This window comes from Puccinia triticina, chromosome 5A (assembly GCF_026914185.1).
Source record: "Puccinia triticina chromosome 5A, complete sequence".
In the NCBI taxonomy this organism is placed as follows: Eukaryota; Fungi; Basidiomycota; class Pucciniomycetes; order Pucciniales; family Pucciniaceae; genus Puccinia; species Puccinia triticina.
The window spans coordinates 2,824,566-2,966,216 of record NC_070562.1 but is presented as its reverse complement, the minus strand read 5'-3'; the positions used below and the strand labels follow the sequence as shown (position 1 = coordinate 2,966,216).

Here is a 141,651-nt window from a genome sequence, read left to right as displayed (position 1 = left end):
AGGATGCTTGTCTTGAATCTGCAGTCTCCGTTTCCCCTTTCATCTCCGATGCCCCGGAGACATATCATCAAGCCCTCAAGTCAGAGCGTGGAAGGGAGTGGCTAGAAGCCTGCGAAGCCAAGATCGAAATGATGGTCTCGCTTGAAGTTTGGGAAGAAGTTCCTTTCTCCAAAAATCTAGAGATACTCAACTGTCGTTGGGTTTTTGCTCTCAAAAGAAACCAGGAAGGCGAGATTATACGGTTTAAGGCTCGCATTGTGGCTCAGGGTTTCCGTCAAATTCACGGCGTCAACGTCGGGGAAACTTTTGCCCCAACACCAACCTTCACTTCTCTCAGGGTCCTTCTTGCAATCGCGTCTTGGTTTTCTTGGCCGGTTGCCTCCTTTGACGTGAAATCCGCTTTCCTTCATAGTGACATTGACTATGATGTTTACATTCGACCGCCGCCGGGCGTCAACGTCTCTCCCAACTGTGTCCTCAAGCTTCGCAAAGCACTCTACGGTACTCGGCAAGCCAGCAGATGCTGGTGGCTTCATCTCAAGCAACGCTTGGCGCTGATTGGATTTCATGCCAACTTGGAGGATCAATCCACGTACGTCTACCGCAAAGGAGAAGACTTGGCTTTCCTTTGGGTGCATGTTGATGATGGCCTCTTCACGGCAAGTTCTCCTTCTCTATTGGCACGCCTCCGCGATTCTCTCGACGAAGTCCTGGATCTTAAATGGGATTCAACACTGTCCAGCATTGTTGGGCTTCGTGTCAAAGAGGTGCCCGGGGGTTTTCGCATTGATCAGCCGCTTCTTGTTGAGAAAACCACTAGCCTCATACCATCGGCCATCAAGACTCGCACTCCCATTGTCTCTTCCGACCTACTGTCTAACCCGTCTGTTGAAATGGATCGAGCTTACCTTTCCGTGATCGGTTGCCTTCTTTATTTGTCCCAGGGCTCTCGTCCGGACATCACTTTCGCTGTCAACTTCCTCGCACGATTCTCTATGGCTCCGGATGACAATCATTGGTCTGCGCTTGGTCATCTAGTCAGCTACATCCGGTACACAGCGAAGGCTTACTTGCCCATCATTGCTGGAGGTGACGCTGTCGACTGCGTCAAAACTTTTGCCGACGCGAATTGGGGCGGCGAGGGTTCCAGGTCTGTCCATGGCTTCATCTCAACGGCCTGGGGTGCTCCGGTTTCCTGGGCGTCCAAGCGGCAGTCATGCTGCGCACGGTCAACCTGTCAGGCGGAGTACATGGCTCTATCCTTTGCGTCGAAGGACGCCTGCTACGTCTCAAGTCTTATCTCTCATCTCCTTCCGGTCTCGCCTCCTCTCATCCTTTCGGACAACAAGGCTGCGGTTTACATCAGCAAGGATTGCGGTACGCGCAAGGAACACCGACACATTGATTGAGAGTTCCACATCATCAACGAGTTGCTCTACCAGCAGAAAGTCCGGCTCCAATGGATCTCAACCAATGACCAACTCGCCGACATTTTCACTAAGGCGCTTGGTTGGAGGAAAGTCTCAGAGTTTGCCACTCAGACGGGTCTGCGGAGCCCGTCTCCCGCTTTGGCAAGTATTGGGGGGAATGTATGCGCTAGCTGCGATGATCATACGCCCCCCGCAATTGTCCGTCTCCTTCCTGGATCTCCGCTCAACCCGGACTGATTGGTTCAACAGTAATTAACCAATTATGCTTTATTTTTTGGGTTCGGCGTTTCTTAGGTCAATTGCCGTTTCTGTCAATTCTTTCTTTGGATTTCTGGATCTTTTCCCTGTTTTGTTTCTTCTCTTCTCTTACGCTCGTTGTCATCTTTCTCATTTTCCCTATCAATCCACCTCTGCTCTTCTTTTTTTTGTTTGTTGCGTTGCGATTTTTTTCTCATTCAATCTTCTCTTTTATTTTGTGTGTTTTTATGATTGTGTTTCCTTTCTGTTGTTTTCTCTTTTCTGGGTTTGTTGAGGGGGGGAGTGTTATGGCAGGTCATTTCCATTATTACGTATCTGCCAGGTTTTTATGTATTTTCTTCTCACCAAACCAATTACATAAGCTTGTTGTATATATATTCGCCACATCTCGCAATCATATTTTTTCCCCTTGGGGGAGTCTTTCCATCACTTCTAGCCATATCCTGAGATCTCATCTCTTCAGATTTGTCTTTCTCACATAATTTAACCGTCAGTTTTAGGTTCTTGCCGACCCATCACGTTCTTACCGATCCACATAAATAGTTTATCAGGTATCGCGAACCCATGCAAACACGAAGCCCATTTCATCCACTTCTTCAGAGCGGTAGATCCGTCATTCGACTTTTTGACATCGCTAAAGAAAGGCTAAGATGGTTGAGAAGAGTCTCACTACGAGAGCCCTGTCTTCGAAAAGAATTGAAGCGGCCAGGCAAGAAGAGGTTGCCACGTCGTCTACCGAGGCGACTGCTGGGATACACACCGACATAACTCCCGCGAGTCAGGGCCCCGGAGTTGGAGAGGAGGATTTCTTATCCACTGAAGAAGGAGAAGAGATAACACCTTTGGGTACTTACATTCCCAAGTGATGACAGCAACGACAAATCTGACGATTATTGGTTGATTGCCACATCGGTTGATTTTTAGATTCCCAAAAAACTGTACCAGATGTCGCGAGACCCGCAGATACACCAGATATATCCTCCATAGTAGCCATGCCAGGTGAGGATCGCAAATTTATTTGGCTTTAGCGCAGCTCCAATGCTGACCTTCCGGACGATACCGGTTTTATACAGCGTTAAATAAAGACCAAGTAACAGGTATATTGGCTTCGACTCAATTTCCACCAGTGAAAATCACGCGTGTAGATGTAGAGGCAGAACGAGCTCACATCTGGTCGAAAATGCAAGAGAGCCAGGCCGCGGGCGATGTTATTATGACCAAACACCTGATGTCTATCTGGTCCGGTATGGATGAACGACAATTCAATCGACCACAGCCAGTGAGATCAGCATCCGCAACACCTGTTTTAGTTACGGTAGATCCTAGAATGATATCCAGCTCAGTGGAAACGGAGCGGGAGCATGGTTTGGTTCACGCAATTGGCGTGGTCTCTTCGCATCAAGACGTGGGCTTTACACCATATTTTGAAGAAAACATAAGGGCGCTTAGAGCACCGATCCCGTTAACCATTTTCGACATTGGTACGCTTGATCCGTTTTCCTTTCCTTCTTCGATCGTTTTGGTTCGCGGCAATGTTGTCTATTGCCAGGATGTCATCAGAGTAGCTAAAACCGGCTGTTTATTATTTTCTTTTCCAATTAATAGCTTGGAAGAGAAAGGCTATCCTCGCGTACATTAACGGGAAGCATTCGAAAGGAAGCGACAACGACAAATCATACAAAGGCCTACCCTATCCTTCGGAGTGGTCTCAGACCGAGTCCCAGTGGAACAGCAATCATAGGGCTTTCTATATCGCACTCAGAGACGTGTACGGTATGGAGATGTTTGCAGCGAGGCTCTTGGCGCACAAAGAACATTGTGACGCAATAGCACACGGTGGTCATGGGTTGATGACGGCGATGCGATATGACATGGCCATAAGAATGACCGCTTTTGCTCACAGGATCCCTTCTAAAGACGGCTCAGCGATTCAAGACATCTCTGTACGCCAATCTTTGGTGATAGACCAATGCTACATCAAGGCAAGGACTTTCCATGAAGAGGGTTGGACCGAAAATTGTTATGCGACAGGCGAATGCAGCAACGACCCAGAAACTGGAAGACCCTTTGAGCCTGGCACTATACGACCTGTGGGACTCAACAGGGCAGACATAATCCAGTCACACGGAGTGAACTCTCATTTAGGTTATGGCTTGGCATCGCAATACGGGCAAGGATTCCCGGCGCATTTTTTGGATCAAGTAACCAGACAACACTACAGTCACAACGCCGGTGGGTTTTACGGGTCGCAACCTTTCAGCCACAATAATCAACCTTTTCGCGACACGAACAGACAGAACAGGATGAATACTCGGAATTTTCAACCAGAATTCAATCGTTCTTTCACGGCCCCAAATCCATGTCATTCGACTGGAAGCAATTTCCATTCCTCTGCGCCACACGCGTCGGCGGAATCCAGGAAACGTTTCAAAGGTTATAATGGCCCCCCAAGAAATTTTGTGGACGACAGAGCAACTAGGCCTGGCTCGTCAGGCGACTCCCCTGGGCAGAGCGCCATTGTCAAGAAGTAGGTAAATCTCTTGTTTTGTTTTCCTTTTCCTTTTTTTTTTTTGGATTAAACGTTATTTTCTTTTCCCGTTTTTTTTGTTACGCCTCTCACTTCGGCGAAGCGTTTATCAAGTATCTGAATTATTGGGTGCACCCCCTTGACCAATTTTTCTCATTGCATTACAGTGTTAGAGGACCAGCTCTTCTGGTCATATTGTTTTTGTTTCTCTGGTTTCTCAGGTCGGCTCTTTGAAAGTAACCGAAACGGTCCCTAACACGCAATTATCATAGATCGTAATATTGCATTGGTTTGTAATACCATATGTTATTACAGTTTCCCCCATTCTTTCCTTGTAGGGTGTTTTCGTACATGTTTATAATTTATTAATTGTTGTCATGTAACTTCTGGATTGCCCAATGGAAATTGATTTGTTTCTTACCAAAACTTTGGTTCGTATTGCAGAACCATCGGTTTTTCTTGGCCTTTGTCGGTGTCTTGCGAGATGAACATCCCTCAATGGAGGTCTGCTTTGACTAATGCCGGCCTGCTCCCGGAGCTAGAAGAGATTCTTTCTGGATTTGCCACGGGTTTTGACCAGGGCATGCCAGTACACAAGTTGGGAAACTTGAGGTGGTTCACACCGGATAACCATTCATCGACGATAGAAGCAGAAGAGAAGATCCAGAAGTCAATTGACATTGAAGTAGAGGCACGTCAAATGTTCGGGCCTTTCACGCATGAAGAAGTCGCGAGCAGGTTCACATTCTTTCAGACCAGTCCTTTAGGCTCGGTGATGAATGCAGATGGGAAGATACGACCCATAAACGATCTATCTTACCCCCGGAACAATAAGAATATCCCGTCGGTCAATTCCTTCGTAGACAAATCTGACTTTGTCACCACGTGGGACGACTTTCGAGTTGTCTCGACCTTCCTCAAGCATCAGGTAGAGCCACAAGAACTAGCCATTTTCAATTGGGAAAAGGCTTATCGTCAAATACCAACTCGGCCATCTCAATGGCCTTTTCTCATGGTGAAAGACTTGAAAGGAGGAAGTGTCAATCTAAATGCACGCCACTTTTTGACTACGTGCACGCCAATAAATTGGCGCGGTGAAGCCAGTACGCCGCCATCGTTGGTGTACAGCTGGACATACACCAATGAAATGGGAGTCCCCCACACCGCACGCCAATTTGGATGGCGTACCCAGTATGAAACACCAATTTCCATTGATTATGTGGCGTGTGGTAAGCTGGACGCCAAAATAAATGGAGTGTGCAGGTGTGCACTCCAGTTTTCCCATCTCTATGCTTTTCTTGCACGCCTCTTGACCAAAAAATGTTTGGTGTGCATGTAATTGCACGCCAAACCTCATAATTTGGAGTACATGGACGCGCGCTCGGGGTTTTTCAATCTTATAGCTGAGTTTTCATATTCTTAGCTCCTTGTTGAATCATGGCAATCAAAAAGAAGCATAGAGAAAGAAACAAGAAATAAAGAGAAAGAAAGAAGAAAAAAAACATAGAAAAAACATCAAAAACGAGACAGCCAAAGATGCCTAAGACAAAAACGTCTGAGTGTAGAGCTTTAATCCGTTCAGGATATGAGTTAGCCATTTTTTTGCGCTCTCGGAGGTCAGACGGGTGGACAAAATAGGAGGGGCAATTGGTTTATCCTCCCCCTTGACAATCGCCAGAACCCAGTGGTTTTTGTTGGCGTGAAGAAGATAAATTGGTTCAGCATCTTGAGAGTCGTTCGGTCCGAGCCGTAGGGGAAGGAATGTGTCGCAGCTTTCTAGAGAGAGGAAGACAACAGGTCGCACGTAAGCGTTTGCAATGACCTGGCCATGGCCCATCTTGTCGAGCCATTTCGCGCGAGTGGTGTTGGAATCTTGGCCCCAAATCTGGTTAGCCGCTTTCGACTGGCGCGACACGCTCACTAATTTCACAAAAGAACGCCTCCTGCCGCTTCCTGAAGAAATCGAGATAAATTGGGTGGGGGACGCGTCTACCAGTTTCGGGATAGGGGTTCTGATTGGAGAACGTTGGGGAAAACTGCGCCTGAAAGAGAACTGGGCTGATGCCACTCCGAAACGTACGATCGCTTGGCTGGAGACGGTTGCTATCAGGATAGGCATCCTGATGCTTATGGAGTTGCCCGGGTTGGTTCGAGGGTCCAATTTCGTGGTTTGGACCGACAACACCACAACCGAGAGTGTATTAGTGGTGCGGAAATGCAGAGATCTCCACGTAAATGAGGAGTGGAAACAGATTCAAACCCTGCTTGTGCAGGTCCAACTCGACGTAACACCCAAACGGGTGATCTCTGCGGACAATGTTGCCGATAACTTGTCGCGTGGGATCAGGGGTCCAGACTTGCCAAGCAACAGGGTATGGTTTTCAATTCCAGAAGACCTCTCCCCATTTATGTTTCACGCTTGATCCAGGTGGTTTTCTGTGTATATATACGAAGCATGTCCTTTTTCCTTTTTCAAAAACCCACCGACACCAGTTCCTGAGCCGTTCCATCTAGCACCTGTTATTTCTTTCTCTATCCCGTCGTGGAAATGGCACCATCTATAGAAGACCATCACATACTTTTTAAGGAATTTCTGAACAACGGGAGAGAAGGACGAGTCCCGTGCGTGGCGGACATGGTAATTTTAGATAGTTGGAAACGTACCACGCTGTCAAGCTATAATGCGGCGGTTAAAAAATTCCTCCGTTTTTGCAACGCGACAAAGGAGCCATTCTTGGCTCTACCAATCTCTGGCGCAACTTTGGAGCGTTTCTGCGTCTGGGCCGGCCGTAACCGTTTCACATCGAACACCGGGAAGATCACTTCTGAGTCTCTGAGAAAGTATATCTGTGGGCTGAAGGCATGGCATCAGTTTCACGGGGCCGTTTTTCCTTCGTCAAACAAAATACGGGTCAACTTACTCCTGAAAGCGTCCGCTAGATCCGACGCGAATTCCCCCACTCGTCCCTCTAAAGCGCCTGTAATGCTGTGGAATTTAATCCCCCTGTTAAACTTGAGGTATAGTGGGAGCAACGAAGAACGGGCAATCTCGGACCTACGTTTGGTGGCCTTTTGGGGTCTGGCGCGTCTAGCTGAACTCACCTACGATGCCGAGTACGGCCCGATTCAGTTCGACCAGTCTCTTCTTACTTCAGACGTCTGCTTCACAACAGACCCAACTGTAGGACGTGTGGCCACCTTGACTTTGCGTGCAGCAAAGACAGCCTCGCCGGGCAAACCACAACTGCTGGTCCTCACTGAACAACGACACGCCCTTTGCCCAGTCGCGGCGATTTCCCGCCGTTTACAAGAAACAGGGGGCGTACAATCTTCTTTATTTGGTTATACGGACGGTGGCGTAAGGAAACATCTGACGAGGCGGGCGGTGTTGGCGAAATTGAAAGACGTTTTTTCTGGGGTGGAATATCAAGGCATCTCCGGTCATAGTTTCAGAGTGGGGGGCGCGTCGTTCAGACACGCCATGGGCATGCAGAAGGAGGACGTGTGTCGTCTAGGTCGTTGGGTGTCGACATGCTACAAGTTGTACATCAGAATTTATTCGTGCGACGACCTGGCTCGAACGAAGGCTTTGCTATTGTCATTAGGAAGAGACCAAGAGGAGTGGAATTTGTAATTTCTGGTGGCCTGCTTTCTTTACAGCTTTCTGAATGTCCAATCACCTACTCACATGAGTAGGGTCAAGGCGTAGTGGCAACCTATTCAGGGCGCGGGTGCGCGTTTTAGGTTTCGTGGAATTGTGATATGCAAGTTCTCTCAATTCATAAGTTTTAGATACACTCAATTAAGTCAGCGCCACAGTGTCGCTTCTAGACATGTTCAGTGACAGGTGTCACCTAGGTGGTCCCGAGAACCAGGCCTAATAGGGCCGGTACTCCAAGACCACCGTGTGTGGGTTAGGGTTAAAAGGGGGCGCGAGTGCTTTGGCTGAAAGCCTAGCCCAGAACCTGGAGCTCCAAGGGGAGATGCCGTAGCGCCACATCGTGGGTAAGGCTAAATCTCGCTCCTGGAGGCCCCAGGGATAAGGGCGCGCTATAGCGCCCCCAGATTAGAAGCGCACACCAGAGTGTGCCAGGGTCGGTGCAAGGCCCATAACTCAAGACTAAGTAGTCGAGAGCCCCGCACCGACGCTTCCGGTTCCCTATGCCGCAACGGCTTCCACAGGGGAGTGTCTGTGAGAAGTAGTGGTCCCTATTACTTCATCACCCGAGTTCAGGTGCGCTGCCAGGATGCCTCTAGTTCAGACAACAGATTCAAAGTAGTCGCCAAGTCGGCCTTGGAGTACTCTCTCAGGTAGAGTTTGTAGCAGTCCGAGATCCAATGGCCTAGTTTGCAGATTTCGTCCGTAGGTACCCCAACGGCGTATCGCAGAGAGGCACCTCCTACCCGGAAGGAATGACCGGTGATTTCGGCGCAGCCCCTTTTCTTCCAGATTTGGTCCAGTTTACGGCAGACCACTCGCTTGGTGAGGTGAACCCTCTCGTCGTTGGCGTAGAACCCGAACAAAGAGGTGTCTTGGGTTCCAGCCTCTTTAACCCGCCTTTTGATCGCGGCTACAGGACAGAGAAGGTGGGATTGGCTTTGGACGTGGATGGTTTGTACCGCCCCGGGAGCCGAGGTTTTCGCTCCTCGAATGGACAGCGCAGCTGCCTTCCCAACGGGTGTGTCATAGAACCTGACGTCGGATGTCATTAGAGACGCGGTCCACCTCGGTTGTCCCTCCGCCCTGTCGTAGGTGAGCTCGGAGAGTCGGGCCATCCCCCAGAACGCTGTTATCGCTAGATCTAAAACTGCTCGATCTAGCTTGTCCCCTTCGTGTAGCTCTTCCACTAGGATGACCAGATGTTTGACCATGACCGGGGATTTGGATGGCCGTTTAGGGTGTTCTGCGTCGGCCAGCGCTGCTGCCCGAAGCAAGACTGCGACTCTGGGTTTAGTGTTGAATGGATAATCTACGGCATGGTAGTTGTGCCAGGCTTGAAGGCCATATAGGTACTTGGTTAAGGTTCCGGCTGATATGTCGTGCGAGGTCGGTCTAGCGGGGTTCTTGCCGGCCCAGCAACAAAAGCCGTAAATGTCGGTTGCCTTCAGAGGCAGGATATAGGGGACTTCTGCCTTAGCTGATTTGTATTTAAAGAACTTCCTTGTTGCGGTGTTGTAGTTCAGGAGCGTATTCCATTTGTACCCTGTCAGGAAGTACACCTCATCTTCGGTGGGCTCCTTGTAGACCGACCCGTTTTTAAGGAAGTCCTTGATGAGAGCCAAGTCCATTTGGTTCTTGTTGGGGGGAAGTAGATACACCCAGGCACCAAGGCCTGAGCGCCTTTAAATTCACACGCAGAGAGGGGGAGCAACAACAAGTAGGAAGAGATCTGATCAGGGGGGTATTACAACTTGGAGACCGGGACAAGTTTCAGTTGTGTATCCAATCCAGATTATTCCTCCGAGGTCGGATGAGACATTCTGTCCTCTAGATCAAGGGGAAGATGAACGATTAGGCGGTGTTTTACCTCATGACCAGTACGGTCCCCTCTGGATAAGGCATCCGCTCGATTCTCCGCCGACGTCACTCGTTTCGCTATCAGGTCCACTTGCAGCTCAATGAGGAGGTCTTGGATTGTTTTCCACTCCTTGTTGACGTGGTAGTTGCGGGATTTCCGACTCCTGATTGCGTGCTCGGTGGTAGTGTTATCCGTCCAGACAATGACGGTTCTGCCTTGTTTGATTCCTATCATTTGGAGCATTAGGAGGCCGATGCGGATTGCAACCGTCTCGAGCCAAGCGATGCCTCTTTTTGGTTTGTTTTCGCCTTCCCAACCGCTTCTCAGTTTAAATTGGGCCCATTTTCGACCGATGTTGACTCCGATACCGTAGCTAGTCAAAGCATCACCCATCCACCCAATTTCGGTTGGGTCCGGGTTCGCAATGAGTCTTGTTTGCTTAAAAGATAGCAAAGACCTTTGCCAGTACACGAGGTCGTTCTGGACATCTATGGGAAGAGGGAGGATCTTCTTCCTGTGTACCCAGCTGCACATCCAACGATATAAGCTGCACAAGTAGCAGCGCAGTTGGGGGAGCATGTACGAGACGTGATTCATGCGGCCGGCTAGGACCTCCGCCTGGTTGAACAAGAACTCTTCTCTGATCACCAGAAAAGATTCGATTTGCCTGATCCTCTCGAGGAGTTTTTCTTCTGGAAGGCGGACGGTTTTTTTCTTTTGCGTTCCAGAGGAATCCAATGTATTTCTGTTTGACTTTGAACGGAGAGATCTTCAATGGGTTTGTTTTTACTCTGAGCTTGTCTGATCTAGCGACGATATCGTCCATTTCAACGGTTGAATCAATCTCCTTTATGAAAAGGTTGTCGTCCACCCAACGAAAAACATTGACTAGGTCGAACTCTGCCATCATTATCTGTTTCCATGCGTTGGCCGGTCTACCAAATGATCCGCAGCCGGCGACTCCGCCAAAGGCTATTCGCGTGTCGATGATGATTTGGTTGTTAAAATCTTTCAACATGAGGAACGGCCACTGGCTGGGGGCAATTGGGATTTGCCTGTAGGCTTTCTCCCAATCAAATATCGCCATCAGCGCTGGCTTCGTCCTGTTGCGGAGGAACCTTGAGACTGCTTTGAAGTCGTCCCATGTGGTCTGAAAATTTTCTTTTGCCACGAATGAGTTTACGGACGGGATATTCCTGTTGTCGTGGGGGTAAGATAGGTTGTTGATTGCTCTCATTGATCCGTCTCCGTTCACGACTGCTCCCAGCGGGTTCGTTCTAAAGAATCCGTACCGATCCCATACTTGTTCTGGTGGGAATGGTCCGAACATGCGGCCCGCTTTTATTTCTTTGGCAATTGACTCTTCAATTTTTGCTTGTGCCAACGTTGCTGATTGGTGGTTTGGGGGTGCAAAATATGGTATCGACTCGCCTAGGTTATGGCTTGGGATCCCTTGGTCGAATCCATATTGGAAACCGTGTAACACGTCTTGGAACTCAGTTGTTAGGCTTGCCTTGCATAACGCGGATTCCCAGGCGCCAATGTTCATGTTGCATTGGACCTTGGTTGGCCACTTCGCGTTTTCACGCTCATTTTCAGAGGAAAGATCCTCGCACTCAAAGGCAACGGGCTCACTGTTGGATGCAATTTGGGAGATTTATTGCTTCAGTTCCCTATCTTAAACACTTCTCAAATGGGATTCTAGGTACAATATCAAGGTGTCTATTCATTCGCTTGTGGGCAAGATCGCTTAGGATTGGATATGAATGTGATAGAAGAATGGGACTATTGGGATTGAAACAACTTGTACTATATTCCTCAACGGCTACAAGGCTTGGGGGGTCTTGGGTTAACTGGGATGAGGTAGCTAACATGTGGGGGGGGGGGGGGGGGGGGGAACGGCTCGAAGACAAGGAAAATGAGCATAGGTGAATAGGCCTACGGTCCGTTGTTTCCGCTACCGGATTGCTTTGGCAGTTGGTTGGTCGCCTTCAGTTCGGCGTAATTGGGGAGGAAGTTCTTGCCTTGGTAACCGGGACCCTTCGACCTGCTTTCTTTCGTTTTGGCAGGGAGGTTGTTGGGGTTAGGGTGAGCACTTGTGACGTTTGGTGACTGGCTGATCGCAGGGGCTGGTTGCGCCGACCAAGGGTTTGCTTGCTGTCTGGTGATCCGTTTGCCCGGGTTTAAACCTGTGTGGGGGTCCCAGTTGAAGCGGGCCCCCCCGACGGCATATGGATTGGAGTCTCTGAACAAAAGTTTGTCAAAACGTCTCGCCTCTCCATATGCGGTGTTGTATACGTCTTGTCTGAATATGGATATGTCCGAGAAGGATGAGACCCCGTCTCTGACTACTCGGTGGGCGAAAGCGTTTGCTCGTATGCGGATGTTGTAGCGCAAAGCTACCATGAATCCGTCTTTCCGGATGATTTTATCCGCGTTGGCCTTGTGGAGGACGATCCACTGGCCTAACGTCTTGTATCAATAGATGTTGCGCATTGTTATCTGCAAAGGTTACCAAATTTCTCAGCTTCCGTATCTTTTGTATAAATTGAATTGGGAGTTCGGTGTGAGCGACAACTTACAAGGAATTCCGCGTAATTTAGACTCCAATCGCTATAGCTCATTAGCCACTCACTGGGGTACGGGTAGCTGGTGTACCGCATGCCTCTCTCTGTGGAGTTGTCGTCGTTTTTCGGCCGTTTCTCGGCGTGGTACTGGAGAGCTGCGTCTTGCCAGGCTTTATTGAAGATAGTCAGGGGCAACGGCCCTTTCAACTCGAGCAGGTTTTGCTCGAAGTATGGGGTAAACCCCACGTCTTCGTGGGAATTTGTGTCGCCCCAGTGGAAATTGGTGCCGCCCTCCAATGTGTTCTGGCGACCCCCTGGGGTTGGGAACGGGTCGGGTACAAGAGTCCTCTTGATCGGTAGGCTGGTGTTCAACTTCTTCAATTCTTCGCGCATCACCAGTGCTGGAACTGTCACCGTTTGGCTTTATACAGATGTTAGTTAGGTCTCTCTACGGTTTCGGGGATTATCGGCTGCAGGCTTACTTCAATCTCATCAATTTGTAAATCTCAAAGTACATATCCGACTTCTCTTGATTCCCTTCCTTCGCCGCTTTCATGGCCGATTTGAGCATGGAAGCTATGATCTCGTCCTTTGCCCATTGAGCCTGATCAATGGTGCCTACCGGGCCCTTGGTTCTTTTTGCTGCTTTGGTGCCTACTTCTTGGATTTCGTCGACGTCAACGACTTCAGAACCTTGTCAGTTTAAGGACACGATGTTCAAGATCTGGATGAGGTACGTACTATTTTTCGCTCCGATTGTTGCTGAGAGCTTCTCGGTTTGTGGGTCGCTTGGTTCCTTCCCTGCCGCCGTGGCTTCTTTGGGATTTGGGTTCGTTGCGACTGTTTTTGCGGCCGTCTTCGAAACCTTGGTCTTCTTTTGGGCTGTCGCCTTTGCCGTAGCAGCTGAAGATGTGGGTTGTAGGGTAGAGGAAGTAGCTACGGTGGGGTTTGGGATTGGGTTTGTGCCGGTAGTGGCTTTACCTGCTGGGTCGTTGACTTGGGAGCGGGTTAAGCGGGCGGATAGATCTATGTCCTTGCTTGGGGATGATGCGGTCGCGTCTTTCATGCTTGTAGATAGCTGATCAAGGTTGTTTGACATATTTATCTACTGGGAGTTTGGGTTGGGAAAACACGGTTTGTTGAGTCTGTGGGAGCAAGGTGGGATATAGATCATGGAGGGGGGGGGGGAGGGGGCGGCGCGTCGGATGCGCAAGGGGGAAGCTGGTTCTGTCAAGATGAAAGTGAGATTATAATAACGTATGAGTCTGTGAGTTTTCCCGTACCTATTAGAGTTTGGCGTTAGACTTTTTAAGTTTTTTTTAAGAAGATTTATAGTTTCCGGCTTGCTAATCAAGTATCTCTGAGGGAGATTCCAAAACAATAGGCAGGGTTTGTGGTGAAGAAGGGCGGAACGGAGTTTAGACCTGAGGAGCGGAGACTGGCCCTGGAGGATTTGGCCTCTTATGTCTCTGGTGCGTGGCACCGCCTTTCCCCTTTTCCGGCCGGGCTCTGTGTGAGGCGTGTGTTCCCCAAGCCTGTGGCTGGGGCTTCCGTTGAAAGGGGCAAACCTAGGCTGATACTGTCTGGTTCGTGACGCGTCACTCCATAGGCTCAACCAGACGGTACGTTAGCCACAAGGGTTAGCGTTTATCCGCCGGACATACCAGCCCCAAGGCCCGGCCGAGGTTGGCCGGTTCCTTGGACAATACCCCACTCCCGCTACGCTCCCGTTAAGAAGACAGAGTTTTGGGTGTTCACGCCAGGCTCAGGCTCCCTTCAAAACCTGAGTTTTTGGGCTTTCACCTGAAAACCCTACTCCATCTGTAAAGACACCTAAATCCACGTGATTTTTTCCTCTGGTTGAAGCAGAGCGGGGAATCACCACCCCGCCAACCTCTCTTCCCACACCCGTTGCGAGAAGCCAGATATACTGTAAGGCGTCTCGCAACGAGTACCAGCGGAGAAACTCAGGCTGGAATGGATTGCAAGGGATTGAGCGGGAACCAGCGAGTTCCCCCCTGTCCATGCAAGCCTAGAGTAGGGGAAAGCTCACAAGTGATCAGGACCGGGTTGTGGTGTCATGCGCGGAACCGGTAGCATGGTATATAACACTGACTCCCAACGATTTGGAGTAGCCTCACGCACTCCAACTTGCTCCTCCCCCTGATCTCTGACCCTTCGAGCTTTTCCCCCCTTTGGAGCTATTTTTAGTCACCTCCCTCCCACCCATAGGTAGGGCTTTCACCTGAAAACCCTACTCCATCTCTAAAGACACCTAAATCCGCGTGATTTTTTCCTCTGGTCGAGGCAGAGCGGGGAACCACCACCCCGCCAACCTCTCTTCCCACACCCGTCGCGAGAAGCCAGATATACTGTAAGGCGTCTCGCGACGAGTACCAGCGGAGAAACTCAGGCTGGAATGGACTTGTGAGGAAGCACACTTGGAGACAAAGGTGATAAGGTTGGTTGAATTTGAGTTTTGAGTATTGATGAAAACAATATCAAAAGAAAGAAGAGCGAGAAAACAAATGAAAGCGGACCTTGATAATAACGGTACGTTATTAGCACACGCGGACGAATAAGTCTAGTTGACTTGTGAGGAAGCACACCTGAGAAGATTGGAGAAAATGATGAACCAATGAGTGAGAAGGTTGAGCGAAGATGGGGAATGAAAGTGAATGAAATATGTCAGGCATACCTGGAGACGAAGGTGATAAGGTTGGTTGAATTTGAGTTTTGATTATTGATGAAAACAATATGAAAAGAAAGAAGAAACAGATACAGTGGCGGAAGTTGTGTATACGGAATCTACTTCTAGGGTGAGGGTTTTCATAAGACTAAAACTTGAACTTAAACTATCTTCATCCCACAGCCGATAGGTTTACCGCAGTAGTTCAATACCACTGTGGTGAGCCGTTACTCTGCGACAGGGACAAGTGACGAGCCGAAAGCGGGAAAATTGGTGCGGAAATCGGGAGCTGCGCGGCGGAGGCGAACAGTGTACAAGTAAGTCCTCCCAAGTATGCACTTCCGAGTCGGCTTTCTACAAAACCCTACCATTGTGCCACGGTCGTGAGCGAAATGAGACGTCCGCGCAGGGGTTTGATTGTGGCTAGGACAATTGGCGACAACGGTGAAGCAAGAATGGGCCGAGTCAACAGCGGGAGGTATAAACCGGTGGCGAAGAAGGTGCGGCCGCGGAATGTGGCGATGCCGCAGGAGCTCAACCCGCCATTGAGGGAGATCAAGTGGAGCCGGGACCCGTTCAAGACACCTCTGCATTGGGTTCCGCCAAGGTTTGAGCCAACGAAGCGGATTACGGCGGAACGGATGGCCAGTCTCAACTTTGGGCCACCAGAATGGCTCCACGAGGAGGAGTTCCACTTATTGGCAGAAGCCATCACGTTGCGGGAGAAGGTGTTGTCATTTGGACCGGAAGATTGGGGCTTACTCAAGCGGAGTATTGGGGATCCTTATCGAATACCCACGGTTCCGCATGAGCCATGGCAGATACGGCCCATCCCTATACCGGTGGCGATTTGTGGAGAGATGATGGAACTGGTGCGGGAATGGTTGCGGACGGGGTTGTATGAGCAATCATGCTCCAGCTATTCTAGTCTGATCTTTGCGGTAATTAAGCAGGACAAGAAGAGTCTGCGGATTGTGCACGACTTGCAACGGCTTAATTTGGTCACTATACGGGACGCTGGGTTGCCGCCACGCATAGAGGAGTTCATTGACACTATGGTGGGGCGGGTTTGCTACGGTCTGGTAGACGCAATGGGCAGATATGACCAGCGGGAATTGCATACAGAGTCAAGGCCGCTGACGGCGTTCAAGACACAATTGGGGTGCTTGCAGCTTACTCGGCTTCCGCAGGGGGCTACAAATTCGGTGGCGGTGTATCAGGCGCAGATGTCCTGGATCCTTCAGGATGAGTTACCTCATACGGCGCAGATATTTATTGATGATGCGGCCGTGAAAGGACCGAGGAGTGACTACAGCGGAGCGGCGTTGGCGGAAAATCCTAATATTTGTCGGTTTATCTGGGAATACGCAGTGGCTCTGGAGCGGGTTTTTGTAAGCCCCCTCCTTTGGGGTCTTACAATGCCTTTCACAAGTCCTGTCACAACCATCAGTACTTAGTCTGAGTTCCCCCTTTCCCCTTCCTAGCCAGTAGAGATCCCGGACCCCTTTCATCTCTCTACTGTGCTAGGTAAGTCTTCTCCTTCTCATCTCTCTTCCTCTTCATGTTTCCCTTCTAGTTGTACTTACTCGAGAGATCCCGGACCCCTTTCATCTCTCTACTGTGCTAGCTCCCTGAAATACAGTACCCGTTGGAACTAGAACCGCCCGAGCCTCAAGCTCCGTCCCCTTCCGAGCCTCCGCCCAACGGCCCAGTGAAGAGCTCCAAGCGAGCTCTTACACTTTTTTCTTCTAGTCCCACAAAACCCAACCACAATCGACTGGACAAATTTTTTCGTCGATTGCGGCTGTTTTTTTTCCTTCTTCAACTGTTTTGGAGCTTTCCCGCCCTCCGCCTCTGTCTTCCGCCCTGTCTGGTGCTCCTTTTGGCTCTCGAAGGTCGGCTCTGCGACGGCACTCCGCTCTTGGATAGTCTAGACAACAGGCATGGCCTCCGTCCTCTGTCCTCCAATTGATCGGAACAACATCTGCCCGTCGCACGCCCTGCTCTACCGCTCCAAACAAATCAGTGAATTGGTTTGGCATAACTCAACAACAGGCCACGGAGCACGACCGCCGCTCGGCCTCACTTTCATTCCAGTACAAGCAATTACTCACCTTCCCCTCGCCATACTTGCTGCCTGGTTACTCTGGCCGACCTTCATTGGCTCCCGCCCCAACTACCAAGCCCACAGCAACAATTTTCCAACCTCGCAAGCCAGATTAAGGTCACCCGACAGCTTAAGCCATTGAAAAGCTCCCTGACCGGCAATTCTCCTCTTGCCTGACCCGCCCAAACAATCGAGCTATTGCTTCTACTTTGGGCCCCTCTCACCTTCAACAGTCCCCATACCGCCCTGCTCCATGTCCTTGGCTCGTCTTGACTCACCTCACCAACGTGACCCTCACTTTCCCCGTCCTCAGCCTTATCTCGGAAGCCGTGCCATCGGTCTTGGTCACCATCACAGGACTCCACTAGTCCGCACAACAGTCCATTAGATCAAGCAGCCCAGTGTTGACTCATGAAAGCCTATTGCAAACGCTCCGCCGCCTCTTGCCCCGACGGGGAACTCGACTTGGTAGCCGATTCATTGATCCTTGAAACAACCGGCTTTCCTTATCTTTCCTTGGCCGTCCCAAGACCTGTACTGTCGCCTCCGCCCCATCAGCCTTGCGGCTCCGTCACCGAAATTGTGGTTGTCCTGCACGGCCGCTGACGGACCTGTGGCTTTGGAAGAAGGAAGAGATCACAAATTCCTCCCTTTGTCCTTGACGCCGACCAACCCCTCTCTCACAAACTCATCCATCTGCCCCAGCTCTACGATCTCCAACCCACCCGCGCCCTTACCTCCCTAGGCACTCCGCTACACCGGCCACATCCACACCAGCCCCTCCACGCAAATGCCGACCAGCCCTGTGCAGTTTTGCTGAAGTCCCGGCCGCCGCGGTCAGGTCCCGAATTGACGACGCCTCTTGACGAGCTCCTCACCTGGTCCAGGGAATTGTACGGCCAAAAGGGCCCACTCCAACGTTCGCCTCTCCCCGCATAACTTGTCTTCCTGTCCCCCGGCCGTCCCTGTTCTGTCATCAACGGCTAGGCGACCTTGCCCTGCCCAACACTTCACAAAGCTCAGAGAGCCAGACATCCTTCCCTGACCAGCCTTGTCAACCCTCGAGACATTTAGAATGTCCAAAAGGGTTACAAGAAATAATAATTATTGTTAATAATTTACAAGAAGCGCGAGTGCTAAGATTAAACTGTTTTAATCAAATGATAGCGCGGAGCGCAAAGCTAAATAGAAGTGAAATGATACGTTATGTGAGAAAGTAAACGCCACAGACATTACCAAGAGCGCGAGGACAGCGCGCAAGACAAATGATAATGCATATATGCTTAAAGGAAGAAAACCACAAGCAGTAGAAAGAATAATCAAGAAAATAGTAACCAAAGAAACAAATAGTAAGAAAAACTTTAACATGCAAGATGATATGATCATAACCAAATGCAAGGGAGAGAGAAAAGTTTTCTATCGAAAGGAGGAAGGGAGATTCCTCTCTTCCACTCAGAGAACACTAGATTGAATTATTACTTGACTTCTTATCGGAAATCGTGAAAAAGGTAAAGTACTACTCAAGCGGACTCTTTTCTCTTAACTAAGTATTAATATTTACTTAAGTAAAGACTCCCTTGACTAGCTTAAGCCCCAAGTCACTATTCTTCTTAAGAACTGAATAATTAACTTAGATCTCTCAAATTGTTATCGCAGACTTTTCTAGACTCAATAATCTTTGTACTTGTTAGAGAATTCGTAACTAGGCACTTATTTCCGTAAGTCCAGATTTCTAAGACTCATAAGATTTTACGGTATTACTCCAGTCTTATATCACTTCACTTTATATTATCCTACCCTCCTCCGATATTTCTTTCTTATATTAACCAATCTACTTTAAATCATTACGAATCTCGTTTAATCATCATACTGGGTTTGTTGGTAATAACCCGACCACGCTATAACAGCCGGAAAGAAACCAATAAGATCTTAAAAATATCTTTGATCTAACCTTTGGTAGGTTTCTACCAGAGAGGCTAGCTTTAGCAGCTTATACAGTCTATTAAGACTAGATATAAAAGGAAAGCGCTATAGACACTAAATTATAAACAATCATATTTCATTCTCCTTTCCTTCTCTCTCCTTTATCTTTGTATCTAGACTATTCTGGTAATTATACATATATAATTACTAACCTCTTGTCCAGCTAGTTCTCTACGCGAGAACGCCAGCTGACAATTGGGGGCCTCATCGCCTTTTTGAACTCAGAACTCCTCAATATATCAGAGGTTATACGACTATACTAATAAGCCAATACTTTTACTTTTCACTTGTCTTTCTTGTTTTAACAATAAACAATAAAAACATAAGAAAAAATTTCCATCTTCACAATCGTAACTTTCAGAAAAACCAAAAAATAATAATAAATAAATAAATACTTATTATCCTCTACGCACTCATAAAATTCTTTGAATCAGTAGAACAACATATAGGCTTATCAGAAAGACCGAGCAAATACAACTGACAAATAAATTTGATCACAAAATCACCGTAAGCAAAAAAAAAAAAAAAAAACATACCTAAACTCCCTGAGGTAAAAATCTGAAAGCATGATGCCGTCGCACCTTAGAAACGGTAAAAACCTATCACCTGAGCAAGAGCGCATCAATGAGCAACGAAAGATTAAACAGCAACTTAGAGCTCAATCAGCCATTGACGACAGACAACCCCAATGGGGATCAGATGCGGCCACCATTGAACGATATCGAGCGGAGTGCACTCATAGACCAGCAACTAGCACCTCTTTTTACGACAGAGGAAAACGAAGCTATGTTAAGAGCGCAGAGCGATACGCCCTCAAGCAATCAGCAAAGACCAATTTCCCCAACCAACCGAGAAGACAGGGAGGAGTCAGTCCAATCCACGATTATAGTGGAGACAGGAGCCCAGGCCCGAAGAACGTTGATTGCAGAGGGGATCATAGAAGATCCGAACAACAACGCCAATCAAACTATAAGGAATTTGACTGATACGATCCGGGCATCCTTCGCGCTATACCTAGCCACGACCAGGAACGGCAACTGGAACCTAGCGAGAGAGATTCTTACGCAAGCAATCAACACCCAACAAATATTAGAAGACATCACGGGACCCCAAGAAATGAGGAGGCTCAGCGAAAATTGGAATCCGGAGAACGACCGGAGATTGTTGAATACCAACGTGGCAACAAACCACCAACAAACGCCAGCAGCTCCAGCACCGAACGCGGCCCAACAGCAAACGGATCAACTCAACTACCAGGTATTTCAGCAAGCACCAATGCCCGCCCCGATACATATGCAGGCGCAACAGGCAGGCTTCAACCCAGGAGTCGCCCAAGTGAATCCCCAACAACCAGGCTTCAACCGCGAATGGGTAGCACCACACATGAGAGGGAGGGGCAATTTTCAAGGCAGAAGACCTTTCTGACCACGTATGAATGCAATGGAACGTACACTACAGATCAGAGAATATCTAATGCGAGCCAACAGAGTCGTCGGCCGATTGATGAGAATGAGATTCCGAGGCAACGGCCGTCAAGCAAGAGGCAGGGGTATGAATAGGGATCAAGAGTAGAAAATAAGATTTCATCACCTGAAGGCCTAGTTAATTACTATAATTTTGATTCACAAATAAGACCGAAAGAAAAGAAAGATGATTCAAGTAGTGATAAGTCTGATATGGATGAACACATTAGGAAGATGTTTGTAGAATTTATCTCTTGCCTAAATACTATGAAGGAGACATGGCCTGAACAAATTTTAAATGTATCTATCAAAATGTTTGATGAAAGAATTAAAACTATGATGGCCAAAGCCATGAAGAAAATTTTTGTTCCTGATATGACACAAGTAATCATGGAAGAAATAGAAAAAAGAGCCAAGAGTACACGTGAGCCTTTACTGGAGCAAATGCTTGAGGTAACTGAATAAAGGATCACAAATAGTGTTAACGACTTGTATAGTCATTTCGTAGACAGAGAGCAAGTACTGATTGATGACATCAAAACACTATCGAAGGAAACTAAGATAGCAGAATTGAGATGCGTTAATAAACTTGAGGAGCTAGAAAATATAAATGCAAAACTTGTAGACATGATTGCAAAGTTTCAACAAGAATACAGAGAAAATCATGAGAATATTACGAGACGTCTAAGCCAAATTTCTGCGCTGGAGAATAACATCCTTAAGAAATTTGACTCCTATTGCCGAGAAGAGCTTAAAAGTGATCACACAACACCAATAAATAATAATGAGTCAGTAAACAAAGTTAACGCACCAGCAGCATCAGACAAAGGTTTGCCGCCACACTACGCTTTTGATGGAAGTTACAATAATGAAGAGGGGGCAACCAGCAATAAACCTTTTAACACTAGTACGAAAGAACAGTCCACTCCTATTAATACTCGAAATAATTACATGCAAAACAAAGTAGATGAATTAGACGCAGAAACAAAGGAAGAAGTGTGGTGTGGTATACCACGTGCCCAAGATTGGGAAAAGTTCTCAGGAGAACCGCCATATAATCATGAGACGTGGCTCAAACAAATAAACGTCTTTGTTAGAGACTATATTATGACAGACGCGATGATCATAAGTCGACTTGGGTTACTCTTCACTAAGTCGGCTAAAACTTGGTATACAGGACTGAGAGATTCTAATGACAATCAGTCTTGGGAATAGTGGATGGCAGCTATCAGGAGGAAGTATGGTACCTCTAACTGGAAATGGCGCATGCAACAGGATTTTGAAAAGGACTACTTCAAACTGGAGAATATAAATATACATCAATGGTTTAATACACAAAGAGAAAGACTGAAAGCGTTTCAACCGGAACTTTCAACTCACATAATTTGTCAGAAAATATTGAAACAATGCCCGGGAGATCTAGAGCACGCTATTAAAAGTAGATTTAAGGAAAAAGAAGAATTAATGGTGTTCGACGAGATGGTAATCTTAGCAGAAGAAATATTAGGCAGAACTATGAGCAAAAGAAGATATCCTAATCAATACAATAATAACCCTACTAGAAATAACTATGCTCAGAAAACTACCAAAGAACATGTAGATAGTAATGCACCAAAGAAACCTTTGATCCAAGGAAAGGAAAAGGAGACATTAGGTAGCTGTAATTTTTGCAAACAAGTGGGACATTACGTGAGAGAATGCCCGAAGAAGAAAGGCAGAATCAATAACATAGATAACAAAGATGAGCTTAAGGAGGAAAATTCTGATGAAGAGGACGCGAAAACCTCTTACAGTAATTATGAGGACAACCCAGATCAGGACCAATTAGTCTTAGCTATGTATATGGATAGTACAGAACCACCGGATATAGATTCAATGACAGCAGCAACGGTGGGCCGCTAAACTAAACTAAATAAATCTACACAAATCTACCAGTGTAGCTTTCCTTACCATGCTCCACTACAGCCAAAGCACTACTCCAAAGGGATGTTTGTGGCGCTACAATAACACCCATCTAGCTTTTTAGCAGTTTTTACTTGCGTAGATTTGTGTAGTTTGGTGTAGTTTAGTTTAGCGGCCCACCGTTGACAGCAGTGATACATTGTGAGCATGATAACGCTGTATCTATAGCCGAAATCCAAGCAGAAGCTAACCTTCCACAACAATGGGATGGTACATGCAAAATAAGACACATAGAAGACGCCAGACTAATGCGAAGTAAACCGGAAAAAGGGAAAGCGCACCTTAATAGCAAAACAAATGTCACTACAGTTGTGATCAATGACACCAAAAGGCAGTGTTTACTAGATGGCGGAGCTTCATGTTCAATAATCAGCGATAAATTACTACAAGATATCCAACCTACATGGCGAGAGGAACTGATGCCACTGAGTAACTCTACATTCCACAGTTGCAGCGATGCACTGAAACCAGTAGGAATAATAGAATTAGCCCTCATTTTTCCGCACACAAGAGGTTCGGTCAGGATTACAGTTGAGTTTGTAGTAATGAAAAACGCCAGGATCAATTACCTGATCTTAGGGAATGACTACCTTACATTATATGGCTTTGATATTAACAATAGTAAAGAGCGTTTCTTCACCATAGGAAATGAAAATAAGAAAAAGAAATTTAGTTTCAAAATTAATAATATATTGGCTAATACTGTGAAAAACGAAGACATAGAAGAACAAACCACCTCATTAGTTCATGACAAAAACAATTTTACTAAATTCCTGGAAGAAGAACTAATAGAAGCCAAATTTAGCGACAATCTGACGCTTGAACAAAAGAAGAAATTGTTCCATGTACTTTATACGTATAGACCAGCTTTTGCGACTACAGATGAACCTTTTGGAGCAATCAAAGGACACAAAGTCCACTTGAAATTAACAACTCAGAGGCCTTATCCTCCACTTTTAAGAAGAGCGCCGTATCCCGAAAGCCCGCGAAGTAGAGAAGCTCTAGAACAACATATCAATGAATTACTAAAACTGGGAGTAATCAGGAAAGTTGGACATAATGAAATAGTGGAAATTACCACCCCGGTGATTATTGCATGGCATAACGGTAAATCTAGAATGGTGGGAGATTTTAGAGCCCTTAATACTTATACAGAACCGGATAGGTACCCCATCCCTAGGATAAGCGATACGCTGAATAATTTGGCAAAAGCTAAATTTATTACTAGTATGGATGTTTTGAAAGGATTCCACCAAAATGTTATAGCAGAAGATTCGAGAAAATTTCTCCAAATAATCTTACATAAAGGAATATATGAATATCTAAGAATGCCTTTTGGCATCAAGAATGCGCCATCACACTTTCAAAGAATGATGGACATGGAATTCCGTAAAGAAATAGCAGAAAAATGGGTCATCATATATATAGATGATATTATAATTATGTCCCTAACTTGGGATGAACACGTAACTAGAATAGAAAGAATTTTAAAAATAATAATCAATATGAACATGAAAATCTCTTTGAAAAAGTGTAATTTTGGTTACAAAGAAATTAAAGCGCTAGGCCATATTGTATCAGGCCTTACACTAGGCATTGATCAGAATAAAGTAGCTGCAGTTCTGCTAAAACCTACACCGCAGAATAGAAAAGAGATGCAATCATTTTTGGGATTTGCAGGGTATTACAGGAGCCATATTAAACAGTTTGCGGAAATAGTCAAACCATTGACTGAACTATGTAAATTAGATGTTGTCTTTGAATTGACAACAGAAAGAATTCAAGCATATTATACAATTCGTCAGAAACTTACAACTGCACCGCTTTTGTTTTTTCCTGATTAGAACTTGAAATTCCTACTTTATGTCAATGCCAGTATGATTGGCCTAGGAGCTGCGCTTCACCAGGTACAGATAATTGACCGTATAGCTAAAGAAGGGCCTATAGTATTCATATCTAGACAACTCAAAGATAGCAAAACAAGATATGGGGCTAGTCAGCTTGAATGCCTCTGCCTAGTATGGGCACTCGATAAGCTGCATTATTATCTCGATGGTAGCGTCTTCAATGTTATAACGGACTGCACAGCGCTGAAATTCCTATTGAATATGAAAACAGCCAATAGACATATGCTACGATGGCAGATCTCTATCCAAGTGTATAGGAGTAACATGACCATAATTCACCGAGAAGGTAATATTCATAAAAACGCGGATGGCCTGAGTAGGTGGCCACTACCAAACACACCTGACAACCCAGCGTATGACCCCGAAGACGACGAAGATGTGCCTATAATGGGGATCCATGTCACGGACTACAGTGACGAATTTTTTGAGCTAGTAAGAGACAGTTACGCGTCAAACAAAAATACAATTATTCTAAAAAAAATCTTGATGAAAAATTCAAAGGACAACAAACTTCTTAATTCACTTGAACAACCATGGAAGAAGTCTTACCAGGAAGGCAGGTTTAGCCTATTCAATGGGCTAATTTATCATAGGACTGAACACGATTCAGTGATTACATTAGTAGACAAGAATTTAATAAACACAATATTGTTTGAATGCCACAATAGCGTCACGGCGGGCCACTTCTTGTTTGATAGAACAGTGGAAAGAGTCAAATCCACAGCGTGGTGGGTGGATTGGAGGAAAGATACAGAAGAATATTGTGACAGCTGTGAAAAATGTCAGAAAAGCAATAAAATGACTGGTAAAAGATTTGGGATGATGATGCAAATAGAGCAGCCATCTAGACCCTGGGAAATCATTAATATGGACTGGGTAACTGTTCTTTCGCCAGGAGGAAACTGTAGCTACAATTCTTGACTAGTTATAGTAGACCGCTTCTCAAAAACCCCTATATTCCTACCATGCTTTAAAAATGATACAGCAATGGACACGGCAACTTTATTTTGGAATAGGGCAATGCCTCGCACAGGAATACCAAAAATTATCATTTCCGATAGAGATCCAAAGTTTACATCAGAATTCTGGAGAGGGCTCAACAATATGCTTGGTACAAAACTAGCCTTTTCAACAGCCTACCACCCGCAAACTGACGGGTTAGCTGAACGCATGATACAAACTCTGGAAGATATGATTAGAAGTTTTTGAGCTTTTGGAATGGAGTATAAAGACAGCAACGGTTATAGACACGACTGGGTTTCACTTTTGCCCATATTAGAAATAGCTTACACTACTAGTATCCATTCCTCAACCAGTAAAACGCCAGCGGTATTGGAAAAAGGATGGAATCCCCACCTCCCAAAAGACTTTTTAAAGAAAGATCTTATTGATATTCATCCAACAGCAATGGCCTATGCAACTATGTTTGACAAAGCAAGGAAACACGCACAACAATGTATAGAACAATCTGTAGCGTACAATAAAGACAGATGGGATAAAAAGCACAAAGAACCACAATTTGGTATAGGCGATAAAGTCCTTATTTCCACCATCAATTTTGACAACCTACCAGGACCAAAGAAAATGCGCGACTCCTTTATAGGACTATTTATAGTCATAGCTAAACACGGCAAGAACACAGTAGAAGCAAGGGTGTAACAGCTGCGCTACGCGCTTTTTTCTGTATCTCCAAAAATAGATGGCAAGATGTCATAAGTACAGAAATATTTTTGGATATTCTGGATCCTCCCACATCCATGAATCAAAAACACTTTTTTCAATTTTCTTTATTGAAGTGGTACTCCTTTGAAACTATGAAGCAGTGTCATTTGGGCGATTTTTCAGCGCAGCTGTTTTGAGCTTTCAAATTCACCTGCTTCATGGACTTAAAGCCACATAATCCCAGTTCCAAGAATACAAAGATGCGCTTTGGATTCCTGGGAGCAGGAGAATTCTGAATATCCAAAATAATCTGTGTACTTCTGACATCTTGCCATCTATTTTTGGAGATACAGAAAAAAGCGCGTAGCGCAGCTGTTACACCCTTGGTAGAAGTAGAACTTACCGGAGAATACAAACAAAGACACCCAACCTTCCCTGTTAGCCTTGTTAAGAAATGGAACAAATCAGACAAAGATAAATTTCCGCTTAGGAAATCAAATGACATTTTGCCGATTCCGGTAGAAGAACCTCAGGAGAGCAAAAAGATAATAAAGATACTGAGAGAGAAAAGGACTCGTATAAACGACAGAGACGTGAAATTATACTTGGTAAGATACAAAAACAAAGGTGCTGACTGCGATGAATGGCTAGAAGAGAAGAATATACCGGATTCTTTACCACTACTTCGTAAATATAGAGTGGATAAAAGATCTTGACTTTCAACAGAATACTACACAACCCTTTTAGTGGTGGCGAATGTCAACCCTCGAGACATTTAGAATGTCCAAAAGGGTTACAAGAAATAATAATTATTGTTAATAATTTACAAGAAGCGTGAGCGCTAAGATTAAACTGTTTTAATTAAATGATAGCGCGGAGCGCAAAGCTAAATAGAAGTGAAATGATACGTTATGTGAGAAAGTAAACGCCACAGACATTACCAAGAGCGCGAGGACAGCGCGCAAGACAAATGATAATGCATATATGCTTAAAGGAAGAAAACCACAAGCAGTAGAAAGAATAATCAAGAAAATAGTAAACAAAGAAACAAATAGTAAGAAAAACTTTAACATGCAGGATGATATGATCATAACCAAATGCAAGGGAGAGAGAAAAGTTTTCTATTGAAAGGAGGAAGGGAGATTCCTCTCTTCCACTCAGAGAACACTAGATTGAATTATTACTTGACTTCTTATTGGAAATCGTGAAAAAGGTAAAGTACTACTCAAGCGGACTCTTTTCTCTTAACTAAGTATTAATATTTACTTAAGTAAAGACTCCCTTGACTAGCTTAAGCCCCAAGTCACTATTCTTCTTAAGAACTGAATAATTAACTTAGATCTCTCAAATTGTTATTGCAGACTTTTCTAGACTCAATAATCTTTGTACTTGTTAGAGAATTCGTAACTAGGCACTTATTTCCGTAAGTCCAGATTTCTAAGACTCATAAGATTTTACGGTATTACTCCAGTCTTATATCACTCCACTTTATATTATCCTACCCTCCTCCGATATTTCTTTCTTATATTAACCAATCTACTTTAAATCATTACGAATCTCGTTTAATCATCATACTGGGTTTGTTGGTAATAACCCGACCACGCTATAACAGCCGGAAAGAAACCAATAAGATCTTAAAAATATCTTTGATCTAACCTTTGGTAGGTTTCTACCAGAGAGGCTAGCTTTAGCAGCTTATACAGTCTATTAAGACTAGATATAAAAGGAAAGCGCTATAGACACTAAATTATAAACAATCATATTTCATTCTCCTTTCCTTCTCTCTCCTTTATCTTTGTATCTAGACTATTCTAGTAATTATACATATATAATTACTAACCTCTTGTCCAGCTAGTTCTCTACGCAAGAACGCCAGCTGACAAGCCTTGCCACCCCAACCCGAACCTCACACCAACTTCTTGCTCTCCACCGGCGGTTGCACCAGGCACCGACACCCCAGCCTCCTTGTCTCCTGTAGCTAGCCGGGCTCCCCCGCTCCGACCCATCCCCAAAAATTCTGCCACCCTTTTGACAACACAGTCACAGCCATTGCCTCCGTCCGCTCCGCCAACTCCGCCCACTCCGTCCTCTCCGTCCGCTCTGTCTGCCCCACCTTATTTCCATCCGTCTGTCCCAGCGTGTCGGGGGCCCCTTTTGAAGGGCTCCATAGCGGAGGTCCTTTCTTAAGGGCTCAGTTCGTCCCGTTTGCTTCCCGTTTCGTCCGAGCATTGGGGGTCCTTTCTGAAGGGCTCTCTAGCGGAGGCCCTTTATTAAGAGCTCAGTCCGTCACCGATCATCTTCCATCCGTCCGTCCGTCCATCTCATTCCGTCCGTCCGTCCGTCTCATTCCGCCCACCCATCCCGCCATCCTGTCACCCTACCCTCCCTCCATCCCTCTGTCCTGCTTGTTATGCTGTGTTGTCTTAAGCTCTCTCCTTCCCCACTATCCGTTCCGCTCCGTTGCAACCAATTTTTATTCCTGCTCCCAAACCCCCTTTATTTTTTATTATTTTCCTTCTTCATCTCAAATCCCTTCCTTCACTTTCTTTTCTTTTTTTTATAGGAGGGGAGACTGTAAGCCCCCTCCTTTGGGGTCTTACAATGCCTTTCACAAGTCCTGTCACAACCATCAGTACTTAGTCTGAGTTCCCCCTTTCCCCTTCCTAGCCAGTAGAGATCCCGGACCCCTTTCATCTCTCTACTGTGCTAGGTAAGTCTTCTCCTTCTCATCTCTCTTCCTCTCCATGTTTCCCTTCTAGTTGTACTTACTCGAGAGATCCCGGACCCCTTTCATCTCTCTACTGTGCTAGCTCCCTGAAATACAGTACCTGTTGGAACTAGAACCGCCCAAGCCTCAAGCTCCGTCCCCTTCCGAGCCTCCGCCCAACGGCCCAGTGAAGAGCTCCAAGCGAGCTCTTACAGTTTTGTTTTGGATTGAGGAAGCGGGCCTTACAGTTTCAGGGAAGAAGGTTGCGGTTTGTGTACCGGCGCTGGAGGTCCTAGGGCACGAGGTGTCTAAAGACGGGCGGCGGGTCGCGGAACCAAAGCGGAACAAGATACTGGATTGGCCAAAGCCACGGACGGCGTCTCATATCCTGCAGTTCCTAGGGTTATGTAGTTTTGTGCGCATGTTTATCGAGAGGTTTGCGGAAATTGCAAGTCCAATGCGGAGATTGACACGCAATAATGCGGAATGGAACTGGACCCAAGAGTGTGACAAGGCGTTTTCAATGCTGAAGGACATAGTAGGCCAAAAGATTTTGTTAAAGGAACTCGACTACAATAATGGCGGAATTCGTTTGGCAGTGGACTCAAGTGAGTTTGGTGCGGGCGGAGTACTCCCCCAGGAAGAGGACGGGAAGGATTGGCCCGTGCTATATGAATTGGTGACGTTTACAGATGTGGAATCGCGGTATTCCCAGCCAAAGTTGGAGCTGTGCAGAGTGGCAAAAATCGTGCGGAGATTGCAACACATACTGTGGGGCGTCTATTTTGAATTACTGGTCGATGCGGAGGCGTTGGTGCGGATGATCAACTGTCCGTCGCTGCCTAATGCCCCTATGACGCGGTGGGTGGCATTCTTGCAGCTGTTTTCTTTTGAAGTGGTGCACGTGCCGGGAAAGGCGTTCACGTTGCCGGATGCGCTTTACTGCATTCCCCTGGGCAACAATGAGGATTGATTCGCGCTGGCGGAACAGCTGGACGTGGAGCGGCGGATTCTTGATGTGCGAATGGCGAAGGACGCGGTCGTGAAGGGGGGCGGAGGCTTGCCAGTGACTCAGACGCCGAGGTACGAGTACTTGGTGGTGTTCCTGACAACTCTTTGCTATCCTGCGGGAATTGGGCCAACAGTTCAGCGCTGGATCAAGCGTAAAGCGGCGAATTTCTTCGTGCATGAGGGTCAACTATGGCGTCGGAGCGCACCGGTGCACTTGGTGGTAGTGACGCGGCGCATTGATCAGGAAGCTGTTCTGCGGAGTTTGCACAAGGAGCTGGGTCATCGAGGCGAAGCGGAAACTAGACGGCGAGTTCAGTCGCGGTTTTGGTGGCCGGGTGTTACAAGGAGCGTGCGGCAATGGGTGCGGAGTTGCGAGCAATGCCAGAGGCGTAGTCAGCGTCTGCCTAAGGAGATTGGGAAACCTACGGTGTGGTAAGCCAATCCTGAATATGGCACCAAAATCAAAGTCTTTTCCCCTCAATATAACCCTCTCTGGAATACTCAAGCACCCATCTTCCTTAAGGATCAAGGCCAGGACAACTCATACCCATCAACAGGCCCCCCATTCTCTCTTCACCCTTTTTCCTCACCTTCTGGATACCCACCTACACCAACTCAATAATCCTCAAGCACCCAGCTAGGCACAAGTGGGAGAAAGTCACCCATCAGACAGAGCCAGACTATTAGGAAAGACCCTGGATATTCATCATCTTTTCCTCCCTTCCCAATCCAGTATAACAACCCCAATTTGGAATTAGCCACACATGTCATAACCATGGAGATCCCATATTGTTTAACCCTTGTCCCCTTTGGTTTCAGCCCTTCCCTTTTCAGCCACTCATATGACATGTAATCCCTTTTTTCTGATGTTTCATTGTCTCTCCACATTTCAGCCTCATTCCAGAACTCTCCATTCCCATAGCAGTTTCAGCCTCAGCCCCTTGATTGAGAATTTTCACTGTTTCATCTTTTCTTCCAACCACAACTCAGCCCCATAATATTTTGTATATAGTCTGCCCTCTTTGGCCCTACCTTTTGTCCCTTATCAGATCCTGTCCCAGGAATCCAGATCACTGGTCACCATTCACTAGCCTAGCTTATGCCATTAAATCAGAGTGGAAAAGCTTGATAAGTCTATGCCAAATATATCAGGTTGGACAGACTTTACATTACCTTTACCTTGCTATTAGATTAGTAGAAAGTAAACCCTTAGACATACCTCAAGAATCTCCATAGCCACACCTTTCCTTAAGAGTCCATACTCTTATATTCTTTTTCTTGTTCCCCTGAGAGGCAGCCCTTCAAGCACCAAATCCCTCTCAAGCTCTATTCTTCCCTCAGAGTAGTTCCACAAGTGGTGTCCCAACAGTGGCCTGAAGATCTTTAGTTTTCAGCCCTTACTTTTATTTCCTAGTCTAATATAGTTACAGGATTAGCTAGTGAACTCATAAAAACTTTATACTTCACAAATTACTTACCTTAAACTACATACTTTTAACACCTTATAAACCTACCACTTTCAACAAAATACATTCATCAACTTCTTCAGAACAATCCTTTAGGCTATCTACTTTTAACAACCATATCATCAGCTTACAGACCAACTCCCCAACTCCTTCTATCCACTTACTTAACAATCAACCCTTAACCATGCCCAGACCTGCCAGAAGTAGCTCCCACACTGGATTAATCATCAAGACTTTGGAAGAAATGGTCATCCCTCCATTTAGACCAAAAACTCAACAACCTGGACCTGACTTGGAATCCAATACTGGAGGAGTCTTCAATCAGCCCAACCCCACCCACTTTGGAGGAAACAACTTACCTACAAACTTTGGAGCAAATGCTATGGAACCTAGAGGACAACCCAACCTTGGACCAACTCAACAACCTGAAGCCCATACTGGAGGATTTTTCAATCAGCCTAATCCCACACACTTTGGAGGAAACAACATACCTGCAAACCCTGGACCTATGAGAAATGGAAGTCCCTCTACTACTGGAAGCCCTGCTTTGGATCCTCTTCCTGAACCTTTTATACCCAGACACTCAGAATCAGCTCCCATAAATGAACCATCTTATCCTAGATCAGCTATACCTACTACTACTCATTACCTGGAAGGAGAACCTGCTATGCCAAGGTACTCTGGGGGAAATCACAGAGCAATCAAAATTAAACCACTGGATATGGATCTTTGCTTTGATGGATCCAACATGCCCATAGAAAAATTTATCAGAAGATATGAAGCAGCTGGAAGAACTGATGGAGCCACTCACTTAGACCTGGTCACCCAAATTTCTCCTTTTATCAAAGGCATGGATCTGAAGGATGGAGTTGAAGAAATGACTGGCTATGAGGATCAAGACTGGGAATTGCTAAAAAAGGAGTTACTCAACAGGTTTGGATCTTCACTTCCTTTAGTCAGATATACCAGACATGATCTTAAGGACCTAGTACACTCTGCCATTAAGGGAGGGGGTATTAGTACTACTGAACACTTTAAAATTTTTTTAGGACCAAGTTTGCAGCAATCACTAACTACCTGGTAAGAATGGGGTACAGTTCCAGTATTGAGGAATTCAGAGATAACCTTCTAGAAGCCCTTAGTGAGGAAATAGAGCAAGCTTTCACAAAGGAGCTGGTCAGAAACAATATGATGCTTACCTCCAAGGATGGTGGTGACATTCTGCCTGAAACTGAAGTTCTGCTCTCATATATCCATAAAGAAGTCCATCAGAAATCAGTAATGTCTAGGAGAAAGGTTTGGAAAGGCATTGACTATGTCAATCCTACTACTAACAATGCTTCTCCCAAATACAAAACACAGGAAAAAGAAGTTGAGGAACTCACTAAAACCCTATCCAGCTGGCATACCCAGAAACCTTCCCCCTTCTTCATGAAAAGTCATGTACCATACAAACCAGCCCAGCAGGATAAGGACTGGACAACTGTCAAGTGCAATTAATGCCACCAAATGGGCCACTCTTTTTCTAGGTGCAACCTGGCCAATCTGGATGAACTGAATGGAAAATTCAAGAAAGAAGGTAATAATGTAAGACTGCCTGATGGAAATATAGTCCCCTGGGAAAGGAACAGAGCTTACAAGTTTGCTGTAGACCAATACCACCAGGAACAGAAACAGCCTGGAATACTAAACTTACCTGCTGGAACCCTCAAAACTGGCAACTCTACTGAACCTCAAGCCTCCTTTGGACAACTGGAAGAAATAGACCCAACTGAAGACTTATCCACCTATGACTGTGACATTGGAAAAAGGACTAGAAGTGGTATGGAATACCCAGAAGAGGTAGTTACCAACAAGAAGGTCAGAAAGGAAAAGAAAGACCACATGGACATGGACCAACCTCTGGAATATGCCAAAAAGGACCCCATTCCCCTTCCCACTCTTCCAACCCCTCAAGGAAAATCCCCAGCCAAGAAAGTCCAGATCCAAACCCCTGAAGACTCCCAAACTCCCAAGGAAAAACCAACTAGGAAGACCTATGTAGAGAAACCATTAGCTAAGGAATACCCTGAGGCAGAAGAAAGGGTAGTTAGCAGGATGCTCACTGATGGCAGATTGGAATTATCCTATGCTGAACTTTTGGCCATTTCCCCTGGAGCTGTGGATGTCTTGAAGAAGAAGATCAGCCCTAGAAGGATACCTCTGGAAACCCCTTCCAAAACAACCAACTCTGGAGATGTAGAAGAAGACCAGGACCAAGAAGAAGAACTGGAGCCAGAATCACCCCACTATGCTTGCCCTCTTGGATATGTAGATGTCACTATAAATGGAAAAAACTTTCAGGCCCTCTTGGATAATGGATCACAAGTCAACTTACTTCCCAGGAATCTTGCAGCAAGAATGGGATTAATAGTCACCCAAAGGAACATGAACTTAAAAGGCATTGGAGGCCATAAGAGTGAAATCCTTGGAATTGCAGAAGGAGTCACCATCAAATTAGGTAATATGTCAATGAACACTCAATTTTATGTTTCAGCAGCAGATATCCAGCCAATTTTAGGAACACCTTGGCTCAAAGATGTATCAGCAACCATCAGATTCAACAGGGAAGGATCAGAAAGTCTTTCAATTATGAAAGCAGGTAAAACTTACTTGGTTCCCATATCTCATCCAGAACATCAGAAATGGGAAAAAGATTTCCCAACCCATACAGCAACCACCCAAAGTCATTTTTTAGGCTCTGGCACCTCCCAAGAGTAAGTACATGGGAGGTGCTTAATCAAAACAATCAAACTCAGGATAAGTTAGTATGTGCATCAAAGTATAAATCCACTGCAAAAAAAATCAAACCAGTAAATGAACCCATGCCCCAAAACCTGAACCCACCTCTCTCTAATGCTCCTCTCTCCAGAGATCCCTATCAAACTCCCATAACTCCTTTTCCCCCAGAATTTTCTCCCACTCCTAAAATCACAGCAGAAAGATTAGAGGTAATAAACTTTGGCCCTCCTGGATGGCTCTGGCCAGAAGAACTCAAACTTTTTCAGCATATTATAGTACTCAGACAAGGTGGCCTGGCTTTCTGTGCTGAAGAAAGAGGACTACTCAAACACACCTATGGACAACCCTACAGAATCCCAGTCATCAAACATGAACCCTGGCAACAAAAACCAATCCCCATCCCTGCAGCAATTAAGGACCAATTTGTGGAATTAGTAAGAGAAAGAGTCAAAACTGGTCTCTATGAACAATCCTGCTCCAGTTACTCCTCCCCAGTCTTCTGTGTCAAAAAGCATGATGGAAAACTCAGAGTTGTTCATGACTTACAAAGACTTAACAAGGTTACCATCAAAGACTCTGGAATCCCACCAAATCCTGAAGAACTCATTGAATCTTTCACTGGAAGGGCCTGCTATGGTCTGGGTGATATAATGGGAGGATATGATGAGAGGGAGTTAGCCATGGAATCAAGACCCTTAACCACCTTTGAAACCCCCTTTGGAAGATTTCAACTCACCAGACTACCCCAAGGAGCCACCAATTCTGTTGCAGTCTACCAGGCCCAGATGATGTGGATCCTCCAGGATGAAATACCAGAAAATGTAGGAATCTTTATTGATGATGGTGGAATCAAAGGCCCTGTCTCAGACTATAATCAAGAAACCCTGGAAGAAAACCCTGGCATCAGAAGATTTATCTGGGAGTATGCAATTACTCTGGAAAGAATACTCTTTAGGACAGAAGAAGCTGGACTCACCATCTCTGGAAAGAAATTTGCTTGCTGTGTTCCTGCCCTGGATCTTGTTGGCCATGTGGTTTGCAAGGAAGGAAGGAAAATAGCCAAAAACAACTGAACAAAGTGGAAACCTGGCCAAAATCTGACAATCCAACTGAAGTCAGGGGGTTTCTTGGAATTTGTGTTTATGTCAGAATGTTTATCCCAGGACTATCAAAACTTGCAGCACCCCTCAGAAAACTCACTCACAAAGGAACAGAATGGAAATGGACTCAGAAATGCCAGGAAGCCTTTGAAAAATTAAAGCATCTCATTGGATATGACATAACCCTCAAGAAGCTGGATTACTCTGAAGAAGCAGGACAAATTAAATTAGCTGTGGATTCTAGTTACATAGCAGCTGGAGCAGTACTTACTCAGGAACATGAAGCCTTGGACAGACCAGTCCTCTATGAATCAGTAGTTTTCTCCCCAACTGAATCCAAATATTCCCAATCCAAACTAGAACTCTGTGGTGTCACCAAAATCCTCAAGAAACTTCAAACTCAACTTTGGGGACAACATTTTGAGTTATTAGTGGATGCCAAAAGCCTGATAGAAATGATCAACACACCTGACCTCCCAAATGGCCCCATGACTAGATGGGTATCTTTTATCCAACTCTTTTCTTTCACTATGAAACATGTCCCTGGAAAAACTTTTACTATGCCAGATGGATTATCAAGAAGACCCCCAGACCCTGGAGAAATTGGAGAAGACTTTGATGAAGAAGAGAAATGGATCAAACCTCACCCTGGATTTGGAGTCAAGCAGATCAATGCAACCATCTTGGAACCTACAAAAAATGATCAAATTGGAGTTTGGAAGGATTTACAATATTATCTGGAAACTCTCAATAGACCACCCAACTGCACTGCAAAAGACTGGACAACAATCAAACACAAATCAGCCATGTTCTTTATGTCTGAAGGCCAACTGAAAAGAAGAAACAAACCTTTCCCCCAAGTAGTGGTAACCTCTCCAGAACTTCAAAAATCTATTCTAAACTCCCTTCATGAAGAATTAGGCCACAGAGGAATGTATGAAACTTACAGAAGAACCAGGATCAGATTTTGGTGGCCAAACATGAAGAGGTCTGTCAAAAAATGGGTCCAATCTTGCCTTGCCTGTCAGAAAAGGAGTTCAGCCAAACACCTGGAAGCAAAGAAGGCTACTGGAAAATCTACTATCTTTGGAAGAGTCAGCCTGGATACCATTCACATCAAAGCTGGAAAATGGAAATACCTTGTAGTTGCCAGGGATGATCTTTCTGGATGGGTAGAAGCAGTTGGACTAGGACATATCAAAGCCAAGAAGATTGCAGATTGGTTCCTAGAGCACTGGATTCACAGGTATGGTGTACCTCTTACTGTTGTTGTGGATGGTGGCCCAGAATTTGGCCAAGAATTTCAGAAAGCTCTCTCTCAAGTTGGATCAAAAGTTAAAGTCACTACCCCCTACTACCCTGAGGCCAATGGAATGATTGAAAGAGGCCACCAACCCCTCAAAGATACTCTAGTCAAACTGTGTGCAACAGATGGAAATAAGTGGAGACATTACCTCCCTCTGGTCTTATTTGCTGACAGAATCTCAACCAAAAGGACAACTGGATATTCTCCATATGAATTACTTTTTGGACAACCTGCTATTTTACCTGTGGACCTGGAACTGGAAACATATCTTGGAACCAACTGGGAAGATATTAAAACAACAGAGGAATTATTGTTAGCAAGAATTCACCAACTGGAAAGGAGAGAAGAAGTATTACAGGAAGCTTACAAGAAATTAAAGGAGTCAAGGTCCCAGTCTTTGGAAAGTCAGAATCAGAAGAAAAATCTCAGAAAACCTCTTGGAGTTGGCCAACTTGTCCTTGTTTATAACAAAAGCTTGGATTCTCAGCATGGGAAGTTGTTTGAAAACAAATGGAATGGCCCTTATAGAATTACCAAACAGGAAGAAGGAGGCTCATACAACCTGGAAGAATTGGATGGTACAACTTTAAAAAGGAGATTTGCTGCTTCACATGTTAAACCTTTTTTTTCCAGAGACCAATGACATACAAGAAAAAGTACCTAAAAAAAAAAAAAAAAAAAAAAAATGGACAATCACATCTCTGCTAATCTTGATCTGCATCTTCATTATCTATTTTTACCATGCAAAAAAAAAAAAAAAAAAAAAAAAAAAAAAAGAGTAGAAATGAGGGAGTTAGCTCACTATTAAAATTCTTTTGTTATGCACTGGTTTGTTTTCTATGGATAAACTCATCAAACTCACCTCTGTCGGTATATTCTATTTGTGCCTCCTCTGAACCAGCCAGCACCTCTTCCACCTCCCCCATAACCTCCCGATATAACCACCTTCTTGCTATACGACGGCGCTCCCCAGACGGCGCGCTATGCGACATGGGCTCTTGGTCGAGGACGTCGAACCACAGGTTCGTCTTCGGCGTCGGGAGGAGGCGTGTCAATTTGGATAGGAGATTCGACGGTCCCACTGCCTGGGAGGTCGGAAAACAAGCAAACAGACGGTGAACAAGGACCGCCAGACAATGTTCCATATGTGTATCGTTCAAGGATAGGCTCAGGTAGCGATTCGAGCTCGGGTTCATCAACTGGAAGAGCCGCACTGGCGGGTGCAGGAGAGGATAAAGGGGAGACGGTGGCGTATTCGCCATAGCCGCTTACGGCATCGGTACGGATGTCTGGATTCCAGACATCGTTGGAATCATAACTACAATCGGACAACATGACTGTGGATAAAACGGGATGAAGATGCTAGTAGGTTCAAAGGTCAGGATGAATGGAGCACAGTGATAGAAGGATGGTGTACTATCCACCCTTCAGATCCCCACCTCTTATAAACCCAAAGGCGCAGAAGTCTACCGCCAAGGCCCAGTGATTCAGGACGGTGTTGCCTAACCCAAGACCAAGGCCTAAGCAATCCAAACCAATTGGAAACTCTTATCTCTAAAGCCTAGCCGTGGCCGGCTACAACGCGTGACATCAGAAATTTGTGGACCCACCGAACTAAGCAAAATTGAGACCCGTCTTGGCGGCGTTCCGACAACTAAGAGCGGGTTCATTTCCGGATAGTATCTACAGCAGGGAAAAGCCGTTGAGTTACGGGGGCGCTCGGCGTCCATAATAAAAAAAAATCGTGGCAGAGTAGGCTGCACCGACTGACTTAAAAAACAAGGGGAGACAGCTACTTAACAGCTCTCGTACTCATTTGGAAGAAAAACAACAACTCACGATGAAAAACTCTTTCTTTCCTATCTCTATAAGCAATCTTGGTAATGGCACTACTGAAGCCAATCTCACCGCCGTGCTGTCTCAGATAGGACATATTAGACACTGCTTTATTCCGGCCCCCCTCTCTGCCTTTAATCTTACTGCTTTGGTGGTCTTCACCACACTCAAAGAGTGCGACCGCGCGGTCGAGGAACTCAACGGAGCGCTTGCGGACCAACGGAAGCTGGTCGTTTGAAAGCTTTTGCGACTAGAGATAGCAAAACTTGATCTTTTGCAACGCATATCCTAGGAACTCATAACTCTATTCACTTCTCTTTCTTCTCTTGATTTCTCTAAGCCATTTTTCCTTCTAAAAATATCATAGAAACCCAGCATCATTCACCCAAGTTGGGGGTGAACAAAATCACATAAATATAGCAAAAAAAAAAATCAGAAAACCATTAAACTACTAAAAACATGCATAGATAAATAGGAAAATCTATAGATAAGTCACTCAAAAATCATAAAAACATTAATAAAATTAATTAAACAATTCCTTATCTCAAAAAAAATTTCCCCTCACTTTGTTGGCTTTTTCTGCTTTATCTTTTGGCTCCATTTTTCTGCTACATATTCTTTTTTTTTCCTCTTCTTCCTTTGATTTTTCCTCCCATATCCAGTTTGGCTTTTTCTTTGGCTTGGATGATGGGGACATCATCAAAGTTGGGGGTGGATGTGGTAAGCCAATCCTGAATATGGCACCAAAATCAAAGTCTTTTCCCCTCAATATAACCCTCTCTGGAATACTCAAGCACCCATCTTCCTTAAGGATCAAGGCCAGGACAACTCATACCCATCAACAGGCCCCCCATTCTCTTTTCACCCTTTTTCCCCACCTTCTGGATACCCACCTACACCAACTCAATAATCCTCAAGCACCCAGCTAGGCACAAGTGGGAGAAAGTCACCCATCAGACAGAGCCAGACTATTAGGAAAGACCCTGGATATTCATCATCTTTTCCTCCCTTCCCAATCCAGTATAACAACCCCAATTTGGAATTAGCCACACATGTCATAACCATGGAGATCCCATATTGTTTAACCCTTGTCCCCTTTGGTTTCAGCCCTTCCCTTTTCAGCCACTCATATGACATGTAATCCCTTTCTTCTGATGTTTCATTGTCTCTCCACATTTCAGCCTCATTCCAGAACTCTCCATTCCCATAGCAGTTTCAGCCTCAGCCCCTTGATTGAGAATTTTCACTGTTTCATCTTTTCTTCCAACCACAGCTCAGCCCCATAATATTTTGTATATAGTCTGCCCTCTTTGGCCCTACCTTTTGTTCCTTATCAGATCCTGTCCCAGCAATCCAGATCACTGGTCACCATTCACTAGCCTAGCTTATGCCATTAAATCAGAGTGGAAAAGCTTGATAAGTCTATGCCAAATATATCAGGTTGGACAGACTTTACATTACCTTTACCTTGCTATTAGATTAGTAGAAAGTAAACCCTTAGACATACCTCAAGAATCTCCATAGCCACACCTTCCTTAAGAGTCCATACTCTTATATTCTTTTTCTTGTTCCCCTGAGAGGCAGCCCTTCAAGCACCAAATCCCTCTCAAGCTCTATTCTTCCCTCAGAGTAGTTCCACAACGGAAACGGACACGCTGTTCAGTAGGATATCTATGGATGCGGTGCACATTAAGGCAGGGAAATTCAAGCACCTGATTGTAGCGCGAGACGATCTTTCCGGTTGGGTGGAGGCGCGGCCTCTGGTGAATCTTACGGCGACGAAAATCAAACAGTTTTTGGAAGAGGACTGGTTTGCGCGGTTTGGGAGTGTGCGACTTATCACGGTGGACGGCGGTGCGGAATTTCGTGGCGGCTTGCGGAAATTGGTGGAGTTGTGTGGCGCTAAGCTCGGCAAAGTAACGGAGTACTACCCAGAAGGTGCGGGAATGATTGAGCATGGCCATCAGCCGATCAAGAGCGCTCTGGTGAAACTGTGTGGCGAGGAGGGTAAGAAGTGGCAGCAGTATCTGCCCGCCGTTTTGTTTGCAGACCGGATTTCCACTAAGCGGATGACGGGGTATTTGCCGTACAAGATGTTGTTTGGGTGCCAGCCGGTCTTGCCGGTAGATATAGAGATGTTCACGTATCTGGCTGTAGATTTGTGGAAAGTTAAATCGGCGGACGACTTGCTTTTGGCGCGAGCAGAGCAGCTGTTGCGGCGGGATTCAGTTATTGCGAAGGCGGCGGCGCGCCTTAAGGAGAGTCGTGCTTAGGCGGTTTGGTATTGGGACCGTCGGTGTGCTCATTGCTTGCGGGATTCTCTCTGCAAGGGGGAATTGGTTCCTCTTTACAATCGTAGCCTTGAGTCTCAGTGGGGCAAGTTGTTTGCTAACCGGTGGAATGGTCCTTCTTGCATTGTGTCGCAATTCCCCGGTGGAAGTTATGAGCTGGAGGAGCTGGACGGGACACTTCTGAAGCAGCGGGCGGCGGCGACGCATGTTAAGCGGTTTTTTGCACGGGGTTCTACGGATTTCAATCAGACCGCCAAATCGGATGACTCTGAGGAGGAGGTTCGGGTCCCTGAGGATGCCTTGTCTTCAGCGAGCTCAGATGATGCGGAGGACACGGGCGCGGCGGCTAGCAAAGAAGATTCTGGTTCGGAAGCTGTGTTGGAAGAGGACGGTGCGGATCAGGCACCTCCACCGTTGCGACAGAGTCAGCGATTGCGGACCGCTGGGGACAGCGGTAAAAAGGCTGGGGCGGGGAAAGGCATGGAACAAGTGATTATTGGTGAGGGGGTGCGCTATCTGGTCTACAGCCAGGTCACATAGCCACCCCAGAATGTTTGTTATCTTATAGAGTTCAGTTTCAGTTTTGTTATACGTTTCACTGGCTTGTTGTCTATCTGTATTTCTAGGTGCGGGGTGCGGGGATTTTTGTGCGGAAAATCCTTCTGGGGCGGACCAGGTACCTTGCGGAATTTTCTCTTGTGGATTGTGGTTTCTTTCTGGATTGTGTTACGGTAAAAAAAAAAAAAAAAAAAAAAAAAAAAAAAAAAAGGAAGTTCGGGGACTAAAGTGGTTCTCATTCTGGGGCGGTCCAGGCACTTATAAAAATATTTTTTTGGGATGGCGGACCTTTTTGCTCACTTTGCTTTGGATTCTCAGTAGTTCTCTCTCTCTAGGTGGAAATTATCCGGGTTCGGAGCTCAGAATGCGCGTGTATTTCAAGCATTGTTTCCGCAGGATAGGACTATATACAAGGGGGAGACAACAACAGAGAAGGAGAAGAGAAAGCGGAAAAAGGGAAGCTAGGGAAGTCGGGAGTCAGAGGAGCGGCGGGTACGCTCCGCGGGGATAGTTGTGTTCTAGTCTGCGGCGGTAGGTTGCGTGGGGTGTGGCTTGTTTTGTAACGTTTCCTCTAAGTGCTGTTGAGCTCGGAGAGTATGTTTGTCGGTGGGAACAACAACGGCTAGCTCAAGGCGTTTGACAAGCTGGTTGATGCCAATGAGGAAGACTGCGTACCTACAGCGGCGTTGTGCGGGTGTTACCGCAGAGAGGTAAAGCAGAGCGCGGTACATATTGCGGAAGGCGCCTACGCATTCAAGTACGGCGGTGGCGGGGAATACAGCTTGCTCCCAGAGGGGATTCTATGGGAAGGTGTCATGCAGATCGTGGGCAATCTCCGCGATTTGACGATTGAGCAACCCAGCTGCGGTGTCCTCAGCAGGCTTGGTAGGCGGCGGCAGATTGATAGGTACCAACGAGGCTCGAGGGCGTGGAGTCGGAGAGTCACGGGACGTGGCTCATACAGTAGCGGCCGGCGGGGAAAGGAGTCGAGGCGCCATTGGGGTGGTATTGGTCGGCGGAGAAGGCGGGTTTGTGGACTCCAACGTATGGATCGAAGAGGCGCGGGCGGCTCTGGCTTGCGGGGTTTTGGTGTGCGGAACGGACGGCGGGGAACTGGGCGGTGAAGCGGAAGGAGTATGGGACGGGTTGTTTGGTGCCATCTCGGTGTCCTTGGCTGGGGTGGCTAGAGCGGAAAAAGCGGTCAATGGTTAGCGGTGACACGAGAAGTAGAAGCGGAAAGTTACCTACCGGGAGCCTGGGGAAATGTGGGCTCTGGAGAGAGAACAATCAGTGTTGGGTCACGCGGACAAGCGGAAAAGCGGGCTGCGAGACCTAGAGTTTGTGGACCGGCTGGGCAGGGACGCTTTGAGGATTGGTCCGTAGAATCCGCCAAAGGGCGCTTGGAACCAGCAGTGGGAGAAGGCCTGGCAGCCGAAGAAGGTCCAGCGGGAGGGGTCGATGCGGGTTCTTGAGGACGCTTGAGAAGTTTGTCGACTAAAGGCTTGTTGACGCCGTGTTTACGGGCCCACAGCTGGGCTTGTTGGACGTAGTCTTTGGCGTTTGAGCAGTCGGCACAATTGGGCGGCGGCGTCATAAGGTCTTCACCGTGTGCGGAGGGCGACTTGGTGCGGGAACTGACCGAGATAACCGACAGATAACGTTCCGCACGGGAGCTTTGCAAACCAGGCAGTGGTGGACAGTTTTGCGAGTCGTGGTTTCTGCAGGAGCTGTCTGATTTCGGAGTGAAGGCAGAGCAGCGGCGTTTTGAATCTCAACAGTTGTTACAAGCGCGACCAGCGCGGGAGTAGACGCAGGGGAGTCCGAGTTGAGTGCAGCGATTGCAAGCTACCATACTGAACAGGAGGTGATGTGTGGGAAAGGAGGAGTGATATGTACGGGGTATATGTGACAAGTGTGGGAGCGGGCAAATGTGTGGGAAGATCCTGGGGGCAGGACTTCAAAACTGGGGCGGATGTGGTGATTTATATAGGTGAGCGCGGTAGAATGTCCACGCGGGGATAGCGCGGGCGGGGAATGCACAAAGCCGCTCAGGCAGAGTGCATTCCGGTGACATAAGCACTGAGGATGAGGTCAGGAAAGAACGCTAAGAAAGCTTACGGAAAGTCACGCGCGGACTGGAATGCATGGATTCTGGATCGCGGATTGGGTATTTGGATCGGAGCGGAAAAGACAGGGCTGGACTGCAGCGGGACTACACACGTGGACTGGTAGCAGCGGCGCGTCAGCGGGTGAGCCATGACAGCCAGAGCGGGTGGAACCGGGGTTAAGGCGGTGGCAAGAGAACGACTGACGGGGGCTAGACAGAGGACGGTGGGAGGACAAGCGTTGGAGAGGAGCGGAGTCTGGGAGAGTGACAAGTGGGATAGCGGGCGGAGCTGGAGGACTAGTGCGGGAAAGTGTCAGACGTGCGGGATTGGGTGGGAACGGCAATGTGCGTGGAGGGAAGGACGGGGGGGAAAAGACTTTCTTTTCTTTTCTTTTCTTTACCTTATGGGATTATCATTCACGGAATTACTCATTATTGTACTTACAACTACGAACGTACTAGAGTTGTTAGGAGATTGGAGTGATCTTATCTTTACTTTGAGAGTTACTTGCGGATTTGTGCTTACGAAGTGCGGAGCTTTATTCACTTGCGGATTATTACACTATAGATCAGGCTCAGTAGGGGAGCGCTGAAGGCTAGCGGAAAGTAGCAGTGCCGAGCCGAGTTACCAACAATCACACAGCCCAGACATCAATATTCTTGAAGGAGGCGGTTAGCGGACATTCTTCACCAACTAACTAGCTTTCATTCTCACACCAGTCTCAGGTGGTGACGGACCAGGCGCATTCTTTACGGCTTATCACTTACGGTCTTTTTTTTACAAGCAGATGGCGCGGTTTCTTCTTATCTTTGATTGGTTTTTTTTTGTCACATGCGGAGGGAGCCCTGGGGACAGGACTCCAAGTCTGGGGCGGATGTGGTGGTTGTTTGGTGCGGGGTGCCAAAGTGTCTGATAAAGTTTGGGCGCGCGGCTGCGGCAGGGCATGAGGGCTCCGCAGGCGGTTGGGGCGGCGCAGGATCTTCAAGCGGCGGAGGCGGAGCGCATAGGCTGGGCGCGGAGCGTGCAGTCAGAGGCGGCGGAGCTGCGGCATGCGGAGCGGAGTGGACTTGCTGAGTCCAGGCATTCCAGCGCGGACTGTCTAGAACAACACGGCGATTGGGGGAAGCCGTGGCAGCTGAAGCAGGTTACGTTGATGGTACTCGAACCAGGAACGGGGAGAGTACCTAGGTCCATGAGCGCGAGAGAGAAACAAACTGGTCTGGGGCATAGCAGGGACTAGTTCGGGGGAACAGAGTCCAAGCGCAAGCCACAGACAATGAACGAGTGGAATGATATATGAGTTTAAACAATATTGAGAATCTACCCTCACTCACCCCAGCTCGAACAGTTTTGTTTCTCATCTCTTCAATTATTCAAGTACCAACCGGTCAAATAATTGGTTTTTCAGCTACTGTCCCACCCACCCGTAGCTATTTCTATTACGGGAGGGTAAGAGGGGTGTCTTGCCTTTCTTACCCTCCTCAAATACAAACTTGCAAAATCAAGTGAATTCTGCCATTACACTTCTAGCCAAATTGAGTTGGAAACACCATCTCAATTTTTTCCCTAGACTCGGGCGTACTGAGAGAATCCAACTATTCTCCTACACACCCTAAAGGAGTATTTAGGACAGATTAAACTAATTTAATCTAACTAATACATCTCCTTGAAACAAGTACTAGAATTTAGTACCACGAGCGCAGAATGGATCAGCGGACGTAGCTGGGGCGGAGGCGGCGTGTGGGATCCCAACACCGGAGGCTATACAGGGGCGTGGATGATGGATGATCAGAGGTTGGGAGGCTGTCTACGGCGAGCAGTGGAGGCGCAAATGACGACGTGGGAGCGGAGGCATGCGGCGTGCGTGAGATGGGAGGAGGATTTCTATTTGTTATTTCCTTTTCTATTGGTTTATGACATGAGGCGGAGTTTTCTCATAGTTTATTTTTCTATGGTGGAGCGATGGAGAGTTGTTGATATGGGAGGGGGAGGAGAATCTTTCCCCCACGGACCTTTTAGAGGATTTATTATGATTATTATGATTGTTATGGAGATTCTTACTTTACTTTACTTTGCGGATTTTGACTGCGGAGGAGTTTTTGTTTGATGGCTATCTCTTTTTCTTTGCGGAACGTGGAGCGGAGTTTTTGAGTTTTACTTTACTATTGGATAGACTATTCTTATTACAATTGCTTTATGGTTATTTTACGTCTGCGGAGCTATCTTGATGCTTTCATTACGCGGAGTTCGGGTCTGCGGAGCTATCTTGATGCTTTCATTAGGTGGAGTTTGGAGTCTCCCTCAACTACTCGGGATTATCTTGCGTAGAAGAAGGCTCCACCGGACATTTCGTCACGGTAGGACCTTTCTGACTACCACACCGCTCACTATGCCATTTGGACCCACAGGAGTGCTGGGATACTTTCAATACTTCATGCAAGACATTCTCCTTGGATGAATTGGAAAGGCCACCGCAGCGTACCTGGATGACATTATGGTCCACACACAGAAAGGTTCCAATCACACGGCGGCGGTCAACATAATCCTGGAGACCCTGAGCAAGCATCAATTATGGCTGAAACCGGAGAAATGTGAATTTTCAAAACCAGAGGTGGAATATCTCGGACTTTCAATTGCGTGTAACCAGATTAGAATGGACCCCACAAAAGTGAAGGCGGTGACGGAGTTGCCGGCACCACGGAACATTACGGAACTCCAGCAACCGCTGGTTCATTGACCACTTTATGGGGAAGACCAGACCCTTACACGACCTGACCAAAGTTTGGCATGACAAATGTAACTCCGCGTTTGAATGCCTGAAGACCTCCTTCACCTCCGCTCCAATACTCAAGATTGCAGACCCGTACAAGCCGTTTATTTTGGAATGCAACTGCTCCGACTTCGCGCTCGGAGCAGTTCTGTCTCAAGTCTGCAACAAAGACAAAGAACTCCACCCTGTCGCTTACTTATCCCTATCATTGGCGCAGGCGGAGAATAACTACGAGATTTTTGACAAGGAACTGTTGGCCATTCTTGCCGCTTTCAAAGAGTGGCGGCAGTACCTTGAGGGAAACCCACACCGCCTGACCGCCATTGTTTACACCAATCACCGGAACCTAGAAAGCTTCATGACCACCAAGGAGCTCACTCAAAGACAGGCGCGGTGGGCAGAGACCATGGGTTGCTTTGATTTCAAAATAATATTCCGCCTGGGCTGCCAAGACACCAAACCCGATGCTCTTTCCTGAAGACCGGACCTAGCCCCCTGTGAGATTACACACCTAGGTGAACGGCCGCATTCCCATAAATTGGGAAAGCGGCCGGGATCTACATTAGCTGCGGAAAATGGTAAGCAAAGCAAACCATCTCTGCAGTCCAAAACTGGCTCCGCGGGGTTGCAAAGCTGACACATCAATTTGATGTTTTGCAGATTAAACTCTAACGGCCAGCAGACTCAGGCTTGCGGAAAATCCCGGCTCCCAGTCTTTAAGAGCAAGAATATCAGCTAACACCAAAAGTGAGTAGCTGATGCTTAAACTCAAAGACCAGGCTAAATGCTAAACTCAAACTATCCCTAAAGGCTTAGACTCTCAGGAAAAAACCGCTTGAACCGACTCCTCTCAAAGAGAAAGGAAAACAGTTGGTGAGTAACGTTGTCCGAGCTAAGCGAAAGAAGCAAAAGGTTGATGAGGAGCATGCTTATTCTTCTAGCAGGAAAAGCCAAAAACCTCAGCCGCTTTGCGAGTAGATAATTGCAGGGACCCTAAGGGCCAAAAAGGCAAAAGGGTGTAAGAATGCACGAGACTCTCACTCAGAGGAACAAGGAGACTAAAAGCTAATACACTACATTGCTTCCCAGGTCACTCTGACTCAAGTCGATACCGGGGCATCTTACAATTTTCATTTCTCATTATTCTCAGTAGAGAGCGGCCTATCGCCTGCTCCTAGGTAATTCTCAACTGCTTTTTCCGCTCTATTGTTTCTACGCTACAGTATCATGTTCAGATTCTGATAGAGAAATAAATCTTAGTTGCTTGAGTTCTTTCACCCCCGTCCCTGGCGAGAAACTGACCTTTGGGCTGCTGAAGCCCAACAACATCACACAGCAGACATTTTTGGAGATATTGGAGTTTGAATCCTGGTTTGAGGACAAATCAATTGACTTGGCGGAGGCAGAGCATTGGTTTGAGGTTGACGTACTAGGAGCGGAGGCGGAGCACAAGGCGGAAGACAGACCGGCCATGTTGGATGTGGAGCTCATCACCAAAATCAGGGAATTGACTCTGCTTGATGCACAACTTACCAGGTGGATTGAAACCTTGAAAACCTCTGCGGGAAACCGGAACAGATACGCGGAGGCAGACGGCATTTTGTACAACAAAGGACAGATATTTGTACCGGCGGACCCAGTACTGCGGATGGAGATATTGAAGAGCCAACATGACAGCAAAGCGGCGGGCCACCCAGGCCAATCCCGCACCCTCGCCCTGGTCCGGCGGAGTTTTGTGTGGAACAGCCGGAAGAAGTTTGTCAATCAATATGTGGATGGATGCAATTCTTGCCAACGGGTTGAAGCCTTGACGCAACAACCATTTGGGACACTGGAGCCGCTGCCAATTCTGGCGGGGCCGTGGAAGCACATCAGCTATGATCTCATCACGGACCTGCCTGAATCCCGCTCCTACAACAGCATACTGACTGTTGTTGACCGCCTGCCAAAGATGGCACACTTTATCCCCTGCAGGAAGTCCATGAATGTGGAGCAGTTAGCAGACCTGATGGCGGGGCACGTTTGGTAGCTCCACGGCACTCCAAAGACTATTGTCTCCGACCGAGGGAGAATTTTTGTGTCCCAAATCACCCGCAAATTGGAAAACTGACTCAGCATCCGCCTCCAACCATCTACGGCGTACCACCCAAGGACAGACAGACAGTTGGAAACCACAAACAAAGTGGTGGAGCAATATCTCCGCCACTTTGAGAGCTATTGACAGTACAATTGGGCTCCGCTCCTGGCAACAGCAGAGTTTTCTTACAACAACAACAACCACACGTCAATAGGGGTGTCACCATTCAAGGCAAATTATGGTTTCAACCCATTGTACAGCGGAGTTCCATTGGTGGAACGGTGCGTACTGGCAGTGGCAGAGCAACTCTGCCAGCTTGCGGAGGTACAGGACAAGCTGAAGCACTGCCTGGAGGCAGCGCAAGAGGCCATGAAAATTCAGTTTGGCAGCAGAGTGCAGAAAACACCAGAATGGAACAGCGGAGACAAGGTTTGGCTAGATGGACGCAACATCTCAACAACCCGCCCCAGCCCTAAATTGGAACACCGCTGGCTTGGACCATTTCCAATAGCTAGCAGAATTTCAAACTCTGCTTACAAACTGACCCTTCCAATCTCCATGCAGAGATTCCACCCAGTTTTCCACGTGTCAGTACTCCGCAAACACAAACCCGACAAAATTGCTCACCAACAGTGGCAGACCCCAAAGCCGGTAACAGTCAATGGCAGAGATGAGTGGGAGGTTGACAGCATACTAGAAAGCCGGTGGAGAGGGAGGAGGAACCAATACCTTGTCAGCTGGCGCGGATTTGGACCAGCGGAGAATTTTTGGGAACCGGAGGCAAACCTGAAGAACAGCAGAGACCTATTGGCGGAGTTTAACTCAAAATTTCCGGAGGCGGCCGCCAGGCATTGAAGGACACAGAGAAGAAAGTGAGAGGGCAAGATTTTTCCCACCGTTTTTTTCTGCCCAGGGACAGAATGCAGAGTCAAAAGAGGAGGAATTTTTTTATTTTGTATTTCTCATTAATCAACCAGAAAAGGGGGCGGCTTGGGCATTAAAGGGCGGAAAATGTTATGAGCCATAGCACGGGCTCCACAGCGTAGACTCACATGTACATAGACTACACGTACATGTCACAGATCATACTCAAGGTTTGAGAGGCTGGAGATCCAAGCCTCTTCCTCATCCTGCAATCTACCATCTTGGATCCAGAAACCCCAGAACCCCAGACCCCAGACTCCATCTTCCTCTCCATAGAACAGACCTTCACAGGCTCATCATGTTCTCTTGAGATGGCTTTCTGCCCGCTGTAAAAGTTTGGTGGGCTTTGGGCGCCCCAGTGAGGGGTTATGAATTGTTTTTATTTTTGTAATTTTTGGCAAAATTACATGTCTGACTCCCATTCTATGTGGCAGAATTACATTTTGACTCCCAAAAAATATGATTTGGGAGTTGGAATGTAATTTTTGGGAGTCAATTAGTTACCCCACTGCAAGAAAAGGTTAGGCAAGTGACAGCAGTTGACATGAGGCATTCTCCTGTGTAACTTCCATTCTAGCTCCACTCAAGCAGACATCGGTTTGTTTGGCACAGTCACTGTGCATCATGCACATTCACTGTGCATTGAAGCTTGGTCAAAGGCAAGCTACAACAAAGACTGAAGTTCCATCACCAGATTCCTTAGAGCTCTCCCATGTCAACTAGTGACACTTTCTTGACTTTTTCTTGTAGTGACCCCCTTTACAAAATTGCATGAATAAATGTGCAAAACTCTTCTGATAGATATGAAGTCACTAGCCGATGTGGTAAGGGCTGGGTTAGTGCCAGCTGCGCAAGAGCATATTGTGGGATCAACTCCTCTGATTAATAGACCCAAATTTTTGAGCTTTGACTGCCGCTGCAGCCAACGTTAAGCCAACGGACTGTAGTCAAGCCTCCGAAGTGCTGCTCAGCAACCCCGGTCAAGCCTCCCGCGGCGGATCACGTCCCCCGCTGATATGCCGCCCGATTTGGTGGCCCTTCAAGCCACCGCAATCCATTGCTTCAAGCATCCGTCCACCACAACCCGTGGTGTAGGGCCCCGATTTAAGGCCCGCGGTGGAAATGCTCTTAAGGGCAAACTTACCACGGCCTTGGTCAATACTTTGTTGTTTTCATTCCCAGTTGAAGGGGTCAGTTATTTGAGGTTAGAAGAGATAGATAGATGGTTAGATGCACAACACGTGGGGCTATGAGTCCCTGAAAACCAGAACTGAAAAACCCTCAGTGAGTCGTTTCTTATAAGGTGTACAATGCAAAAGCCGGACTGACTTGCATGACCCCGCCTGGAAAAGGCCCGTCTTGCAGCGGGAGACCGCGGTCGCCGCGAGCCCACAAGCCTCTCAAGTCTCGGCGAGAGCCCGAAGGGCAGCCTCGCAGTGTCTCTGTCTCACAGAGAGGCTTGCCCCCAAAGCCCGATGTCGGACCTGGATCCTCTGGGATTTTGACCCAAAAACAGTAACCTCGCGTTCCACATCAGGCCAGCGTGGACAGAACTCCGTGGTGTACATAGTGGGGAACGAGCGAGCTTGACAAAGCCTCTCCGAGGAGGCGCGAACGAGGAGGGTACGCTTGTGTTTTCGGGGAACGAGGCTCTCCCCAGATACAAGGCCACCACAGCAAATATATCCATGATGTCACAGGTGTGCAAGAATAAACATAATCTCATAATCAACAAAGTAGGGGGGTTCACGTAAGGCTGATTTCGCAAATCAGCCACCAAAACCAGCAGATGCAGCTTTTGAAAATCCTGAGAAAGCAAAAAGGTTTGGCTGGGCAGCTCCCCTTTGGAAGCAATCTGCAAGGCATAAACCTTACTCACAGGTGCATGAGCAGACGAAATCAGCATTGCTTTTTTTGCAACGTGAACCCCCCTAGTATTCGGTCACATCCTTGAGTAGGCAATACAGATAATGATGAACTCGCTGGAATGAGTGCACTACAATCAACAAGATAGGTGTTCGTGGTATTCAAGCTGCTAGGATTACACATTTGGTCGTGTTGTCGTCAATGAATGTTTAGGATGGAAACTAAGAAATGAGATAAGAATAAAAATATTGGGAAATGCATTTACTCCTTTGAGACAGAACCTAGTCAGTGAGATTCGTGAAAAACTAGTGGCACAGGTCCTTGTTGGATGCACGAGCAGAGAGCCAGATGTCGCCGTTGTACCCTTTGGTTCCGCCGCTAAAGTATATCTTGCTGGGCTAAAGAGAACATCATTAATGAGCAAGGGAGCACATTTGTTTCATGCGGACGACTTACGTGTTGACCGCATTCATTGACGAGCTTCTTCATAGTGGGCAAGACAAATTGTCGAGGCCTGCGGTAAATGATAACGAGTAAATCACATTTCTTCAGAGATTTTTACTTCAGGTGAGAGCAATCTTACATCATGAAAGCAGACAGATTGGTAGTCAACGCGGTGACCTATAGAGTTTGTATGATGATGTCGAGTCAGTTTCGGCAGAAGGATGTTACACTAGCAACTTGAAGAAGACACTTACAGTGCAGTTTCTGCTGGTGGCACGAGCAAAGGGTTGCTTTGCCTTCCCTTTGATAAAGACCCCATTAGCATTTGTGGGGAGTTGATAGAAAGCACTGTCGAAACACGCGTCAGTCCCAGACGCTCAGCCCAAAAGTGGGGGTAAGACCGTCACAACGCTCACCTCAAGCAATCACTCTGGGTCAGTGGACATTCCTGCTTCTTGCAAACTGAGATGTCAACATCTTGTACGTTTTCTTTGGTACCGCGCTCGATTCGTACGGTGACCTTCGAAGATTGTGAACGCACTCCTCCCTATGTGAAAAAGTCAGTATGATGCCTTGAAGTTGGACTCTAGGATGCATATGGTGACACGAAAACTAACTACGGAATGACAGTCAGCAGTGAGGTCATGAACCATCAAGCTGAGATTGGACTTTTTCCTGGATAATATTAACGATCCCAAAATTGAGCGAGTATCCAGATTTTTAAGTCTGTGATGATAAATACTCCGGAGAAAATGAAATCTCAAAATTTACAAAGTTCCATTCTGAGGCTTTTGGACGTGAATCTGGTTTATGAGGGTACGAATTTTTTCGAATAATAATGAGCAGTTGCCATGGACTAGTTCTGAAAAAAGAGGCTATAACTACTCACGTTGCATGTTTTATAATTGACGAAAACCAGACTAGAAAATATGTCGAGTGTTTGGTTTTTCGCAAATACTACTTTATCCAGGGCCCTATACGCAAGAGGATTCAAGTTGTCACAGGAGCTTGGATGAGCCTTAAGTCATAATGTTTCGATATGGATGGTTCACATTTACTTATCGCAATGATGATTTTTAATTCCATGGGATTTGCTTTTGGGGAAGCAAATGGTCGTGGGTGGCAATTCCGCATCAGGTCGGGAGGCGTGAGGAGCAGCAGAGGTTTCGTTTGCCTTAGTGTCCTTTTGGGCAGTATCAGTGACATTACCACTTCTTGGCCCTGTGGTGGCATTGGCCGGAGGGTGGCCGGCAGCCGCCGAGATGTTTGCACTCGCCGTAGAATTTGCTGGGGTGGCGGGATGGGCTGCAGTCTGGCCGGCCGGGGCTAACGTAGCATTTCCAGTGGGTGGGTGGGCGGGGGTTCCCGGAACCTCGGCGTCGGCGGCAGCGGTCGGGTTGGCTACCAAGGAAGCTGGGATGGCACCAAGAGCAATCAAAATATAGGCAAGAAATACTCTGGAAATCATTTCGATCTTAGAAGTGCTTTGACACGGCCGAGGCGTAAACGATGCAATAACAGAACAGGATGTATGGACTGCTCGTCGTACTCGAAGAAACTTGCTAGAGTCTAGAATTTAGAATGATAAGATAAGTGGACCACCGGGGTCAAGTTTGGTTGTTTAGAAAAATTTTGAGGAAGCGGTAAACTGATGGTGTGGGGGATGAAAGTGCACCCTAGACACTGGAGTCTGGAGCTCTTATAGTGGTGCTTGAGACTGGGACTCCAGCTATGGACCTAATCCATCGCCTCCTTAACAATTCAAACCGATGATCCCATCCTGACCAAATGAGCTTCACATAAGAAAAATCCAAACTATACCGCTCGCAGGAGGAACAGATGTTAATACATAGCTCTTTAAACCCATGCCGCTCACGGATCAGTCTGAAGTTTATGTACCAGTCTATCAGTCCCTGGAGTATGTAGCGGAGCGCACGGCAGGATGGACAACCTTCGGCCCCCTCCCGTCCGGACGCAATCTCGGGACCCATTGAAGTTGGGACTTGCCCTGAGTTCGAGACAAGTTGAAGTGAGCCCGAACTATCTGTCCTTTCTGAGGTGGGGCGCCTCGTCTCGCGCTTGTTGACCGGCAGGCATTCCTCCTGGTCAACGAGTTGAATCTTGTCGACAAGGAGCAATGCATCCCGGACTTTGATGGTGTACAGTCTTGTCAGTCTTGTCGACGGGGAAAATTTCATCCCGGACAAGGAGGTTATTAGCCTTGTTGATCGGGAGCCATTGATCGCCTCGGTCAACGAGCTTGTACTTACTTTCTTGTTAATCTGGATCCAGGGTACGACCTTACCGACTAACAAGGCCTCCCCACCAAGGAGACTGCACAACTTCGCCCACCGGCAGGAATCTTTCCCGGTCGACGAGAACCTCGCTCGCCGGGGGCAACTTGCTCCCATGACGGTGCGACAAGACCGTATAACAACCTCACCGGGATAAATTTCTCCTGGTCCAAGAGACTTTACAACGCCAAATGCCAGGCCCAGGGGGCATTTCCCCCAGTCTACAAGACCCTGCGACCTCATTTACCGGGAGGAATCCGTGACGGTTGACAAGACTATGTATAAAGCTTCGTTAACCCGGAAGAATCCCAGGTAGTATGACCTAGTTGGCCGGAAGAAATCCATCCGGCCCGACGAGACTGTATAGGCTCACTGACCCGTACGAAGCTTTCCCGATCGGCACGGCTGAATCACTTGACGACCTCAAGCCTGCCCGTTCTGACTTCCACCAACAATATAGTGCTCCTGACTTTATTTGCTCGTGAAAGATTGATGTCAATCGATTTTCACGCAAATAAGGTTGTGCACTTTCTTTCAAACTAACTAATTTGGAAGACGAGAAGTCCTCCTTCCCGAGTTTGGCAAGGGAGAAGAATCCATGCTTCAAGAATTTCTCAGCCAGACAAAGCTTCTCAAGCCAGAGGCCAAAGGCTCGAGAGCAGCCCACCAGGGTCTATGTCAAGAGAGTAAGGATGGCTGGATGACTTCGCGTCGCGTCTAAGTACAACCCTCCCAGATTTGAATTTACACCGGCTAATTCTTCCTGGGATTGATTACTGAGCTGGTGGTGATTTTGTTGGGCGTGTTGATTTGGGGTCACGAAGGCATCTAGAGGTCTCTAAATGCCGACGGGAAGTCCTTCACTTCTCGTGGAGATCTGGAGACCATGCAGAACGCATTTGAAGCCTTGAGAACTAGATTTTGCATCAAAAATCTGAAGCTTTCGCGTCTAGATAGACATACACAGACATCTGCGAGGTTCGCAGATTTGGCGAGAAGCGTGTCCCGTCGAGATTTGGAGACGAGGCAGAATCTGTTTAGAGCCTCGAGGGCTCAAGGAAAACTAACACTTTTTCTGCGAGGGACGGCGGTTTGACGGGAAGCCTCGCGCATTTTCTGAGTTTTTTTAGAAGTTATGAGTACCACTGTGACTGGCGCATGGAGGACTGCAAGTTGTCTTGATTTCTTGATTGGGCCGTCTCCGGTCGCCGTCTCTTGCCTTTCGCTCTCATCCAGGGGTTTCAAGCCCACTTTGGTTTGCAACCCATTTTCGCGAGTGCATATTGTTTTGCTGATTGGTTGCAACCCATGGGTTCCAAGGGCTACAGGCCAGTACTGGCCCTCTTGATTTCTTTGATTCATCCAGCTACGTCGCCCTTACATTCATCAAACATGCACACAATTACTGCAAAAATATTCATACATAACTAGACAATTCACATGAATCCAAGTTGGAGAGACCTTAACATCACAGATTGTATGCATTTTTGCTTACATATTTACTCTGATGTCATATGTTATCGTGCATACAAGCTTACGTTGGCGGCTTAGACGGCTTAGAGCTGAGTTGTCCATGAATGTTCTTCTCTCGCCTAAGCTGGATTTTCTTTCTTCTTAAGTGCCAAATTCGACTCAAACTGTGCTTGAGTCTCTGAGTACACACCCGGGATGGCCTCTTGTGGTGTGATGATACATAATGATGATGATGATGATGATGATGATGATGATGATGATGATGCGTGGATTGGCAACTGTCGAATTAGTTGTCTACGCACAAACGGAACATGGTTTCAGATTTCAGGACAAATTATGCAGCATGCGGATTCATCACTGATTCATCCCTTTCTTTAGTGGGCCCAGGCCTTCCCGGGCATGTCATGATCCATCCATCTCATTCTCTGAAATCGGTTCCAGTTTTCGTTGCCCGTAATAACGGGTAGATACCTGAAGGTTTAATGAGCACACATGAGCCAAGACTTACCGCAGGTGGGTGTGAAAGCTTCGGGGCGCGTAGTGATTTTAACCTTCAGCTCCCTTGAGCTGAGACACATAAATACATCATGCTCGTTAGACCGGCAGCATTAACGCGCTCAGTCATCGATCACTCACCCTTACCCATCAAGCACACTTTTGCGCCGCGTTCAAACAAGTCCAAAGTGCTCAGTTGGTACACACAGGCCGCATTTTCTGGCCTGGCCCTGCATGTCGCGTATGCATCATCAGGCTTAAGAAACGACAACGTTTATGGGAAATATGCATTGTTTGTGCGGAGTCTGTACACTACATATCGTGGTGGCTGGTGGCTGACCCTGGCTTGTGCGGACAACGTCAACATGGTCAAAGGCGCAAAGCTTGATCCAAAATCCACATCTTTACAGTCTTTGGAAACGGCAGAACAGGGCAGAACCTTATGAAGGTCTGCGTGCATACATGGACCCCCACCATTTGTTTGCATGTGTAAACAGTTAAGCTAGGGAAGTTTGTTTATCCAGTTTGGATGGAGTTCTACTTATGTATGGAGTTGGGTTTAACTTTTGGGGGTCACTCACTTCTGAAGCAGCAGTCACTGGCCGAAAATCGCAACAAATATAACACCACATCACTGCATCCAAATAGGAGCTTTGCACGGGCCCTGGCTGCTGACAGCCGGTCTAACACCGGCGGTCTCTATTCGCGCATGGATGCAAACTCGCTTATATATGCTACATACATGAACCATTTATTTATTTATTTACTTACAATCAATTTCCAATCAGCTTCAAATGGTTTTCAAGGTTCAGAGCGGCCCTCGATAAGATTCCCCAAGTATGTCGACTTCCTACGTTCTGACTGTGGCACGAAAATTTTTTCATCGCAGCTCGCGCTGAAATGGGTGCCACTCTTCTGTTGATTGGCAGACTGTTCTGTGTAAGCCATGGGGCCGCTTCATCAGGCTTCGTCCCTATGACACTACGAGAGCCAGTCAGCCTCTAGCTCCTTCTACTTCAGTCACCCTCGACCGACTCAACTATCTCTACTTCCCCGGACACTTCCCATTCAGTTTAAGTTCGACAACTCTAGTAACAGGCGCCGTTTTTCGCGTGTCTGATCTATACTCCTACAATGGATCAACATTTATCATCTTCGCCCTCCCAGACGCGTTCACCCTCTGTTCTCACCCCGCAGGCATTATTCTCTTCTTCTTCCCAAGCTGCCTACTGCTCTTCGCCCGTGGACCTCGCCCATGGCCCAATACTAAATCCGTACTCATCCCCATTGGCCAGGGTTCATGCTCCTCAATCTAACACCTTCATCTCCAATCCCCAAACTCAAGCGTTTCCTCCAGCCATCGGCCCTTCATTCGCACAGAGAACTTCCTTGCCTACCAACTACAACATGCCTTCTAATGGTGAGCGGTACCAGCGTACTTGAGTTCTTGCGCGCCACTAATCGCGTTTTTACCACCCAGGCATTTTCCCTTCGCCGGTCGTTGCAACCTCGGCAACTTCAGTTCCATATTATCCGACATTTCCGTCCCACAATGCATACCCACTCGCAATACCAGTCGCGACACCTTTTAACGCAACACCTTTCACGGCCATGCCACAAATGAGCTATCAAGAGAATTCGCCAAATGACGATCCCTCGAGTACCACAGTGTTTGTTGCGGGCCTCCCAGCCTGTATCACCGAAGAAAGTTTGAAGGCAAGTTCGTTTTTTTGCCAATGTGATGCATGGCTTTTTACGAGGCTAACTAGCCCGCGTTTGATCAGACGTTTTTTCAAAACTTCGGGGAGATCGCATATGTCAAGATTCCACCCCACAAAGGCTACGGGTTTGTGAAATTCGTTCGGCGGGAGGACGCCAAACAGGCTATCATCAAAATGAATGACTTTCCTATTCATGAAAAATCACGAATCAGGTTGAGCTGGGGCCGATCACTGGGCGACAAGAAAGTTGAATACGTCAAAAAGCTATCGTCGACGCTTGGGATTTCGTTTGAATCTGTCTGGAAAATTGTACAAGGGCAGGAGCCTGCCGCAATCAAGCAGATTGTCTCTACCGTATGTGGCCGCAGTGTCGACCAGCCGTATGAGCAATCAAATCCACCACCAGCCAGCGCATTAGATCAGTTGTACCAAGTTGATTTTTCCCCCGACTTAATCACGCCCGTTGCCCAGAGTCCCACCTGCCCGATTAATGCCTTTACAAGCGTACTAATGCCTCCCTCGTCCGCCAACCTGGCCTACAAGAACACTTCACATGAGCTCCCGGGACTGTCGATCCGAACCGAAGAACCTCGTTTCCCAAGCGTTTATGCTACCGCGAACGAAACACCGAAAGAACTCCGACAACGTCCAACGCCCGCCCGCACGTTAGAGTCTTCTCTGCCCTTTAATTCGCGCCCCAAAGCGCTTTCTCAAGGCTCTGGGTCAGCTTCTCTCCCTCCCCCGTCGTGGACCATGCGCAACTCCTGGCGAGAATTGTTTCCAACTGGGAGGTTTTCCCAACCTGTCGAGAGTCCCACTAGTTCGGCTGACGGCATTCGCTTCCCTGATGGCAACACTAGCCGTCGGGCAACAATCCCTTCCGTTACGCCTTCCGCCTTCCATCACGAGCACATACCTCCGTCTCAGCGATACCAAGCGGGATCTCCTGGGAGCGCTCTCCTCTCAAGTAGTCAAGCCAGCTCTATGGATAGCTTGGAGGCCTCTACTTTTGGATTCAAAAATGCCATAACAGATAACATCTCTGTTGTCAAAAAGAGAGACGAATATCATTTAGGCTGCGATGGATTTCTTCATGGTTTATTGGAAGAGGAAAGTCGCGAGGGTGCAGCTTCAGATTACGAACCTTTCACATTTTACAAAGCAAATCATTCACATGTTCGCGGTGACGCATTAGTATCAGATCTATCTGTGTGGAGTACCCCTTCTGTAGCCAAATCATCCCCATTATCCGAAAAAGACGGTTCAGATTGGCCTAGGACGTTTTTGGGATCGAATTCGACATCCGAAAGTCAAACCGTGAAGAATATATTTGATTCAGCGTTCAAAATTTCATCCCAGTCGCATCAAACCCGCGAGACGGACGACTGTAGTACAGATACCTCAACGACCCGCTTGGATACCTGGAGTTTCCCAAGTAACGTCGGCGATCGAAACAATTCTATCAAACCAAAACTCCCCGACTCGCTCGCACAAGATTCAATCGCTTTCGATACCGGGATCAAACCGTTAGACAACTTTTACACTCTATCACTGTGAGAAAGACAAAAACAAAATGCCACATGCAAAATTTCAATTTACGGGCAAGATCAAGTACCACATGCATATACATCTGTCAAAATGTACATTCGCACCACCCACTTTCAGCTTTTTAGTATATTTGTCCCATCAAGTTATCGATACACCTTTGTTATCTCCCCACACTTCACCCCCCATTTCCTAAGTATGACTAAAATTATACAGAGCTCTTGTTTGATAGTACAATTATTCATCGCCAATCTTGTCTCTCACCTACCTTGCATGCACACAAATTCAAATAAGAAACTGAGAAGCTCCTCAGCAATCCATGATGCCGATCAGAGTATCTACAATTTAGAGCATCCGCATCGGTTATCTCAGCACGGGCTAACATAGCAAGCTGAGACCAGGCTAGCGCTAGCCAGACCCCCGCAACCGCATCGGTTGGAGCTGCCTCTTCTTAGTTGTAGTTAGAAGAGAGATCCCTGACAGCAAATCTCTCCCAGCTAGTAGTGTTTTCTTCCTTTTTATCTCCAGAAATCCAGTCCCGGGAACTATGTAGAATCTGTCTCAGCGCCAGCTCCCTTGTCTCTCGTGCCAGCTTCATCAAGCCAGTGAAGGACTCCCAACTTGAGTCCTTACAGTACATAGCTACAGCTTCTAACTGCTGATTGGTTTCTGTGCCAGAAATGATGTAACTGTTATGGATTAGGGTTGTATTTCATTATTAACATATGTATTTAGATTATGCTTGTATGACCCATTGATTGGGTCTAAAGACCCATTGATTGGGTCCAAAGACCCATTGATTGGGTCCAAAGACCCATTGATTGGGTCCAAAGACCCATTGATTGGGTCCAACTGTTAGAGCAACACCAGGTACCCGCCCTTTTTCTAGCAAAACTAAACACCTGCACCTGCAGGTACCCAAGGCCATCAGCAACCACCAAAACCGCTGCACATTGCGCTTTGATGCACTTTCCTCAGTGAAGTGGTTACACTATTGTTCCATGCCATATCCCAGTGATACATTCCCTCCTGAAGGATGGAATTCTTGAGAGCAGTTTTCTTGCAGGACTCAGGAATCAGGCTAACTTAACAAAGAACCTACTCTGCCAGGCTGAGTAAGCAGAGTGCCACTGTGAGACTCCAAAAAGGGTTTGGACCTATTATGTCTGAATTCAGAGAAGTATGTGTGGGGAAACCTGAAAGAATTCAAAGGAATAAGAGTATTCATTTTTTATTGTAATTTTTATCTTAACACTGTTGTCTTTTCCAGGAAGGTTGGACCTTTTCAATTTTTTTTTCTTTTGGTGTATGTGTTCATTTTTGATTTTTAGATTAACTTTTGGCTAGAGTATCCCACAGCCCTCTTGTCCCTTGCAGGTTAAGGAAAAGTCTGGTGCTTGGCTTGCCCCTCCAATTGGGAAGAGGGCAGTGTTCTGTTAACATGTGCCATGGTCACCAGGGTCAATGAGCAGCTCTGGTTCCAACTATGAACTCAGTTTTTCCTGAAGTCTACTGCAAGACCATCTTCTCAAGGATGATGGCTATGGGTTTCAATTTAGCCTTGGAATGTATCTGACATCTGTCAAATCAAAACTTGGAATATATAATATGAAAGATGTGATTTGCAAAGGATTTTCAAAAAAAAATTTGTTTGATTCTGTCCAAGCTTGTTGGAAAAGACAATATATTTAGGGTCTTGATTAATTGACTACCTAAAATTCAACTTCCAACTAGCAAATGTGGTTTACATTGGAAGGACCACTCCCAAATTTTGCGCCTGGGTTTGGAAGGACCGCTCCCCAACGTTGCACTTGGGTTGTGCGGACCAAACGTTTACCTGGGCGCATTTTGGTAGTTGAAATTTGAAAAAGAAGGATATGTAATTTTTGGAAACATTGGTGAAAATTAAAAAAAATCATAACTCATCACTGCGGAACCCAAGCCAAAATTGCAAAGAGGGCAGAAACCCCTCTCAAGAGCACATGGGGAACTGAATACAATAGACCATATTTTTTGCATGTTGTATTGCCCCCCTCATATGTAATATCTTTTGTATTGGGGGGCAATACAATGCAAATGAACCAATTCATTCTGTATTTGTAGAGGAATCCAATACAATGTATATGCATATACAATACATGTATTGGATTTTTTGCACCATTGCTCCTGGCTTCCTTCTTGTTGAACCCCGTAAGACACATCAAACTACACCTCTCAGTTGTGCATGAACAAAGAAACCAACAATTTTCCAAAGCCAAGTCAGCATAACCTCTGACACTCACCCTTGATTAATTCATGATTGGTACCAAACTTAACAAAGTCCCTAATTCTGTGGGGCATGTGATCTTGTGAAGCAAACCTCTGGCAGCCCCTGGCAGGAGGGAATTACAGCCTATCATCCCATTTTGCGGGCGCTAGATTCCAAGTTTTGGTGGAAGAAATTTTCAAAAGTTTAATATAATTCCTTGCCACCATAACTTATTGTGGAATAAAATAGCTTTGGTTGAAGGACTGATTTTTCTGGTTCAACCTACAAGATTTGGGGTGGTTGACAAAAATCCTGCCACCCATAAAATATCCATAAAATTAACTGCTGGAGTTCCAGGCAGTGTTTGACTCAACAGCTGCACTGGGCAGCTTGTGTACACAATTTGAAGTTCATCCTGTGTGTACATAGTAATTTCTTGAAGGATGCTTCAAACTAAAATATACCACTTTCTCTAAAACAATGAAAACAAATCATTGAAGCAATAAATCTTCCAGGCCAGTTTGGGGTGATTCAGGGTATGTCAAGTCCCTCATGAGGCTAACTTAAAACAAGTCCCTTCCTTCCGAGGAGGCGTGAAGCGCCTCCGGATGAGGGACTTCAATATAATGTCCTAAATCTCGCGTGAGGGCAACCAGCCATTTGGCTGGGGAGGGCATTACAACCCCCAAATCACCCACAAGCACTCAAATTCTGGTCATGCCTCCCAGACTATTGAAAAGCTTGTGGTTTTTTGCTATATGCACAGCCCTCAAAGCTCCACATTTCCATAGCATTAGGAAACTATGGGGAAGGATAAATATTGGACATTGAAGCAATCTGCCCAACGCAGGCCCCCCAAATAAACACTTGGATCAATCTGGTGCTTATTGCATAAATAGCATAAGTTTACACCACCAATCACAAATTTGTACTTATTTCATTCAAAATACAATATGTACTTATTTCATTAAAAATACAATTTGATACTTCAAGAGGCCTGGGAATCTACCTTATCCAACAAGAGCAGAATCCGGCGGGTCAGCAATGTCTAATTTGCCAAAACTGCTAGTGCCCTTGCAAAAAAAGGAACTGAGCAGGCTATTTATGGCCAGATTTCATCCAAAAAAATCCAGCAGATGCCCAAGATGGGAAGCTAAAACTGTGCCAAATGTCATTAAAGTGTGTTTTTTTATTCATTTTTAATTTTGTGTTGAGTTTATTTTTTTATCTTTTCCCTGCCAAACTTTGGCTGTCCTCAGGCCCCGGGTCCAACTTTACAATCCAGTCATTCCAAAAAAGCTTGAATGCTTTGGAGGGAATTTCCACTGGAAATGCCTATGGGATTTTCCAACCTTGTATGCAATACAGTGACAAGGTTGGACATTTTGATATATGCAGGATGCCTATATCAAAATCAGGCAAGCTCAATCAGAGACTTCTGGTTTGTTTTCCCAGATTTTGATTCCAGAATCAGAATCCTTGACCAATTTTCACCCTAGACTCCCATTCCAATGAACACACCGGGGTGTTGTGGTGCCTGTCCCCCCAGTGGCCTGCATTTTTTTTTTACTACCAAACGGCGCCGCCAATAGAAACTGTGCTTGCGGGGATGGATATCCATCTTTCAAACCTTATTTTTGGATACACACAGGTTGGCAAATCCAGAAAGAATTTCCAGGACCCAGAAAAGCCCCTATGGAACACAGTAACCTAAATTCCCATATTTTTGAAAAATTCATACATTTTTGGAGCTCATTCATACACGTTTTGTGTGTAGTTTCAGAGCTTGGTCTAAAAATTCATACAAATTTTGTGTCTACATTTTTCTTGCCAGCATTGATGCTGCTGCCAAGGGGGGGGGGGGGGGGTGGAGAGGGGGTGCAAGAAAAGAAAAAAACTGGAAACCAGACTGATGTAACTGTTGACGGGGGGGGATGGATGGGGTCACTTGAGCAGGGTCAATAAGAAGGACAGAAAGTGGGATGCAAGCTGTGAATGGATTGGGTGGCACAGGGGGAGGTGGATTGATATACTTTGTATATACTTGTGGTGGTGGTACTGGAGCCGCAGCTGGAGGGTAGGTGGGTGTGGCACCGCCTGGCACCGCTCCAGCCTAGAACTGTAGACTTGATTCAGAATGAAAAATCATTACAGACAAGGCTTTCAACCTTAGATTGAGCCCCTGATTCTCATACATTTTTGGTTACTACCCCCCTTGCCCTCAGAAAAAATTCATACAATTGAGGTGAGTACCTTTACCGGCCAAACTGACCATTCATACATCTGGGGTGCGTAGTTTTTTTGGTTTTTGACAAAAAAAATCATAAATTTTGGTTACTGTGTTCCATAAGGGCTTTCCTGGGTCCTGAATTTTCGCTGGAAATTCCATCCAAAGAAGCCAAGGCTTTGTTTGGAGCCAATATAAACATAGGTGATATAATCATTGGTTAATTCAATGAAAACTACAAAATTCAACAAAAAGCCTCCAAATATTTTTTCTAGGCAACCTACAATACTGGTCTCTTCAATTATGAAGTCAGATTCAACTGATTCAGCCATATTCAGTACTGTAGTACCATTATATTGATTTTGACCAAAACAAAGCAATATAATGGTATTATGGTGCTGAAGATGGCTGAATCAGTTAAATCTGACTTCATAGTTGATGAGACCAGTACTGTAGGCTTCCTACAAAAAAAATTGGATTCTTTATGTTGAGTTTTGTATTTTTTATTGAATTTACAAATGATTATATCACCTATATTTATATTGGCTCCAAACGGGGCCCAAGCTTTTTTGGATTGCCTCTCTTTCGGAGAGCGTCCCTTCGGGACGCGGGGTCGGGCCCGACCCTCCGATCGAGAGGCTTACTTAAGCTCGCTTCGCGAGTTCAGCCTACCCCCCGGGGGCGGGGGCCCGAGGTCTCGAGGGACTTGGTTAAGTTCGCGTTGGTGCCAACAGTATAGATAAGTGGTCTTCAGATAATTACACAAGATGCACATTGTGGAACTCATCCTAGACGGTTTCAAGTATGTGGAGCCCATTTTTCCCATGATTCATCCAAGTACACCATCTTCAGCTGATCACGAATTGTCACCTGCTATGGGAAGGTCGTACCCGGTGCGGTTAGTAGCAAGATTTTGGCACAGTTTGTTCGACTTCAAATCTGACGGCTTCCTTTCAATCACTTAGAACTACCATCAGTGGATTCGACCCATCTTTTAATGCGGTCACCGGCTTGAACGGGTCTGGAAAATCGAACATCTTGGACGCGATTTGCTTTGTGCTAGGCATCACGAATTTGTCTGCGGTAAGAGCCAACAACCTTCAGGACTTGATTTACAAACGAGGCCAGGCAGGCGTGACGAAGGCCAGTGTGACTGTGGTGTTTGACAATCGAGATAAAACGAAGTCGCCACTCGGATTTGAGCAGTATGCTGAAGTGACGGTCACGCGACAGGTGACTTGATCGAGATACTTGAACGCGTTTTCTCTGAATTCAACTGAAATTATGAATATTATTTTTCTGCAGATATTGATGGGTGGAGCAACAAAGTATCTTATCAATGGTCATCGATCAACCCAGAACTCAGTACAAAATCTATTTCAATCCGTACAACTCAACATCAATAACCCCAATTTTCTGATCATGCAAGGTCGGTTTTGCCAAGATTCTCTCAAAGGTTCCTTAGTCTAACAGTTACGACACTTTCAACTAGGAAAAATAACGAAAGTACTCAACATGAAGCCGCAGGAAATCTTAGGGATGATCGAAGAAGCTGCTGGGACTAGTATGTTTGAAGAGCGGAAAGAGAAAGCCGTCAAGACCATGGCGAAAAAAGACAAAAAAATGGAGGAGATTCAGGACGTTGAGTCTAGCTGTTATCTTGTTTTTCTCAGCTATAGTACCCCACAATCTGATAATATTTTTCTGCCACGCAGCTGCTACGCGAGGAAATTGAACCCAAGCTAAATCGATTGAGGGAGGAAAAGCGAACATACCTTGCTTACCAGCAAAACGAAGCCCAACTTGAAATCCTGACGAGGTTGTGTTTGGCCTGGGATCACTTTCAAGCCAACCGGAAGCTACAAGACATTATGTCTCAGATCGAAGCGAAAAACCAAGAAATCCACGAGGTTGAAGCAAACCAAGATCGATTGAACAAAGAAATCCGTACAATTGACGAAGAATCTGTTCGGATCAATCGGAAGATGGAACAAGAGTCCAAAAAAGGTGGCAAAGTTGAGAAGCTCGAAAAAACGCTCACTGGACTTTCGACTGATGTTGCACGGTTGAATACTCAAGTCGAGCTTAGTCAGAAGACTTGGTCAGAGGAACAAACCAAAGTGAAGGAGTTGATCAAGGCGGAAAATGATCTCTCAGCCGTTCTAGAGGCCAAAAAGGCCCAGGCTTCCGATTTGAACAGCCAATTTTCTCAATTGAAGGCAGAATTCGACAACTCGACGCTTGAGCTAAAGAAGGATGAAGAGCTGCTACAAACTCTAGTGACCGGATTGACGAATGATGACTCCGAGGGGGCCAATGCAGGCGGCTACATGGGCCAACTAGCGAACGCGAAACAGCAGGTAGCCGATCTCGCATCCGAAGCTGAGCAAGCTCGTGTCAAGATTGGTCACTTAACAAAAGAACTCAAGGAGAAGGAACCAAAAGCCAAGAAACTCGAGAAGGAAGGTGGAGGCGCCGCTTTTGAGTTGCAGAAAGCCCAGGCGGAAAAGAAACAGTTGGAGCAGGCGCTTGAAAAAATTGATTGGGATGAAAGTGCTGAAGCTACTCTTCGGCAACGGCGCGACGTAGAATCTGAAAGCGTATCGAAGCTTACGGCCGATGTCAATCACATCAAGAGTCGGCTGAGCCAGTTAGATTTCACTTACACAGACCCTGTGAGAAATTTCGATCACTCGAAAGTCAAAGGACTCGTCGCCCAATTAATCACCCTCGATCCATCCAGCCTGAACCAAGTCACAGCTCTAGAAGTCTGCGCTGGTGGTCGACTGTACAATGTCGTAGTTGAAGATAATGTTACCGCCTCGCAACTACTGGATAATGGTCGGTTGACACGTAAAGTAACGATGATTCCGCTTAATCAGATACGCGCCTTCGTTGCTTCCGCTGGCCAATTAACCTCGGCATCCAAGATTTCTAACAATTCCGCCAAGCTAGCGCTTCAATTAATCGGGTATGATGCTGATGTGTCGAAAGCCATGGAGTTTGTATTTGGTAATACTCTCATCTGTCCTGATGCCCAGACCGCTAAACAAGTTACTTTCGATCAGAATGTACGCATGAAAAGTGTGACTTTCGATGGGGACATTTACGATCCCGCTGGGACTTTATCGGGCGGCTCTAAACCCTCCACATCAGGAATTTTGATCAAAGTCCAAGAGCTGAAGAAGGTCGAAAATCTTTTACGACAGCACCAATCAAACCTACAACAGATCGAAGAAGAATGGCAGGCGGCAAAATCTCAGATTGTCAACTTTAACCAGGCGAAAAAAGATCTAGACCTCAAGTCACATGAAGTCAGCTTGCTGGAAGAGAGAGTGAAAGAAAGTAACACAACTCGGGTAAGTTAAGTTCAAATCACTTGTGGTTTTCACGTTCGCTCATGTTAATGCTTGCACTGTTTTGAATAGATTATTTCAGAAGTAGCTACGATCAAGAATACATTAGCGGAATTGAACAACTTGATTGCGAGTTCCAAGCAAAAACAAAATGCTGCCGAAGCTGAATGTAAGCGTTTACAAAAAGAGATGGACGATTTCAAAAACAACAAAGATTCCAAGCTGAAACAGATCAAGGTAATGTATCGAGTAATCTCCACATTCCTGGCCATTCATTATCCTGATAAAAACTCTAGCACAGGCCGACATTACTCAAAAAAAGTCCAACATGAGCAAAACTTCAAGTACGGTCAAAGCTATGCAGAGAGAGGTTCAAGGAGTCGACATGGAAATCGGTTCGTATTTTCTATTCCAGATCTGAAGTAAACCCTAGCTAACCTTTGTGGAATAGAACAATTGGTCAGTGATGTTTCTTCCGCAAAGAAAGAAGTGGAAGAGGCGGCCGAGGCAGTCGAAGCTGCCAAATTGGAGCATGAAGGCTTGAAAGCCAAGCTGAAAAAAGCTCAAGTCAGTTTTCCTGCTTGATTATGTGCATTTCACCACCTGATCATCACTACCTCTGTTCGACCAATCTAGGAAGAGCATGCTCAAGCTGACTTGGAATACAGGCAAGAAACGAAACGACTGGATGGATTTCGACGGGAATTGGCTGATATGGAAAAGGCTAAGCAGGCTAAATTGGAAGCTATCGGCGAAGTCGATTCGACGGTTTCGACTCTGCGACATAAAATCGACTCTTTCTCGCGTGAACGTAAGAGTGCACATGATGCTATAGAGCGAATAGAAAATACCTACGAATGGGTCGCTGGGGCCAAAAAGTGACTCCCTCGGCATCCATATCGTCATCAAAAGCTTGAACTGACTCATGGTTGATATCCGTCTAAGGTTGTTCGGTCAACCTGGAACTGAATTCGATTTTTCTGCACACCGGATGAAGGATAAAAGGTCGGAGTTGGACAGGTTAGAAGCCGATCAACACAAGATGCGCAAGAAAGTGAACCCCAAAGTTCTGCATATGATTGACAGGCATGTCCCCTTCCATAACTTACCCGCTATAGCAAATGGCTTGCAGATTGCTAAGTTCGACTTGCCAACTGCTCACTTCTTTACAGCGTCGAAAAACGAGAGAAAGAGCTCACGGCAAAACATTCAACAGTCATTAAGGATAAAGGGAAAATTGAAGAAACCATTGCCCGATTAGATGAATATAAGCTTGAAGCACTCACAAAGGCATGGGTTACGGTCAATGGGTCAGTTAGAAATCAAACAACCTTTATTCGACCTCTCACCCATGTTTTTCCCCATTTTCTTTTTTTCTTCCGAAATTATCATTTTATCAACAGAGAATTCGGACACATTTTCGATACCCTTTTACCTGGAAATTGGTGTGAACTGCAACCAGCCGAGGGTATGACGCTTTCCCAAGGATTAGAAGTTCGTGTCCGACTGGGCTCTACATGGAAATCGAGTTTAACGGAGCTGAGTGGTGGTCAAAGGTTCGCGTTTTTTTCGAATTATCTATCTCAAGGATTAAGGATCGACTGCATGTGTCTTACGGTACCCGTCTCTCCACTCTCTTCTCAGATCCTTGATTGCATTGTCCTTGATCATGAGCCTTTTGAAAACCCATCCGTCTCCGATATATGTCCTTGACGGTACGTCATTACATGCTAAGATCTCCTGTATTTTCACCTTAACTTATACGCTGTTTGTCGTATACAGAGGTGGACGCCGCGCTGGATCTACAACATACACAAAATTTAGGCTTGCTGTTTAAACATCGGTCAGTTTCTGCTTCTTAGTCAGATAGGTTCATATCGCATGTCGTGGATACGTGCTGAAGACAAAACCTAAATTGTCTTTACTTCAGCTTTAAAGGTAGTCAATTCATTGTAGTCTCGCTCAAAGAAGGCCTCTTTACCAATGCGAACGTCTTGTTCCGGACCCGATTTAGGTAATCCTCTCATTTAAAATGAAGCCCCCTCCAGATATGATCACTGATGAGGGATTCACATTTTGCAGGGATGGGACATCGGTCGTTGAACGGACTGTTTCCAGGTCGACGTCGAATCTCTATAACGATGATCGAGCAAACTCGTCAAGTCGCACGAACAAAAACAATCGTTGATCTGTATACTAAACTGTCCTATTTGTTTGTGTTGGCTACTTCTTTCCTTATGCTTCATTTCAGAGTAGTACTTATGAATTGTTTATATCCCCAACACCTCAATACCTTTTTTTTCCCCGATGTGCTTCTAAGTGGATGTGAAAAATATCTGTTGATCATTAATTTCGGGTTTCATTCAGGAGAATATAATATATAACAACAACCGTGGCAATGTGTGAAAACCATATTGATGAATAAAGCACAAGATGGCAACAATGAGATGTTGGTATTCACCACCGACTCTGCATCTCTGGGACTTTATGAGAAATAATGATAATGATAGTTGCCAAGTTGAAAACAGTAATACAATCAAATGTGCATTTAGAGGTGGTTGTGGGATGCAACGGTGATGAAAGGGGAAAAAAAGGTAATGTGTAACAATGGTCTATCTATGTATGGAATGAAGTATGTGGCATGCTGAGTGAAAAGTTTTAATACAACACCTCAGAAGCAAGAAGAAAGAAGCAGCAGAAGAAGATAATCGAGGAATTAGGGGGTTGAGAATTATCTACATCCTTTTCTGACGGCCAGAGCCGGTGGCTGAGCTGATTTGTTTCATCCTGAACTCTCTCCTCTCGAGAGTGAAATCTTTAGTATGTTTATTACCCCAACCTAACAAAGGAATCACGATCGCCGTCATATTATCTCTCCTTTGTTTTGGAAGTATGTAGACACAACAACAAGCAAATGAACACCTCAGAGTTAGTCTGCTTGTGTTGTTAATTGGATAGGGGAAGGAAAAGGACTGACCCTCCTAGAGTTTCGGCAAACTCGACCACCTTTTTTGCTGCTTCAGTCGGTGTTTTAGTTCGTTTGCATAGGTCGATAATTTCTTGATTCGTGATCACGTTCGAGATCCCATCGGAAACTAGGACCAAAAATTCCCAATCTTCGCCTGTTTTTTTTACCAGACATAGTTTGAGTTTGTTTTTTCTTGGAATACAAGAGAGAGCTGAAGGATTGACCATTGATGATTCGGTTGACAATGTCCGGTTCGCCAGTGACGCCCAAGGATTTGAAGCTAGCGTCGCCCAGGCCGCGAGAATTAGCGAGACTGCCGCCCCAGCGAGATTCGCCGAAGCTATCGGTGATCAAACCGGTCCCGATCCTGCGTAACCTCTCGGATTCGACTCGTGAGTCGGGATGATGATTTTCGGTCAAGGGCACGACTTTGCCGTCGATGGCCGAACAGAGCAGTCCGGCAGTATCGCCGAGATGGCCGACGATGAGGGAAAGGAGTGGGGAACTGAAGTACGGATATATGGTCGATTTGGAATCCTCACTCTCGACCGGTAAAGGTGTCAAGATCACCGTCGTCGTCACTGCGCCCGATTTTGGGAAGCTGGTGATTAGCTGTTGGTCGGCCAATAAGAAGCTGAGCGACAGTCGTTCGTCGACCCCCATGACCGGTGGCTGTTTTTTCTCATCTTGTGCTCCTTCCTTGCGTGCAGTCTTACCATCGTCTGGTGTCGGAGGGGGGTCATAGACTTCCTGCGCGATCTCCTCTAAAAATCCTCCCCTGAACCTTCTGAAATATCCTCCGATCGATCGGTACTTTCTGATCACCTTGGGGATATCGCTCGGCTGAGATTCCTCGATGATTCTCGAGAGGTTCTTGGACAAGTATTCGGCCGAGTCAGTTCCGCCATGACCATCGATGACGCCTACGAACAGACTCTGAAACTCCTTGGCGTTTTTTTGGTCACTTGCTGCTCCGCCGCCTCTCTCTTCCTGATGATCCTCGACCCTTCTCCGGGTGCGATATTTTGCTTGATTATTGGCGATGAGTTTTTGGTAGTGCTCAGCCTTCTTGGCAGTCTTAGTGAGTTCTGAATGGTTGAGATGCAGACTAGCGACAGTGAAGTAGTCCTCCTGGTAGGGTCTTTCGCCGCGTGACTGGGCTATTCCAAGGGTCGAATCGGATTCCAGCGAGAGCTTGATCTTCCCGATCCTCGGGATCTCGTAGGTCTGCGTCAGTCGTGGTTTGTAGGCCTCGTGTGATGATGCTTGTCTGCGTATTGTTGAGCTAGGAAGGCTGAGAGTGGTTCGTTTGGAGAGAATGGCCCAGCGACGAGCAAACGGCAGCGGGCACAGCATCGTGTTGACTGGGTGGTGTCTCCCTCCAAAGTCAATATGTCAAGTGCTACAAATACTACACCCATCTTGATGACGCCGCCAATCCTTCTCAAGATCCTTATAAAAATTGGAACATTTCCCTGTCTTTCCCATCCTGGCAAAACACCCTTCATCACATCTGAGGCTCTGCCGAAATATTCACATAAATTTGGAGCATATTTTGTAAAAAAATGAAATGACACTCGGGCTACAAAACATGAATACAGCTTGATCTACTTACGGCAAAAAACAATAACTCTGATGTCAGTTATGTATGTAGAGTGCTTTTTTCCAGTTCGATGTCCTTGAGAAGTGAGGTTGTCGGGTGATTGTACAGTCTCGGGGTGTTGGACATTTTGCCTGCTGTCCGCTCAACCGCGTCATCAGCCTCCACCTCCACCTCAACATCGTACACATATCCCAACTCGACCCACAATGCCCGTGAGTTGAGCGCTGACTCCAACCTTTCAAGCCTGGGGGTACTGAACCAGACCCCTGCGATTGGGATTTCCAGGCCTACCATTCGACTTATAACGATGCAAGGGATTATCGACCAGTCGCCAACATGGTCATCCTACCTGTTCGTTCCAAGATTCGTGGACCAGCACCACCTCTAGGTCAGTTTCATGAAACCACTAATGATAAAGGGAAGAAATATTGATCGATCAGTTGTTCTACGTCTACCCACAGCCAACCCGAGCGACATGGATATCGTGGACGAAGCCCTAGACCTATTCAAATCGAACTGTTTATTCAGGAACTTCGAGATCAAGGGATTCGCAGACCGAGTGTTGATCTACTTGATCCTCTTCATCTCAGACTGTCTCAATCGGATCAGCCAACTCAAACCTCACCAGAATAATAAGAACGAGGCTAGCAAACAACTCTTGACCTACAGCTTGGATAACTTTTACTTACCCGGCGAACCAGGCTTCCCTATGAACGGTATCTATGCCCCTCCTAAGGATAAATTCGAGGCTGGTTAGTCACTTTCCCTGTCATCCTCTTGTAGTAGCTTTTTCTATTCGATTTCAAAACGTATCACTCACCACATCCATCGTTCTGACTCTGTCGTGATCAAACGACCTGTAGATCTTCTGAAACAATATCTCACTCAGATCAGGCAAGAATGTTCGATCCGATTGATCGAAAAAGTTTACAATACGCCCGATGGAAAACCTAGTAAATGGTGGATGTGTTTCCAGAAGTAAGCACAACTGACAAACTAAATGGGAAACAGATGCTTTATTTACTGACCTGTTGACCTTTCTTTTTTTCTGAACACATCGTACCTCGGAACATCTCTCTAATGAAAACTCCCGTACCAACCACCATCAAACATTACTTCTGTTCTACCACGATTTCGTAGGAGGAAATTCATGGGGAAAAGCTTGTCTTAAAACCAAGAGAAGCAAAGAAACAGACTCCCTCAGCAAAAAAACAAAACCCTGCGCTGATTCTCACTGAACACTTTTAGCCTGGCCTTTTCGGAGTATTCCATGCTGCTTTATATGCATCTTTTTCTCAAATACTACTTCCTTGTACTTAGATCGCCTTGCCTGTGAATTTATGATTGAATGTATTGAATGTTTCTCCATGATTAAAAAACAGAAGAATTACGTTTTTTTCTACAAGTATGACAAAGCTGTGTATATGCTGGAGAGATGATCTTACCAGACAGTCACTGTATATGAATGTTTCGGGATGGTATGAATTTGTTTTTTGATGCTGTAGCTATTTAGTAACCAAACTGATTATGATCACTGTTGATCTTGGAAGGAGAGTTTAACCCCTCCAAACTTGACAGCTTCATTTTGGTTGGCCAAGACTCAAGTGACCCATGAATGAACTTTTTGAATTTGATCTTAACGAAAAAGAGCATCTCATTTTCGTGTTCTAGAAATGAATGCAGTTTCGAATGGGATAATTTTGTATATGCATACATGTAATGCACTTTTATCTTTGCCCTGGGAGTTCCTTGGGTTTTCTCCGAAGGGAATTATTCTCTCGAGCAACCACCAACGATGGCGTCAACTTCAGCCTCGGCCATCCCTCATCATCGGATCAGGAACGTCTGCATCGTGAGTTCGTTCATACCTACTATCTGTGATGACCTCCAATCCTAAGGTATATAACAACAGCTGATTTTACGTTTCTTTTTGCTTCCAGTTAGCTCATGTGGACCATGGCAAGTCCAGCTATGCAGACTCTCTCCTGGCTGCGAATAACATAATTACCCCCAAGATGGCCGGCAAGCTGCGTTACTTGGACTCGCGACCGGACGAACAGGAACGTGGGATTACGATGAAATCAAGTGCCGTCTCTCTTTCATATGCCACTCTTCGGTTGGATGGCGATGGCGTAGAACAACTGGAACAATTCAGGATCAATCTCATCGATACACCCGGTCATGTCGATTTCACAACCGAAGTTTCAACTGCTAGTCGTTTGTGTGATGGCGCTTTGGTCTTGGTTGACGTGGTCGAAGGAGTTTGCACGCAAGTATGACATCGTTCAAATTATTTGCATCAAGCTGAAAAAGTCTCCTCCAGTTCCTAATTCCTCATCTTTTACTTGATTCTCCCAGACCATCTCGGTACTTCGGCAGGTTTGGAACGAACAACTAAAACCTATTCTCGTAATTAACAAAGTTGATCGTCTGATTGTCGAACTAAGGTTATCACCTACTGAGGCCTACTATCATCTAGTTAGATTAGTCGAACAGGTGAATGCAATCATGGGATCATTCTTTTTTACCGATCGGATGGAACAAGATCTCAGGTGGAGAGAGGCGGCTGAAAAATCAGAACTGCAATCCAGCTCAATCCCCGATAAACAATTCACAGAGACCGACGATAAGGATATCTACTTCGATCCAACCAAGGGCGACGTGATCTTCTCATCTGCAATCGACAATTGGTCTTTCAATATCGCTAGCTTTGCCGCCATGTGGTCAAAAAAACTCGGTATCGAGCAAGCCAAACTTGAAAAGTGTCTATGGGGCGATTTCTTTTTCGATCCCAAGTCCAAAAAGGTTTTAAACAAGAAGCAAGCCAGCCAAAAAGGTACACTCAAACCAATGTTTGTTCAGTTCGTACTTGATAACCTATGGGCGGTTTACGATTCTGTCGTCCTCAATCCGTCAGTCTCAACCATCCATATTTGAATATTTACGCCAGAGACTTAGGTACTGACACTTTTGTTTTTTTTCCCAGGGATGCTATGAAAACTGAAAAGATTATCCAGAGTCTGGGTCTGAAGATTAGACTTCAAGATCTCAGGTCGAAGGACTCCAAAAATCTGTTGCTCGCGATTTGTTCGCAGTGGCTTCCGATATCAAACACCACCTTTCGCACGATCGTTGCCAAAGTTCCTGATCCGATCACCTCTCAATCTACACGGCTCCCGAAAATGCTATATCCTTACCTTCCGGACTTGACCCAAGCTCTCCCTCACAGCAACATCGAACGCGACCTCTACGCAGGCAAATCAGACGATTCCAGCCATATTGTCATTTATGTCAGTAAGATGTTTGCCGTACCAATCAGCGAATTGCCCCAGTTTCAGCGGAAACAGCTCACCGCTGAAGAAATGAGGGAAATGGGCAGAGCTGCTCGGGTTCGCACCCAAGCTGCTCATGACGCTGTCCCCCTGGACATCACAGCTTCAGCAAAAATCGTCGATGAGGCTGCTCCCGTTCCTGAACCACGTTCTGAATTGCCATCGACAAGCCCTACTCCTCCTCCTGATGGAGAATTGACTCAGCCAGAAGAACCGGCAAATGTGGCGGAGGAACCTCCCCCTGAAGAAGGAGAAGCTCTGATAGGATTTGCTCGAATATACTCCGGTACAGTCAAAGTCAACCAGAAATTAACATGCGTCCTACCCAAGTACAATTCGAAAAATTCTACAGAAGCTAGCGCTGCTCATTTCAAGTCAGTAACCATCGAAAACCTTTACATCATCATGGGAAGGTCTTTGGTCGAGACATCAGAAGTCAGAGCTGGACACGTGTTTGGTATCGGTGGTCTTGCTGGTAAGGTTCTGAGGAACGCGACGCTGTGTGGACCACCGGCTTCCAAGGGAAATGACGATGAGGCGAATATTCAATTGTCTGAGCTAATCAACTTGGCCGGGGTCCAACTTACGGTAAGCGCTCTGAAATCCTGGTATCCTGGGCACACATCGCATTTTTCTTGGATGGTCCTAATGGAAATTTTTGCTTGCAGTCCGCACCGATCGTCCGTGTTTCACTCGAACCCAAACAACCTTCAGACATGCCTAAACTAGTAGAAGGATTAAAACTGCTGAATCAGTCTGATCCCTGTGTCGAAACTCTGATTCAAGACACCGGTGAGCATGTTATCTTAACCGCGGGTGAACTGCATCTAGAGGTAAGTCTTTTTTCTAAGAGCCGTGGGGGCAAGTTTGAGTCACGCAAGGCTGACTATTTTTTTCCTTCTTTTGAGGGGATCAGCGATGCTTAAGAGATCTGAGGGAAAGGTTTGCAAAAATCCGGATTCAAGCTTCCAAACCGATCGTACCGTTTCGTGAGACTGCTGTTCGTGGCGTTGGTAAGCTCTAAGTGTCTCATCAAATCGCAGAATAAACAAAATACTGATCTTTTTGAGGCGTGGATTTCACCGCTTGCCAATATTAAGACATGCCACCCCCTAAGACTAAAGACCAACCTCGAGGCACGATCAGTGGCTCTGTATTGGGCGGCTTGATTTCGTTTACTGTTCGCGCTATCCCCTTGCCTGAAACGATCACGAATTATTTAGCCAAGCATCCCGACATGATGAGAAAGATTTCCTTGCGTCAGGAGCGCAAGCTTAATCCAATGACCAGTATGTCCGACTCGGCGGGTGCTGAACTTTCCTCAAACAACAAGGATTCAGAAGCTTTGATGAACGAGGCTCAGGATGAGCAGAACGCCGATATTGGACAAGCTTCGAATGATTATGATTCTGCCTTTTGGGCCGGTCTGGAAGACGTTTGCAAAAGTTCTACGAATGCGCCTGGAAACGAGATCGATGTCACAAAATTGGTAGATTCGATTTGGGCCTTTGGGCCCAAAAGGAGTGGCCCAAATCTGCTATTAGACAAACTTCCCGGATCAATACGATCGTGAGTTAATTCAAGGATTCTGAAAATCCTGGAAGCTTCAAACTGAATTTCGGGCAACCACCATGTCATTCCTTTGTGCAGGTTAAGAAAGCCTGACAAATCCAATTCTCGGCCGGTGGTAAAAGACCTGGAGGAAGGGTCCAAGTCAGATCACACAATCGAGAGTGATTCAACCCAGTTGATATCGATCAGGGACTTTGATGATTCCATCGAAACCGCCTTCCAACTGGCTACCTTCAAAGGACCTTTATGCGCTGAGCCGATGTCAGGAATGTGTTTCTCAATCGAGGCATTAGACATTGATAGTAATGATCTACCGGCATCGGTGGAAACCAGTCAGTTATCCTCAGCTATCTTGCATGCTCGATCTTTGGGTCTTGCTACATACTGATTTGGATGATTATCTTTGTCATCGTGGCCTGGGACATGCAGTTCGCTCGAAATGGTCGCAACTTACGGGAGAATTGATTTCATCGGCACAGGAAGCTTTCAGAAGTGCCTTCCTTGATTGGTCCCCTCGATTAATGTTGGCAATGTATACTTGTGAGATTCAAGCAACCAGTAAGTAAAACTGAGCGAAAATAGTTGCGCTCCTAGTCAATCAGATCACCGCCAATATTGAATTGCTTGATGATGATGATGATTTCTAGCCGAAGTGTTAGGAAAAGTGTATGGAGTAATCGCCCGAAGAAAAGGGATCATCAAATCCGAAGAGATCAAAGATGGGACGACGTTCTATACGATTGGGGCGAAATTGCCGATCATCGAATCCTTCGGTTTCAATGATGAATTGATGAAGAAAACATCGGGGATCGCTCTACCTCAACTGATCTTTGACGGATTTGAAATCTTGTTTGATCAGGATCCATTCTGGATCCCTAAAACTGAGGAAGAATTAGAAGACTTTGGCTCGATTGCTGATAAAGAAAACTTAGCCAGAAAGTATATGGATCAAGTTAGAAAGCGTAAAGTAAATTACCTTTTTCTTTCTTTCATCACTTTGATGTCATATTTTCAATAAGTCAAAGAAAAACATCAAAGAGTCTTTGCCTCATATCACCTATTTTTCAAACACTAACAATGGAATATCTTTCTGTAGGGAATGTTTGTTGAGAAGAAAATTGTTCAACATGCAGAAAAACAGAGAACTATGAAGCGATAAGGATCTTGAATATAGTTTTTCTTTTCTTCGACAAACGCATTTCAATCATTATCTCTACCAACGGCGAAAGCCCTGGACATTAGATTGAACAATCCCCTTCCACACGCATTTACATCTAAATCTTGATGTTTCCTATATATTTTCTTGATACACATGGCAAACTTTACAATGATTCTAATCCGCACATTTTCCGATTGAGTAGACTGAAAGGAATGCATGTAAAGTGATTATTATTATTTCATTAGGAAGAGAGATAGATCAACTGACGGTCTAGTGACTGGACTGTCCTACTTGTTGTGGTGTCTAGTATGTAGAACTGCTTTGCTCCAAGAATAAAAAAATATCCTGAGGTCGCAAGAGACCCTCAAAATCATAATCCAAGTCTCAACGAAACCCTGGTCAACAATTTTATTGTTTGTGTACAATCCAGGTCAGCATTGATCTGGATGCACCTCAGGCTTCATTTGACCACCCAAATTTGGCTAGAAAAGTAACAGTTTAGCCAAGATACCCAACCTAAGTTTTTTTTCATCCATACATATTAGAGCTTGAATCAGTGATTTTACTTTGTGAAACACTCAACACTCACATGCTCCTCTTAGCTTAAATATTAGTAATCTCAAAAACAGAAGTGGAGCCCCACAATAGAATAGGCCAATTCTCTAAAAGACAAGCAATCATCAACATCTATCAATTAGCCCGGTTGGGTGTTTTATGTCCCCCACTAGAAATGATGTTGCTGATTGATAAAATAGGAAGCTTATAATGCCTTAAAATGGCCATGGGAATTGGACTTTTGGCAAAAAATGATGTCAAATGCAGTTGATTGTAATTAAAAATTTGCTGGTCAAGGCCCAATGTGGGACTTCCCGTCACCCAAAAGGCTTGATTTAGAGGAGGCCGCTAAAACTTGTTTGCTGGTGAAAACTCCACATCAATCAATTTTCACCAGCCAGTAAGAGCCAATGGGAAGTCCTCCATTGTGTTGGGAAAAATGTGACATGGAAGCAGAAGCATATCAGATTTGTAGCGGCCCTCCTTGAGGAACTTGTGCTCAAGGACTATTGTGTGAGTTTGTCCACCCCGCATTCTAACAGTTTTCACCAGCAAACAAGGTTTAGCGCCTCCTGCTAAATCTAGCCATTTGGGCGAAGGGAAGTCCTCTATTCTATCTGAGACTGAGGACCTCAGGAAGATCATCCTGGGCCCAGTATGAGACCATTCCTGCTTTGTTATTTTGACGATGAGGGTTTAACTTTGGGTGGCCCGCCAGAACGATTTTTCAATAATTTGGCTGATATGGCATTTCTTTTCCCGGAGCATCATGACCTGCGCGGCAGAGCGGTCGTTTCGGAAGGTTTGCTGCGATGCTGCGTTTGCGCAGAAACGTACCCACAAGCTTACCGATGTATTCCACACCTATAAAAAGCACGGTCAGAGGTTGGTGGCGCAGATAGCCCACAACGACGCCGTCGAAAGAAGTAGTACGTAGCAGGTCAGTGTTTCAACTCACTCTTCTTCCCTCCTCTCGTTCGAATTGGAATCGGAATGATGAATGATATACTGGCACCAGTCAAGCGTTCACTCGCTGAAAACATCCCTGGGCTCGCTCAATTAATATATATACGCTATAGCGTAGTCCCTGACCATTACCATTCGCAAACGACCCCCTTTCTTACAGTTCCTTGACGATCGACGATCTGCTAACCAACAACTTGATCTTTGTTCCTTGTGCAGGTCAGCTGCAAGACTCGTAACGACAGCAGGCCACATGAAATGGTGCTGCAGCCTCATCTTATCAACTTTGTACTTGAATTAATCACACACAACACAAATGTAATCTAGTGCTCCTCGTCATCCATAGCTTGCGCTTGTTACCTCATTTCTTTTCCTTATTGCGATTGTCCTATTCAGAAATACATTGACTGCTAGCAAAAGTATATTCAACTCATTATTGCAGTCACCGTGTAAACTATGCCACACCTCGATCTATGAGTACGCAGAGTTCTCGTTGGGACTTGGACTGAGTGCCTTAATATTGCATGAACCTGTTGGGTTTGTTCAATGGAGGACTTCCCTTCGATTTACACGGCCGTGTAAAGTTAGATTTGGCACTTGTAAAGCCAGATTTTTACACCCTGGTTTTACACGCACTTTTCAGCGGCTAGATCAAACCAGAACATCCCTCTCGATGGCTGGTACAGACCGGTCATCGAGAGGGTCGACGCAACCCTCTAGATGCCCGGTCGAGACCGGCCATCGAGAGTACACCCTCTCGATGGCCGGTATAGACCGGTCATCGCGAGGACATAGCCCACTCGATGATCGGCCTGTACCTCGAGAGGACACATCCCTCTCGATGGCCGGTACAGACCGGCCATCGAGAGAGAGGGCACCACCCTCTGGCAGATCTGTGCCGGTCATCGAGGGGGTACATCTGTACCGGCCATCGAGAGGCTTGAGTCCTCTCGATGACCCGCGTTGTGTCCTCTTGATGTCCTACCCACCGGTCATCGAGAGGCATGTGTCCTCTCGATGACTGGTACAGAGGACACATCTGTACCGGGCATCGAGAGGACACTGTACCCTCTCAATGACCGGTCCGTACCGGCGATCGAGAGGGGTCTGTACTCTCGATGACCGGTCTGTACCGGCCATCGAGAGGGATGTGTCCTCTCAAGGTACAGGCCGGTCATCGAGTGGGCTGTGTCCTCTCGATGACCGGTCTATACCGGTCATCGAGAGGGCTGTGTACTCTCGATGACCGGTTTAACAATGAGGGATGAGGCCCGAGTTGCTGGAATACCTGGGGTTGTAAATCTGGCAGGTATTCTGGCATCTCAAGCCTGCGGAAAAGCTTCTAAAGCTAAAAATTACAAGGTGAGTCAGATCTGACTTTACATGTGTCAGATCTGACTTTGCACAGCTGTGTAAATCGAAGGGAAGTCCTCCAATGTCAAAAAGGCGAAGAAAGTGGGAGAAAAAGGATCAATCAGAGGCTAATAATTTAGAGCTGAGGAAAATGTTCTCCTGGGGTCTCCCCAGTCACTTCTTTGACAACCGCAGGACCGATCTTATTCAAGCGGCCGCTGAGTGAGATCCAGTTTTGGATAAACTTGTCAGTCAACAGTTGGGCATGTTCCTGGGTTTCGATCATCGTTCGGAACTGCTCCGAGCTGTTGAGGAGATCAAGAATCTTCAATGCGTTTGGGTATCGGACGAATCTGGCATAATCCGGCTGATGGAAGTATTTGAGATATTCCAAATAACTTCTCAAGGTCATACACAGGTCAATGTGATAACCACAGGATAAAATTTTTGAGGAGTATACTTGTCGGCAGATTAAAAAGTGAATGGTGGAGATGGGGGACTCACTTGATCATTGTCTCAGAGCGAAGGGCCCCATTTAATGTTAACTCTTGGACGAAATGGGGGTTGGCGAGGGATTGCACAAACTACAAAGCAGCGCGCAGCATTGTCATCAGTTTCTGATTGTGCTGTCCCTGTTTGAACTCGAAAGGAGAGGATACTCAACTTCCAAGTCTTCCTCGAACCGCACTTGATTGGCCTGCTTGTCTTTTTGGAGGCCGTTACTGTCAGTCGGGTTATTCGTGTTGCTGGCCATTGCAATACCGAAAGTTTTCCAAGAATGCTCGGCCCTCGCCTGAGGACACTGTAAACTGCTAATCCCCCGCACCTGAACCCGACCACCGGGCCGGCCTCTGCTCGCGAGTCGGCCTTCTCCGCGGACCAGCATGACCACCAACCGCAAGCACCGGAACAAGGCCTGTCTCAACTGCAGAGCAGGAAAGGTATGCACTCACCCAAATGCGAGCTTGTACAGCCTCTCCGTCGACCGCACGAAGTGCGGGAGAGCCTTGTGTCTAAAACGCGCATGCTCGCGTCTCACGGTTGGGCTTCTGAGGTCCTTTTTGTTTGTAAAAATCATGTAAAATACACACAACCACCCAGTGGATAATAGTGTTGGGCAGGGTGTGCCCAAGATGGGGGTCTTCATCCCCATCAAGAAGGATTTTGAATTTTTCAAAAATTGTATGTGTAGGATTTTTTACAAGCCAATTTTAGTCCAACATGACTTTTTTTTTTTTCTTTAAAACAAACCATTCCTTATGTAATCAATAGAGGACAAGACTGTCATCCCAGGATGGTATTGTCTTTAACAAAAAGCTTGGACCTCTGTCCGCTTTTTGTATGGATATATCACTAGTCCTCTAGCTATTTGAAATCAGTTTCTGCCTTGGACATCCCACAGCTGCCATGCTCCCTCTCAGATCAGAAAGCGGCTGGGTTGTTGGTTGGCCCATCCGTTGGGGCAGAGGGGAGTGGGTGATAATTGTTATGGGTGGGCTATAGGGTCTACAAGTTGCCCTGGTTCCAAATATGAACTCAGATTCTCACTAGCTGTACTCCGAGATCATGTACTGGAGAATGGTGGCTCTGGGGGTGATTTTTGGCTTTGGCCTTGTCTGACAGATGTCAGGATAAAACCCAGCAAAAAAAAGACAGTATGTCTTAAACAAATACCAAGTCAAGGCGGAAAAGGTCCAAGCTTTTTGGTAAAGACAATGAATAGAAAAATTTTGGAGGACTTTTATGAAGGAGGAATGCTGATTGAGAAGCCAAGAATCAACTTCAGTTCAATCTTGAAGAGTCAGATTTTCAGATTTTTGTGATCTTGCAAAAATTCCTGCTGGTCCAATTTTCAATATTTTCCTTTGAAAATTGGATGAGGAGGTCCACACCATTCTCCTCTGTGGGCTGCCTGCCCCCCCGCAGAAGAGGGACTTCACAAGTTCAACCCAAATTCTCATACAACTTATCATGCTCACCTTGGCCTTTCAATCCATGTAGACCAAATTTGATGCAGTCAAACCAATCTGTTTGTTGTACAAACGCTTGGGCCCCCAGCAGCAGTTGCAGTGCAAGTAAGATCAACCACCAAAGTGGCTAGAATCTGTTGTCTGTCCTAACCGGACCCTCCATTCCTACCTACATGCCGCAGGGAGGTCTGGCAGGGGGTTTCCGGCATGTGGTCCCTTGCCGGTTGCGTGTGGCTCAACGCACTGCTGCGCCTTGGTTGACGCTAACACTGTGGTATGCTTTATGGTATCCCATATACCAAAATCAAAATTTTCTGCTTTTCTTTCTTATTTCTATTAGTTTTACTCTTAATCTCCCTTTTCCTCTTATCAATCACTTAATATTCCTCAAAATTCAGTCTCTAGGGACAAATTCACCCCTAGTCTTGCCTTACAGAACACTCAGAAGTTACATACTCTTATACACTCACAATACCCCTTACAACCCCAAACAGTTACACAATCCACATTTACAACACTTAGTTACATACCCGGTTACATAAATAGCTACATACATATTTACACATAGCTGCATCATTACTTACATACATACAGTGTACACATGCAGGTGCTAAATGCATGTGATAGCTGCATGCACTAGCTGCATGCGCTAGTGGATTTTTGTTGCATAATGACAGCAGGTGACCTGGTTACAGCATGACTACACTAACATTCTGTCCTGACCAATCACACCTCCTGATTCAGCCTGCATGTCATAACCCATAATCACCTGTACTGTCCTGACCAATCACATTCACCCATTCAGCATGTGTACTAGCCAAAAACCCTCATGTACCTAGCTAAAATCTCTCATGTGGAGCTCCTCTGGAGCTAAAATCCCTCACTGTTGTCTATAAAAGGAGGCTCTCCTCCCCTGTTGTAACTTTGCCCCCCAGCAGACTACCTGCACTCAGTTTCCCCTATAACAAAGTACACAACTGCTCACTCCACAATATATCAGTCACCCTATATTTTGGTTTTACACACATTACAAAACACTTACACACAAAATAACAAATCTACACAACACTCACATTACATAACACAAACCTCTGAGGGGTCCTCTTTGACCAACTATCACCTGGTTGAAGTCCAGACTCCTCACTCATAACACATTTTAGCAACTTCATTGCACCCACTTTATAACAACAGTTATCTTTTTGATAACACTCTAATATCACTAAATTAAACCTGCCAATCTGAGATTGGTGGGCTTGTTTTAGTGTCTAGTGAACCAGGAAAGGCAGAGGTTTCCTCATACATCCCTTTCTGCACTCAGCAAAAGGTTCTCAGAAACACTTTTGAGCTTTACAACGCTCTCTCTTAGTCTACACCACAGAGTGTAGTTGACTGTGTCTCAACACAAAAATTGGGGTTGGGCCAACCCTTCCGCGTCCCGTCAGATATTTGGGCGGGAAAAGATGGCACCCGCAGTTGGCTTGACTGCCAGCGTAGGGTTGGTGTCAAACCACTCTGTCAGCCCACGGTCAAGCAAACTCCCCACACCGGTTTGACGTTGGTGCACTGCTGTCAGCCCTGCATCCAATGTTGGTCTGCCGTAGGTGCCGCAGTCAGGATTGGGTCAAGAGACCTGAGGGCAACTTGCAAAAAGTACTTTTTCCCTGGGGCTTGAACCCATGATGACCAGCTCATCTTGATCAGCACTTGAGTCCAGACATCAATGATGACCACTAGACCATGGCAGACTTTTTAAAAGTAGAACACAGTGATATGCATTATATCTCTTGAATCCAGGGTTTACTGAGTATTATGAGCAAAGCAGACACTCTCATTCTTCTCAAGACCTCACTTTTGTTTTTATTTTTTTTGTGATTTCTCTCCTATTTAGCCTTTTTCCTTACATGGAAACAGGCACAGAGAACCTATTTGATTTTTTTTTTTGGTTGGCTTGACGTTGGCTTCCTCAGCTGGGTAAGCCCTGGCCGGCTGGCAAGTCGTGGTGGACTTGCACTTGACCAACTGGTCAAGCCAACAAGTCCCTCAGGCTGGCCCAACCAGATGAGGTTGTTGGCCTGCCTACTGAGGCCACCTCATGTTGGTTGGGTAAGTTGGATTACCCCGGTCAACCCAAGTGCAATGCCAATGTAATGGTCAGCAGGGTTGGCATTACACTTGGGTCAGATGGGTCAGACCAACGTACACATGACTCATTGCTGCCCTTGACCAACCTCCACTGTCAGATAAAGGGCAGACAGGTCAAGCAGACTCAAGTCCACCCTTTTTCAGACTCCACAGTTGAGCCAGCACACTGCATCTCAAAAAATGAACCCGTGGTGTAGATGTGCTGGCACAGCCGTCTGCTCACTGGTGAGAGTCCTGGAAGTCAGTAAGTGACTTCCCCAGACTCTTGTGTGTGGGTCGGGGGAGGATTAGTCCCCAATCCTTTGTGCTGCGCTCTTGTGGTGCTTCTCTTTGTTGAAGTCCCCCGGGAGGGGGGACTTGACAGGGAGAAGTTCCTGAGGGATGAGAAGGCAGTGGACCAGATCCTCCCAGAGCAGAAAGTACCCGGAGGGTGTGAGGGCAAAGGCACTAGACCCATCACTCTGGCTTGGGAGAGCTCAGAGCCATGTGCCTAAGCAGATTCTGCTCCTGCCCAAACAGGTGGGAAAGAAAAAAAGGGGGGGATACAGCTGCATTACTCCCAGGAGGAATGGAGGGGGCTAGCTGATCAGCACTTCTGGAGCTCTTTGAGAAAACTGCTGGTGTCAGAGCTTTCTTTGTTGGTGTATTTTCTGATGTACAGTTTGAAGCAGTCCGATTCCCACCATCCAAGCCAGCAAAGGTCCTCCTTACGTACTGAAGAAAGAAGTTCCTCCCACCCTGAAGGAGTGTCTGGAGATACTGGTGCAGCCGTCGTTGTTCCAGAATTGAGTCAAGGCTTGGCATGTGGTAGACACAGTGATGTGGACTCTTGATCCCGCCTCCCAGTACCCAAACAACGAGGTGTCTTGGCTGGCAGCATTCCAGATATGTCTTTTGAGTGCCAGGATTGGGCAGATCATAAGTTTCACTGATGAGAGGTGGAGTTCTTGGGTTACGCCAGGGCCGGCTTTTTTGGCTCTGCAAATGGCTATGGTTGCTCTCCTCTTGACGCCAACCTCCTTGATCTGAACATTGCTTACTAGGACAGACACTGACTGGCGGAGGGGTCCCAATCTGTTGTTGTAGGTAAGCTCTCCAAGACGGGCCAGACCCATTAACGCCACAAGGCATAATTCTAGGAGTGCCTTTTGGAACTTGGTCCCCTTTATCCAAGCAGAGGTGAGCATCACCAATTGTTGGATGAGGACTGCACTTTTCTTGGGCCTTGAGGACTGGTCTGTGTTCATGTAAGCAGAGGACCTTAAAAGAGTGGTGACCTTGTTCTTTGTCTTGTGCCGGTAAGAGCATCTCTAACGGAGCCGCAACTGGGCGTTCGGGGGCAAACTTTGGCTGCCCGGGTTCCTTTCTTGCGCGCTAACGGACCCGCAGAATGACCCTGGGAACACTGCCGGGGGCAGTCAAACCCGCGATCACCTGCTGACTTCTGCGGGTCGCCTCCCAGCCGCAATTGACCACACACCTTCATCCACTCGACTTCATCAGCAAAGATGGTCCACAGCACACCCCAACTCCTACTTGAAGCTCCCCAAGACAGAAAAAAAATGTCTGCATTGGATCAACGTCAAGACTCCTCTCGATAACCGGGTCTGTTCCGGTCACTGAGCGGAGCAAATATGTACTCCTCTTGATTACTGGTTCTCTCAGCCAGTAATCAAGAGGGGTAAACAATCACCTCAATGACCGGTTCTCTCCGTTCATTGAGAGGAGTAAACACTTGTACATCCTCAATGACCGGGCCCGTTCCTGTCATCGAGAAGAGTACAATTTAAGATAACTCCCCTTGATGACTGGGCCGCTTGGGTAATTGAGAGGAGTGTTTCCTCCTCTTGATGACCGGGTTTGCTCCGGTCATCAATATACCTGTGTGGTCCTTCCTCTCCAGTCATTGAGAGGAGTAAACAACTCCGCTCAATGACTGGACGGTTCTCTCCGGTCATTGAAGAGGAGTATAATATAAGATGACCCCTCTCAATAACTGGTCCGCTTGGGTTATTGAGAGGAGTTTTTCCTTCGTTTGCTCCGGTCATCGAGATACTGCGTCCCAATGACCAGAATGTTCTGGTCATCGATGTACATGCCTCACGATGACCAGAACGTTCCGGTCATTGAGGGGAGTATGCCATACTCCTATTGATGACCGGAACAAGGGTGGTGGGTGGTGCTGGAGGAGTGATCTGTCTGTCAGATTGCGGCTTGAACTGCCAGTCCATAATTGGAGCTGAGCTGCGACTGCTGTGACATGTGCTCGCGGGCCGGGGAACGCAGGCCAACTGCCCCCCGGACCGTTGGAGATGCTCTAAGGTGTGTTGTGCATTGTGTTTCACATCTGGATCCCTGCCAGGTACTTTGTTAAGGTAACAGAAGATAGCTTGTGGGTGGCTTGGCAGTCAAAGGTCCTGCCAGCCTGCCAGCAGAAGCTGTATATATCTTTGGCTAACAGAGGGAGCTGGAATGGGATCCAGTTGGTACTCTCAGTGAATTTGAGATACTTCTTGATTGTGGAGTTGTAGCATGCCAGGGTGTTCCACTGATAGCCAAGGAGGAAATGTTTTCCTTGAGTTGTGAGTTCTCTGGAGGGAGATCCTCTTCTGGAAAGGGTTGTCAGACCCGCTAGCTTCCCCGCGGATGACATGCTTGGAGGTGGGCTTGCTCTCTGATAGTTATCTTTTTGAGAGTGTGGCACGGAAAGAGGGGGATTTTATTGCATGGATGATGGGGGAGCAACAAGAGGGAAAAATATGGATAGGATGAAACATGCGGGCAAGCCCGGGATGAAATCTACACTTGAAACAGTCTTGGCTCCAGGTCCCACGGAACTACCACTGCCACCTGCAACTGTTTTCTGTGTCTGGATCTGTCTCCATGTGACAGAGCGTCAGCCCGGTTTTCCTCTGATGTGACGTGTTGGGAAAACATATCTATCTCCATGTCAACCAGCATCTTTTGGATGATCTTTCATTCCTTGTTGACAGCTGGGTGTTTGGATTTCCGCTGTCAGATCACTTTCTTGGTGGTGGTGTTGTCTGTCCATACTATCAGTGTTTTCCCCAGCCGGATTCCTAGTTCTTTGAGGAGGAGGAGGCCGAGGCAAATTGCAACCGTCTCCAGCCATGCTATGTCCCTTTTTGGTTTTGGTCATTTGTCCCAGCCTTGGGCCAGTTGAAATTGGGCCCACCTCTTACCAACAAGGATTCTGATTCCAAAGTTGGTGGAGGTGTTGCCCACCCACCCAATTTTGATTGGGTCAGGGTTTTGGATCATCCTGGTCTCCTTATATTGGAGGAGCGTCAATAGCCAGTAATTGAGGTCAACTTTGGTGTCTTCCAAGTTCCGGGAGCGTGCGGTCCATCCTCTGGTGGATCCAACCATTCATCCATTGGTACAGGCTTTTGAGATAGCATTGTAACTGTGGGAGGATGTATGAGACATGATTTAGTCAACCTGCCAGCTGTTTGACCTGTGTGAAGGTGAACTTGGTTTTGGGGATGAGGAACGCTTTCCTTTGTTGTACCCTCTGATACTTCTTATTGTCTGGGAGCCAGACGGTCTTATTTGTGGCATTCCAGAAAAAGCCAATGTACTTCTGCTCCTCTTTGAAGGGGGAGAATCTTCTTGTGTTTGTTTTGACACCTAGCTGCTCTGATTGTGCAACTATATGATCCATTTCCACCATTGATTGGGCGGTCTTGATGAATAAATTGTCATTGAACCATTGGAAAATGTTGATGAGGTCACACTCTTTCTGCATGAGCTCCTTCCACGCGTCTGCCGGTCTGCCAAAAAATCTGCATCCCGCTACCCCGCCAAAGGCAATTCATGTGTCAATTAGGATTCCACCGTTGAAATCCTTGACCATGAGGTAGCACCATTGATCCTTGGTTGTTGGGATCTGGCGGTATGCTTTCTCCCAATTGAAGATTGCAAGGAGGAGCAGTTGGGCTTGACTACGGAAGAATTTTGATGTTGCCTCAAATTTGTCCCATGTCGTCATTTTGATTTGTATTTCACTTTACAAAAATTGTACAGTGTGTAGTCATGTATTAGGCAAGGTGTATATTCCCAAATTGACAACTCTTCAAAATTCACAATTCAACATTGTTTTCTGGTTCATCCCTTGTAAAAAATGGTAGGTGAAATTGACTCCAGTATTTTCACATTTCATATTTATGGGAGGAAAATTGCATGTTACACAGGTTTTCCTTGCTCTGACACTGATTGATACTTGAAGAATAGAAAGTTGATGGCAAACCACTTTCTTTCCAGTTTAATATAGGGAATCTGCATGGAAGAAATATGCTGCAAGGATTCATCAGCCAGTTGACTGGTCCTCCAAAGTTGCAACATTTCAGAATTATGTTGCATGGTATGATGTTATGGGTTTTTTCACTGAAAAGATCTGCAATGAAAATTATTCCCCCTCACTTGGATGAGGATGTATTTTAGAATACGGATAGGTACATTTTTGGAAACACTTGTGTGCGTTGAAGCTCAATTCCACAGTTGTTATCATGATGAACGTAACAAACTTCAGCCAAGAGATGTTCATGTGTTGGAATTGAGTTACAGATCATTCCAAAACAACTTGACCTACAGTTACCCTTGTATTTGTAAGAAAGTGAAAAAGAGTTGAAGTTGACATTTGAATCACATCAGACCCCATTGCATACAGAATTATGGCTTGGCACTCTCTAGAGAGTGCAACACATTCCCCCCTGGTGAAACTGGCTCTGAGTAGAGCTTCCCGCCACTCCTCAATGTTCATCTCACAGGTTACTTGCGTTGGCCACTTTGGGTGGGCTAGCACTGTCTTATTGGCCTCATGAGGTCTCAAAGATTCCTAGTCACTCGGGCACTCGGGAGTCCTGTCCCTACTGGGTTACACAGGGGTGGCACAGGTTAGAAAAGTCTCTTATGCATCTCTTGTCTTAGTGACATAAGGGCCGTTTACAAGGGGTAGCAGAGGAGGGGGGGGGGGGGGGGGGGGGGGGGCAAAGAAAGAGCTGACAGGGTTTTTTGGGGGGTTGGGGGGGGGTGGGGGGGGGGGGGCATGGGACAAGAGGGTGCTGAGTCTTCCATGAGCTCAAAAGGGGTGGTTATGGTGAGGATCCAAAGGTGTCCGGGAGGGCAACAGGGCGTGAATATAGGTTTTTTTGGGGGGACCAAAGATAATGAGAAGAGAATGGGTATTTACTGGTTGCGGTTGCGGTTGTGCACGCTGCCCCCTGTGTGGTTGGGGTTAAAGTTGTTCCCCTTGTAGCCACTTCCCGGCGGGCCTTGGCCTTGGTTGGGTTGCGTGATTGGTGTGACCTTGGTTTGCTGGTGAAGGGTCTTCTGAGGGGCCTTTGTGGTTGGGCTTGTTCTTTGGGGGGTTGGGTTGTGCGGGTTGGTTGGCTCTGTTTGGTTTGGAAGGTCTGATCCCTTTCATTGGATTAGAGATATTCATTCGGTACCCGCGGCGGGTACCTAGTACCGCTTGGCGGGTACCCCCTTGCACCCGCCTTGCACCCGCGCAGCGGTGCCGGGTGCAGTACTAGGTACCTGGTTTTGGCCGGAAAGCGGTGCGGTACCCGGGTACCGCCTCCAAGTACCTCCCACCCCCCGGGGGATTGAAAGCCTGGACTTGGTAGATCCAGCTCGGCGAAGGCCTCCCAGCAAGCTGGGAGGATTCCTCTCGGCGTATCCAGCTCGCCAAGGGGATTCCTCCCGCAAAGCTGGATACATATATTGTATCCAGCTCGCGGACGCCAAAGAACCTCTTGATGAGCTGGAGAGGAGTCCCCTCGCCAAGCGGGATACATATGTATCCAGCTCGCCAAGAGGAATCTTCCAAGGGAGCTGGATGTGTCCAGCTTGCCGTGAGACCTCCCTAGCTGAGCTGGATATTGTGTATCCATCTTGGTGAGGGATGAGCCATCTTGGCAAGCTGGATACATATTATGTATCCAGCTTGGCGAGGGATGTCCACCGGGTGAGCTGGATGCATATCCAGCTTGCTGGGTGGACTTGCCTCTTTGACTGGAGCCATTCCTCGGGTCAAAGAGGTGTACATGCCTCCAATCGGATGGATCAATTCCTCCGGTCAGAGGTGTGTATTCCTCCTCAACCGGAGGGATTCCTCTGGTCAAAGAGGAGAGCCAGTGCTTGCCGGGAGGAGTCCCTCCTGGCGAACAGTGGCCTGTTTGCCCTCCAGCTTGTCGCAAAGGACGGCAACAAACTGGATGGAGCAAGCAGGACAGCAGGACACTGCCACACCAAAAAATATCACGGGTGGTACCCGTGGTACCCGCCAGAGCGGTACCCGTGGTACCTCCCAGGCGGTGCCGGGTGCAGTACTAGGTACCTGAAATTGGCCAAAAAGCGGTGCGGTACCCGGGTCCCAAATGACTATCTCTACATTGGATCACCTCCCACCTTGCCGTCACCTATTGCATAGGGGTTTTTGGTGAGGCCTATCTTGTTGAAATCTTGGCAGGTGGAGATCGCCTTGTATACCGTCTCTTGCTTGAACTGGGAGATGTCTGAGAAAGATTCTTCCCCATTTTCCTCTACCCAAAACATGAAGGTGTTGTTACCAGAGGGCAACCAAGAATCTGTGCTTCCTGTGGAGCCTGTTGCAGTGCTCCTTATGGGCTAAGATCCAATCCGCAAGGACTGGGTCGTGGTACCTGTCCCGCATGGTCAGGTGAAAGAAGCGGTGGTTTAGGGTCCAGTCGGAGAAGTTCTGGGAGAACTTGTCTGGGACCAGGAAACCATCGTATTGGAGTCCTTTCTTGGAGGCTGTCTCTTCTACCTTTGGGTGATCCTTTGAGTGTTTTGCCAAGACCTTCTCTTGCTATTCTCTGTTGAAGATGGTGAGGGGAAGTGGGCCCTTGCATTCAAGAAGGAGTTTATGGAAGTAGGGGGAAAACCGCTGTTGTTGTGGGAGCTGGAGCCTGCCCACAATGAATTTGACATTTCAAACTTGTGTTGTCTCTCCGGTGGCTGCTGGTCTCTTCTGGGGGATGAACTATGTTTTGAAGATGATGGGGCTGTTGTTTGGTACTGCTGTATTTTGGCTTCTTGGCTTCTGGTCAGCCAGAACGGACTCTTACATCTTCATGTACCGCTCTACTTTTGTGTTGTCCCCCGCCTTCTTGGCTTTGACAAATTTGGCCATCAGGATTGTCCTGGCCTCTCAGTTGGTCTCTGCATCTGACGTTTCATTGACTACAATGGTCACGGGCTCTTCTCCGGTTGTGGTTGATTCTGGGAGATGGACTGAGTCAATTTTCTCTCTTTTTCCCTGTTTTTTTGGATCTGTTCTCTCTCTGGGCTTACCACATGCAACGATGGGTGGTTACGGTACTGGTAACAGGTACCGTAACAAAAACATAACAAATTTTCACCGTTACCGTTACCGTTACTGGTAACAGTGGCTTGGTACGTTCTCATTTTCTTTTGGATCACATGGAAATATCATTGTTACGTTATTTAAGAAACAGAAATAGCTGGTTTTCAATTGTTACGTTACTACTGATACCAGCCGTTACTGGCTACTTGTAACAAGAAAATTAAAGAACTATTTTTTTTGTGCTGAGGGAACCAAGGCTGCCAAATTTTTTCCCACTACCTCAAATTCACCTGTAAGAGGCACCGCTTCGCGTAGCCACATGAGGCTGCTGACGCTGCAAGACAAGGTGTAAGGGAGCAATCTACCCCGGTTACTGCTACACACATTGGAAGCAGCGGAGAATAATCTCTCCACTGCACATGAGCTTCCCAAACATCCAAGATATGAACAAGCCATCCGAGAAAGAATTGGATACATTTTTGAGTTGTTTTTCCACCACTTCATGAGTTATTTGTTTAATCACAACATCAAGTTTCTGGGTGAGACTTTGAAGCTGGGTAGTCTTTGTATGCGATGACGTAGGTTGATTCTCGACATTCTGTTCAACATTCTTTCTCCCAGGGGATAAATCATCATCTGACAGCTCATCGTCTGCGTTACCGTAATCGCTTTCAGATCCCTCATTGTCGTCACAGGTATGCGTGAAGGCCTTTGGATTCTTGGATATCAGTTGCGTGAGAGGTGTTTTGGCACAATTTTCCTCTTCTTCCTTGACTAGCTTACCAAGTACTGGAAAGAAACCGAGTACAGACTCCTTAGCTTTGCCCGGTGGCAATGTCTTGAGAGACAAAGATGCCAGGCCTGCGTTGACAATCAACGCAAGCTTGTGACAGAAGCACTTGACGTGCATAGTAGCTGGATTCCAAGAATCTGGAGTGTAATCATCCTTGAGTAATGCATACATTTCCCTTGCCATTGTGTTATTGTTTGATCCAGAGTCGGTAGTTTGTGCGAGCATTTTGGAATAAAGGTTGTGTTTATTGAGGAGGGTAGCGATGGGGCGTGCTAAGAGATGACCAAGATGTTTCCAGGGGATCATCTTCAAGGTCAGGTGGCGTACAGTGTATTCCCAGTTTGAATCAATATAAGCCACGGCGGCACCGATGAAAGCAAAGCGGTTCCCTTTTGTGGTCCATACATCGTGGATAAGTGTGAATTTAGTGTCAAGATTCTTATAGGGTAGAGATGTGGAATAATTCAGACACAAGTCAGTATTCAAAAGGATTTACAACAAAAGTTAAATAGGAATGCGGAAACAAACCTTCAACTCATCAAAAACATTGGTCTTCAGCATCAAGTACAGTTTTTTAGATTCATCGGCTGCCCACCTTCGACCATAGAGACAAGCCTTGGGATTTGAATATTGAAAAGCTGCTTGAAGAATGCTGTCTTCAATGCGGGACCACGCCAGCGCCTGTCAAATCTGCCACAACATAATGAGTTGATTGAGTACACGGTTGGAAAAAACCGTCTTAACTTCAAGAAATCCGTTGATGGTGGCTTGCTTTGAGTCGCCACCACCCTGGGCTTGTTGAAGATTGCGCTCGCCAACTGTGGGGGGTAGTTTTGCCCCCGCCTTCTTTGCTTCGTCTCGTTTGGGGCAACCACGACTCTTCTTTTCCAATTGAGCAGATCCATCTCGGTGGCTCTTCAGATTTCCGAGTGATGATATATGGCCCCAAGTGTTCTAGCCAAACCACTTGCATTTGTAATTTAAGGTTGTATTTGGCGGGTCCCCCTGCTTCCACACTGGATCGTGAAAATAATCAACGACCTTGTCGTACACAGTCTCTTTGGGCTTCTTGTTTTCTCTTGGCTGGATTTTGATTGACCCATCGGAATCCTGGTTGTAATCGTACCCATCCACACCTGCCTGGAGATCCCCACCCCCCAAAAAATAGAGTGATCAGTTGGATTAAACTTATAAGTGTGTATGCAACTTATTTACCCACCTGTGCTTGTGTAATGGCCACACTTGCCTTAGACTTCACACGCTTTTGAGTCAATTTCTCTGTGGCAGGCTGAGGCGAGGACTGTCTGCGTGATTTCTTCTGTTTGCGCTTTGGAATTTTGGACACCGCAGTGGACTGAGCTGAATCAGATGAGGGGGCGCCTGCTCTTTTTGACGCAGCATTTGATGCTCCAAGGACTGACGAGGCTTGTGTTGATTGGTGTGGTTGAAAAATGGACTGATCAGAGGTGTTACCTTTGCTTGCCGCATTTTCGTCACGGATGTCAGAGAGCGGTTCGGCTGGTTGGCTTGGCGGATTCATGTTGGACTTGAAAATCGTTGAGGCTGGAATGCTGTTGCCTTGGCTGTTTGTAGACCAGGGTGAAAAATCTTGCCTGTCCAATCAGTCTGCTTAGGCACTGCAAGTGCGCAGTTGAATATGGGACTGCACCGCTTCAAAGGTGTTTTGGCCATGGTCAAAAACATTATCATGCGTTACCGCACGTTATGACTTGTTACCAGGCGTTGTGTTATCTTAAGATTTCTGACGGCTGATAAAAGCAAAGTTACGTTATCTACAGCCCTAATATTTTGCTGTTACTAAGTACTGTAACGGGTTGCTGTAGTAACAAATATTGTTACACTACCAAATTTGCCCCAGTAATGTAGCGTAACGTAACTACCCATCGCTGCCACATGCAGGGCTGAGGATCTTGGCGATCTCTGGGTCTCTGAGGGGGCCTTTTGCGGGTTCATCCTGGGGGGAATCTACTCTTGGAAACCTTGTGGGGTTCTTTGCCGTGGCCCGGGTTAGGTCTTTCTTGGCCGGCTTTGTTGCCTTGGGTGGTTTAGGGTTCGGACCTGGGGCTTACAACAAAGAGGCTGGTTGGCTCCCTTCTATGTCTGGTGCTTGGGTCTGGGGTTGATGTGCCGTTTGGCTTTCCTCACCCGCCACAGGGGCGGTTTGTTGGGCAGTGGCTTTCACAGAGTTTGTTGTGTCCTGGATTTTTAATCCTGACATTTTGCAACTTCCAAGGTTTGGGTTGGGTGGGTATAGGGAGGAGTTGGGATGTTGGAGAGTGATGACGTGGTGAGCAGATGTTTAAGTTATGGGTTGTCTGGTTGAGGTGAGAGGTTGTTTATCAATGAGGTAAATCTTAAACACAAAAAGGCTTTGATCCAAGAGGGGTAGAAGGGACTTGGGGAGCGCTGAGGGATCTTAGGATCTGAGGAAAAAGGGAGCAAGGGAATGGGAGGCTCAGAGAGGAAAGAGCGGGCTCAAGGAGTCACAGACCCTGAGAGTTCTGAGGGGATGCAGGCGACCTCCCCAGGTCCCTGTACCCCGCTATCTCCGCTGCCGGTACAAGTAAATGGCTGCACTACGTGCTTGTGGCTTGGCGTGTACAGGGAGGGGACGGTTCCATGGACTCCACCCACCTCCTGCTACGCTCCCGGTAACATAACAAGAAAGCTCCAGTTCACCCCAATGTTTTTGGACTTGTAGACTAAAGTTCACTTCCATGTTTTTGGAGCTGTAAATTACCGTTCACTCCAATGTTTCTGGAGTTGTAAACTACCACTCCACTGTCTTTAGAGTAAACTACAATTGACTTCAAAGCATTTGTGGAGTAAACTACGGTTGACACCAAACCTTATGGAGTGGGCGGCAATCCACTCCCAGAAAAATTGGATTGAACTGTGGACCAATCCTTTTTTTTGCAGTGCATCTATCAGATCTTTGAGGTCCATTTAGCCTGGCCCCAAATAGGGATTTTGTCTGTCAACCTTTTGGTATTGCAGTAGGCTGATGACACTGAGATTGAGAGCACAGGACCACCAACCACTGTGGCACCTCTGTAATATTGCATGTCAACTGGCAGCAGTTTCTTGAGTTTTTTTCACAGTGAACACAGGGAGCTGTAAAGTTCTCCATACCCAGTCAGAAGACAGATATGCCAGACAACAGTCTCTGTCTAAAGGAAAGAAAGGAAAAGCAGTTCAACAGACTGAGTTACGTCCAAGAGAGAAAAAGATACAATGTCCAAAACTTGCCAATTCTTAGAAAGCGCTGATCCTCTGGCTCTATGTATAGATGTATAAACAAGCAACCACATTTACAAATTTACAAGTCCGTCTGTTTATATGCACTATCTAAGATGTACCTATTGCCATTTGAAAATTGTTGCATCTATAAACAGAAACTATGTACTATCGTTGTGATATATTTTTAATCGGGATGGAGTGCCCTGCCAGGAACCCATCAAAAGAAGTGGACAAGATAAAGGAAGAAAATTTTGGGCTATGATGACACTTGTGATATACTGTGTGTACACGTGTTATATGCAAGAGAGGGTAATCAAAGCAATATGTACTGTTCTCTGTCCTTGGGATACTCCTCCACTGTCCATCCATCCGTCCGTCCGTTAACCCAACCCATAAATCCGCCTCACCAGGACCCTTTACACATATCCAAGAAAAAAGAGGAGATGTTAGAGTTAGAGGGACGAGAACAGGCCGGCCCTGATCTTAGATTTTTCGATCGCATGTTCAGTCAGCACTGGAAAAAAGACCACACCATAGTTCAGTCTTCCGTTTCAATTTTGACTGGTAAATGAAAAGTAAAGTAAGATTGAGAAGACTCAACCTGAGTCCACAAAATCGTTCAGCTGATTCCCCCCAAAAAAATCAATGTCAGTGTCGATGAGGATTGGTGGTGCCTACCGATGTGAGCAAAATGGGAAGGCAAGTGGAGAGACGGGACTGACCAAAACAACCAAGCCTGCCAATGCCACCGAAAAAAAAAGAAAAAATAGTGAGACCGCGCAAATCAACAGGTACATGCATCCGATTCGAGACCAAAAATATATTCTGAAAAGAAAGAGTTACCAGGTTCGATGAAATGTCTGCCTTTGACCCAGCTATAAGTGAACGGGTCCAGATTAGCTTTGGTATATACAAGCAAAGAGGACGCTTTGGAATATGTGAGCGAGGTGAGAATGTCGTCTGCTATGCCTGTACATGTACAACACGCATCATCAAATCATCCTTTGTCAGCTCATTTATTCTTCTCTCGGAGTAAGGAGGGGAAGCTTAACTCTTCGTCGGAGTAGCCTGACAGCCGAAACCCATCCGGAAGAACAGCGACATGCACGCGCAAGACCACAATTGTTTTTTTCCCCTTTACATCAGTATATGTCCATCAAACAAAAACAAGGGGAAAAAAACTGAACTTGGAGTTGATAAATTGTGCCCACGTGTGGTTTGTCGGTCTCAGTCTTGAGAGGGACCGAGTTGCGAGCATGCGCGAGATCCAAAGCTTGGATAATCTCATCCGGCCGATCTTTCAAGGTGCAAATGCCCAGCACCGAAGAAGAAGCGGTATGAGCACATCTTCCCCAAAAATAGCTAATGCAATGTACAAAAAACGTAGCTGACCGGTATCGTATAAAGTATGATCTGATTTCGAAAGAGTGAAAAATAAATAAAAATTCATGTGAATGCAGGGGGAAAGAGAGAGAGAGAACTCAGGACGAAGAGCGCAAACCATAAGAGTCATCGCGTTCCCAATCCCAGCCTTGTTCGGGAGGCTGGCCCATTCGATGGATGATGATGAACCGGACCTGCTCTTTAAGGAGGTCTCCGATCGGCCGATCAAGGTCCGCGGGCCCGCCGACCCGGATCGCATGGACTTGGGGCAGCTCGGCCTGCAGGTTCTGCTTCGCCTCATCTAGCGCCGAGGCTAGCGCCGCCTTCGTCGGGATCATCGAGTGGAATGGGATCGAGTCCTTCCGCCATGTCGTCTTACTCGAAATAAATCCTGTTGGCATTTCTTTTCTCGTCTCAGTTTATGCGTTTTTGTTTTTGTTTTTGTTTTTGGGTGATTTGGGAGATCCCTTTGAGCGGTTTTTGCTTACCGTCACTTTTCAGCTGTTGATCAAGGAAGAAAAAAAAACATAAGAAAAGCTTTTTCGTCCGCCACGAATTCCCCAGAAAAATTGGCATACATACCTCAAAGACGACGATTTCCTTAGGATGGGAAACCAAGAACGAGAAGGTTTCCTCGAGAGCTTTAACATATTCATATCCCGGCACACACCTACCCACAAGATTCACTTATTAACAAATTGAAGAAGAGAATGGATTGTTTTTATGACGAAAGACAACTTACGCATGTTGGTGATGGATCCGACCTCGTTCCCCGTTCAGACAGTCGTGGAAACAATACCCTGGTCTATAGAAAACAGACTTTTAAATGATTCATTTTCCAACGACAACAACACAACAGATGAGCCGAAGAGACACAGAAGAACCTAAGCCCCTAGAAAACAAACCTGAAATCGAAGAATCTGCGGAAGAAAGGAGGACGTGTGAACACCGAACCGGGCGTGAAAGAGAAAGAGAGAGCGCGCGCGGTGGACGTAAGAGGAGGAAGGCTGTGACCTACCGGGTACCGTGACGGAGTTGGTCGAAGATCACATCTTTCTGGGTATTTGCTATGTTGCAGATGGCCAGCTCGAGGTCGATGTTGAAGGTCTTGAGCAGCTTGGTTAGGATGTGGACAAATGAGATTCCATGATCGATCAAAAAGTTTCCACTGTGTGGGGAACATTGCATCTCTAAGCTTTTACACCTTAACTTGAAAGTCTCTCACAGACTTACATGTCTGAATCCAACTTCATCTTCGTGATCATCTTGACAAACCTGCGTAGATGATGGTTGAGTGCACTTTATCCGATTTAGCCTCCTGAGAAAACAAATAAAGAAATGAAAGATTGTGACTGACCCAGGATGTAAGCTGGTAAACATGCCCGCATCGTGTGAGCCTTGTAAGACCAGCTTAGAGAAACGTACATCCAGCCATCTAGGCAGTATTGTTCATTGGTATCAATTCGATGCGCTTGCTCTTCAAGAGAAGGAAAAGACATGTTTACCGTTTATCATGATCGATCAAATCGCCCAACCAAGAGCTGTAATTCGGCGTGGCATAAGCATACATCTATAAAAGCAGAGGATCGACAGATCAATCCGGACGTTTTCTGGGATCTTTTCGACTGGAAGAGAGGGGAGAGAACGAACCGAATGACGTTTGCCCATCCTAGAATCGTGGAAGCCGTAGGAGATGGAGAGGTCTAGATGGGGTAAAAAGACAGATTTGGTATCGGCTGTTGACGCTAATCGCTGGGTCTTATCTCCCTCGGTCCTGTGATTCAGTGCCCAAAGTTAGTTTGGATATCGCTCTTACGTCTTCGATTAGAGTTGAAGTACTGACACTAGTCCACTGTTTTTTTTTTTTTGTTTGTTAAAAGAGTAAAATTAGAGATGCTTCAGCATTCGTGGTAGATATAAAACGTAACTAGCCTCACCTCAGTGGATTGATTGAAGCCGAGCCTAGGGGGGAGTAGGAGGGACATATAAGTGTTTTTTTTCTTCTATTGAATAGAGGGGAGGATGAGGGAAGGAGAGGGACGGACGATGGAGGATAGGATCGATGGTGTTAGCGTGTTGGATGTAGAGGAGCGCATGGAGCGAGCTGAGTCCGCCTAGGGTATGATCAGATCGGATGAATTTAGGCAAATGAGTTGTTGAGGAGACAGAGGAGCGCTGGTGTTCATGGTATCGGGCGTCTTTACCGACCCGGAAGGAGAGGACAGTTTGAGGATGGGAGACGTATGAGAAGGTAGAGAGCCGTTTGGTGGGCAGACCGAGCGGGGGTCTGAGCGGGGTGTCGTCGACGGTGTTTTCCTCGTGTTGGATATCGGCATGGGTGAGTCTGAAGAGGACGAGGTTGAGGGAGGGGAGGATCTCGACGGTGCCGATCTGGCCGGAGGGCATCGGGCGCTCCCGACTCGAGTCGAGGTCGAAGCGGCCAAGCAGGCCGGAGGTGATCGTGCCGCTCCGCGAGAGCTTGATGAACGCCTGGAGATGGAGGAGGTATCCGTTGGGCTTGATGAGGTCGAAGTAGACCCAGCCGAGGCGGGACTTGGCCGATCGCGAGCTTTCAAAGAGTCCGCTGGGCTGGTCGATCTCGGCGATGGTCAGCAAGCTGTCGGTGAACTGTTTCATGACGGGGGGTATTGAGTTTGGGTTGAAGCATGTTCCGCCTGTTGTTAATTTATGAGGAAAGTCAGCATGGGTGTCTCTAGTAGTTCTGCTGGGGCCGACTGACGGTATGAGGATAGCCGGTAGGCGGAATGTTTGATGTGGAGGGTGTTCTTGAGTTTGGTTGGCCATTGTGCGATCCTGATGGCTGCCCGGTGCTGGTGCTGGTCGGCTGGTGCGGTCTGGTTGTCGATCTTGAGTCTGATGGCGGAGTGGTCTGGGGTGAATGGGCTGGTGAGATGGAGGGTGGCTGAGGCGAGGTTGAGGATGGACTGGGAGTGTCTGATGGGTTTCTTTTTTGGTGCTGCTGCTGCTGATGATGACCTGAGGGAGGCTGTTGTTGACTGGCTGGGGGTGGAGTCGGCTGAGGATGAGCTGGTGAGCATGTCCTTCGAATCGCTAGTAGTCGTGCTTTCCTTCTGCTTGAAGAGTAAGAGCGACAGTCCGAGAGCACCAATGGTCAACGAGACTGACAAGACGGTTTTTTGCACGTTGGGATGAAGCCGGAGAGCTTGAGCAACCGACTGCTGGCTCTCTTTGCTAGGCGGCCGAGCCGCGGGGACCCTAGCCTCTCCCACGGGGGAGGGGGGCCCGTGATAAGCTTGAGCGCTTACATATGTATTACGCTGATCGGGGAATCTTCGATAGTAAAGTCCCTCGAAACTGCGGGCCCCCGGGGGGTGCGAAGCGAGCCTCCGTCATTGGCACACGGATAATGGGTTTTCACCCCTCTTTTCACTTTCCCCTTTGTGCCTGCCTCTTTCCATGATAAACTTTTGTTCTTTTTTGCCCCAGATCAGCTCAACAAGCTCCCGCTGGGGATCCTGCTTTTTTTTCTTCATTTATGTACTGATACATGTATGTCCTGAGAAATTAAACAAATACATACCCCCGGTGTTCGAGGCTACTTGTCGGGTCGCGGGGATCCGGGGGGCGCGGCCCAGAGGGAACACGCTTCGCAATTTTCAATACGGCCACTTCAGTCGCCCACGACCACCACGCTCTTCTTGACAAACACCTTGGCCGCATTATCCATCCATGCCCTTCCCACAATCACCCAACTTCGGAGGCTCCATGGGCGGCTCGCCACTCAACCTCAATCCGTCCGTCGGCTCGGATGGCCCCAGACAATACTCGGCAGGTTATATCTCGACGACCAGCACGGGACATCACCACATGGACCACACCCAGAGCATGAATGCTATCAGCCAGAGGAACAACATGCCCGATCAGGACGACTGGGTCTCCAGTCCTATCAACCCCAATAGGATGCGTACTGGTACCGGCCCAGGATCGGCTTCCAAAAGTCCGTATCGTGGCTCGGGTGGCGGATTGTTTGCCTTCAAAGAGTATGCCACCACTTGACCATCCACCTTGCTGCGGCTGTATTTAGTCATCCCACTGATCCCGTGCATCTGTCCTTTTTTTCGCAAAAACTTAACAGCTCAACCCCTCTCAAGTCTTCTCGTAACTCTGGCCTGTTTGGATCCACGAGCAAGATGTCCAACTCGATTAAATCTAAACGAATGAGTCACGCGATGGAAGATGACGCTCCACCAAAAGAAAGCCTACTGGATGGTGAACCGTCCAACTCGAAATCTTCTCGACACGTGAGTTTCTCTGTTGACAAAGGCATTCGAGAAGTATCACCCACTGACATTCCACACTTCCCACTAGGATCTTTCTGGCCACCGTTCACTAGCCTCCTCATTGACAACACACCTATCCAACCAAGCCACCCACCAGTCCTCTCATGCCGACCAGGCCCCACAGACGAGCTCGTCGACTGGCTACAAGGTTCATGTCTTTGGATTCACGCCCTCTCAGCAATCGTTTGTGATGGACCACTTCAGCTCGATCGGCGAGCTCGTCTGCCCGCCAGAGCTTTCGACGGAGGGGGGCAACTGGGCGACGGTGAGTTACAAGCACAGCATGGCGGCCCAGCGGGCGGTTAGGAAGAACGGCGAGATCCTCGGCGGGATCATCATGATTGGCTGCAAGTTCGCCGATAGCTCCTACAACCCAACTGATACACTGGACAGCCGGGCAGGCTCCGAGCAGCGTAAGCTGGGCACCTCGGCTGCTGGGCTGCCTCGGTCTGGTAGCATGATCGTCAGTCGCTCGCTCAAGACCTACGACTCCACAGAAGCCTTCGCAACCCCGGCACAATCCAACGACAATGGCCTCCTCGGCATGATCAGCAACGCTAGTAAACCCAATCCGTCAATCTTTCAGAACCAGGCCGAAGATCCGGCCAAAGACGGGGCCAATAGCTCCTACATCAATCGCGCTTTAGATCTTGTCTTCGGCTGGTAATCATCCTCGAACCCATTCCTTCTCCTCCCTGCCCTTTTCTCTCATCGATTACCTACTTGGATTACAAACAATGTATTTAATTCAACCCTTAGCCAGTATCCCGTGTGGGACATCCGGTAGATAATCCGGGATATCTGGTAGAGGACCGCGGATCACACCAGATATCTCGGACCACACCAGATATCTAAGATCCGAGGTTCCCAAACCTGTGGATATGTGCGGATACTTCTGGATCCCACATTCTAACATTTGGGGGTGACAATTGGACGGGCCCGCCAATGGGCTGCCCAAACCGACTGGCTTCAGGCCGCTTGGGGAAAATTTGCAATGTCAGCCCAACCCAACAGACTGACAACCTCAAGCTTGACTAGGCCTGAAGTGGAAGCAAGCAGCAGAGCTGTCCCTGCCAGTGGAGGTCCTTATGTCAAAATTCCTGCATGATGAGTTTTTTAACTTGGGCTGAAAACCCTCTATTTTGCCTTTCTCTCCCTGCAGCTGCTTTCCTGTTCACATCCAGCCAATTTGCTTCACAGATAATGAGGGCCTGCTTCTTCTTGCTGTTGTGGTGTTATGTAGTGTTTTTTATCACTGCTCATTATTTTTATAATCATTTTTGAAAACCATCAGTTTTTGTCCTGATATGACTTGTTTTGGCGTGCCTGGGCTGCTTGATTGCCAGGACCCAGGCAAGCCTCTGCTGAACCGGCTCATGTAACTGGAGCAATACATATTTTTTTTCCAAAATGATGCTGATGAATAATTGCAATAATCAATTTGGTAGCAATTTGGGAGTTTTTTTTTTGAACTGGCGTGCCGCGTACTCATGTAGTTGTTCAGAGTTTATAGCAAAATTGCTTCAGATCAGAAAAAAACATAATAAGCAGGCCAAAAAAAGTTGTAAAAAACATTGAATGCCTGAAAATCATACTTTTCATGGAGGGGGTGAAGATTAAATTTGTGTAAATACTCTTTTAAATGATATCAAAAATGGGGTTCCAAGCACAAAACCCCAATTTTACCCATAGAAAAGGTGCATTTTGGCTCATATTTACATGAGCTGGTTTGAAAGAGGCTTGACAGGGTCCTCAGCTGCCTCAGTTCCTGGCAGTTGCTTGATTTTTTCTTTTAGTGAACCAAGGTTAAATGCACAGTGACAGTGCATGAAAGGTAATAATGTGATTATGTGGAGTTACAATGCCTTATATCTCATGTTATGACAACACACTATTTCCAATTGTTGGATATCACAGATAATAGTCATCATTAAGGGATTCCTGGAAGTTTCAAACTGTTTGGGTCTGTAACAAAAAAGTTATACAGTCAGCAGTCATTTTGCTACTAATCCCGCTGCGCACCCCTCATATCTCACGTTCTGATGGCACACTATTGCCAAAAATTCCAGAGGTTTCATTTTATGCATACTTCTCTGTGATCTGAAATTTTTATGCATGCAGTGCGCAGGAAAAAAAGTTAGGGTCAGCCTAAATGCACTCCAAACTTTTACTTCATGCACTCCACATTTTTGGCTTTGGGGGGCCAGCACTCCAAAAAAATTGGAGTGCCTTGATTTTGTACTCCCAAAACAAGATGGGCACTCCATGTTTATTGGAGTACACAACTGGGTACTCCAAAATTGACCAAAATAGGGGAGTGCAGCTAGATGCACTCCAAAAAAAATGGAGTGCAAGCCCAAGCACTCCACCTTTTCAGTGAAGGATTTTGGCTTTGCACTCCAGCTAGCAAATACAAAATGGAGTGCATTGGGGTGCACTCCAAGTCTCCTTTTTTTTGGAGTGCCCACAGCAATCACACCTCTCGATGACCGGTCTGGACCGGTCATTGAGGGGACTCACACGACCGGTCATCCAGAGGACTCACACCTCTCGATGACCGGTCACCACCGGTCATCGAGAGGACTCACACCTCTCGATGACCGGTCATCACCGGTCATCGAGAGGTGTGAGTCCCCTCGATGACCGGTCTGTGCCGGTCACCGAGGGGAGTAGCACCTCCTCTTGATGACCGGTCAGACCGACTGGTCATTGAGAGTAGCACCTACCCTCGATGACTGGTACACACCGGTCATCCAGAGGAGGTGTTATTCCCCTCGATGACCGGTCTGACCGGTCATCGAGGGATGTGACTCACCTCGATGACCGGTGATGACCGGTCATTGAGAGGTGTTATTACCCTCGATGACCGGACTGACCAATCATCGAGAGGTGTGAGCCCTCTCGATGACCGGTCATCACCGGTCATCGAGAGGAGGTGTTATTAGCCTCGATGACCGGTGTGACCGATCATTGAGGTGTGAGTCCCCTCGATGACCGGTCTGTGCCGGTCATCGGGAGGTGTCACCGGTCCGCGCCGGTCATCGAGACGTGTGAGTCCCCTCGGTGACCGGCACAGACCGGTCATCGAGAGGAGATGTTACTCCCCTCAATGACCGGCACAGACCAGTCATCAAGAGGTGTGATTTCCCTCAATGACCGGCGGTCCGGTACAGACCGGTCATTGAGAGGAGATGTTAATCCGCTCAATGCCGGTCTGTACCGGTCATGGATATCAGGAGGATCAAGTGGGGTGTGTTTGTACATAGCCCGGTTGAAGTTGTAGGCACTCAAGCTCTGGCTGGAGTGCACAGTACTGCACTCCCCTTTTGAGGAGGAGAAATATCAGGAATGGAGTGCTGGGGGAATGCAATCCAATCTGATGGAGTGAGACTCATGGGCACTCATTACATTTCCTGGCCACTGGAGTTCTTTGTGGTGCACTCCAAAGAGTCTTGAGTCCCCGGTTCTGCACTCCAATTGACTTGGAGTACTCTAGTCTGTACTCCAACAATCATTGGAGTGCACACTCCATACACTCACTTTTGGAGTGCTTTTGGGATTTTTTTGGAGTGCATTTAGGCTGACCCAAAAAGTTATGAGTGTGGTAGATAAGCAACAAAATTTAGTAGCAACAACTCAAAAAAAAACCCTCTAGGAAACAACTCCCCAAAAAAAGCCATAGCCCAAAAATAGGGCAAGGCCAACATCTGGAGCTGGTAGAGAATTGGTCCCAGCAATGTAAATGCGGAAATGGGAGTTGTTTTCCCAAAATTTGGGAGTTGTTTTTCCAAGGCTCATCAAATAGGGGGCTTCAAAATTGATCCAGGAAGCGTTCCAGGTCCAAACTCCAGGAAAACCAAAACACAGCCAAAAAATAATTCCTGGAGGTTCTACATTGAGACCCCCAGAAAGAGGAACTTCCTGCATTTGAACCCAGGAGAACAAGACCTGGAAATGATTATCTGTTTTAACATGTTTTGTCCCATGCCTTTGGGGTCCCCGAAGGACCATCTCCTTCCCCCCCACGCAACCACAAGTTGATCTGACCTCATCGGACTTTCTTGTACATTTTTTTTTTCATCAGCAGTTTCAAATTAGCTCAAACTGCATCAATTCCGACTACTCTAATTGCTGTCGACCGGGAGGGACTTTCCCTGTCGACAGCCATATAAGGCAGTTGACCGGGAGAAGTCCCTCCCGGATGACTGCTTGATATGGCTGTTGGCCAGGAGGGACTCCTCCTGGTCAACTCTTGTATGTATGTGGTTGTCGGCCGGGAGGTACTGCTCCTGTTCGACTGCCTTGTATGGCTGTCAACCTTGAGATACTGCTCCCGGTAGACTGCCTTATATGGCTGTCAACCGGGAGGTACTGTACTACTGCTCCAGTCCCTCCCGGATGACTGCTTGATATGGCTGTCAACCGGGAGGGACTCCTCCCGGTTCCTCCCGGTCAACTCTTGTATGTATGTGGTTGTCGACCGGGAGGTACTGCTCCCGGCCAACTGCCTTATATGGCTGTCGACCGGGAGGGACTCCTCTGGGTTGAGTCTTGACTGCTTGATATTACTGTTGAGTGGGAGGTATTTTCTAGCATGGCGGGCGGTGGACAAAAATTCGCTCAAAGTTAGTGTGAGGTGGTGGGAAAGATGATGTAGGGGTGTCAAAAAAAAAGGCGGGGGTCCGGGGTTTGAGAAGAAAGGTGGGATTTATCCTCTTTTGTCCTCTTTTAATTTCCTGATTTCCTGTTTTCCTGGATGTCCTGGAAGGGCATAGGAAGAAGGAGATCAGGTCCGCAGGAAGCGTTCCAGGTCGCTCATTTTTCCTGGAAACTCCGACCTGGAACGCTTCCTGGATCAATTTTGAAACCCCCTAATATATACCCCAGGGGATATTTGGACACACTCTCCAGAGACTGACATACTGTATCCTTTTTGTGTAACTGTGCTGGATGCCTTTGATGAAAGTAGTGTAAGAAGTAATGAAAAATTCTGGAACTAATCCACAAATGATCTGAAACTATCCTGGACTAATGCATAAATCATCCACAAGTCATGCAGAAGTCAACTGGAACCCAACTGGAACACAGTTGAAAACACTAAGAAAAAATGGCCACAACCAAATCCCACTTTCTTAAATCCACAGAATTCCAGACCTGCAGATCTAAGTTTTGGGGTGTTTTTTTTCTCACAAAATGGGGCAAACAATGCCCCAATATCTTACTTGGCACGTTGAATATCCCCAAAGGCCCGCAGGCCCTATGGATGACCCTCCAGCTGTGCCCCAGCAACAAGCAAAAGAGGGCCGGTTGTTAAACTAGCCAGGGGGGCCTAACCAAGCAGTTAGGGGCCTCCCAGGGAGGGAGCAGACAAAACCAAATCCCCTGCGGATCCATCGTTCCACTTCCCTTCCCTTATATACCCACCAGCAGCACCACACCACACCTCTTGCCAGACCACTCCTTGCCAACCCGTAACCGCCTTGGGGATGCTAGTCATAATTCAATCTGAACTTTTTGTTAATTTAGATGAATCCTTGGTGTTAAATTCATATTATTTACATGTGCATGAAGGTGGTCATTTTTTTCACTTTTCTAATGTAACCCTCATTTGGGCGCGCACAAGGTGGTTACCAATCACAGGTTGGGCCTCCCACATATCAACAACATTTACACCCCTGTTAGAATGATGTGAAAGGCCCATCTGAATTGGCATATTTCCCTATAGAAGGACGATATCATCTAGAATTGAGAGAAAAAAGGATGAAAGTAGGGTGTAAATATGAGTCAAGTCAAGCTTGGAGGTGTGTGGTACCAGATTTCAGCTAGGCATCCTGGCTTCTTAACAAATATAAGCTTGTGAGTTTTTCTTGTGTTTTTTTTTTTCAATTTCTCCATGCACATGCATGTCAGCTTTTTTCCACATGTCACCTTTGTTTACGCATGTAAATGAGGGTTACAGATCACTGGAGGGGCCTTTCAAAGCTCTATTATAAGTGCAAACTGGGCTGGAAGCCATTAAAGCCCCCGCGAGTCACATTTACGTTGTGAGAAACCCCTTTGACATAGAGAAATTTATCAACAGAAATTTGCCATAAATGATTAATAACTGGGCATTGAGTTACTATCATTTCATTATAGGTTGTAATTAAGTTATCCTTAGAAAATTAATTGGTTCTATACAACATTGAACCAGGGGAGATATTTTCCCACTCCCCAGGGAGTGCCAGAGCTGAATTTTATGTGAGTTTCAGTCGGATGTGGGCCTGATGTGGATTAGTAACTCATCCCTAAATGAATTGTAAAGTGGATGGAGAAGTGATTGAAAAGTCAGTCAGAATTGATTTGGGACTCAATACAATGTTGTGTAGAATTCTCTTGTTTTCTAGGTACAAGTGTAGGAAAAAATATGATGAAATGATATTTCATCCAAATCCAACTCATCAATTGCTCCTGTTTACTGATGTTGAAGGATAGCAAAGAAAAATTGACATTCTCAAATGTAATTCCTCTGAAAAAATGGGTTTCTTGTAATTCACATAATATGCCCTCATGTACAAAATTAAAGTAAAATTCAACTTGGTACTATTGGGGTTAGAATTTTGGAATGTGGTAATGTTGCAGTAAAATTAGTGAAACCCATTTTCTTGGAAATGCAGGAATTGATTTGAATTTGGCTGGAAAAAAATGGCAAAAAACCTTTTTAACAGGGTGAAAGTCTGAGTTAAGTCAAGGTTGGACTGCGGTGCCACTCCAGTTTGGCCAGACATCCTTGCCTCCTCACAAAAATGATCTGGTGAATTTTGCTTGTTTTTTGCTTTTCAAAATTCACATGTGCACATGCAAGTGAACTTTTTTGCATTTTGCTAATAGTCACCCTGATGTATGCACATACGTTGATGTGGAAATATCACAGGATGGGCCTTTCACGGCCACATGAAAAGTAAAACCTTTGCGTTGAGACACCAATTGTCCCCCTGATGTACGCGAGTTCATGAGGGGGACAATATCACAGGCTGGGCCTTTCACATCTCCATGAAAAGGAAACCCTGGTCATGGAGCCAAGAAAGGCCTATATTCTAAATGAGTTCTGGATGAATTCTAGGTGAGTTCTGGATGATTTCTTGGCAAGTTATGGTTTATTTCAGGATGATTTACAACTGATTTCCACATAAGGCCTCCAGCACAGTCATGGAAAAAAGTTACGGTAGGGCACTCCCTGGGGAGTGGGAAAATATCTCCCCTGGTGTCGCACAAGGTCCTGTGACAATTACACATCACTTCTGACACACTTCCTGTTGACTTCTGAAAAATTGATCAATCATTTCCTAATCCACATCTGACTCACATCAGACCCAGAATAACATGGAATTAGACTCTGGCACTCTCTGGAAGTGTGTCAAAGTCTCCCCTGGTGAGTTGACATGCAAGAACTTCAAGCAAGCTTGTGGTGTTACACAAGCCTTTGTCAAGTCTTACTTTTGACCAAGCTTCAATGCAAAGTGACTGTGCAGAAAAAGCTTATGTGTGTTTGGGTGGAGCTATGTAGAACAGCAGTTCCACAGCAGTAAACTGCATGTCAACTGCTAGCAGTTGCTTGACTTTTTCTTGCTGTGTGTTGTTTTGCAGGTTTTCACTTCAAGAAATGCAAGTGCAAGCAAAGAGTGGAAAATAAAAACCTAGCCTCAGATCGGAATATTATACATTTAAAATGAGATACAATCACCAGTGATGAAAACAAAATGAACATTGTACCTTTACAAAAAAATTTGAGAATATGAAGAGGGAGTTGAAAAATTGACTCCCAAAAATTAATAAATCAACTCCCAAATGTTGCGGACTTCCCAAAGACCGCAATTTGATGTCTGCCTTGGGTCGCCAGGACCCAAAATTGGTCCGGGAATTTTTTGGGAGTCAGAAAATTCATTCCGCTGTCCAGAATGGGAGTCAGAATTTTAATTTCACAAAAAATGCCAAAAAATAAAGAAAAAATTATACCTCCTCACTGGGGTGCCCAATGCACCCCAAAATTTTACAGCAGTCAGAAAGGGCTCTTAAGAGCACATGGTGAACTGCACAGCATTAGCAAACCGCAGGGAATGGGTGTGCTACTGTGGGCATAATTTGGGGGATTTCCTACTAAGGAAATCTATGAAAGCATTAGCTACAGTGCCCCAAAGCCTCCCAAAATCTTACAGTATGCAGAAAGACCTCTGAAACCTTATGAGCTTCTTGGAAGTAGAACACCCCAGGAAATTCATGTGAAACTGGGGGTCTAATTTGGTGAATTTCCTACTAAGGATATCCGCCAGAACCTTAGCTACGGTGCTGCAAAGTGCACCAAATTGCGAATAATTTAAATACTCTGTACCAAGACTGAAAATATGCGCTACGCTGTAGAAAGCGGCAATTTTAGCGCAGCGCAGCGGGCGCCGCTAACCCCCCAGCCCAAAAAGCTGAAGCGGTAGCGTCACCGCGCTGCGCTACCGCTTTCTGCAGCAAAACACCACTATTTCCCTGGATGACATAGCGTAAGCGCAGCCAAAAAAGTGGCGCTTTCGCTGCGGGGAAGCGCAGCAATAGCGGTGTGCGCTCTCATCCGCTACTGGGGTGCTTTTGCGCGCTGCATCGCTTTTTAGCTGATACTTCTTCCGCACTTTTGGCGCTGCGCAGTTAATTCAGCTCAAAAAGCGAAGTCTTGGCCCCCGCTTTCCTTGCTCCGCCTCCGGATCAGTCCCACAAGCGCAGCACAAGCTGCGCTTGTGGGACTGAATGTGCCAATTGTTTTGCTCCTGCAGTCACCGACTGCTTGGTCTCATCCCAATCGCAGATTTCCCCCAGACTTACAATACAATCAATTGATCGTGCTATCAGCAGCCACTTGTGGTTACGCGGCGGGGTCAAGATGGGTGGTGTGTTTGAAGATTGTCAGGCTGTTCTGGACACTGCCGAAAAAATCCCAAGTTATCTTCTCCATCCAACATCAAGAAGACTAAACAGCCAAAAGAATTAACCAAGACTCAGGGGGTATAGGTCACTTTTTTAGTTTCTTTTTTAGTTTATTTTTTGTCTATCGCCACTAACATGTAGTAATATTAGCTATGCTGCACTCATAAAGTGCTAAAAGCGGAAAAGCATAAAAAGGGGGAACCCAGATTATAAAAGCGGGATCTGCCGCTGCAAATCCCGCTTTTTTAGCGAAGTGCCGCTGCGCTACGCTACCATGCAGCGATTTTGCGCTTCTGAGGCGCTTTTGTGGTCTGCTAAAAAAGGAATTTTCCCTCCATTTTCAAAAAGCTGAAGCGGTAGCGGAAAATTGCTATAAAAAAGTGCAGGCCCATTTCCGCTGCGCTGCACTAATTTTAGTGCAGCGGTTTGTGCAGCGGTTTCAGCCTTGTCTGTACCCAAATAGTTAGCTGAAATGCATTAACCCATCAACAGATATAATGTTGAGGCAGCTGGGGCTTTTTGTCATATCTACTACTAATTGCCTCCGCCACAGTTATTATCCCTTGCCACAGTTATTAGTCCCTCCGCCACAGTTATTAGTCCCTCCGCCACAGTTATTAGTCCCTCCACCACAGTTATTAGTCCATCCGCCACAGTTATTAGTCCCTCTGCCACAGTTATCAGTCCCTCCGCCACAGTTATCAGTCCCTCCGCCACAGTTATCAGTCCCTCCGCCACAGTTATCAGTCCCTCCACCACAGTTATTAGTCCCTCCACCACAGTTATTAGTCCCTGCACCTATTAACTGTGGTGGATGGACTATTAACTGTGGAGGGACTAAAACCTGTGGCAGAGGGACTAATAACTGTGGTTGAGGGACTAATAACTGCGGCAGAGGTACTAATAACTGTGCCGGAGGTACTAATAACTGTGGCAGAGGGACTGATAACTGTGGTGGAGGGACTAATAACTGTGGCAGAGGGACTAATAAATGTGGTGGAGGCACAATCAACTGTGGCAGAGGCAATTAGTAGTAGATATGACCAAAGTCCCCAGCTGCCTCAAAATTATTTCTGATGGTGGGTTACTGCCTTGCAGCTAACTATTTGGGTACAGAGTATTCAACTTGATGATCCAAAATTGTTGGAATTTTCAGCACTGATATGTAGCTAAGGTTCTGGCGGATATCTTTAGTAGGAAATCCACCAAATCAGACCCCCAGTTGCACATGACTTTCCTGGGGTGTGCTGTGCTCTTAGGAGCACTTTCTGACTGCTGTAAAATTTTGGGGGGCTTTGGGCGCCCAGTGAGGAGGAATAATTTTTTTCTTTACTTTTTTGGCATTTTTTGTGAAATTAAAATCCCGACTCCCATTCTGGATAGCGGAATTAATTTTCCGACTCCCAAAAAATTTCCAGACCAATTTTGGGTCCTGGAGACCCGAGACGGACATCAAATTGTGGTCTTTGGGACGTCTGCAACATTTGGTAGTCGATTTATTAATTTTTGGGAGTCGATTTTTCAACTCCCTATGAAAATGATGTCTTTTCCCCATGGACACTGTCATTCTCACAGTGGCCACTTACTGATCATCCCCTCTGAAAAATCCTCTAGAGGTAAAAATAAAATAGATTGCGATGTTGCTATTTATCAAAGGTCTACTCATACCTCAAAAAGAATTCATTAATTAACAAAAGCTGAATATATATATCAATGAGCAAGAAAGAAGGTTGAAAATGATGCCAGGGAAATGGAGAGCACACGTTGAGTTGGTGTTTGAGATGTATTTCAAAAAAAAAAAAAAAACAATAGTGAGAAGATATGATAAGGAAGATAACAAAAAAATAGAAGACTGGTGATAAGAAAGAGACGAAGCAGAAGAGTAAACAAAATTCCTTCAGTGGCTATGTAGATAAAAGAGCAAAGACAGAGCAAAAAAAAAAACAAGTTAAAGATATACGCGGCTTTGTATACACGTATTTATGGTGATGTTTATATATGTATATATAGATAGATTATGATACTTTTTTCATACATCAGATGCCAGACACTCACACACACAGCACAAGCTTCTCAATGTTCGGTCTAATCAATGCGAAAAAGAGTAAAGAAAAGGAAAAGAAAAACGATGATCTGAATGGATATATATATATGTATGTATGGGTGTAAATTTTTACGACTGGTTAATGATTCGAGAGCTGCGATCATTTGACCGTCACTGCCTCCTGATTCTCTGCGGGCGGAATCCCGACACCGCCGACGACAGAATCCAGCACGCTGGCCGGCTCGGAGGGGGCTTGAGGATTGAGCGCCCGGAGATCGTTCGCCGAGGGATTACTCACAGGAGTAGCGGCCGAGGGCAAGAATTGGGTGGCTGTCCCATCGGCTTTGGCGGTGTTGGTAGATTCTTTAGGTTCTCGAGAACTTGTGCTCGTCACAAACGGTCTCGACCAAAACTCGTCACTCAAGACGCTCCGACTGTCCAGTCCAGTGAACCCACCACTGCCCTCCCGCATTCTGAACTGATTGATCCCGTTATGCTTCTTGTCGTTCTCGGATCCGTTGGCAGAGCTAGCAGGCATGCCGATCGTACTCTCGTCATCAAACCCCATCATGTACATCAACAGCGCGTCCTCTTCGTCCACATTTGAATAGCACGGTCCGTCATTCGATCCAACCGATTTGCTGGTGACTTGTGGGGTGTTGTTGCAGGTGGAATGAGTGCTCATCAGACGTTTAGGATTACCAGAGTGTCCCTCAGTTGAGCAAACAGACTCGGGGGTTGAATCGCTGGATAGCTTACTCGGCGAAAACTCGGGCGTCTCCGTAGCCGCTCCGTTCGTCAACCTCCCGTTAGAGCCATTTGCTGTCCGACCTTCACCCGTAGCCGTCGGAGATGATTCTTCTTGAGCCCCAAAGACTGATTGGTTGGTGTCTAACAAAAAGTCGCTCATTGATTCCGTTTTCCACATAGTGCGTCCCAATCCTTCTTGCGATCCACTTTTCCCCTTCTCCGCTGCCCCACCTTCCGTTTTACTCTGATCACCCTTTGCTCCATTTGGCTCAGATGCCGAATGGGATTCAATAAATTTTGCCATGGCTGGGCCCATATACATCATATCGAACCCACCACCATCGCCCAAGCGAGGACTGTCCTTCGAGATCCCAAGGGGTTCATCGAATAGCCACGAGCCGAGCAGTTCATCCTCTCGAGGTCGACTACCTTCGCCATCATCACCGGCAATTGGGAGCTTCAGATCTGCCATGAATCCGCGCCAACCATCGTCGTCCAATGTATTCGTGCTCGTGCTTCCTTGCGCACCGCTAGACATGGAGTCGCTGAGCTCTTTCAGAAGGCCTTCCACTTGCATGTGGGGAGGTTTCTCGCTCTGTGTCGGTTCTGGTTGAGGTTTGGACGTGGGGGGTACTGACGATGTCGCAGGTGCTAATGTACCTAAGGGAAATGCATTAATCTGCGGGGTAGCATTTTCAGGAACAGACGACTTGGCCGCGTCTCTGGGTTGGTTTCCACTAGACTCATGGGGCGGGGCGGAGGGAGTGTTGGGTTTGCCACCCTGGTTATGTTCCATTTTTTCCGCTTCTTCCCTAGCTTTAGCAGCAGCAATTTCAGCTTTGACGGTGGCCATAATTTGGTGAGAGGGTTTGGCTGATCGACCGGTTTGTGCGGAGGGCTTGCGTGCCGGGCGCTTGGTGGCACCTCCCGCGGATGGGTTCCGTTTTCCAGGCCCTTTCGAACCAGGCGACTTGGGATTATTACCAACAGGTGATGCCAAGTCATTTGGATTCTGCGCAGGCGAGGTTTCCATACCTGGCTGCGACGTCTCGTGTGATGGCGAGGGACCCCCAACACCTTGAAAGCGGTCAGGACTGGTGACCAGCGAGGTACTAGACCTCGCCCGCTTGGATGGCGGCATGTTAAGATCGTCAACCGTCAAACCCTTCTTGACATGTTCGAAGAACTGTGGGCAATGTGCAATGGGCTGAGGGGGCTGCACGAGTTGGGCCAAAGCAGGATTTGACATGTCATTCAATTGTGCTTGTGACTGCACAGGGAATTGAGATGACTGATAGGACTGTGGAACCGGTACGTGCTGGGTCGGCTGGATCGGCAGTTGTTGTCGTTGTTGATGCTGCTGCTGCTGTTGTTGTAACTGTTGATTTTGTTGTTGTTGTTGTTGGTGGTGCTGGTGCTGTTGTTGCAGTTGCTGCTGCTCTTGCGACGGTGGCGGTAATTGGGAGAAGGGTTGAGATTGCTGCTGCTGCGAGGAGGGCCGTACTTGAGGAGGCGAGGAAAGGCTAGTCAGGTGAGTAGTTATCAGATTTCCCGCTGCTTCCATGCTATTGCGCATGTGAGCCATATCCGGTTGTGACATATAATAATCGTGGGTGCGGAGCGAGGACAAGGCAGTGTGAAAAACTAGAATCTATAAACATCAAAAGTCATGGATTGTTGGATCAAAGAAACCATGTTAGTAAAATTGCGGATGGCAGGGCTAGGAATGCCACCTATAAAAACGACATGCTAACCAAGGCAATTATTTGTCGAGTTTGGTCTTGTCTCCCACCCGTCGCGAGATACTCCGGCAGACGAGACGTTACGTGTTGCGCAATCATGGATATGTCGTCCATATTGCGTTTGTATTGCTCTTTTTCCATGGGACTGAGCTCACGGGTCATAGGTTGCCTATACTTCGACCACACTGAACGAATGAAATAGAACATCAGTATCTAGCGACTCGATAATTGGGAGTAAAAAAAGACCAACAGGTTTTAGCATGTGGCACGCAATCCGGTCGGATCGAAGCAATAGCCGCGCTTGCTTCATTTATTTTAGCCATGGGGATACCGGTTAAGGAGATGTGGATGGGGATGCTGCCGGGCATGTCGGGTCCAAAAATTTGTATCCCTTCTTCCGTCGCCGAAGTCGGGCCAGCCCATCCGGGGGCACCTGGGCCGGCAGGCGGAGGAGGTTGAGTTACTTGAGAGGGTAGATGCGGAGGCAATCCAGGATTTAGCGATGAGATTTTATTTTGAGTCTGCGCACGAGCCAGTCGAATCTTGTTGATTATTTCTTCAGAAAGTTGATATTCACGAAGTTGTTCGTCAGACAAGGCCATGATGGCTTCCGAAGAATTCGGCAGATGAGCAGGTCGACCGTGGGGGACTGGCTGACGATTATCAATCGCGGCAGGTGGAACAAAGCCATGCGGTGGCACGAAATCGCGCTGCACGGAGGGGGGCTGGTTTGGAGGGATATTGGGACGTTGCGGCGCAAACTGGAAATGTGGCGGACCCTGATGATTCGAGGCAAGATGCTGAACGGGGACGTGTAGTTCCTTATCTGTGTTCTCGGGTTGGCTTGGAGGCTTCGTTTGTGGAGGATGATGTGTCTGTTCGTCCATCGGGCCTTGTTGTAAACGCTGCTCGCCAAGGTTCTCTCCTTGTGGGAACTGACCATGAGAATGCGGTTGATTGTGGGGGGTTGAAGTTTGGGGAATCTGGGGATTCGAATTGGGGGCTTGCAAGGGAGGCTGGCCGACAGGGTATGACGGAGGGCGTTTAATGGAATTCATAACCGCATACTCGACGTCAAGGCAGAAGTTACGATATAAATCACAGAGCTGGTTGGCGGCGGCTTGCATATCGTTGTTGTCCGACTGATTGATACTATTATCCAACCTTGCTGCGATAGGACCCCAGAATCCACCAGCAGTGACCTACGAGGGAAAGAGAACGACAATGTGAGTAGACCAGGCTATGCAGATGCCAGATCGGAAGCAAGATACTACTTACTCGGTCGAATCCGCCGCCAGAAATGCATATGCCGAGCAACTTGCACAAATCTAGTTCTTTTCCTCGAAAAGCAGGCTGCCCTTTCCAGGACACACCCTTGCGTTCTTGGTGGTCCCTGAAGGCTCCCATAAGCCTCTCAGGCGTAATTCCGTTGGAATTGGACAGATTGAACGTAGGGGGCGGATTGAAACCAGCATTATTAGGGGGGCTACCTTGAGCCAAATGCGGAGAAGTCGATGGATAGCCCGTAGATTGTACGGCCGATGGCGGACGGGGTGGCTGGGTAGGTCCGGGGCCGCCCTGCCGCGGACTCCCCGCACGAAGTAAACTTTGCTGCTGTGGGTTTGGAAAGCGTACGAGGTGTTCGGCCGTGTTTGATGTTGAACCCGGGTGGGCCATCGGACTGCTAAAAGGTATTTGCCCACCACCACCTTGGGATATTTGGCGGGCATGCTGCTGAGGTGTAACAGCCGTAGGGAAGCTCGAGTTGGGGGCAGTCTGATGGGATCCAAGGGATTGCTGGGATTGTTGTTGGAGCTGTGGCTGGAGGGGAAGAGGATGGATTGTAAGCCAGTGTATGTTACTCGAAATGGAATCGAGAGTTACGTACATGAACTTGTTTGTGGTTTGGCTGAATGGCGGGACCTGGATGAGGAGACGTCTGATGAAGTTCGGTATGCTGTTGCTGCGCTTGGCCCAGGTGGTGTGGATGCTGCGGCTGATGTTGATTGATCAGATGAGGCTGATGGCCAGGTAGGGATATGATTGGTTGTGCGGATGCCTGGTGGGCGTTGGACGAGTGCGGACGTGGTTGCTGACTTTGAGGCAATATCCCAGTGGGATTAGTGGGCATGGTGCTCGGGCCTGGACCGATGCCAGGTGACAAGCCTTTCAGCAGGTGTTGCAAGGTGTCCCTGCCTCCATGCTTGTCGACTAGCACTTTGAGATGGGCATTAAGTGAACGATGTTGATGGCGAGCTTTGAGGAGTTCTGCTTCAAAATGCGTCCTTTCATCTGCGGACATCGCTCTTGTGTGCGGCTGAGCATCGGTTGGGAGGATTGCGTTTTCGCTTAAACAGCGCTGAAGATAATTACACTGGTTTAAGAACGATTGCATCCCGAGAAGGTTTCGTCTCATCGTGCTCAGTGACGTCTCGTCAATCTCCCCCGGTTTTGAGTGATGCATCTGCGACTGAGGGTGAGGAAGACGATTCGGAATCCCTTGTGATTGCTGCTGCTGGAGATGAAGGGCTTGTTGTTGCTGAGCCTGCATATGCTGCTGCTGTTGGTGTTGCTGATTGTGCTGCTGCTGCTGCTGATGGTGTTGTTGCTGCTGCTGCTGCTGTGGGAGAGTTTGAGGAAAGGTTTGTTGATGGAGAATCTGCGAGTGGTTTGGAGTCGGTTGGAGGGATTGCAGCTGAGATGGTTGACGAGAGTGGGGGGCGCTCGAGATATGTGAAGGATGCGGTTGGGGGGTGATTGAGGTGGGTGGAAGACCGGATGATGAAGTAGGCGGCGGTGGATAAGAACCAGCTGATGCGCCGGACAGCTGAGCCGATGCAACCTGGGCAGCGAGACCACCAGCAGGGCCCATGGAATTAGGTGGAAGGTCGCTGATTCCGGGCCTCGGCTGAGCCTGTTGGGAAAGTTGAGGGTCTGATGGAGGAAGTACGAGGTTGCCCGCTGCGTCCAAAAGATGATCGAGTTGCATCTTACGAAAAAGGTCAGCACCAAGCTTGCGAAAGAGTACTTCAACCAGATCGTTGGATAGACGGCCTACTTTAGCCGCGCTGATGCTAGCAGACAACTGATTGTGCTCAGCGGGTAGGATTGACAGATGGGACAATACGTGTTGGGCAGATGTTTGTTGGTTAGGAGGCAGACGAGCCATGGAGATTGGAGACGGGTTGAAAGGTGTTCCAGTGGGATGAGGGTTCGAAGAATTGGCTGCAGACTCGGCGAGGAAAGAGCGGAGTTGCTCCGGCGACATTTTGTTGGAAAACCCCGGTGGGATCGAGCCTGAGGCAGGGAGAGGCTGTTGGCCAGGCCGATGAGCTTGCTGCTGAGCTTGAGTTGGACGGTTAAGTGCGGCAGAAGCTGCACCTTGAGAGTTCGGATAAAACTGAGCCGCCTGCTGTGAAGAACCCGGTGGGCCGAGAAGATGTTGAGATTGCAGGTGCTGCTGTTGTTGTTGTTGCTGCTGTTGTTGTTGTTGCTGTTGTTGTTGTTGTTGTTGTTGTTGTTGTTGTTGTTGCTGCTGCTGCTGCTGTTGTTGTTGTTGTTGTTGTTGCTGCTGTTGCTGTTGTTGTTGTTGTTGTTGTTGTTGTTGTTGTTGTTGCTGCTGTTGTTGTTGCTGTTGTTGTTGTTGTTGGAGTTGTTGTTGGAGTTGTTGTTGGTGTTGCTGCTGTTGCGGGTGGTGGTGGAGCTGTGGCTGTGGCTGTTGCTGCTGCTGTCGAAGTTGCTGCTGGTGGCGGAGTTGCTGCTGTTGATGTGCATGATGGAGCGCAGCCGCAACTGGGGGAGACATCCCGGTGGTAAAACCGGCGGGCAGGGGACCGTTAAGCGCGCCAGGCGAGGACTGGGTGTATTGGGTGAGTAAGGTCAGAGCCATTTGGAACTCCTGCTCGAGTGACTGGGGTGGAAGCGGCGGCTGGCCATGATGGTTAGGGTTCATGGCTGTCGGCGCAGGATGCGGGATGGGATGAGGAGGAAAGGCTGGCGGGAATCCGGTTGGCTGGATCGACCGGGCGACGAAGTTGCGGTGGTGGTGGTGGTGGTAGGGGGGGTGGTGTAACACTGGGCGGGTGGTTGGACAGCACCGGAGTGTGTATTATGTAGTATGTGGACGTCGGTGGATCCGGGTAGAAAGCAACGCAATCCAGGTAGTCAAGGGACCGAGCGAGCACAAGGCTAAAGCCGAGCGGAGACAGAGACAGACACAGCGTCAGTTTGATCCAGAGGAAAGCGGGGGCAAGACAGCTGATCTGGAGCGGACAGAAGGAGCAGGACGAGCCGGAGAGGAGAGAGAGGGTGCGGGTGAACGCCAGACAGTCTGTGGCCGGCTCACTGGGAGGCTCGAGCAGAGCGACAGCAGCAGTTCGGACTCGGGCGAGCGTGGAGGGGTGGTGATGGCGAATGTGGGGGATGGCAGCTCGAGCGGAGCAAGCGGCGAATACAGAACGAGCCAATCGGATTCTTTCCTGGTCAAAAGCTTAACACAAACGCAGATCCATCGAAAGGACTGCAAGCGCAACTAGTATCGGGTGTGCGATCGGATGGATAGTATCGATCGTCCCAACGCCTCCCTTCTATGTATTCAGCTGAAGCAAACAATAATAACTATAGTAAAAATGATAAATAGGTAAAAGAGGCAGTGCAACCAACCGGGGGGCGATCGAAGGTTGGTACTGACAACCGTTTCCTTCGAATAAATAATCAGGGGAACGAAGAAGACAAGTTGTACGTTGAGACCGGATCTGGTGAGGGAAAAGAGAAACCCCCCGAAGAAGAAAACAAATGGACAGATTATAAAATGATTGTTGGAATAAATTGGGAGATGAACAGGTCCAAGATAACCACAGGACCCGGGTGATGACGAAGAAGGACAGTCGCGCAGAGGAGGAGAACTGGCGAGAGTAGCGTTATCAATAAATGAAAATAATTTATAATATTTATATACTTATATGTAATGTGCTTTTTGGTCACGCAGAAGGGGACCAGAAACCCCCTCCCTCCGGTTTATCTTAGTGGACTTTTAATAGTCTTGGGTGCAGCTTCCGGTTTGGCAAGGGGGAGGGGAAAAGGAGAGGGGGGAAGAGGGGAAAAGATAGAGGATGATGTATTGGTTTTGTCCATGAAAAGGCGCCAGCTGAGGAATAGAAGAGGTGGTGGGCAATATGTCTGAGCTGAAAAGGTGTACCTAACGATAGCCAGACCTGGTGCGTGTTGGAGCGAAGAACTTGAAACGGCAAAGCGAAGATAGTGAAACCGAAACAGATATGTATCGTGTGAGTAGTCTTTGGAGTGTATCAACTCAACCCTTCCCGTGGAGGGATATCCGCAGGGGGCCGCGGATCGCGCCAGATATCTTCCGATCCGGGGTCACGATGTGGCGGATACGGGTGGATATCCGACGGTCCACAAATATTTCTGGATCCGCCCTTACACACAAGTCCCCCCTGGTGGGAGGCTTGCTGGGAGGGCCCTCCGAGCGGAGTCCTCTGGACCCCCCGTGTGAAAGGCTTAGTTAGGCTAGGGTAGCACTGCATGCATTATGAAGTGCTTGATGGAGGTTTTCAGGAGCGCAGCGGATGGGGACGTACACAGTCCATGGAGCGGCGCGCCCAATGTACCTGAGGCTGTCACCGGTAACGGCGGCGAGGTACCGGGACAGCACATGACGCGCAGAGATTCATGAAGCGACTCCGCCGATTGACTCCCACCAGACTCAACACCAAGCAACCGACATCTGGCAGCCATAAGGGAGAAAAAAAAATCGCCCCACCCACCCGCCCAGTTGTGGATCCCACCCACCCGGCGGGCTCCAGCTTTCGGGCCTTAACACTATCCAGGAGTGATGCTCTTGGAGGAGGGACAACCAAGCTCCTCCTATAGTACAAGTAAGCCCTAGGCCCTGTTTGGCACTGATATAATTATAGGTGATATAATTGCTGATTAATTCAATAAAAAATACAAAATTCAAGATAAAGCCTCCAAATTTTTTTTGTAGGCAACCTACAGTGCTTGTCTCTTCAACTTTGAAATCAGATTCAACTGATTCAGCCATCTTCAGCACCATACTACCATTATATCACTTTTGACCAATATGAAGTGATATAATGGTGTTATGGTGCTGAAGATGGCTGGATAAGTTGATTCTGGGTTCACAGTTGAAGAGAACAGCACTGTAGGTTGCCTACAAAGAAAATTTGGAGGCTTCATGTTGAATTTTGTATTTTTTATTTATGGTGTTCAAAGTTGGTTTGCATAATTTTATGCATGCATAAATCATAAAATCATAAAAATATTTTGGTGAGGAAATTTTGTATTACATAATCAGACAGTCATATCCCCTGCAAAAAAGATTTTGTGATTTTATGATTTATGCATGCATAAAATTATGCAAACCAACTTTGAACACCATAATTGAATTAATCAGCAATTATATCACCTATAATTATATCAGTGCCAAACAGGGCCCTACTCTCCTTTTGAGGAAGAATCCTCAAGAATTCCAAACCCTGTTAAAGGGAGAGGAACAAGAAGAGAGAAGGGAAACTAACTCCACTCAGCCCGTACCAGGATGACTTGAGGCAACGGTGGGCCAATACACTAACGTTATTTGTTAGTGTAGTGTATTTTAGCCAAAACCAGCTAACAATAAAAACATTTTCTGTTATCTTGTTTTTTGTGTTGCTGACAATACAGGAACTTGCCCAGGAAATATTGATGGATAACAGCAATAACTGTTATTGTATCCTGTTAGTAGCAATAAAAGGCCGGTTATTGTTGTTATTGCTGTTATTTCCTGTTATTGTTAGTATGGATACTTGTATCTCAGATAACAAATAACATCAATTTGGGAGTAAATAAAATGGCTACACTAACAGTTATTGTCCAATAATGTTAGTGTAGTGCAGTGGCCCATTGCTGCTTGAGGGCTACAGGAGTAGCACCTGGGTCAGCCCAAGTGGGAAATAATCCCACAAAAGGAAAGGAGCCTGGTGACTACCCAGGCGGTACACAACCGCCTGCGGCAGAAAGAAATGCCCAGCACAGCAGAATGGACATGGGGAACCTGTAATTTTTTACAGATCTCCCTTTCATGCAGATGACATGTGAGCAACATGGGGCAGATGTCATGTGCAGAGTGACTTTGCAGAGGGGTTCACAGGGCTTTCATACTCTCATGACAGTGGCATGAAAATTTGGTGGGTCAAGGCATGTGCTGTGGAAATACTCTTTGGGGGAATAGAGCTTAGAGAGGGATGAGTGCGTGAAAAGCTGCCTCTCAGGTTGGGAGAGTAATATGGAACAAGAATAAGAGTATGGACTCTTAAAGAAAAGTTTGGCTGATGAGATGTTGAGAATAGTGCTTTCTAGACAAAATCAAGGGGCAAAATATACTGTAAAATATATGGTAAAATAGGCTATGTAATTCTTATTCTGTGACCAGGGATGCAAAGTGACAATCTGATGGGGGACAAACAGAATGGGCCAAAAGGCTCTACATTTATATTGAGGGGAAAACAGGTGGTTCTGAGACAAAGAGAAAGATGGGAAAAAGGGTACAAAAAGCCTCCAACAAGGGGACAAGGCAACAAGCCAACAAGGCATCTACTACATGGCTTGGGATGACATAAGAGGAAACAATAACCAAGGCACATCAGCCACCATGCCTCTGAGAAAGAGTTACGCCTTGTTTGAATATAGAGGAGTAAATTCTAGTGAACACTCAGGGTCCTTCCTAATAGTCTGGCTCTGTTTGATGGTGGACTTTCTCCCACTTTGAACCTGATTTTGTACATATTTTATTACCCATCGTGGAGGGCCATCCATTAAAGTGAATACTGAAGAGTTCAGGCGCCTTGTAGAGATGATTCTAGGCTATGATGAAGTGTCTGTGGGTGTGGATTATGTGTACCAGGGTGATTTCTAGAGGGCATTGGGCGGTGATTCCTTCCTGGTGAGTGTCTGAGTGATGTAATAAAGTTTTGATTAGGCTCACCACAGCCCATGTATGTCATGAGTGGTGGCAGGACTGCACAACCTGTAGTGCAATCATGAAACACTCTTGCACACAGCATATGCTTTGGCACACTCCTATAGGAATTGAAATTTGGCAGGCCCACAAATGGGCCACCCAAACCTGGGCCCTGGCCAGGTTCAGATTGTTAGGTGGGTGGGTGCAGGCTCAGTTGCCCATTGGGAATCCCTCAGTATACCTCCAGGCAGCCACTATGGTATTCTTTATGGTATCCCATATACCCAAGATGAAAATTCTGTTTTTCTATCTATTCCTTCTAGTTTCACCCTCAATCTCCCTTTTCCTCTCATAAATCACTTAATACTCTTCAAGATTTGGAATTTATGGACAAATTCACCCCTTCTCTTTTATTGCAGAACACTCACTCAGAAGTTACATACTGTTCATGAAGCAAGAGTGTCCAATGGATGATGTTCCTTGTGTCCATTGGACACTCTTGTTTGAGAGTGTCTGGTGGAAATTCACTGTGAAGTGATTGTCTCTTTGGTGTCCATCAGACACTCTCAAACAAGTGTGTCCAATGGATATTGTGTCTTTGGTGTCCACTGGAAACTCCTGAATGAGAGTGTCCAATGGACAGTGCTGCTTTGGTGTCTATTGGAAACTCCAGCCAGAGTGTCTGAGGGGTGCTACATTGTTCAAACACCCGAGATGTCCATTGGACACTTTCAATTGAGAGTATCCAATGGACGGTTCTTTGGGATGTCCACCCAATGATTATGAGAGCTGAGCATCACATGAATGCTTTCAAAAAGCGTCCATGTGATGCTCAGTGCACCTGCCATCGGCAGGATTCTCACTGGCAAATGTTGGACGCTTTTCCATTTAAAGTGTCTGCCGGACGTGGGGCAATTCCAGGAACACAAATCAGGTTGTAGACAATCCACATTTACAACCCTCAGGTTAAATACAAAGTTACTAATCAACACACTACATACAGCTACATCATCAATTACATACAGTGCATACATGTGGCAGTGTGCGGCGGTGCCTGCAAGCAACGGTGGTCCAGCTACGCTAAAATTAGCACTAGCGTAGCGTAGTCTTAGCTTTTTCAAGGTACACTACAGCAGCACTAGTTTTAGCGGCTGGATTTGCCTACTGACACTACTAAGATAGAAAAAAGCACCAGCGTAGTGTTAGCAGTTGTTTTTTTACAGCCGCTAACACTGAAATTTTTTCTGGATAGCATTAGTGTAGAGGTGTTAGCTTAGAAAAAGGCTACACTAAATTTTAGTGTAGCTTTTGTGTGTGCTAGCGCTGCCTGATGAAAAAACTGGGCAGAAACAGCCCAATGTTCTCCCTGCACAACTCCAGGGATGAAACTGGGCAGGAATAACACCCCAGTTTTTTCCTGCAGTCACGCAAATACAGGAAAAAACTAGAATTTTGTTTCTTGTCAGTTTCTCCTGCCTTAGCACAGTGGGGATTTATTCCGCTATGCTACCGGAGGAGCAAAAATCTGTTAGTGCCTATCCTACTACGCTAACCGTTAGCTTAGCGGATTTTTTTCTGCGCTAACACTAAAAAAAGTGATAGTGCAGGAAAAAAGTTATGCTACAGCTTGGTGTTAGTGGTGTAGAATCCCACTAACACTACAAGAAAACAGGGCCTTGGTTAGCACCACTACACTAACGCTACATGGACCTGTAGCCTAGTGTAGCGTGCCTATTCCAATCCACTGTAACATATTTCATTTATCCATCAAGACCCCCTGCTGCCCTTAACATACCTACTCTCCCCCTAACTTATCAGACTCCCTCCAAAGCACACTCTGTTATTAGGAGTGTGCCAAAGCACACTCCTATAACAGTAGGTTTTTTGTGGCGAGCTGCTGCTGGACTTCTACCCAGGGAGAATAGGCATCTTGCCTGAACATGGCAAAGTTTCCCGGGTCTGGCACATATGAAAAGGGGAAAAAATGTTAATGTTAAAAACCCAGGGGCAACAGAAGAAAGGTAGAAAAAACATCCTTTGAGTTTCAAAAGCCTATAAGAATCTTGCAAAAGAAGCAATTAAATCTTCAGCAAGCACTGTGAAAAAAAAAACTCAAGAAACTGCTGCCAGTTGACATGCAATTTTACAAAGGCGCCCTTGTAATGTTGCATGTCAACTGACAGCAGTTTCTTGAGTTTTTTTCACAGTGAAGGGGAGTTGAATCCACCAGATGGTCTTAGCAGACTGTGTGGATGAGATGGGAAGAGGTAAGATAAGATGCTTGAGGGGAAGATTGGAGGGGAAATGCACTTACAATTCAAGTGTACAAATTTCTCAATAAAATTCAGCTGCCTCGCCAAGTCATCAGAAGTAGCCCAGTTCATGTTGGGCTTCGACCAGCAAGATTTTAATTAGAATCATGCATGTTTAATGTGGACTCTTGCTGAAAGTCGGACTCACACGGCCATTTTGAAGCTTTTTAAGCTTACTTTTTTATTGATCAGCAACACCAATTTTAGTCAGGGGCATAAAATGCCCCAAAGTGAACCAGGCTAGTGGGTAGATTGGGTGCCACAACAAATTGTACAGGGCAATATCCAAATTGGATGGTAAAATATGCCATTTTGGAAAAAAATGAAGGAACATGTTTTAGATGGAGTTGATTCTGGGGTATAAATATAAAATGCAAGTGTTTGACAATGAAAGGGATTTGGAGAGATTTGTAGATGGATGAAAATCATGAGACTTGTACTCCAACAGCCCAGGCAGTTCTTTTATAAACCTGTCAGTGCTGGGATCTTGCCAGCAGCCCACACTGCTGCTCACCAAAAGAGGCAGTCAAGCTTGTGCCATGCCTCTGAGTTGTAGATTTTTTGAGTAGTGGCCAATGAACCCTTAGATTTTTAGCAGCCCATAGCTGTCTTTTGCTACGCTGACTGCTGAAATAGTGGAAAATAGGCTTGCTGAGCTTTAAAAAGTGTTAAACCTGCTAAAATACAATCTTTGGTTGCTAAACACGCTGAGAGCTAAAATAGTGGAAAAAGCGGAAAAAGTGGTGCACTGAGTGCTACAAAGTGGAAATTCCCGCCAATCCCCTCTCTTCAGGGCACAAAGCCGCAGTGTTGCTCTGTGTTCTGGATGCCATTCTCAGCAAAGAGGGACTTGGTGGCCAATGGTTTTGCAGCACAGTGCATTATCAGTGCTTCCCTCAGTGAAAAGCCACTTAAAGCGCAACAAAAAGCAACTGCAGCCGCCCAAAATTTAGCAACGCAGTGCGCTATCCAAGCTATTTCAGCAAAAAGCCAGTAAAAGCGGTCAAAAGCCTCTCCAGCCGCATAACAAAAAAATTTGGATTGTTTGTGCTTTTAATTTCAACATCTGTTGTGTTTTTATTTTGGGTTTACTTCGCGCACGGAGGGAAACTCGTTGCGCACGGGAATTTCCGTTGACTCGACGTCACGTGACGTCGGACCCCCCTCCGTGCGCGCCACCAGCTCCCATCAAAAAACTATCCGCACACGGGGGTGCCGTGCGGTGACAGGTGGCCGGGTTGAGACACTCCGGCCATCTGGAGGAAACAAAACCCTCGATGACCGGCACAGACCGGTCATCGAGAGACTACATCCCTCTCCATGACCGGAATAGACCGGTCATCGGGAGGCTACAATCCTCTCGATGACCGGTACAGACCAGTCATCGAGAGGCTACATCCCTCTCGATGACCGGAATAGACCGGTCATCGGGAGGCTACAATCCTCTCGATGATCGGAATAGACCGTTCATCGAGAGGGTAGATCACATCTCTCTCGATGACCGGTACAGACCGGTCATTGGGAGGCTACATCCCTCTCGATGACCGGAATAGACCGGTCATCGGGAGGCTACATCCCTCTCGATGACCGGCATAGACCGGTCATCGGGAGGCTACATCCCTCTAGATGACCGGAATAGACCGGTCATCAGGAGGTTACATCCCTCCCAATGACCGGAGTAGACCGGTCAGCGAGAGGATACATCTCTCTCAATGACCGGCATTCCGGTCATCGAGAGAACACATCTTTCTCAATGACCGGCATTCCGGTCATCGAGAGAACACATCTCTCTCAATGACCGGCATTCCGGTCATCGAGAGAACACATCCCTCTCGATGACTGGCATAGACCGGTCATCGAGAGGGATGTGACCTCTCACTAGACCGGTCTACTCCGGTCATCAAAAGGGATGTGTCCCCTCGATGACCGGTCTACTCCGGTCATCCATCGGGAGGGATGTAACCTCCTGATGACCGGTCTATTCCGGTCATCGAGAGGGATGTAGCCTCTCAATGACCCGTCTGTAGAGACTGTAAAATGAAGATGTGTCTGGTGAGAGTCGAACTCACGACCTCAGCTATGCTGAGACACATACTAGAGTGCTGCCTTTACCAACTAGGCTACAGACGCTCGTGGCTGCCAGCTGGGTGGTTGGTTGGTAGTGCTCATGGGTCGATCCAACAGCCCTCCATACTGTGGTGATACATCATGGTAGCAGACTAACAGACAACTCAACACGGTCTATTCCGGTCATCGAGAGGGATGTAGCCTCTCGGTGACCGGTCTATTCCGGTCATCAAGAAGGATGTAGCCTCCCGATGACCGGTCTATTCCGGTCATTGAGAGGATTGTAGCCTCCCGATGACCGGTTTGTACCGGTGGATGTGTCCTCTCGATGACCGGAATGCCGGTCATTGAGAGAGATGTGATATACCCTCTCAATGACCGGTCTGTGCCGGTCATCGAGGGCATTGTTTCCTCCGGATGGCCGGAGTGCTTCACCCCGGCCACCTCCAGTGTCACCGCACGGCACCCCCGTGTGCGGATAGTTTTTTGAGGGGAGCTGGTGGCGCGCACGGAGGGGGGCCCGACGTCACGTGACGTCGAGTCAACGGAAATTCCTGTGCGCAACGAGTTTCCCTCCGTGCGCGAAGTAAACCCGTTTTTTTTTTTCTTCCTTTCAATTACTTATTTTCTCAAAGTTTTAACACTTCAGGACCAGCCTGAGCTATTCCTGGTTGGAAGTGAAAAAAAAGGTTGTGGTGGTGGAACTGACATGAGCAACAAGCCAACATGGTCTCCACAAGTTACAGGAGTGTGCTTTGTGGAACCAATGGGGAAAAGTGACAAACCCGTTGGTTCCATGGGGAAAATGATGTTCTGTGGAACCGACGAGCTTACCAAGCACTTACCAAGCTGATCCTCATCGGTTCCACAGATCAAAAGCTCCTTGTTGGATCCACAAACCTGCTTGCGAGGAAGTACCCCCAGCGTTGTAAGACTCAAAAGTGTTCCTGAGAACCTTTTGCTGAATGGAGAAGGGGATGATGGAGGTGCAAACTCTGCCCTTCTATACTATCAGATAACAAGACCCACCAAGGTAAGCTTGGCAAGTTTTAATGAAGTGATAGGGTTGGTTGGTTCAAGATGAGCTTGTTGATGACACTGAATAATTTGTTGTTTATTGTTAATGTAAGGGTTGTTATGTATGTAGGTTGTTAAGTATATATAAGGCTGTAACTGTAAATGTTGGGGTGACTGTGATTGGTGAGTAATGAACTGAGGAGGAGAGAGCTCCTTGTATAGAAAAAAGTGGAGCCCCAGAGGGCTTGTGGGTTAGGGTTTCAACTAATCTAGACAACAGTGTGAGGGATTTTAGCTGGTGGGAGTAGATACAAATGATGTCATACTGTGTCAGGGGTACATAAATGATGTCATAAGAATGCAGTAGGGCCGCATGAAGGCTGCGTAAAGTGACAGTAGACTGCATGAGTTGACAGGTGGATGCAGGGGGTGCATAAATGAATTCTGAGGCTGCAGAGTCAGTGTGTGATGACATCATAATATGGAAATAGAAGAGTACTTGATAATATGTAATGACTGTAGTCTGATGGGGAGATGTATGTTTGTATCCGGTGATGTGTATAAGCATAATACTGTGATCCTTGACTTGAGGCTGGTGACAGGCTGGTGACTGGGTATGTTGAACGTGTGATGGGTGTCCAGTGTCCAAAGAAGTGTAGGTTCCAATCCAGCGGGGTTCAGGTGATGCTTCCAGTGGTGACTAGGGGTAAAATTGGCCGTAGAATCCATTTATGAGGTCTGTTTGATGTTATCTTGTATTGTGAGTAAATATCTGTATGAGAAAAAACTTTTGATTTTTCACTTTTCCGTCTACCACATCCTCCCCCAACTTATAGTCTGTCCCCAGACAATTCCACTGGAAAAGTGCCGTATCTCAAATTTTGGGAGCTTGAGGCTTGAGTTTTGACTGGGTGACATGAAGAATCCTTGGGCATTTGGCCGTTGGACGTCTTCTGGGTACTGTGTCAGAGAGGCTGGGTGGGGTGAATTTTGGTCAAAAATTCAACTTTTGTCGTTTTTCTGACTTTTATTGAAGAGAAATTTTTGAGGTGTCTGGGAGTTGAAGTGCCGCGCGCAGTCCGCAGTTGCGCAGCTGCGCAATGGTGCTGCTTGTGCTATGGTGGCGGCCGCGGCTGCTTCTCCAGCGCTTTAGGGTACGCGCTGTCAAGGCCGCGGGCCTCGGGTGTCGAGTAGTGATCGGGGACTCGTACCCGCCTTTGGTGGTTGACTGATCGGGCTTTGGGCCTGGGTACTTAGTGTTGGTTGTACCCGCCCAGCAGCTATCCCAGCCCCGCATTCGGGTCTCGAGTGTGTATGTGTGTCGGTCGTACCCCCTTTGGGGGTATGGCTTATTCAGGAGCTCAAGGGCATATGGGTTTGGGGTTCAAGACCCATACTCAGCTTTGCCGGCCTTCCGATTCCCTCCGATACGTCACCGCCGCCAATGGTCCACCGCCGGTGCCGTCAAGGTCTCGCCCCATCCAAACCTACAGCTATACTGAACCCTGCTGGTGAGCAGGGTTCATTATTGAAGTGAGTGCGTTTGTGTTCTTCCTTGACAGCTGAGTGGCCGCTACGTTGGCTGATGCAGCTGTCAGATTTATTACCCGCACCACTCGTACCACCGAATCTGACAGGTCTTTGGGGATTCTGATTGGGCTGCCTTCGCCGGCAAGGTTGGTTTTCAGCCGGCGATCTCATAGCGGCCGGCCCTAAGACGGTAAGACTAATCGGCCGCTTTTTCCCCGTTTCCTCCAGCAACCTGCTTCTCAAGACCGGGCCGTGGGTTCATGTATGTATGGTTCCGGAGAGGGAGATGGCCCCGCACGCCGTCAGGCTTGACTCTATCTGGGGTTCCTATTCGGTCGAGTCGGACGATGCCACTTTTAGTTACAAACGGTTCGTGGCCTCCGTTCAGAGCCCGCGTATGGGGCAAAAGGACTACGGGCCTTTAAGTCCCTATGAGTCCTCACAGGATCCAAGGTGAGGATAAAAAAGGTTCCCCCCCTCCTCCAACCTCATCATCCACCCCACTCCTCCCCAGTACTGAGTTCTAGACTTATCCTTCCCGTCTACTATCATGTCCAACAGACCCCACTATCGTACCTACTTTTCCCCGTCCCCTTACCCGTTACGAGCTCGCGGGGCTTCTGCTAGCGCTTCAGCTCGAGTGTGTTTTGTTCTGTTTGTTATACTTAGTAGTTTGTCTTCGGCATCGCTGACCCCCCGTTGGTCGTTTTGTTCCTAGCCGGGTTCCTCTGTACACAACCTTATCCTTATCATGGACAGGCCTATGTACAGAGGCGGGGTGATTTTTCCTTCTTAGTTCCAATGGTCCCGCCAGCGTTTGGAAGCGTTCAACCGCCCCAACCAACCTTGAACCCGAGTCAATCGCTCAGCTGATGGCCCGGCTTCTCCGGATCATCGGCCTTTTGTCGTTGCCGGATCGGCGATGGCCCAAGTGGCTTCGGTGAGTTGTATATCCGGACCGCTGTAAACTATCCGGTCCGAAACTGACTCCATTCTTCAGTTACTACAGATTATTGCGTCCAGTGATCGTCCGGATTCCCCGACCAAACTCCGGACCCCGTCGCCCTCCCTGTTGCGGGTTCCCCCCGGGTTGGTGGGCCTCCACCCCCGCTTTCAGGGTGCGGATGCAGCCAGTCCTGGCCAAGCGTCTCCAGTATACCAACCGCGCCTCCCGGGTGAGAGATCGCATCCCAACTTGCCCGTTTATCGACCCGCTTCCGACGAAGCCGACAATCCAGTGAGTCAATCTTTCTCTTCCCTTTTTCCCATACGAGTTCCTGACTCCCGATCTTCGCCACACAGTTCTTAGTATCCAACCGAGTTGTCATAGGCGACGAGTGGCTGGTACCAGCTGCTCCTCGCCCTAGCAACCTCACTTCGCCGGCTACCAGCTGTTGAAACTCGGTCGCAGATTCGTCCGAGTACGGGTCTCATTCCTCAGCCGAGTACGGGGATTGTTCCCAGGGTTCGGGTGCGTCAGGCTCATCCCACTCCGGGGAAGCTACTGCCGAGACCGATCGCGCCGATGATGGGATGGACCTCCTTATTGAGTGGTCGGGTGGTGTACGTCCTTCTCCTTACTCTATCACCTATTTCTTACCCGGCCGCTCATTACTTTCTGCGCTTCCTGAACAGGTCCCTCCACCCCCTGAGTGGGATGATACGTGGACCACCTTACCCGACTGGCTTAACCAGCCCGCGCCTACTGGTAACGAGCCCAACGGTCATCAACCCATCGAGGTTGATGCCGTTGATCCTGAAGATGATGCCGATGGTGATGCAAATGGTGAGGCTGATGCCGACGGCGTCACCAAGACTGATCTGGCGGACGACGTCAGCATGAGTAGCGTTTCTCGTGCTTCCACCCCCTCCATCATTGGTCAACCCCCGATCGAGGATTTCTCCTTCTTAAGCGACCTCCAAGTCCAAGCTCTCCTGGAGCCCCATTGTCCCTTAGCTATCAAGCATCGTGCTTGTTTCGCAATCGACTCCAAGGCCTATACTAGGCTCTATCACACTTTTGCTTGAGCCTTTGTACCCTACTGCCAGCAGATTCCCAACGAGGTCGTCAACGGTCGAATCCAGCGAGTTCACATTTTCCAGGTCGTATCTGTTCAAAGAATTTCGATCTACCATGCGTCAAGCTGGCTACAATGACTAGTTCCTTTGTGAGTTTCCTCCTCTTTTTACACCTGCTTACACCCACAATACTGATCCTCTGGTTTGTTTCTTTCCTAGTTTTCTTTTTTTTGTTGTTACTGATCTTTTGTCCAGAGTACCCGGGGTAAAACGTGTTTTTCTCAAAAAAAATCGATAGATAATCCTAAAAAAAACTCAAAAAAATTGTAAAACCCCCAGAACCCTAAAATTTAAGATGATTAGTTATTTTTTTATTTTATTTTTGTCTTTTGTTCTTTTCATTCTTGAAATTAATCCATCCCAGACCCCCCTCCCCCAACTTAAACAGGTTGTCCCCAACCTTCCCTGTAAGCATACCACTGAGAGAGAAAGAGAGAGAAAAAAGATAAGAGAAATGGAGAAGAAGGAACAGTATAGAAACTGTGTGAGGTTTTTTTTTTTTTTTTTTTTTTTATTAATGACTTTATGTTGAGTTTTTTTTTTTTTTTTTTCTGTGGTTTGAAAAGCTGGTCCTGATATCCACTGAACTGACAATTGAAATCATTTAAAGAGTGACTTTGTCAGGAGCAGGCCTTCTTTCCTTCCCCAACTTAAACAACAACCCTGGTAGGTGTAATCCAGCTCAGTCAGAGCCATCTGATGATCCACCATCCGAACTGTTGCCAGATACTTCCTCCATTTCGTCGTCTGCAGACTCCGGCTGAGATGGATCCTCATCCTCCTGAATGTCTGCTAGTTCACGTCCTCAAGGGTAAAACCGTTTGATATGTGAAGCTGCATAAGCCCTCTTGAGTTCAGTCCCATCCAATTCTTCCAAGATATAGGAACCCTTGGGTAGTTGTTGCTTGATCCAAAAAGGTCCGTTCCATCGATTAGCAAACAATTTTCCCCACTGATCCTCCAGGCTTTTGTTGTAGACCAAAACTAGTTCTCCTGGATCTAACGGCTTCCGAAGTCTTGCTGCCATTCGTCGATCCCAGTATTGAACAGATGAATTTCTGACCTTCATCAACTTTTCGTGAGCTATTCCTAGAATTTCTTCTTGACGTTCCAGTTGCATAGTCCTTGCCTCCAAGAGTTGTTCCGTGGTGCTGACTTCAGTCCAATCAATACCCAGATAAGTGTCCATTTCCAAGTCAACCGGGAGAACCGCTTTCTGGCCGAACACCAGCTCGTAAGGTGAATATCCCGTTGTGCGTTTTGTCGAAATTCTGTCAGCAAAGAGTACTAAAGGCAGATATTCCCTCCATTTCCCACCAGATTCGCCACACATCTTGATTAGGGTGTCTTTAATGGGTCGGTGTCCTCTTTCAATCATACCATTGGCTTCAGGATAATAAGGTGTAGGAGGCCTAAATACTGCTCCAATCTTTTTGACTGCTTTGATGAATTCATTCTTGAATTCCGGTCCATTGTCTGCCGTCACCGCTTTGATTACGCCATATTGATAGACCCATTCTTCAAGGAGAAATTTTCCAATAGTTGCGGCTGTCAGTTTCACCAGAGGAGCTGCTTCAACCCATCCAGACAAATCATCCCGTGCTACCAGCAAGTACTTGTACCGTCCAGCTTTGATATGACAGACGTCCAAAGCTACTCGTCCGAATAAGCTGCTCTCTCCTGTGGGGTGCCGTATTTCTTGTGGAACTAATGGGTTGTTAGGTTCAGTCTGTCGGGGGAGGGAGGCTTCTGTTCAGGTTGTCTAGCTAAATAGTAGATTGCTAGATGGGGAAAGTTAGATGATCTTTCCCCGGCTCTCCCTTATGGTTTGGAGAGCGTGACATGTATGTACAATGGAGTGACATGCCTCTGGGGAGTGCTACGGCGCGCAAGCGCGGCTCATAACACTACCCCGCCCTTAACGCCCAAGCCCCCGGCTCTGCGTCCTCTCCCTGGGTGGCAGTAAAAAACCCCGTAGGGAAAAAGCCTAACCCTTCACTTGAATCTCCTCCTCCTCCTGTGCCGCACTGCTGCTTCCGGGAAATTTTTGTCGAATTCCGTGACTAGTTGTTGGCAATTTCGAAGATTTGATTCCGGTTCCCACGAGTTTCCTTCTGGCCCGTATCCTTTCCACGCCACCAGGTACTCTTTCCTTTGTCGTTGTCTCCTGTAGTCCAGGATCTCCGCCACCTCCCACTCTTCCGCTCCTTCTACCATCACTGGTTGGGGTTCCTCCACCTCGCGTCCTTCGATCGTGTCCGCCGTGTGTTTTTGTAGAACTGAAACATGAAATGTGGGGTGGACTCCCTTCATTGAAAGAGGCAATGTTAGCTTGTATGCTGATGGGGATATCTGTTCTGAGATGGGAAAGGGTCCCAGCCATCTATGGGATAGTTTGGGACAGGGTCTGGTAGTGGATATGTGTTTGCTATTCAGCCATACCGCATCCCCTACTTGCCACTTTGGGGTAGGCGCCACCTTGCGGTTGAACTGGAGTTTCATTGATGCCTGTGCCGCCTCAAGAGTCGCTTTCAATTCTTCTTGTACTGTTGCTAGCACCTGTAATCGTTTTTCGACCAATGGCAGACACTGTTTGGAAGACTGAATCCCTCCGTATGTCAGATCAAATCCATAGTTCGCCCGAAACGGCGACATTCCAATGGACACGTGTTCTTGGTTGTTGTGTGAGAACTCCGCCACCGCCAGCAGTCCCTCCCAGTCGTCTTGATGGTATCCGACGAAATGCCGGAGATATTGTTCGATGGCCTTGTTCACAATCTCGGATTGACCGTCCGTTCGCGGGTGATACGCGGTAGAAGGGCATAATCTGATGCCTAATCGTTTGCTGAGCTCCTTTGTCGTCTGTGAAATGAAGACGCTCCCTCTGTCGGACACAATTGTTTTAGGAGTTCCGTGAAGCTTCCACACTTGACGGAGTAATAGGTCGGCCAAATGTTCCGCGGTCATAGTCTTATTACAAGGTATGAAATGCGCCATCTTTGTGAGTCGGTCTACTACTGTAAGGATGCTGTCACTGTTATTCGACTCCGGGAGATCCGTGATCATGTCGTACGAGATGTCGGTCCACGGGCCCGCCGGTATTGGCAAGGGTTCTAGCGTTCCAAAGGGCTTTTGTGTCGACCCTTTGACGCGTTGGCACGATCCACACCCGTCGACATACCGGTTCACGAACTTCTTTTGCCCCGGCCAATTAAAACATCGCCGCACCAGCGCTAGTGTCTTTGCTCGCCCCGGGTGGCCGGCTGGTCGACAATCGTGTCGGGTCCTTAGTATTGCTGTCTTAAGGGATTTGTCCTTTGGGACCTCAATCCGCCCCTGGTTGTACAGTACGCCGTCCTTATAGGAGTAGTCGCGTTGTCTGGTCGACGCATCCTGACACTTGCTTATTAAATGCGTTAGCCTGGGGTCTGTGAGAGTAGCGGCGCGGATCAAACTTATCAAGTCGGCGTCCGTTGGGATGAGGTCCGCTCGGTCCTCCCCCACCTCCTTGTCGTCGGTTTGCTCCACTCCTAGGATGTCCACTTCAAACCAGTGGTCGGCGTCCGCTAGGTCCACGGACTCGTCGACGAAGAATTCATCAATTTCAGCGATGGCCGCGAAGGTCTCGGGGGTAATGTTCAATGGCTTCAACAGTTGGCCGAATGTCAGTTTCTCCTCCTTCTTCGGCGCTAGGTCCGGGCGTCTTGACAGCGCGTCTGGTTTGGTCGCCTGCCGGCCCGGCCGAAAAATGATCTCAAAATCAAAATTTCCCAGTGTTTTGGCCCATCTTGCCTGTTGTCTGGTGAGGCTTTTGCTAGTCATGAAACTTTCTAAATTCCTATGGTCGGTGTACACTATGGCCTTCAGCCGGTTGGGGTTCCCCTCCAGGTAGTGGCGCCATTCTTTGAATGCCGCTACAATCGCGAGGAGTTCTTTGTCGAAAATTTCGTAATTACGTTCTGCTTGGATAAGGGATCTTGATAGATACGCTACCGGATGTAAATCGTTGTCTTTCGTGCACACTTGTGAGAGAACTGCGCCTAGTGCAAAATCCGAGCAATCGCACTCCAGGAGGAATGGTTTATACGGGTCTGCTATCTTCAGGATTGGTGCCAATGTGAATAGCGTCTTGAGGCTCTCAAACGCTTCGTCGCATTGTTTATCCCACACGAATCTGATTCCCGATTTAGTGAGGTCGTGTAGTGGCCTTGTTGTCCGCGAGAAGTGACTAATGAACCGTCTGTAGAAGTTAGCGAACCCAATGAACCTTTGGAGTTCAGTCACGTTGGTGGGCGCCGGCCAATCCGAAACCGCTTTAACTTTTGCCGGGTCCATCCTCACCCGGTTACACGAGATAAGTAGACCAAGGTACTCGACTTCGGCTCTGGAGAATTCACATTTCTCCGGCTTAAGCCATAGTTGATGCTTGCTGAGTATCTCTAGGATTTCTTCGACCGCTCCTTCGTGGTCCGTGCCGCGCTGTGTATAAATCATAATATCATCGAGATATGCCGCTGTATCCTTGCCGATCCTTCCCAACAATATGTCTTGAATGAAAAATTGGAAGAACCCGGGTGCTCCCGTCGGGCCGAAAGGCATAGTGAGAGGTGCAAACTGCCCCGCCCGGCACACAAACGCCAACTTCTCCTCGTCGCCCTCTGCCACCCTGAGATTGCCGTATGCGTTGCGCAGGTCTAGCTTGGTGAACGTATCTGCGTCCAACAGACTGTCCACTAAATCCATTGTGAGCGGTAGTGGGTATTTGTTCTTTACCGTAACCGCGTTCAGCCTTCGGTAGTCGAAACAAGGCCGCAAATTGCCGTCTTTTTTTCCTGTAAACAGGACCGGGGCTGCCCACGGGGATGTAGTCCTAAGGATGGTTCCATGCTCTAGTCCCTCTCTAATCAACGTGTCCAGCGCCTCATTCTCCGCAGGGGATAGTGGAATTATCCTGCTTGCGTGGGGGACCGCTCCAGGTATCAAATCAACCCGGAAATCATACTTGCGTCGGGGTGGTAGTCGTTGTGCTTCGGTTTTTTTGAACATTCCGAGGTGGCGGTGATACCTGCGTGGGACCAGCTCCTCGACTGACTTGGGAGGCACGTCCTGTTTCGCCTGCGCCGCTAATTGAGCCGAGGTGCTCCAAGCAACCTTAGCCACGTCCATAGTCGCCGACTTATGAAGTCCTACAGGGTGTGCCCGCTTGCCAGTTGTTCTTATGGACATTTGGTGAGTGGAAGAGGTGTTGGACTCACATCGCGGGGGTGTTATCGCACACAAGTTGCGCACCCCCTCGTCATTTAACCTCGCTGGCCTCCCTACGGGCTCCTCCCCGTCGCTGGAGGTTCCTTTTGGTATAGACGAAGCCATTGGAATGGCTGCGATGGTCCCCTGTCCTGCCGTCTCGACGTATGATACCCGGGGTCCCTGTGGAGGATGTCCTAAGGGGCATGCCCGCTTGCCAGTTGCCCTCAATAAATCTGGTGAAGAATGGTTGGTGGACTCACATCGCGGGGGCGTTATCCCGCTTATAGCGGGCACCCCCTCGTCACTTTGCCTCACGTACCTCCCTACGGGCTCCTCCCCGTCGCTGGAGGCTCTTGTCGGCATAGACGAAGCCGCCACAGCGGCCGCGATGGTGTCCAGTGGTGTGGTCCGGATGTGTCCCGCTTCCGGTCTGTCGCCGTCCTCACAGGTCCTGTCGGTCTGGTGTATCGGTGTAGGCTCGGTATATTGTCCTAGTAATTGAATCCGCTTGCCAGTTGCTCCTAACTGGGTCACAGGGTGAAATTTGTCAATGGACTCACATCGCGGGGGCGTTATCCCGCACGAGGCGGGCACCCCCTCGTCACTTCTCCTCGCTTGCCTCGCGTCGGGCTCCTCCCCGTCCTGCGAGGTTTTTGGCGGAGGTGGCGACACTGTCTCAACAGCGGTGATCCTTGTCTGGCTTGGTGTTAGTTGGCGTCCACGCCAATCGATCCGGTGCCCATGCTTCCTGATCCAGGGCATTCCCAGGATCCCGTCGTACGCGTCCTTAAGCCGCGTAATGATAAAGGTTGTAGGGTCCGAGTCTGAGTCAAGTAGGAGTTGGGTCTCTTTAGAGGACCGGCTCTTGGATCCATCGAAGCCGGAAATGGTTCTCTCAACTGGTGAATGGACCAGTCTCAGGTCCATTCTGGTGGCAAATTGTTCACTCAGTACGTCGTGAGTGGCTCCTGAGTCAATCAGGAATGTGGCAGAAAGGGGGGTTGTGGCTCGGGGGTTCTGTAAAGTAAAGAAGGAAAGGCTAGCGAACAGCCGCGGATCGATTGCATTGGTGTTGACAATTTTACAAGATCCTACTTTAGCGATTACAATATCCCTACTGCTCGGGGGAGGCACAACCTTCACTCCCGAGCAGCGTCGTTTTTTGACTCCTCCGCCCTTCCTGCGCCTCCACTCGTCCCAATGCTTGTGTTCAGTCGGCGGACCTCTTCTTCCAACTCCGCAATTCGCGCCGCCGATTTGCCCTTCCCTTTCCCCTTCTTTGGGCATCCCCTGGCTATGTGGCCCTTCTCGCCGCAATAGAAACAGAGTCCAGCCTTCATCATGTCGGCCTTTTCTGTGTTCGATAGAGTCCCACGCATCGCCGATAGATCCATTGTATTGGGGTCGCCTGTCGAGGTGGCATCCGGAGCGCATGGATTGGCGCCATTGATTTCGTTGTCGATTTTCAACGCCAGGTTACAGAGGTCCGTGAGCGCCGTGAAATGCACCCTTGCGAGGACCAATGCTAAACGGATGTCCTTCTTGAGGCCTTGATGGTACTGACTCATGAGGGTTGATACCTCCCAGCCCGTGTTAGCGGCGTGCTGGTTGAATTGGAAGGTGTAATGTGCCACCGATTTCGTCTGCTTCAGTTGTCGGATAGCTTTCTCAGCCCTAGATTTGCACTCGGTGTCGTAGTACATCATTTGGAAGGCTGTCGAGAACTCGAGATAGGTGACCGGCTGTCCTGCAAACAGTTTCGCCGTGTAGGGTTGGGCCCACTCGCTTGCTTGACCGGTTAAGTATGAGATCGAAAAGATTACTTTGCTCCGGTCGTCGGGGAACATCCTGGGGTTCGAGAGGACATAAAGCCCGATTTGAGTGACGTAAACCTCTGCCTTGGCTCCTCTGGTGCCATCGTACTTGTCCGGGAGGCCGATTTTGGGTCCTTTTGCAGGGGCGTCCGCCGGTATCTGATCGGGTACCATAGGGACTACGGCGGGTGCGACCATACCTGCTCGGGCTGATGCTAGGTCCGCTTCGGCTTGTTGGCAGTGTCCCCTCTCTTCCTGAACGGCGGCCAAGAGTTCGTCCACTCTAGCACGTAGAGCTGCAGCGTCGTCGGCCATCTGGTGTTGTTAGGTCGGGGTCTGTGTTCAATTCGGACGGATATTGATTGTCTTGTTCTGGGTTTGCTCGGTCGGTTTCCTGTTTGAGTTCGGTTTCTTTCTGGTTTCGGCCTTGTTCCCCGTGTTTTGGATCTAGCAATATGTTAGGTTCAGTCTGTCGGGGGAGGGAGGCTTCTGTTCAGGTTGTCTAGCTAAATAGTAGATTGCTAGATGGGGAAAGTTAGATGATCTTTCCCCGGCTCTCCCTTATGGTTTGGAGAGCGTGACATGTATGTACAATGGAGTGACATGCCTCTGGGGAGCGCTACGGCGCGCAAGCGCGGCTCATAACATGGGTCCCTCTTTTGACAAGGTTCGCAGCTATGAACCCATAATTTGACTTTTTTCTTCAAACTTGGCCACCAAAATCGGCAGACTAATTGCTGGTATGTTTCCTCAAGTCCCTGGTGACCTAGATCTTCGTGAACCATTTGTAATAACTTGCTCTGGTAGGATATCTTGGAGATCACTAGTTGTGGCATGGGTGAATGTCTTCTCATGAGTCGTCCATTCTGGATAAAATAGTTACCCGATTTTTGTTTAAGTTTCTGAAAATCCTCCAGATCCATAGAACAGGGTCTCTGCAGTGTTTGTAGATAATATTTGAGGTCTGTCCAGAAACCAGAAGCCTCCCACTCCAATAGTTCCATTGAGGCTGAAATTATGTTATACCGTGAGCAGGCTTTGATTAGGGGTTCTTCCTCGTCAAAGTCTTCCGTATCATTGTAGAATTCTTCCTCTTCATCGCTTATTGGGCGTCTGGACAAGGCGTCTGGCATTGTGAACGTTTTCCCTGGCTTATGCACCATTTTGAACGAAAAAAGTTGGATGAATGCTACCCATCTTGTCATGGGGGCATTGGGAAGTGAAGGCGAGTTGATCATCTGAATTAAAGACTGTGCGTCCACTTGGAGTTTGAAATGTTGACCCCATAAGAGCGTTTGTAATTTCTTCAGGATTCGTGCCACCCCACAGAGTTCTAGTTTAGGCTGTGAATATTTTGACTCAACCGGCGAAAACACAATCGATTCGTATAATACTGGTCGATTTAATCCGGTCTCAAGCTCCTGTTGTGAAAGTACTGCACCGGCCGCAATGAAACTGGAGTCCACTGCTAAAACAATAAGCCCTGCGTCTTTCGAATAATCAAGGTTCTTCAGGGTGATATCTTCTCCAATTATCTCTTTCAGCTGATTGAAGGCATCGTCACAGCTTTCGTCCCAGAGCCATTCTACGTCCTTTCGTGTCAGCCTTCGGAGTGGAGCAGCTATTTTGGACAGATTCTTGACGAAAATCCTGACGTAAGTTACGATTCCCATGAAGCCTCGGAGCTCCGTGACGTTATTGGGAGTTGGCCATGTCGTTATCTTATTCTTCTTCTGATCCAAAACCCTTCGTCCTTCTTTGCAGACCACATGACCCACAATATCCAAGGCAGGTACACAGCATGCAAACTTTTTTCCTGAGATAGTGAGTCCCGCTTCTTCAATTCGGAACAATATTCTTTCCAGTGTTTGAGCGTATTCCCAGATAAAACGTTGGATTCCTGGATTCTCTTCTAGAACTTCATCATTGTATGTGGAACTTGGCCCTTTGATACCACCATCATCAATAAATACGCCTACGTGGTTGGGTATTTCATCCTGGAGAATCCACATCATTTGTGCTTGATACACTGCTACTGAATTGGTTGCGCCCTGCGGAAGTCTGGTGAGTTGAAATCTTCCTAGTGGAGTATCAAAGGTGGTGAGAGGTCGCGATTCCGGGGCCAATTCTCTTTCGTCATATCCTCCCATAATATCACCCAATCCATAACAGGCTCGCCCGGCAAAGGATTCCACAAACTCTTCTGTTGCAGGCGGTAGTCCTGCGTCTTTGATGGTGACCTTATTCATTTCTTGTAAGTCGTGGACTATCCTTAACTTCCCGTCATGTTTGAGTATGCAAAAAACCGGACTAGAGTAACTTGATGTTGATTGCTTGTAGAGTTTATTCCGTACCCGTTCCCGTACTTGCTCCACGTATTTGTCTTTGATTGCTGCTGGGATTGGAATTGGTTTCTTCTGCCATGGTACATGATCAATTACCGGTATGACATAGGGTAAACCATATGAATGTTTCAAGAGTCCTCTTTCCTCTGGCGTGAAGGCCACAGCTTTCTCTCGAATCACGATTAAATGCTTGAATAATTTTAATTCCTCCTCCCACAGCCATCCGTCGGGTCCAAAGTTTACTACCTTCAAGCGTTCTTCCGTAATCCTAGCGGTAGGCTTAAAGTCCGGTGGATGAGGTGTAAGAGGCGTTTGGTAGGGATCTCGTGATAGCGGTAGTCTTTGAAGAGGTGGATTCAGTGCTTGTGGAAT

The 141,651-nt window shown here is 47.2% G+C and overlaps 15 protein-coding genes across 15 annotated transcripts; 7 read left to right on the top strand and 8 right to left on the bottom strand.

Moving 5' to 3' along the window:
- Window positions 1-11,672: 11,672 nt before the first annotated feature.
- PtA15_5A363 (uncharacterized protein) lies at window positions 11,673-12,694 on the bottom strand (the record flags this gene model as incomplete). Its single annotated transcript, XM_053169116.1, has 2 exons — window positions 11,673-11,895; window positions 12,630-12,694. The coding sequence occupies 2 exons, from the start codon at window positions 12,692-12,694 to the stop codon at window positions 11,673-11,675; spliced, it is 288 nt and encodes a 95-aa protein (XP_053020345.1).
- A 4,239-nt stretch (window positions 12,695-16,933) lies between these two features.
- PtA15_5A362 (uncharacterized protein) lies at window positions 16,934-18,036 on the top strand (the record flags this gene model as incomplete). The annotated part of the gene is made up of 2 exons (XM_053169115.1): window positions 16,934-17,214; window positions 17,727-18,036. The coding sequence occupies 2 exons, from the start codon at window positions 16,934-16,936 to the stop codon at window positions 18,034-18,036; spliced, it is 591 nt and encodes a 196-aa protein (XP_053020344.1).
- Window positions 18,037-19,704: 1,668 nt separating this feature from the next.
- PtA15_5A361 (uncharacterized protein) lies at window positions 19,705-20,505 on the top strand (the record flags this gene model as incomplete). The annotated part of the gene is made up of 1 exon (XM_053169114.1): window positions 19,705-20,505. The coding sequence occupies one exon, from the start codon at window positions 19,705-19,707 to the stop codon at window positions 20,503-20,505; it is 801 nt and encodes a 266-aa protein (XP_053020343.1).
- Window positions 20,506-51,180: 30,675 nt separating this feature from the next.
- Window positions 51,181-52,787, bottom strand: PtA15_5A360 (uncharacterized protein; the record flags this gene model as incomplete). Its single annotated transcript, XM_053169113.1, has 5 exons — window positions 51,181-51,273; window positions 51,332-51,389; window positions 51,459-51,496; window positions 51,574-51,667; window positions 52,378-52,787. The coding sequence occupies 5 exons, from the start codon at window positions 52,785-52,787 to the stop codon at window positions 51,181-51,183; spliced, it is 693 nt and encodes a 230-aa protein (XP_053020342.1).
- Window positions 52,788-56,715: 3,928 nt separating this feature from the next.
- On the top strand, window positions 56,716-58,859 carry PtA15_5A359 (uncharacterized protein; the record flags this gene model as incomplete). The annotated part of the gene is made up of 3 exons (XM_053169111.1): window positions 56,716-57,001; window positions 57,062-57,297; window positions 57,366-58,859. 3 exons carry the CDS (start codon window positions 56,716-56,718, stop codon window positions 58,857-58,859), a joined length of 2,016 nt encoding a protein of 671 aa, XP_053020341.1.
- A 5,230-nt stretch (window positions 58,860-64,089) lies between these two features.
- PtA15_5A358 (uncharacterized protein) lies at window positions 64,090-68,866 on the top strand (the record flags this gene model as incomplete). Its single annotated transcript, XM_053169110.1, has 16 exons — window positions 64,090-64,220; window positions 64,288-64,555; window positions 64,628-64,751; window positions 64,815-64,963; window positions 65,038-66,681; window positions 66,751-66,915; window positions 66,980-67,073; window positions 67,130-67,245; window positions 67,315-67,556; window positions 67,624-67,764; window positions 67,851-67,988; window positions 68,082-68,234; window positions 68,323-68,393; window positions 68,461-68,521; window positions 68,609-68,692; window positions 68,761-68,866. 16 exons carry the CDS (start codon window positions 64,090-64,092, stop codon window positions 68,864-68,866), a joined length of 3,687 nt encoding a protein of 1,228 aa, XP_053020340.1.
- Window positions 68,867-69,413: 547 nt separating this feature from the next.
- PtA15_5A357 (uncharacterized protein) lies at window positions 69,414-71,002 on the bottom strand (the record flags this gene model as incomplete). The annotated part of the gene is made up of 3 exons (XM_053169109.1): window positions 69,414-69,555; window positions 69,656-69,800; window positions 69,871-71,002. 3 exons carry the CDS (start codon window positions 71,000-71,002, stop codon window positions 69,414-69,416), a joined length of 1,419 nt encoding a protein of 472 aa, XP_053020339.1.
- Window positions 71,003-71,455: 453 nt separating this feature from the next.
- On the top strand, window positions 71,456-72,420 carry PtA15_5A356 (uncharacterized protein; the record flags this gene model as incomplete). The annotated part of the gene is made up of 5 exons (XM_053169108.1): window positions 71,456-71,461; window positions 71,535-71,637; window positions 71,711-72,001; window positions 72,113-72,227; window positions 72,390-72,420. The coding sequence occupies 5 exons, from the start codon at window positions 71,456-71,458 to the stop codon at window positions 72,418-72,420; spliced, it is 546 nt and encodes a 181-aa protein (XP_053020338.1).
- A 624-nt stretch (window positions 72,421-73,044) lies between these two features.
- Window positions 73,045-77,312, top strand: PtA15_5A355 (uncharacterized protein; the record flags this gene model as incomplete). The annotated part of the gene is made up of 11 exons (XM_053169107.1): window positions 73,045-73,101; window positions 73,190-73,522; window positions 73,608-74,161; window positions 74,236-75,169; window positions 75,250-75,414; window positions 75,498-75,594; window positions 75,682-76,150; window positions 76,232-76,485; window positions 76,583-76,711; window positions 76,801-77,120; window positions 77,250-77,312. The coding sequence occupies 11 exons, from the start codon at window positions 73,045-73,047 to the stop codon at window positions 77,310-77,312; spliced, it is 3,375 nt and encodes a 1,124-aa protein (XP_053020337.1).
- A 3,007-nt stretch (window positions 77,313-80,319) lies between these two features.
- Window positions 80,320-80,937, bottom strand: PtA15_5A354 (uncharacterized protein; the record flags this gene model as incomplete). The annotated part of the gene is made up of 3 exons (XM_053169106.1): window positions 80,320-80,581; window positions 80,688-80,767; window positions 80,848-80,937. 3 exons carry the CDS (start codon window positions 80,935-80,937, stop codon window positions 80,320-80,322), a joined length of 432 nt encoding a protein of 143 aa, XP_053020336.1.
- Window positions 80,938-96,152: 15,215 nt separating this feature from the next.
- PtA15_5A353 (uncharacterized protein) lies at window positions 96,153-100,792 on the bottom strand (the record flags this gene model as incomplete). The annotated part of the gene is made up of 16 exons (XM_053169105.1): window positions 96,153-96,182; window positions 97,347-97,474; window positions 97,572-97,584; window positions 97,666-97,753; window positions 97,826-97,888; window positions 97,989-98,003; window positions 98,102-98,251; window positions 98,317-98,358; window positions 98,441-98,518; window positions 98,589-98,653; window positions 98,734-98,857; window positions 99,021-99,045; window positions 99,129-99,758; window positions 99,824-99,904; window positions 99,989-100,325; window positions 100,748-100,792. The coding sequence occupies 16 exons, from the start codon at window positions 100,790-100,792 to the stop codon at window positions 96,153-96,155; spliced, it is 1,914 nt and encodes a 637-aa protein (XP_053020335.1).
- Window positions 100,793-100,794: 2 nt separating this feature from the next.
- On the top strand, window positions 100,795-102,072 carry PtA15_5A352 (uncharacterized protein; the record flags this gene model as incomplete). Its single annotated transcript, XM_053169104.1, has 3 exons — window positions 100,795-101,105; window positions 101,201-101,366; window positions 101,434-102,072. 3 exons carry the CDS (start codon window positions 100,795-100,797, stop codon window positions 102,070-102,072), a joined length of 1,116 nt encoding a protein of 371 aa, XP_053020334.1.
- Window positions 102,073-112,555: 10,483 nt separating this feature from the next.
- Window positions 112,556-118,839, bottom strand: PtA15_5A351 (uncharacterized protein; the record flags this gene model as incomplete). The annotated part of the gene is made up of 8 exons (XM_053169103.1): window positions 112,556-114,472; window positions 114,650-114,796; window positions 114,900-115,072; window positions 115,138-116,089; window positions 116,166-116,708; window positions 116,776-117,386; window positions 117,597-118,299; window positions 118,681-118,839. The coding sequence occupies 8 exons, from the start codon at window positions 118,837-118,839 to the stop codon at window positions 112,556-112,558; spliced, it is 5,205 nt and encodes a 1,734-aa protein (XP_053020333.1).
- Window positions 118,840-133,868: 15,029 nt separating this feature from the next.
- On the bottom strand, window positions 133,869-138,047 carry PtA15_5A350 (uncharacterized protein; the record flags this gene model as incomplete). The annotated part of the gene is made up of 2 exons (XM_053169102.1): window positions 133,869-134,180; window positions 134,316-138,047. The coding sequence occupies 2 exons, from the start codon at window positions 138,045-138,047 to the stop codon at window positions 133,869-133,871; spliced, it is 4,044 nt and encodes a 1,347-aa protein (XP_053020332.1).
- A 212-nt stretch (window positions 138,048-138,259) lies between these two features.
- Window positions 138,260-139,108, bottom strand: PtA15_5A349 (uncharacterized protein; the record flags this gene model as incomplete). The annotated part of the gene is made up of 1 exon (XM_053169100.1): window positions 138,260-139,108. One exon carries the CDS (start codon window positions 139,106-139,108, stop codon window positions 138,260-138,262), a length of 849 nt encoding a protein of 282 aa, XP_053020331.1.
- Between the last annotated feature and the right edge of the window lie 2,543 nt (window positions 139,109-141,651).